The following is a 109,383-nucleotide window of genomic DNA, read 5'->3' on the forward strand; positions in this document are numbered from 1 at the left end:
CCTTCTGGGACACCCACAACACGTATATTTGTGTACTTCATATTATCATTCAATTCCCTGAGCCCCTGCTCAAATTTTTCCATTCTTTTCCCTATAGTTTCTGTTTCTTTTTGGATTTCAGATGTTCCATCCTCCAGTTCACTAATTCTAGCCTCTGTCTCTTTAAATCTACCATTGTAGGTTTCCATTGTTTTTTTCATCTCTTCTACTGTCTTTCAATCCCATAAGTTCTGTGATTTGTTTTTTCAGTTTTTCTATTTCTTCTTTTTGATCAGCCCATGTCTTCTTCATGTCCTCCCTCAATTTATCGATTTCGTTTTTGAAGAGGTTTTCCATTTCTGTTCGTATATTCAGAATTAGTTCTCTCAGCTCCTGTATCTCATTTGAGCTATTGGTTTGTTCCTTTGACTGGGCCATATCTTCAATTTTCCTGGTGTGATTTGTTATTTTTTGCTGGCGTCTGGGCATTTAATCAGATTTCCCTGAGTGTGGGACCCAGCAGGTTGAAAGACTTTCCTGTGAAGTCTCTGGGCTCTGTTTTTCTTATCCTGCCCAGTACGTGGTGCTTGTCTGTCTGCGGGTCCCACCAGCAAAAGATGTTGTGGCTCCTTTAACTTTGGAAGACTCTCGCTGCTGGGTGTGTGGTGGAGGCAGAGGAAAGGTTGTAGGTTGGTTTTAATGGCTTCAAATTGTGAAGTCCTGGGATCTGAATTCCTTGAGAGAGGGATTCCACCTGAGTTGCGTTTCACCCCTCCCGAAGGGAAGGTTCAGGTGGTAGAGAGCCCTGAAAGCAGCCTGTTTCTGTGTTCGGGGCAGTTGCCACCTGTGTAATCCCAGCGCTGAGCCCAGAGGCAACGAAACCTCCGCAGAAACAGCCGCAGAAGGCTCTGTTTCACCCCCTTTCCTCTTTTTCAGTTAGCCCAATTGGCGACTTCCGCCTTATCAGTTTTGCCTGAGCTGAGGGCCTATTTTTAGTAGTCAGAAGTTGTTCATTAATGCCACTATTGGTGTTAGGTTGGGCTCAGTCTCTACTATTGTTGGATACTCTTTCCTTTCCCTCCGGGAAGTCACCTGTGGGGGAGGGTCGCCAGCCACCATGGCTTGGGGAACCGCTGTTCTGAGGCTCCCAGCCAGCCCGGGAAGCCACATGTGTGGAAGGGGCTGTGGTTGCCGGCCACCACGTCTTGGGGAATCGCTGATCTGAAGCTCCCAGCCAGCCCAGGAACCCGCGTGTGGGAGGGCCGCTGTGGCTTGGATAACCGCCGTTCCGAGGTTCCCAGCCGGCCCGGGAAGCCGCGTGTGTGGAAGAGGCTCCGGTCGCCGGCCACCGCGGCTTGGGGAACCGCCGCTCCGAGGTTCCCAGCTCACCTGGGAAGCCGCGCGTGGGGGAGGGGCGCCGGCCGCCGTGGCTTGGGAAACCGCCGATCCAAAGTTCCCAGCTGGCCCGGGAAGGAGGGAGAGAGGGGCTCCGGCCGCCAGCCGCCGCGGCCCGGGGAAGCGCGCGCCTCTCGGGGACCTCACCACAGCGGAGACTCTTAGCCAGTCCAGCCGTTCCAGAATGGGGTACGCTGTGTGTTTGGTCTCTGTCGTGGCTCCGGGAGCTGTTCTGTACTGTTTCTAGTTCTTTAGTAGTTGTTCTGGAGGAGGAACTAAGATCTGTGCGCCTTACTAAGCCGCCATGTTCTCCAGAAGTTGCCAATACGTTTTGATTATCTACTTAACATACTCTAGGATGTTTCCAGGCATATGTTTCTATGCAGGATTGAAGGACCTTTTTCTTATTCAGTGCTTCCTGTGTTTCAGTTGTTCAAATGAGCTATATAGATAGGTTGAATTAGATTATACACTACAGAAAATTTCAGTTCCAGACCAAATAAACCTTTCTTACATTGTGTTTTTACTTTTTATTTTGAAATAATTTCAAACTTGCGGACACTTACAAAAGCAAACAAGCCCCATTTCTTTTAAATTGTGGAGACATTTGTACAACATGAACTTTCTCATCTCAATCACTTGAAGCATACCATTCAGTGGGATTAGTCACACTCACAATATTGTGATACCCTCACAACTTCCATTACTAAAACTTTCCCATCTCCCTGAACAGAAACCCCACCTCCATTGTAATTCCCTCTGGCCCCACCCTGCAACATGCACTCTAATTTCTTTCTCTGTGAACTCATATTTTTTCTGATGTTTTCTTTGTAGTTACATGGGGCTGAAACTTAACATCCTAAATTTATACCAATCTCATTTGCTTTGATACCAACTTCAGTAGGATACACAAGCTATATTTCTGTATCTCTGCGTTCCTCCACCTTTATGTGTTTCTAGTTACAATGACATGTTTATGCATTATGTATCCACAATCACCAGTTTATTATTATGTTTTATTCATTGGCCTTTTAGATCCTATAGGAAGTAAGAAGTGGCATTACCAACTGAAAACATAATAGTACTGGCGTTTATTTTTACTTACATTGTTACCCTTACTAGAGAGATCTTTATTTCTTCATGCAGCTTTGATCTGTTGTCTACTGTCTTTTCCTTTCAGCCTACAGAACTCTCTTTAATATCTCTTATAGGACCTGGTCCACTGGTGACAGACCCTCTCAGTTTTGTTCATCTGGGAATGTCTTAATCTCTCCCTCATTTTTGAAAGACATTTTACTGGAATTTTTGGTTGGCACTTTTTTTTGTTTTAAGGACTGTACATGTCTTTCCACTTTCTTACCTCCATAGTTTCCAATAAGAACTCTTAATCTTATTGAGGCTCCCTTGTATGTGACATATGCTTCTTTCTTGCAGTTTTCAGAATTCTCTTTATCTTTGGCAATAAGCAGTTTGATTACAATCTGTCACAGTGTGGGTCTATTTGGATTTATTCTGTTAGGAGTTTGTTGAGCTTCTTGCATGTGTATATTCATGTCTTCTGTTAAATTTGGGAAATGTTCAACCATTATTACTTTGAATATTCTCTCTGCCCCTCTCTCTTTTTCTATTCCTCTTAGCACTCCGACAGTGTGTATGTTGGTATGCTTATTGGTGTCCCATAAGTTCCTTGGCCTCTGTTCTTTTTTCTTCATTCTTTCTGCTACTTAGTCTAAATGGTTTCAATGATCTTATCTTCTAGTTCACTGATTTTCTTTTCTGTCAGCTCCTGAACCCCTCTAGGGCATTTTTAATTATTGTTACTGTGGTCTTCAACTCTCTTTCATTCCTTTTCATAATTTCCATCTCTCTATTGATATTCTTTTTGTGTTCATCTTTCTTTTTTATGATTTCCTTTAGTTCTGTGTCCATGTTTCCTTTAGTTCTTTTAGCATGTTTAGGGCCATTTTGAGAAAACAATTTTTTGGTTTGTCCCAGGTCTGATCTTCCTGAATAATGGTTTCTAATACCGTAACCTTCTTCTTTGTCTGGGCTACTGCTTCCTGTTTTTTGTATGTTTTGCAGTCTTTTTTTGAAATCCAGATATTATAAGGTGTTAAAGCTGGAATTTAGACTAGGAGGAGTCTGCTTATTAGGCTTATATCTAGCTAGTGTTAGGAAAGAGCTTTCCTTAATTGCCAGGAGCTACCATAAAAAAGGAAATACCTTTTCCAGGTTTACCTGTGCACTCATCTCTCACAGCATTCTATATGAGTGATCTGTGAGCTACCTTCTATACCCACGGCAGATTCTGGAATGGAAAGACTCCAAGTTCAGGCCCACGCCCCGCAGCAGCCAACCCGCCCACCCTCCTCTCCCCTCTTTGTCCGCCGGCCCGCCCTCCTCTCCCCTCTTTGTCCGCCGGCCCGCCGCGCGGCGCCCATGCCCCGCAGCAGCCAACCCGCCCGCCCTCCTCTCCCCTCTTCCCCCTCCTGCTCCGGCGGCTCTCCAACCACCACGGTGCCCTCTTCTGCCTTCACCGGCTCCTCCGCCACCAGCCTCGACAGCCTTGCCACCCTCACCTTTCCTCCTCTAGAACAGCTACTGGGGGAGTGGAGACAATACAGAGCAGCTCCCGGAGCCATGACGGAGATCAAAGGGACAGCGTACCCCATCCTGGAACGGCTGACTGTCTGGGAGAACCAGCTCCGGTGAGATCACCGAGGGACGCGGGCTTTCCTGGGCGGGACGGCAAGCGGCCGGAGTCCCTCCATTCCTCCTTCCCAGGCCAGCTGGCAGAATTGGGCAGGCGGTCCCCTTGGGCCGTGGCGGCTGGCGTCCCCACCACGTGAGGCCCCCCGGACCAACTGAGAGAGTTGGGTCGGAAATCCCCAGACTGTGGAGAACGGTGACCAGGGGGTCCCTTCCAAACACGTGACTCCCCGGTCCGGCTGGGAACAGTGCACTGTCCCGGGCTGCGACAGCTGGCATCCTTCTGCCACGCTTGGCGCCCCGGGCCGACTAGGAAATTCGGTCGGGCGCTGTCATGTACTGCGGCGGCCGCCGACCCTCCCCGCGTTCGGACCCCCGGGCCGGTTGGCACTCTTCCAAGACGCTTCAGCTGCCGAACCTCCCCTACGGTGAGAGTTTTCCAGAGTTAAAGGACCCACAACTTTTACTGGTGGATCCCGTAGACAAACGTGTGCCACGAGCGCCACCTACTGGGCAGGATAAGAAAAACAGAACCCAGAGATTGCACAGAAAAATCTTTCAACCTGTGGGGTCCAACACTCAGGGAAATCTGACTAAATGCCCAGACGCCAGCAGAAGATAACAGATCACGCTCAGAAAATTGAAAATATGGCCCAGTCAAAGGAACAAACCAATAGTTCAAATGAGATACAGGAGCTGAAACAACTAATGCTGAATATACGAACAGAAATGGAAAACCTCTTCAAAAACGAAATCGATAAATTGAGGGAGGACATGAAGAAGACATGGGCTGAACATAAAGAAGAAATAGAAAAACTGAAAAAACAAATCACAGAGCTTATGGAAGTGAAGGATAAAGTAGAAAAGATGGAAAAAACAATGGATACCTACAATGATAGATTTAAAGAGACAGAAGATAGAATTAGTGAATTGGAGGATGGAACATCTGAATTCCAAAAAGAAACAAACTATTCGGAAAAGAATGGAAAAATTTGAACAGGGTATCAGGGAACTCAAGGACAATATGAACCACACAAATATACGTGTTGTGGGTGTCCCAGAAGGAGAAGAGAAGGGAAAAGGAGGAGAAAAACTAATGGAAGAAATTATCACTGAAAATTTCCCAACTCTTATGAAAGACCTAAAATTACAGATCCAAGAAGTGCAGCGCACCCCAAAGAGATTAGACCCAAATAGGCGTTCCCCAAGACACTTATTAGTTAGAATGTCAGAGGTCAAAGAGAAAGAGAGGATCTTGAAAGCAGCGAGAGAGAAGCAATCCATCACATACAAGGGAAACCCAATAAGACTATGTGTAGATTTCTCAGCAGAAACCATGGAAGCTAGAAGACAGTGGGATGATATATTTAAGTTACTAAAAGAGAAAAACTGCCAACCAAGACTCCTATATCCAGCAAAATTGTCCTTCAAAAATGAGGGAGAAATTAAAACATTCTCAGACAAAAAGTCACTGAGAGAATTTGTGACCAAGAGACCAGCTCTGCAAGAAATACTAAAGGGAGCACTAGAGTCAGAAAGACTCCAGGTTCAGTCTCTTGGGCTGCCTCCAGTCAGGCTGTTCCCAGCATGCGTGCTCCCAATGTATTCTTGAGGGTTGCTCTCTTCCCTCTGGAGCTGGGACCAGAGACCCACACTGGGCATATAGACCAGAGAGGATGAAGGAAGGGTCAGCCAGGCACATTTTTCTTGATTTAGCACTCACCACTTTTTTATGAACTTTTAGAAAGACGTTTCTGTGAGTTCTTATTAGTTGCTTAAAGTTTTGGGGGGCGGAGCGGGCTTGGAAAACTCTGAAGCTTCTCACTTTCCTGTCTTGATTGGGGCAGAGCCTCTGGGTTTTTAAATGCTTTGAAGTGTATTATCAGAGTGCTTACCTGTTTGAAGGTGGTTAGGTACTGCTGTGTTAGAGTCTACAGCAGGTCTCCCTGTGTGTGTACTGTGTGTTGTGGTGTGTGAGAGGATGTTGGGCTTGTATTTGCAGCCACTGGCTGGTTAAGAAAACTTTGTTTCAAAGCTATATAGATCATATCCCTAACCCAAGACAAATATATACTCTCAGTCCCAAAAGAAACCATGAAAGAAGATAAAAATGGATACTTAGATATTATATCAATGGCTCTATCAGTTACATGGATGTATCAATCACTGTGACTGAAAATACATTTCAAAGCACGTGACTCATCATGCAGGGCTTTCATGTTGGAGAGGAAGGGCCACCGTCACTATATGAAGACTATAGAATACAAGTTGATATCTAAGTTGGCAATTTCTTTTTCTCTTTGATCTTCCTTTTGCAAAGCCACTGATCTAGCCAACAGCATTCTGTGGATGAGTTGGCCTACCCTTATCTTTAGGCAGTGACTTGCTCTAAATCCTTACAGTATCCTCTCCAGGAGAGTTCTGAAAGACCTTCTTGTTTGCATTTTGCTTAGTTAAAACAGTTTGCAATTAGGAAGAAAGGATGTAAAGTCACAATTGGGCTACTGAATGAAGTATTTGTTCATTTAAGCCAGAGAGGTTGTGCTGGGCTCCCAGAACACTTGCTCAAGGGGAACTTTGGTTTTTGTGGCCATGACAACTCCTTTGGAACAAAGGAGAGATCTGGATTTGGGTTCAAAAAGCATCCAAAGGAATTGCCAAAACTTTTTAGATTCCATTGTGGAATATAGCAGGTTTTGTTGGCTCCAGGTAATGGTTTTGAGTTATGATGCCATTGAATGGTGGGTGTGTCTCTCCGTAGATGACCCTTTTGGAAGGCAGCATCGCAGTGAGTGGAACCTTTGCCTATGTGGCCCAGCAGGTCTGGATCCACAATGCCACTCTGAGAGACAACATCCTCTTTGGGAAGGAATTTGATGAAGAAAGGCAAGGAATGTTTGGTTTCTGTCATGCTTTCCATCTTGGCTGCATAAGACACCAGGCAGCCCAAGTTCGCATGTTCTGTTTCAGTGTCCCTGACACTGGATCTCTGTGTGTCTTTCAGATACAACTCTGTGCTGAACAGCTGCTGCCTAAGGCCTGACCTAGCCATTCTTCCCAACAGCGACCTGACTGAGGTACAGGCCTTCTGCCCCCAATGGAGCAGTGTGTTTAGCAGAGAGGGCTCTGGGGGATGGGTAGCAGGGCTGTGCCAGAGCCGCTCCAAAAGTTCATGGATGCTTAGGAGGTGAACCTGTACAGGCAGTTTTGCTTTCCTTGGGACTTTAAGTTAGGAAAACATCTGTTCCTTAGGGTAGGAGCACTAGTTGTTTTAAGCCTATAAGGATTACATATATCATGGGAGTTTAAAATAAATTCCCATTGTTGCATCAGAGTTAATATCTTTTTACTTTATTCATTTTTAACCGCCAGGTCAAGCATGTGCATGTTTGAGCTTCCTCCCTGAGTTTCATTTTGCCTACTTCTCACCCAGATAATCTTTAGGGAGCCCTTTGTGTGGCCACCAGAAAGGATGAGGTCTTAAATCTGTGCTGTCTCTCTTTGTTCTCTACCCTGGGGTAGTTTCCAGAGCGTCACTCTGAAACGAGTTTGTGCTATCCAGTGTTGAAGCCTTTCTCTCATGAGCTGCCCTAGAGGTGTCTGGGGCTGCACTTTTAATCTGCTGACTTCAGTTAAATCCCTTGTACCAAATCTGGTGAATGGTCCGGTTAGGTTAGAGGTTCTCAAATCTTGGCAGTGGCGGCAGCACCCAGAACTTGTTAGAAATGCCAGTTCTTAGGCCCCAATCCAGACCTACTGAATCAGAAATTCTTGTAGTGGTGCCCAACAGTCTGTTTTAACAAGCTCTGCAGAAAATTCTGATGCTCAAATTTTGAAGACCACTGACTTAATTGAATAATTTTTAAGGACAAGTTTGTTGGTTGTTTTAAAATGTAGAACGAAGTTACCGTTTGACAATTGAGCTCTTCATTTATTGGTTTAGTAAACATCTTTCTGGTACTGGCTCCATGCCCTGGTAATATAAAGAAAAAGGACATTAATCTGCACCATCAAGAAGCTTACAGTCCAGGGGACGAGACACTCAAAAAAATTGGCACAAAATAATGTGATGAAAGAGTCCCCTTTCATTTGGGTGCTGGTGGAGAAGAGATTGGGAGAGGTTTCACAGAGGAACATAGCAGACACAATCCAGGAAAAGGCACCACAGTAGTTGTGTGTTTTCCATAATGTACACATAATTCCCAGATGTAGATCCCCAGATGTATAGGGGATTGTACAGTGTAGGCTGAGAGGGCTACTGGGAAGGCCAGGTGGCCAGGGAATTTCTTCTTGTGCCGAGTTTGGGTGTTTCAGTTCCATTCTTTAGACGTTAAAAGGCTCTTGAAAGGTTTTGAACAAGGGTAGGGACATGGTCAGCTTTGTGTTTAGGGTAGATCTTTCTGCCATGTGGAGAATGGATTGCCAGTGAGCAGTGGCAAGGCTGGATGTAGGATTCATGTGTAATCAGATAGCTGTGAGGGAAGAGGAATCTGCCTGACTCCTCCCGTCTTGGCCTGGGCCCTGGGAGGGCCATAATGACAGTTCACCCTGGGGAAGCCAAGAAAAGGAGCTGGTTTCGGGTGGGAGCGGGAAGAGATGATCAGGGTTGCCACCACGCACGGTTCTGGACAGGAGCCAGGGGCTTCACTGTGCTTTCTGGGCTCCTGTAGATTGGCGAGTGGGGAGCCAACCTGAGTGGTGGGCAGCGCCAGAGGATCAGCCTTGCCCGGGCCTTGTACAGCGACAGGAACATCTATATCCTGGATGACCCCCTCAGTGCCTTAGATGCCCACGTGGGCAACCACATCTTCAACAGTGCTATCCAGAAGCACCTCAAGTCCAAGACGGTTCTGTTTGTTACCCACCAGTTACAGGTATGGTGCTTTCTTCCCAGCCTGCCCTCATGGCTTGCAGGATCAGAACAGGAAGGTGGGCTTGGTGCAGGCACCTTCTTGGGGCTCCTCGAAGTTCCTGGAAGCAGGAATTTCATTTCCTCAGCAAATAGCATCTGGCTCATTGTCCCAATAAAGCTCATTGTCCCAATAAAGCTCATTGTCCCAGTGTACCAGGTGGCCATCTGAATCAGAGATCCTTGGAGCATATTATCTTCTGCATATAAAATAGCAAGTAAAAGGGCTGAGAAGAGGAGGCTGAAAATGGAGTTTGGGTATGAGATTGTTTGGAAAGCATAGTGTTAACATCTATATGCAAATGGAAACTGTTACAAAAACAAACTGTTCTCCCTTTGTCATTCCATGACATGCATCCACTGTGGAGAGCAGCTCAAGGATGCTGCCATCTGCTTTGCATATGTTTTCAAGTTTGGGGGGCTAACCCCCCATTCTGCCACAGAAAGTCTGTAGTTACGTGCACTTGTTAATTCAGTGAGAAAACATGGAGTTTGATGTAAGGCCTCTGTGGCCTGATCAGCAGATTCATATCAAATACTGGAGCAACTGCTCTTTGAACTAATGTCACAAGGCCCTATAAACTAAAGCAGGGTTTCTCAGTCTTGGGACTATTGACATTTTGATTGAATAACTGTTGGGGGTGGGGCTGCCCTTTGCGTTGTAGGGTGATTAGTGGCTTCCCCTGGCCTCTGCCCACTTGATGCCAGCAGCACACCCCCACTCCTGTTTTGTGAAAATAAAAAATGTCTCCAAATGTTGCTAAGTATCCCCTGGGAGGCTAAACTGCCGCCCTGATTGAGCGCCACTGAACTAAGGTGTAGGTATTTGAATGTTTTTGCATAAATATTAACAGTGTTAATCAAAGTCCCCACCTTTGTCTCCAGTACCTGGTCGATTGTGATGAAGTGATCTTCATGAAAGAGGGCTGTATTATAGAAAGAGGTACCCATGAGGAACTGATGAATTTAAATGGTGATTATGCCACCATTTTTAATAACCTGTTGCTGGGAGAGACACCCCCAGTTGAGGTAAGTTTCCAGTTGTGTTTGTGTCTCCTCCTTTCCAAGCAAGGGGCACATGGCTGTAGTGAGTCGATGGTCCCAGCTGAGCTCAGTGTCTGCCTTCTTGGCAGGGGCCTCCTTTTTGAAACCAGCCTGCTGCACTTTAGTTCACATTTGGATTCTGCTCTAGGAGAGCAGCATGGTGGGGCTGGTGACCTGAGAACTTCCTGAGGCAGCAGTGGCAGGGAGAGGAGCATAGGCCCACTGGCAGGGCTGGGAGAGGATGGTAATGTGTTCATTCGTAGCTTAGTGTCTAAACCCCTGCACATCCTGATTGAAACATAAAGTTGTTCTTTTTTTTTAATAAGGGAATAAGGTGCTGGGAAGGGAAATTAAACAGTTCATACTTTTGGAAATGGTCCATTGTATCTTAGTTGCCGACTAAGGCACTTAGGCACTTCTTAATTATCATCTCATTTAGTCATTTTAACAAAGCTACATGGCAAAATATGGCTACTCCCCACTTTTATAGATAAGGAAACTGAAGCTTAGAACAGTTGCCAGTAAGGGCAGTTTGACTCCAGGCTCCCTCTCTGCTCTGCTGCCCTGCCCTGCCTCCTGTAGCAGTGCAGACGATAGCAGTTTGCCACAGCTGTACCCTGGGCTATTGGGCACAGTCCAAGTGCAGACTGAGTCAGAGCTCACCAAAGAGACTGGCCATCCTGCTCTCATATTTACCTCTTATTCTGTGATAAGGAGCCCTAAGATCCTAGGTGTGCACTCGGCTTGGGCTATAAACTTCTTTTTTGGCTCTCAGGTCATTTTGACATGTGAGAGGGATGAAAACAGAATGCTACTGGGACTTTTCCTGCGAGTTCTGCTCAATCTTTGGTTTTCATTCCATTTGATTTTGGGTACAGTATAGCTAACTGTTCATGACTGATGGGTCATTAGCCTTTTTAATTCAACTCAAATATTCCAAGTGTCATTATTGACTTCTTTGGGCACACCTGAGTTTAGTTGGATTTTATGAAATCTCTGTGGCTCTCAGGGTACTGTGAACTCTCGATGATTTCTTCCTCACTGTAGACATAGGGAAAAAGAATGAGAGGGAGAGAAACTGAAATATGAAATAGCAAAAGAATGCTAAGAGTCCATGTGTTGTAGCAGAGGGACCAGATTTTAAGTATGTCACTTAACTTTTTTGTGCTTCAATTTCCTTGTCTCAAAAAGTGGATATCTCCTCTTAGAGTTATGGTATAGATTACATGAAATAATAATGCGATGTTTTTACAGATCAACAAATGGTAAATTTTCCTTTAGTGCATTTATTTGTGCACTGTAGTAAATAATTTAAACGTTAGAGCCATTTCACATGTTCCAGATGTGACCTTATTTTATAACCTGCTTAGCCAATTGAGGGCATGAGGCTAGCCTGTGACATAAAGTTAAATGTAGTGAACCATATTAAGGGAAATTCCTATATAAAAATATAAGGAGGAACCTGGAAAGAGAGCAGAAAGCCATGTCTTGTTATCTCAGATTCAGTCTGATAAATGTTTAAGTCCTCTTATGGGAAGTTGTCAGTGCCAGACCCTGTGCAGGATATAGCTGTGAGTGAGCCATCATCTCTGCCTCGGAGTTCACGATCTCCCAGAGAAGAGTGTTGCTCTCACAGGTGGACTGTGACAGCAGGCCACACACATAGCCATGTGCTATAATAGAGGCCCTGACACAGTAGCTACCAGGGGAGGCCTGGGGGTGGTGAATCCAATACCTCGTGGGATATTAGATTTGAAACCCTCTGAGTGGGAACTCAGCTGTGACTGAGCTTGGGCTGAGGGGTGGCGCATCCCAGGTGGAGGAGCCAGTGCGCAAAGGCACAGGATTAGGAAATTGAAGTGTGGTGTGGGGAATGGTGTGAAATCCAGGGTGGCTGGAGAATTGGAGCCATGGGTGACAGTGAAGTGGGGGAGAAATTTGCAGGATCAGGCCAGGGCCAGAGTGTAGAGATCCTGCAAAACCAGGCTGAGAAGTTTGGGGTTGTTCTGGGGTCACAACAGATCTGTGGATTTGATTTAGTGATGTGAGGGATCAGAAATGCGAGGAGGGGAATAATGTGTCCTAAGGCTGTGGACAAGTTAGAGTGGGGAAGAGTGGAATAAAGGCCACTGTGGTTGGAGTGTAGGTCTTTAGCAGCTTTAGGGGAGCAATAAAAATGGAATATCAGGGTAGGAACCCAGATCTCAAGGATTTAGTGAGGAAGTGGAAGAAGTAGGTATAAATGCCCTTTTAAGAAGCCAGACGAATCTCTTTTTAAAGAAAACAGCTGCCTCTTAGATAGTTCTCTGATATGTCCTGCACCTGGATGATCATGCCATGCCTGGAACCAAATTTTTTTTTTAATTAGGTTAATTCCAAAAAGGAAACTAGTGGTTCACAGAAGAAATCACAAGACAAGGGTCCTAAAACAGGATCAGTAAAGAAGGAGAAAGTGGTGAAACCAGAGGAAGGTAATGACTTTTTTTGAAATTGTGTATTTATCATTTAAAGTGTCTTATAGGAATTTATGCCACGGGGTAATTCATGATATTTGAGAATACTGTGTGTTCTAGAGTACCCAGCTTGGAACAGTAGGATTCTTACATAATATTGGGAGACTGTGTGGCACCTTCTGTTTGTTTAAACGGACCACAGTGATAGGAATTAACTTTAGTCTTCTGCCCTCTCTTTACTGTGCAGGGTGGGGTTAGGCGTAGTGTGATCACAGCTGAGTCACCCTGAGTAAGGAAAAATTGGATGGTGGGTAAAGATATACCTTTCCCTGCTGTGATTCATCTGTGGTCTTTGAAAGCCAGTCCCAGCCAAAGCAGGTGTTCCAGCTACACCCTTCAGCCTGGTCCATAGTAGTTCTTGTGTCTTAATCAAACACTTATCAGTTTGTCAAGAGAAGGGTGCTGCCAGTACCAAAGTGAAGAGTTCCAGCCAGGGTTGACTTGACTCTCCCATTTAATTGATAAAACTGAAACAAATCTTGGAAGTTAGAGAATGTACTGGAAATATGTTGGGCATTTTCACCTAGGAGAATTTTAAGCTGCATATCCATTTACAGAAGAGAAGAAAAACATGGTTCTTAAAAGGTTGTTGAAAAGCTCTCTTTTTGTTCAGTCACCTCCTACCTGACTTAGGGCCTTTCTTGGATATACCACCGCTTTGGGAATGGAGCTGTTTTCTCTCCTTGTTCTTAACACTGCAAGCAGATATTTGGTGTCAGTAGTGGGCCATTCTCAGTTATTATTCCTTGCCTCTTTTCTTTCTTTTAAGAAAACATGTTTGATATTTTAAATTTAGGTATGATTTGAAATACCTTACTCAAACAGAAAACACAAACACAGCACAGATGGCAAAGACATACTAACCTGGGTACTCCCAACTCTTAAAGTGCTCCAGGTGTGTGTGGCTTATTCCAAGGTTATCAAGCATTATTTGTGAGGGAGAGTAGAAGCCCCTGTATTGCTGTTTCTCTGTAATCTTGTATCAGCATCCATCACCTGGCCACACCAGGGAGACCCTAGGAGGTAGCCTTGAATCCTTCCTGTCCTCCCACAGCCAGCTGATCACCATGTCCTACCAAATGCACCGTCTGAACGCTTCTCTAACCCATTCCCTGGACTCTACCCCCATTGCCGTGGCCCTACTTCAGGCGTTTATCATCTTGCACATAGAGTGTTGCAACTGCCTCCTTTTAAATCTGTCTTCCACCCAGATAGCCGAGAGATCTAGTTGAAAACAGGAGACCAACCAACTCACTTTTGCATGAAGACTTTTGATGGCTTGAGATAGGTCTGGCGATTCCAGACCTACCTCATGCAACAGGACTCAGGGAGTCAAATCCTGACACCTCCTATAACCCCATTCTCTTGAGAAGTTCTGGTCTAGAAGAAAAGTACACTTCCTTTATTATCTGACCCCCAGCCTTACATCTTGCCACTCCGTATATTGACATATTAATCCATTAGTGCCAAATGGCCATGATTGTTGATTTTCCTATCTCTATACCTTTGTTTCTCTTATTTCCTCTTCCTGTTGTCGCCCCACCTGGTCAACTCTGGCCTACCTTTCATGATGCAATAGAAAGTCTCCCCTGAAACCTCCCCCCAACGACTCGCACACCTCCCCCAAGTAGGTTAGGTATGCTTCCTGTGCATTCCCAGGCTGCCCTGCATGTAGTTCTATCACAGCATTTAGCACGTTCTGCCATAGTTATCTGTTTATTCGTCTGCCCGTTACCAGACTCAGCTCCTCAAGGGCAGGGACATGGTCTCAGTCCTCTTTACCACCCCAGGGTCTCATTCTGCACCTGATTCATGTAGGTGCTCCGTAAACGTTAAGTGGGTGAATGGATGCTCCTGGTAAAGAGGAAATAATTCTAACCTAGAGCCCTGTGAAGCTATAGGCTCTCTTTGATTCTGTTGCTCATAGGTGATTTCCTTAGGGGAGAGTAGATTTTCCTTGTATGTTCATGTGTCTTTCTTTCCTCAGGGCAGCTAGTGCAAGTGGAAGAGAAGGGTCAGGGTTCCGTACCCTGGTCAGTCTATGCCGTCTACATTGGGGCTGCTGGCGGACCCTTAGCCTTCCTCATCATAATGTCTCTCTTCATGCTGAACGTGGGCAGCACTGCATTCAGCACCTGGTGGTTGAGTTACTGGATCAAGCAAGGAAGTGGGGTAAAGCCTGCTTACTCATATTCTAAGAATGTGGCCATCTCTTTCCACAGTCCCTGGCTGTTCTTGTGGAAACTGCTTTTAGTTTTCAATGAAGAGGGGCAGTGACCAAGGATTACCCAGGATGAAAAAGATGAGTCCCTAATGTAACCTCACAAGACAGAAAACCTCCTGAACAGCTCATAGGGCAGTAGAGCTCCTTGTCAGCAGGATATATGCAACTGGCTGCCGTCACCCAGTAGAAAAAAAGAGGAGGAGGTGGAGGAGGGCAGAGCCAGCCTTGGGTTGGCCTCAGCCAGATCCCAGAGCCCTTACCCTGAACCCCCTCCCCAGAGCTGGGGAAGGCCCTGAGCAGGGGCTTGTGGCTGTACTCAGGAGTCAGCCTCACCCAGCCTTCCCTACCAACAGAACTCCACTGTGACCCGAGGAAATGAGACCTTTATGAGCAACAGCATGAGGGACAACCCTCACATGTGGTACTACGCCAGCATCTATGCCCTCTCCATGGCGGTCATGCTGATCCTCAAAGCCATTCGAGGAGTTGTCTTTGTCAAGGTATGCCACGGTGGCTTCTGCCCCTGCTCCCCGGTCAGCATGGTCCCCTCGGGTTTTCTCTGCATTGGGAGCACCCTTGAAGCAGCCCATGGCCCTCACCGAAATGACTCGTGTGCCCTGAGTCTCGGCCTTTTCTTAGGCACATCCTTCTCCCTTGGGGGTTGACTGTGAGCCCCAGGCCATTTGCCCATCCCCTGCAGAGTCGGGACCTGGATGGATGGGACCTGAGCCTGCCCTGAGCCCCAGGGTCTCCAGGCTATCATCACTTCGTATTCCACTCCTCAGGGCACACTGAGAGCCTCCTCCCGGCTCCATGACGAGCTTTTCCGAAGGATCCTTTGAAGCCCTATGAAGTTTTTTGACACTACCCCCACAGGAAGGATTCTTAACAGGTTTTCCAAAGATTTAGATGAAGGTATTTATCACTGATCCTTTCTTTTATGCACTGGAGCTCACTGTCCTCTCTAGCCTTCCTAGATGATTGACCAAATGTGCAGATTTATGCTTTCTTGGCATCCAAGAGCACAGTGGCTGCTCGTTTTCCACCAGGAACATTTTAGTTCTTAACATTTTCTCCACATTTCAACTTGCATTTAGGCTAAGGGCCTGTTTGAGTTTTCACTTTTCATTTAAGTTCCTGTTCAGTCTTATTTGACCTGAAAACAAGTTGAGTTAACATAAAGCCTTTGGAGAAGAGTGTCTGGGATTCCAGAGCACATGTTTACCATAAGGTAGTGCTTAGGTTCCTGGAGACCCACACCCCTCTGGCAGGTTTTGTAGATTCACTATGTGAATGGGCTGTGCAGGGCAATGGAACTTAACTACTCCAGTAGACCAGAATAACAGTAACACTACCTCACCTGGATGAGGGCTGACCGTGCCCACGTAGAGGGCTGAATATTTCACGTGCAGTATCCTAATCCTTATAGCCTTCCTTCCAGGTGGGTATTGTTTCACCCGTTGAATGCATGAGAAAGCCGATGTCTGGAAAGGTTTACTTAACCAAGATGATTCCGCTATTAGGTAACAAAGCTGGGAGTTGAACCTAGGTCTTTTTTACTGAAGAGCTAGTGTTTTTTAACTCCTGCACTGTGCTGCCTCCATAGAAGGAGCTTGTTTCAGACATTGATGGGCCACTGCAAAGCCCTGGTCAGAGGTAATGAAGGATCAGAAACATTGGTTGGCAGAACTGATGCATAACATGTTCTCATTTCTGATAGACACACATACACACAAGAATGGAAAACAGCCTGAAGAAAAAATAAACAAATGTTACCAACATGTCTGAGATTTGCATATAAATAGTCCAGCCAGAAAAGAGAAGGTTGGAAAGATAGCTACAAGGAGAGTATAAAGTTTTGATGATCATTAGAGGTTCTGTACCCTTCTTTCAACTTTTGTCTGTGTTCCAGAATTTCCATGATGAAAAATTTTCTTAAGTATCATCAGCAATTCATTGGGATCATTTGCATGTAGATTGCATTTTTATATTTTTCTTTTTTATATATTATTTTTCAAGTATTATAGAATGAGTAGTATAAAAATATGTTACCTTGTGAAAGGGAAAAAAATGTAAAGGGAGAGGGCAGGGAGAAAGGACACATATTTTCTTAGGACAAGAAAAATTAGAGCAACCAGTATTCTAGATTTTTCTATGCTCAGACCATCCGAAAGACCAAATAATGTTTAGATAAGGATTCTTGGGGAGCTGCTTTTGATTTGCTTTCCTGTGTGGCTCTGTTCTCCTGGGCCCCGTGGTCTGACTCTGTTCCTGTGTGGTCTCCCCAGTTGACGTGCGCCTGCCGTTCCAGGCCGAGATGTTCATCCAGAATGTCATCCTCGTGTTCTTCTGCGTTGGCATGATTGCGGGAGTTTTCCCTTGGTTCCTCGTGGCAGTGGGACCCCTCGTCATCCTCTTTTCTGTGTTGCACATTGTCTCCAGGTAAATAGGAAGTTTCCGCATCTTCTGGGCAGAGGATGTAGCCAGAGTTGCCAGTGAACCCCTCTGATGCAGCTCATTCTCTCTCCAGGGTCCTGATCCGAGAGCTGAAGCGCCTGGACAACATCACACAGTCACCTTTCGTCTCCCACATCACGTCCAGCATACAGGGCCTGGCCACTATCCATGCTTACAATAAAGAGCAGGAATTTCTGCAAAGGTTAGTGGTCATGGGGGCAGAGGGCTCGAAGGGGAGCGAGCATCCAGGCATTGAATTAAAGTCTGAGTCCCTTCAAAGCCAGAGTTCTGAAACTCATTATTAAGGGTATTAGTGATTTCATGGAATAGTCTCTGAATAAATTTCAGTCGCTTAATAAACTCCCTTTGGAGCATGTAGGACAAAATTCAGGTTTGGAGTTAAGTTTTTGGTCCTGAATGCTACTGATATGGAACAATCACGAAGATGTATTAGTGAAAGAGCAAGGTATAGATGCATGAGTGTGGCATGCCACCTTTTAAGTGTGTGTTTGTATGCATTACCTTTAGATGATTTCTGAATGGGTACACAGGAAACTAACTACCAGTCACCTTTGGAAAGGGGAAGTGGGTAGTAGAGGATAGGTAGGAGAAAGACTGACTTGTCATTGTGAGACCTTTGTACCTTTAAAATGTTCTATCCTGTGCATGTATCATCTATTACAAAGGTAATTCTCAAAGAAAATTTAGAATTAAAAGGTTAAAAAAAACCTTTTTATAGAAAATGTTAAACAGCTCAAGGAAGTACATCCTAACTTTAGGTGAAGAAAAGGTAAAATATTGTGTATGTACATGTATGTGTATACTTAACAGCAAACATGAATGCTTTCAGGAAAATATGGTAGTGGAAAGGCAGCAGGATATTAACTGGTTTTAAGTGGATGGTATGATTAGAGACTTTTATATTTTCCTCTTTTTTGCACCTTCTAAATTTTCTCTAAAGAGCACATATATTATTGGGGGTGTTGGGAATAAAAGCAGAGAACATTTGCCTGGGACAGTCATCAGAATCCCCTGTTGAACTTTCGGCCAAGGCACAAACATGGGCCTCATCTCTGGGAGATTCTAGTGCAGTAGGTTTGGGATGGGACCTGGGCTTCTAGTTCTAAAAACTCTGCAGCTACTTCTAAACTGCATTCATAATTTAGAAACCAATTAATTTAGTTGATACTGAGATTATCTAGCGCTTCCCCCTTCCCCTAGGAACCCCTACAGTTTTACTGTGAGGTGCAGTGTCTTGCTGGTATCCTAGTTGGAACTCTGAAAGTAAATTTCTGTGGAGAGAAACAGAGTCACAAATAGGATTCTCAGATTCAACTCATTTCTCAAGATTATCGATTTTATGAACTCTCTTGAGACTACCAGTATGTATGACGTTGTTTTGGTGGGAAGAACACATTCCAAGTTCCAAGTAATTAACTTAGAAACATAGTTTTAATAAACTACTCTTTCATTTGAGAACCAAGTGTATGTAAGCTGCATTTTCTAGCAGAGACCTACTTCACTGGAAGTCCTGTTTTGACCACAAGTTTATTTTTTCCAACGTACAAACAATTCTTCTCAGAAAGAATGGCAAATAAACTGCTAATAGCTGTTCTTTCTTTTTTCTTTTCTTTCTTTTTTTTTTGGTGCATGGTCAGGGAATCAAACCTGGGTCTCCTACATGTAAGGTGAGCATTCTACCACTGATATTCTTTCTTTTTGTGTATTAGCCTTGTTGTCCAAGGTTCTGGTCCGTGGAAGAGATGTGTGTGAGCACATGGATGTATAGTGTTTGATCTGCATCGCTGTTGGTGCGACTCTCGTGCTGGGGAGGTCAGGATGACAGTTAGAGGTGGTGCAGCGTGGACCTGCACAAACCGGTCACATCATGAGGACTGGCTTCCAGTTCCTAACCTGGATACATTTCCCAGGATGGAGTCCTTCCAGCTTGTGGTTTTAGACTCCAGACTTCCCCCTCAGAACACTGTCATCTATGGTCCTTACTTCCCTATCAGACTATAAAAGGCCTGTGGCTAGGTGCCAAAGAGATTTAAAACATTGTGAGGTGTGGGCAGGCCACGATGGCTCAGCAGGCAGAGAGTTCTTGCCGGCCATAATGGAGACCTGGGTTTGATTCCTGGTGCCTGCCCATGCCAAAAAAAAAAAAAAATGAAAGAAAAACATTGTGAGGTGTGACTGACTGTTGATGACAAATTACCCAGGTCATTATATAATGACAGCATGTTAAAGCTGGAATGGATTCCCCAGATTATCTAACCCAGTCCCCACAATTGGCAGATGGAGAACTAAGACCCAGAGAGAAGGGGTGACATGACGAGGTCACACAGCTAATAGTGGCAGAACTGGGGTTAGAATCCGTGTCTTTTAGATTGACTGAGCTATGTCAGAATGCCAGATCAGATCAGGTGTACAAAAAATGTTTCTTTGTTTCTTTATGGTCTAGGCCAGTGGTTTCCAAATGGTGGAATCCTGTTTTGGGTAGTGATTTTTAAGGAACTGCAACAAAAACAGCTGTGGTTAAAGGGAGGTGTAAGGCCTCCTGCCCCACCACTTAACTTCTTTCTCCCTCAGCCCCCAACACAGCTCCATGGAGGAATTCCTGAGAGCACAGGAAGTTTACAAAACATTACAGTTCCTGGGCTGTGCTTAGTAGCCACTGAACTCTGCCTCTGTCTAGTTTAGTGGTGATTGGCATTTACTGCCAAGGGAATCTGCCATAGCAAAAGGGCAGGGTGACAGTGGCCTTGGTGAGGCTGCTGTGGTTGTCCTGATTTTACTTCTCTGTGATAAAGTTTTGCCAACTCTGTCTGAATTAGCCACTCACATCTCCCCAGACTCTCTCCTTGGAAGCACCTGCCAGAATTAAGAACAAGGCTCCTCCCCCTGACTGGCCCCAGGAAGGAGAAGTGGCCTTCGAGAATGCAGAGATGAGGTACCGAGAAGACCTCCCTCTGGTCCTGAAGAAAGTGTCCTTTACCATCAAACCCAAGGAGAAGATCGGCATTGTGGGCCGGACAGGGTCAGGTACGGGAGGCAGAGCCGCCTGCGGGAACATGTGGGTCGGACGGGGTCAGGTACGGGAGGCAGAGCCGCCTCTGCGGGAACGTGTGGGCCGGACGGGGTCAGGTACGGGAGGCAGAGCCGCCTCTGCGGAAACGTTCGCATCTCTGTCTGAATTTAGTCTGGGGCCCATGATGTGCTGTTTATTTAGTATCTCTTTCATTCCTTCAAACCAGATCCGTGTTAGTTGAGCAATTAGTGTCTCAGGCCCTTCTGAATTTTCTCGGTTTATTCTTAACCCTGTTTAATAGCATTTAGTATTGTTTCTAATTATTACACATAGCAAACCACACTTGTCATTCCACTACCTAGAGGTAACCACCGCCAACATTTTGGTGTGTGTCTCTTTAGGCTTTTCTGTTAATACATATGTTAATAAAAATAAGGTCATTTTACACACACTGTTCCTTGGCCAGTGTTTTAAATTCTGAATGTTTTCCCATATCAGTTACTATACTAAAACATGACTCTAACATGATCTTTATGTAGCATAATGCAATATTCTATTATGGGTGAGGGTGTATTTAACTGGTCCCAACTTACAGGACATTGAGATTGCTGTCAATTTTAGCTATCACAGATGGCATGCAGCGAACATCTTTATTTATATAACGTCAAAATATATGAACATTTTAAAGGACTTTGTGATATATTGTCAGTAGAACCTCATATTTATCAGAAGCACATTAATACTGTTCTAATAAGGAACCTATGATCCTTCAAAAGCAAATTATTTTCTTGGTCTGATGTCACTTTGCAGCGAAATAGGTAATTGCCCTTCATTTGAGCATTTTACTTCATGCTTTTTCTAGAAATGTGTTGCTATATACCTTTAGATTTCTAGAGTCATGACTTGGGTATTTTATTTCTTTTCTTCTTTTTTCCCTGCAAAGCATTTCAAAGATCAGTCAGTCCTGTCTTCTTTTACTAACCTGCTTAACTTTGTGTAAGAAGTCAGTTATCTGGGCTCCATTCTTAACTTGGCATCAACTTGTCTAGCTTTTTTTTTTCCTTGGTATGAGAAAAGGGCCTATTGTCCTTTCTTGGCAATTTACTTTAAAGAAACTGCTAAGGAGGGAAAGAAAAAGCAATTTCTTGCTTCCTCCATGAGGAAATTATTTCATGTTAAAACAAGACACTAGAAAAAGAATCCTTAGTCAAAGAAGGTGGTCTTTTCCTTGGATTCCCTTTGCTACATCAGACAGGCTGAAACAATCCCCAAGACTTTATTAAACTCTAAGTTTAATAGGTGATAGACGAGAATAAATAAGAAAAATAACATAATTATAAATAGCGTGATTTAAAAATCTAAACTCTGATCCTAATATAGCTTCTTCCAAGATCCATAGGCCTTGGCTAGCTCACTGTGTCTGCAGTCAAGGACACCAGAAGGACCTTCTTGCTTTTTACACCAGCATATCCCACCAGTGCAGAGGTCATCTAGATTCAGAGAACTATGAAGTCTTCCAGCCCAGGGTGGTCCAAACTTAGCATATTTTGTTAAAGTGGAACAACTTGACCAACTTAATCGCAGCACTACTCCTTCCTTAGCTTAGACCTTAAAACAAAGCAGTGCCCTAGCACTCAGGAAATGTCTACCTCTCCTTTTATCTGGACAAGGGGCCAATAGCCAGGTCCCCCTAGTCCTGAATGAAGTCATTATTTCCAGGAGGAGAAGGCCTCATCAGCAAATGTCCTGCTCCATGACTCAGGCTTCCCAACTTGTTTCCAGTAGATAGACTCGAGGATTGCTGTGTTAGGATTAATGCATGTTTCTCAGGTTCCCATTAGGTTGTTGTCAGAAGTATGCCCAGGGGACAAATCCCGACAGCTGGGATGTGGTGGCAGATCCTGAGAGCAAGGCAGGATATTTACATTCTTGATGACTTCAGAGTGAGCACGTCAGAGTCATCACAGACCTCTTCATGAGAGGTCGTTCAGAGCACAGAGGCAGGAGGAGGGTGGAAGGGTTGAGAGCCAGGCGCTGTGGAGACGTGGTCTAACAGTTAAAAAAATTGTAGTTCTAAATCTAAACCATGTGTTCAAGTTGCTGTAAGGTAGACAGAACTATGTCAAACCCCCCTTTATTTTTTGATTTGGCACTTTATCGAGAGAACTTTTAAAATGTTTATATCTTTTGACTTAGTAATTTCAGTTCTGGGAATCTATCCCAAGATAGATAGAGAGATGATTTCCCAAGGAAATCATCTGAGTTAGGAGCAAACTTGGAGCAATGAGATACACACCACCACATTATTATAATACATTTAAATAAACTAAATGTACAACCTTAGGACACTCATTAAATAAGTTATGAGTACATCTACCTGATAGAATATCTATGAAAAATTGTTCTGCTTACCTTAATGCTGAACTCCTCATTCTTCTGCCCTGAACCTGCTTCTACCAGGCTTCTATCTCGTGGTAGAGTTGCTGGCAGCCCCTCATTTACTCAAACCAGAAACTTAAGAACTGGTTTTCATTCCCCCTCGTCCTCCACTTTTCCGCACTCCTGAAACCTCTTCCACTCTCCAGCTGCTGCCCTGGCGATGAAAGACCTTTTCTTAGTTTCTCTCTCAACCATAGTAAGGGGATGGAAGCGAATCCCTACAGTGAGACCCTTTTCTTCTGACTCTGTCTGAGAAGATTTAATCCTTTGTAAACTGTTCCTGAAGCTAAGCAGCCCCTCGCACTCCTTCTTGGGCTGAAGCTATGTAATTCAAATACCTGTGCTTGGTAACTCAGGAAAGTTAGTCACTTTTTTCTGTTTCTGGCCATCCTTTTATATATTACCTCAACTAGTTGAAATAGAAAAACAGAATGTTTTCCACTAAGAGTGAGCCAGTGTTGTCGTCACAGAATTTACTAATTGAGTTCCTTTTCTGCGGTCTTCCGCCTCATCAGGGAAGTCCTCCCTGGGGATGGCCCTCTTCCGACTAGTGGAGTTATCTGGAGGCTGCATCAGAATCAACAGCGTGAGGATCAGCGACATTGGCCTTGCCGACCTCCGCAGCAAGCTCTCCATCATCCCTCAGGAGCCAGTGCTGTTCAGCGGCACGGTCAGGTGAGGCCAGGGTACATGGCACAAGGCCTGCCTGGAGGCCAGTGGGCAAGCCGAACCATTCCCTAGGGCTCCACCGCGCACTGAGACTAGTGACCCGTGGTCCAGCTTTAGATATCGTGCCATGGACAGGCTGCTTTGTCAGTGAAGTGGTTAGGGAGACCCAGCTGCATGGTGTAAGGCAATCAAAGGGATGGTCCAGGTCTCTGCTCTGAGACTTTGGACAATTACTTATCCACTTTATGCCTGTTTATCTATAAAATGGGGATGCTATTAATACCTGTTGTTGTAAAGATTGAGTAAATTAATACAAATTATAGTAGCACGGAACCTGGCCAACCAGTAAAGCATTCAGTAAACGCAGCTGCTGTCATCATCTTCGTCCCCTGTCTTCTCCCCACCCAACACTGTCTCTCTTAGGTATCCCAAAGCTGTCAGTTCTAATGATGCCTTTCAGATATTAATACTACTGACATTTTTTCATCCCCCAGTATCCTCTCCTATCTGGAATGAGGCCTTTTTCTGAAGTCTTTGTCAGCAGACCAAAGACAAAATTGCTGTCCACCAAGGAGACCAGCAAACCAACTGTTGAAATATATAGTAATGTCCATTTATTAGGAAATATACTTAATCCTGTTCTTTTCCTTAACGTTATCCTACCTTTAGCCTTAAGCACCTGCCTTCTAAAAACAAGTTTCCATAATTTTTGTCCATTCGGGTGGCCTCCCTTTGGAGATAAAAACAGCTTTACAATGTAGTTAACTTAGATTGAATTTCTTTTTTTAATCATTCTAAAAGTAGTTTTGCCATTTCCTCTTTATTTTTTGATGATTCAAAAAAATTAATACCAACTTAATTTCAAATAACCATGGGATTGTTGAGACCTGTCTTTAAAACTGGGTCCTCCTTTTCTTTTAGGAAATGACATTTGAACCTGTTAACTCAGGGAGTTTGGTAACAATTCTTACCTGCATTCACAGAGGCTCGGTACTCCTGGGTAGGCTTGTTTTGGCATTTCTCTAAAATTCGAAAGAGTTTGGGCAAAATAAATTGTATCTGTTGATGATATATATATCATTATATATCATCATAAATCATAAATTATAAATCATTCCCTTGGGCATGTGATAACAAGGTCAAGCAGGTGACACTGGAAAATAATTAGAATTTATTGAAGACTCAAAGTCTAAAATTTAGAAATTAGGAGGTGTTGCCAAATCTGCTCTTCCTTCCCATAAGTCTGAGTATTTTTAGATGCTACGGAAATGTCTATGAGAATAAACCTGGCCTTGGTAATTTTTGGCTCAGGATAAAAGTGCCATTTACTTTTTGATTTTTAAATAATTATTTGGAAGAGAATAAAAGAATAAAGCATGTTAAACTTTAGATTTCTCTTGGAAATGCTGTCACCAAGAAGCTTCAGGGTTGTTTTTGTTGTTTTATTTTTTGCTTTTCAAACTGTATGCATATGTAATAACAGAGCAACTTTACATTAAAGTAGAACAAGCTCTAAGGACAATAAAATCTGTACTGATTTGCTTCAATTCAGAATGGCTACTCAGGTATGGAGTTCTTTGGCATAGATTCAGGTTCTTGTCTTGTCCCTCATCACGTATGACCAGTATGTAGGAAAGATTTGATGGGAAGTTGAAGAGTAACTGCGGTAGGTCCAATGAGGGAATTTTGGGCAACATTCAGGAAAGGAAAGTCACACTTCTCCTCTCATGATCGAGGAACACATCTATCCGACCATGAGGTTTCTGTATATACTGACAAAGCATGGGGAGGTGGTGAAGAGACTGTAACCATTATGCCCTTTTACACGTAAAACAAAAAAATATGTCTTCAGATTCAACTAGTGTGCCATTCTTCCTTATCCAGAAATCATTTCAGACTCCAAGAGCCCAATTCTAAGAAGAAGCTTCAGTTTTAATTTTAAACTTTTACAGAGCTTCATTTTGGTTTGAGATTCAGGACATCTAGAGTTCGTGGTTGAGGACTGACCCATTGGCATGTGCAGATGGTGGATGTAGCGCATCATGGAGGTGTAGCTCTGGTGGAAACTGAGACCATTTGCTTTTAGATCCAGAAGTTTTTGCTACTTTGTGGACAAGCTCAATTGATGTGCTGCAGTCCTCAGGCTTTAGTTATTGATCTCAGAGTACTCTTTTGCAGTCAGCTTTGTAAGCTTAGGGAATCGTGCAAGTTTAATTTTCTGCCAGTTATAATTTTGGCTTTTTCAACCAGTGGTAGACACAAGGAAAAACTAAATCCCAGACATTCTTTTTCTCTTCCCTTTCCCCCTTTCTTAAAGATCTTAAAGAACATTCAGCTTTTGGTGTTCTTATGCTTTTCTTAAAAGAGTAGAAAGCCTGTAATGAAAGCCTCAGTACCTGGCACAGAGTAAGCTCTCAATAAGGTTAGTAGCTATTTAATTATGATTGGTGATGCTGTTCATTTTTAGAGAGCAGTGCTGGCACAGAATTATTTTTCAACAAACGTTAGTACCGTCTAGAGCGCGCATGTAGTCAGCCCAGACTTAGCAGTACTTTCTGACATGGAGACTAGAAGCTTTGGGGGGCTTGGGGGCTCCCAAGTCCCGCAAGGACCAGAAAAGAAAAGGGGAAGGGGTCCTGACACATGAGAATTCTTCAGAGGGACAACTTACACAGTTAGACAGTCTCTGTGTAAGCCTGAGGCAAGGGCAGGAGAGAGCAGCTTTTTACTTTGCAGCCTCCCATAAACTGAATTTGGAAACTGTCTCTCCACAGGCTTTAGCTAGTATTGTGGGGTGGGTACGTCTTTTTGAGATACCAATAAGCAATTACAATTTAAAAGGAACTCGGAATGCAAAATAAAAGCAAAAATAAACAAAATTGAAAGATATTATAAGATAGGAATTTCTGAATTGTTCTGCATATAAATATAATATAAATTAGAGACCATATACAATTTGGGGACACCTCCTCTGTCCTTAGAGTGGCCGAATCTCAGTCTGTTCCAGGACTTGCATCTGGCTCTTTCTTATACATCTGTCCACGCTTGGGGCAAATCCTTTCCCTCTGCCTTTACTTTAACCCAAGTATTTAGCCCCAAGAAGAGAGGCTATTCTTCATCCAGACCTTAAACACTTTCTCTGACCTGCCCTCTTTCAGGCCAGGCCCTGGTGCTGCTTTCGTTCCTCTCTCCCAGATGGAGACCAGCCCTGACCAGCCTTACCTTGGCCCTGACCAGCCCTTGCTGAATCTTTCTGTCCTCGTGGGTTGTCTGATGTCAGGCTTGGCTGTGGTAAACCTCCTCAGTCATCCTCCCATGTCACTGACTTGACCCCAAGTCTCAGTCTCCTCTGATGATGAGTACCTTCTCATCACCTCAGACATTTCTGCTTGGCTTCTATCCTCTACCAAGAAGGAGTATTCTCATTTCTTCCTGCTCAGATGCCCTCCTTTTCATCTGCCCATTAAATTGTCTTACTTTTATTTGTGGAGTGTCCCTAGTTCTCAACTCCCAATCACAGCAAAAATGACCGAGTCCACAGTTGGCCATTTCTGTATTTGGTTTCTCCTGGACCCAGAACACCTTCAGACAAAAGCATCTAGCAGTCTAGATGGAACGAAAGGTGCTCCAAAATTGCTGGCAGGTTCAGAGACTTTCTAACTGTGTAAGTTGTCCCTCTGAAAAATTCTCATGTGTCAGGACCCCTTCCCCTTTTCTTTTTTGATAGTCCTGGTCCTTGCGGAACTTGGGAGCCCCCAAGCCCCCCAAACTTCTAGTCTCCATGTCAGAAAGTACTGCTAAGTCTGGGCTGACTACATGCGTGCTCTAGACGGTACTAACGTTTGTTGAAAAATAATTCTGTGCCAGCACTGCTCTCTAAAAATGAACAGCATCACCAATCATAATTAAATAGCTACTAACCTTATTGAGAGCTTACTCTGTGCCAGGTACATGTTCTTTCACACGTACTAATTCATTGACTGCCAAACATGCCACGAAGTGAAGGCACTGTTACTAAGCCCACTTTATAGATGAAGTAACCGAAGTTCAAACAGTTTAAACAGTTTAAGTGATTTGCTCTAGGAGACCCAGGAGAAAGTGGCAGAGCCAGAATTTGAACCTTGGCAGGCTGCCTGCAGAGACTGGGGCACTCTCTGTACTATCTCCTGACCCAGTGTCAGAGCACCATGCCCACTGTGACCTCAACAGAGTCAGTCTCCAAAAACCTAAGTTGGGCCTGACTCCTCAGGGGTCTTGACCTTTAGTTACCTCTCTTCTTCCAGCATGTTCAGACCCTTCTCATCTGCCTTCAGATTTGCATAGGCTTTTCCAATGTTGAAAAAAAATTCTCATGACCTCTGCTGCTTTTTTTTTTTGAGGACTGCCAAAATCTAATTTTATTTTTGCATTCTTTATAAATAAAAAACCAATAACCAGCATTTTCTTTTCCCACTTAGATCCAACTTCAGTAACCAAGACTTCAAGTACACTGTCTACAATGAATAGATAGTTCATAATTGTATCCTATATACATATATATTTTAACTATTGTCAACTCTTGGAACATGTTCAGTAAACTAACTTTATATTTTAATAAAAATTAGTAACTTGAAACTTCATGCAGATGTGACATTTGTAATATCTAACTCCTTAACATAAGGTAAACAGTCTTAGGCAAGCTGCCACTGAGAAATTTTTAATGTCCACAGTAATATACAGGTATGTCAGTATTTAGTATATGAACATGTTAATTAATAAAAATTCAAAAAGTTAGAGTTAAGAACCAATATTCTTTGAAAAGCACTTTATTTACTCCCGGCCAAACAAATAAGTGGAAAAAGCCACCGTTATAAACCTATTTTTTTAGTGTCTTATCCTTAAAATTGCCTGAGTACCTAGAACACAGAAAAACCAAATTTGAATGCATCTGCAATAGCTGAACAATTTACATGTTCCATGAGGTTATTTTAATGGAATGTCTTGAAACCAAAACATAATTTATCGCAAACATAAGTCAGAAAAAGACCATAAACCTTTGAATGGCATATTATGACTCGAACAAAACTGATTATCATCTAGTAATAGTCACAATAATTAGCACATGCAACAGATTGAGAAATTAAATTCTCTGCTATATATGTTGAAGTATTTTGTTATACATAAGAAATTTTTAAATGTTTCTATTAATCACAATCATCTCAAATATATTCATTTTTAGTTAAAATACAGTTCTCTTTTCTCCAGATTTTCATGTTTATCAGTGCAAAGTAAAACAAATCTCAGTAGAAATGATTTCTTACGGTATTATTTTAGAAAGCCTTCTTCCTCAAATTGTCCAAAATGTATTAAAAGATGTCCAAATCGTGAGAATGATCAACCTCAATGGCTTCCTTTGTATCCAATTTTGCTTCTCCATGTCCTTCCTGTGATTCATCAAAAGAAGCCAGGGCCTCATTTGTGTCACTTGCAAAAGTTTCTTGTGATGTATCATCATCTTGAAAATTTAAGCTTTTAATAGCTTGTTTCATTTTTTTCCCCAACACTTGTGTTCTCCTCTTCCTAGCAGCTTTTTTATTTTCATATTCCTTCTGATTTTCAATGTAGAAAATGTCCTTAATTTGTTCCTCACTGATACTGGGAGTGTTTTTCGGGAGATTCAGAAAAACGCCACCTGGTGTTCTTCTTCGACTACCGTTCATAATAAAAAGGCCACCATTTTGTTCAACTTCAGCAGTTTCCATCAGAAGCTCAATTGCCTTTTTGTTCCCAATTATCCTTACTACTCGGGCTATCAGATCTTTCTTTGGTTCCTGTAACCTGAAAGAAATTTCATCAGCTACTTTTTCTTGAGGATCTTCTTCTGTGATCTTATATCGGCCTTTATAGTTCATTTCTACTCTGTCCCCTAGTCTCTCTTTGACAGGTCGTTTCTGTTTGAGATGACCCTGCCCATTTTCCTCTTCCTTTGATCCCATTGTTTTACCACCATGCGTATAGTCATCTAGTTCTTTGTCTAATTCTTTTGAAAGCTCTTGAGATTCCTTAAGTTTCTTAGCAAGCAAATAATTGTAGGTCTCAGATTGCCTGCTTTTGTCAATAGTGCCATCCATTCCCAAAATTCCCAGTTCAGTGGCCACTGCATCTTGATTCTGTTCCTGCAGCACAGCACCCCATATGTTGTTAATCTTCTTTCCTCCAGCAACAAGAGGTTTCTGGCTGCTCTGGCCAAACTGAGAAGGTTCTGATTTGGGAGGAGGGTTAAAACACTTCTGCCGCTTGCATTTCCAAAGAGAGCTATCATCATCTGAATCAGAAAAACTCTCTTCACTTGAATCCACACTTTGAACAGTCCGATAATGTGATACTAGCACACAGGCTGCTGCTTCAGTACCCTGGAAGGGCCTCACTGCTACGTCATCCCCACCTAATATTTTCGGCACCTGCAGTGGCTTGTCGCTGGGCGCCACTATCATGTCAGAATCCGAGTCAGAGAGCTTCCCATCTTCCATGGCACCGGCGTTGTGCGCCATCTTCCCGCGGTGCGCAGGTCAGAGGAGCCTGCTGCTTTTTATTTACTTTGCTTTTCTCCTCTTTTTTTTTTCCACCTAATTTTACTCTTAAAAACTAAAGGCCAGGGTGGTGCGATGGTGGCTGAATGGTAGAATTCTCACCTGCCATGCCAGAGACCCGTTCGATTCCCAGTGCCTGGCCATGTAAAAAAACAAACTAACTAAAGGCCAGAATCAGTCCATATTTCTTTTTTTTTCTTTTTTTAATTTATTTTTTTCTTTTTTTTTTTTTTTACATGGGCAGGCACCAGGAATCAAACTCAGGTCCTCTGGCATGGCAGGCAAGCATTCTTGCCTGCTGAGCCACCATGGCCCAGTTCATATTTCTTAATAACTGTTTTGAGCCTTTTATTCTTTTCCTAATAGGAGATGGTCTGTGAGTCCCTCAGTCTCCTCCTGTGGGGACCTGAGCTGCCAAGGAGGCACCACCACCGTGGCTCAGTCGTAGTGTGCTTCTGAAGTCATACAACTCCAGGAACCAAGGATGGATAGCAATGTCACATCATACTCTAGGAGATGGTTGTGGCCTCACTGAATGGTGGCCAATAGGCTAGCATAGAATATTGCTTAAAAAAAAGCAAACATGAAATGTACTTTGGGCAGCATTTAGGACCTCAGGAATTCTGATTGAGAAAATAGCTGCGTTCGCGTGCAGGGTTTCAGTGGTTGGCTGAATCCTTTTGATGTAGTGAATGTGGAGCTTTTAGTTCTATCTGTGGGCCACACCAGGGGCCATCTGGCTTCTCTAATGGAGTTCCCTGCTGAGATCAGTCTGGTCTGCCTTAATTGTATGTATACCACTGACTGGTGGTATATAAATATTCTTTAGATTTTGAACCCATGGCTCAGTGTCCTGAGGCCTCTTTAGCTGGTACAGTGGGCCTGCAGGTCCTGTCGATATGTCCACTGAATCTTCACCCACAGAAACTTGGATGGGGCAGGCTACTCAGGGGCAGGCGACTGCATGCTGTGTACTTGTTTGTCTGGTAAGTGGTATCTGGTGAGCATACTGGGCATTACCATACGGTGTTAAAGAACACGTCCTAGTCTAAGTCTGGGGGAGCTCTCCACATTCCTGTCCTGGGAACAACATTATGGTCTCGTTCAGCCTTAAGCATACATTTATTGGGGTCTTATTCTGTACAAAGGAATCAACTCAGAAGTGGGAGGCATTTGAACAAGCAGTAAAATCCATTAAACATTCCTGCTGGTGGTGGGTAGAGAAAGGGCAGATTTAAGCAATTTAGTGATAGGCTAAAGCACATACCCAGAGAATATAGTGTCAGGCTGCAGATAACCAGTTGTCAAGTTCTGGTGCTGGGGATTCCAGCCTTACGTAACATAGATTTTCCATAGGCAACTAGAGTACAGAATCAGGGACTTGGCAGTATTTAGAGACTCCAGAAGGCAAATGTTACAACCAGGGAGTTCAGGGGTTTGGGGAGGCAGGGCGCCAAACTTTGTGAGAGCCCGAACAGGCTATCAGCATGGAAACTTAAGTACGTGGAAGCATAACAGGAAAAAATAACCAGAACTAGATTCTAAGGTAGAGACTCAAGCTCAAGAAGAGGGTCTGGTGGCTCTGAATACAGCAGGGTGAAGATCCAGGGTATCCTGCTACTAAATCCCCCCACGTGCTGACCTGAACTTCCAAAGGTCAGAGTTGATTGTGCCTAATGGGAAAGGCAGAGTCTCCAGCGTGGAGCCCTTTGGCTCAACTATGTAGAGACAAGCAGGAGACCAGCAAAGCAAGGCATGACTACTGTTTGGAACCAATCATGATTTCCTGTGGTAAAGACCTTGTAAAGACCTCTGAGGAAATCATTAAAACAATTAAAAAAAAATAAAACCATAATCATAATGTGAAGTTAGTAAGTAAATAATATATATTTATATTTATTAAGAGCTCTAAGAGTCGGGGTTCAAAACTGAGACCCCTCTTGTGACCCCAAGGGCAGGAATATGTTCTATGCGGAGGGCCATATTAGGCTACACTTAAGGGAAAGAGGATATTTTATTGTGAAAACTGACACTACCCCTTTAAATGTCCTGAGCATTTTCTGGCTAACCTTGCCTCATGAGAATTCCTTTGTTAAACCAAAAAAAGTATGACCGAACTCAGACATGGAACAGAGAAACACATTTTAATCTGTCCCAAGAAGTTTCTCCTAAAAGCACAGCTAGAAAGGAGAACAACAAACAGTCATCCCATCAACTCCAATGCATTGTGCAGACAGTCTAGAGAGGCAGAGGGACAGTGAAGGTCTGGAAATTGCAGTGTCTCTTGGTTTTGTGCTTTCGATTCGAAGTGGGTGTTCATCTTTTTAGACTGAGCCCATGATCTGCCATGTAATAGCATTAAATTATTGACAAATCTGACCATCACCTTCTTTATTTAAGAGGGCCCTTCCCTAGATGTATTGTCCATAGAGAGCAGCTTCCCCATCCAGGCCTTTCAAACACAGAGCTATTTCTGATCCTGGCATTAGGCTTCCTGTGACTATTGTGTCCACTAGGAAAATGCATTGAAGACATGATACAGAAAACCGCCAAGCATTGGGACCAGGCGTTGAACCTGCCCACGTGTGCCTCTCATTAACAGCTGCTGAGTGTCTTCCGTGTTCCAGGCACTGCACATATTCTCTTTCTAATGTTTACCAAGTAGTGTCTGTGCACTCCCATTTTAGAAATGAGAAGACTGAGTGCTTTGTCCAGTTCTATCCAGTGGTTCGCGAGCAGAGCAGGAATCAGAGCCTAGTCTCCCCAAATCCCAGGGTGACTCTCCTTGCACTACACTGGTCTTTACCTCTGCTATTTCAGAAAATATCTGAGTGGTGGCATACTAATGTCTGTGATCAGGAAATCAGATATGGATGTGAGGAATAAGTTCTTTTATTCATTTGAAAATACTAGGCCATGTGCTAGTATGTGGATATGACAGTGAGTAAAATCCAGACAAGGAATCTGGTCCAGTGAGGAAGAGAGACAAATGAACGGGGCACTGAATGCAGTAACAAGGGGGAGCATAGAGACATCTAACCTCAGCTGACAGGCTCAGGAGTCACTTCCTGAGGAGAACAGGTAAATTGAGACCTGAAGGACAAAGAAGGAATTATAGGCAAGGAATAGCAGTAACAAGAATAGCTCTCACATACACAGTGCGAGCCCTCTACCTGGACTGCTTTTTTATATGTGTGAACCTTCAGTTAGTCCTCACAGCAACCCTTGAGGTAGGCCCTCCTTTATCCCTGTTCTATACATAAGGAGCCAGAAGCCTAAAGAAGTTAGGTTAATATGATGGCATCCGTACAGGAGTCCAAGCAGTCTGGCCGCACAGCCCTTGCATTTTACCAGTCACTCAAGCACAAGCGTGCCTGTTCCAGGCACGGGCAAAGCACCTGTGCAGAGGGCAAGAAGCCCCAGAGAGTGCAGCGGGTTAGAATCTCCTAGGTGACTCCAGAGGCCACCCGAATGACATGAGCAAAGGCAGGGTGCTCTGCTCTCCCTCCCCTCAGGTCGAGCCCTGGGAGAATGACCTGCTTGCGCTTGTCATGCCCGTAACTAATTCCAGACATGGGGACAAGTGTGGCACACTGCTAGCCAGGCTGTCCTGAGTGCCGCCCCTCTCTCACAGCTCCTGATATCGTCCTCTTACAGAGACTGCATGAACCCCTTTCACCATTTTCAGACTCCCACTTTTCACAAATGACCTCAACAGCAGTTGGAAGTCCAAATTTATGTTTCTCTTAAAGATTTTCCTATCTCTCATATACCAAGCCAATTTTGTGAGCAAAGATTACACTTCATGCCTTTTAGATAACTGGATGCTAAAATGACAGAACTGTCCCCCCTGTGCATCAAGAAGAAAAAGCGTGGTTTTGTAGGTTTGTACACAGAGAGCTGTATTGTAAGATGTATACCCATAGGAAATACCCATATCCCATCTGGAATGGGATATATACCAGTGTGCCCCCAGTGTTTGTTTCTAGGGGTGTGAGTATATAGGTGATTAAACATGTTTTTCATTTTATGTTAGTTTTTCTATAACTAACTTGTATTATTTATAGAATAAAATGGTAACAAAAGTTGAAATAAACAAGGAAATATAAAGAAGACAGGGAAGCCCAATCTCTGTCCTCAAAGGACTTCTCTTGACGGGCAGGCGTCCTCTCTCCATCTCAGCCTCTGTCTAGGTTACTTGGGGAGTGAACCATCTGTGGCCTTCGGGTTTGAGTCCTCTTTTACCAGCGCATGTTTAAACTTTTACCACAGACAGTGTCACACTGTGTTCACTTGAATGTGGGGCCATTGACAAATTCGTACTCTGCTTTCCTTTCCATAGATCAAATTTGGATCCCTTCAACCAGTACACAGAAGACCAGATTTGGGATGCCCTGGAAAGGACCCACATGAAAGAATGTGTAAGTAAAGAATTAAGACCCCAGAGAGCTTTACTCGAATTTCAGGGCTGGAAATGCAGGGATGCCTTCACGCCCAGCTGGCTGTAGCTGCCTCTGTCCAGCCACAGCCTTTCCCTCGCCTCCATGATGTCTTGGATGAGCACATTAAAAGCAGGACCTCCCAGGCATTTCAGATGCCATCCAAGTGTGTATCTCCTAATCTCCCCCCACCATTGCCCACCTTCATGTTGCCCATTTAACATCTGCTCATTGAGAAGATATTAAATGACACGTACTCTGATCTCAGTCATCCTTTTCAATTAATTTGTATTTTATTAATCTTAACAGTATACTTCTAAAACATCCATAATATGCAAAACATATAATTCATTGAATGTGCAGAAAAGGGACGGCCTGCATATGGATGCACAATCCTGTTGGGAGAGCTCAGCAGGCCGCCCCATGGGTCACAGCCTACGATGACACCACTGGCCTGGGCTTGGGGTCTTAGGTGCCCCTGGGTGCAGGCTCAGGATCCTCTGCCCTAATTCAACCACAACAGTTCTGCTTTTACTTCTTTGTTTGTCTTGGGCTTCCACATATGATTTCATTTGAAAAGCAGGTTCAACACCTTACCAAACCACCCAGCAGCTTTCGGCTGCAGCTTTGTCCTTGAGAAGGGGAGTCATTTTGCTGACCCTATCTCCAAGTGCAGTCTCCTTGGAAACTGACAGCTCAGGGAAATGAAAAACAAAAACCCCCTTTATGCCTAAGCCCCTGTCAAGGTAAACTTAGAAACATCTCTGGGTGTGCTCTCAAAGAGTCCCGCTGGGCTCGGGGCCTGAAGACCCTGGGACCTTCACCTCACTCCCGTGTCCCTGCCACCCCCATGTCCCTACCGCCATTACCTGACAGGATTTTTGAACATGAAAATACTGGAATTTCAGGGACAGGTTGAAGGCAACAAGCTATCAGGAAAATATAGTGGAAACACAGACTGGCCTAGAAAAACATGGGTCCTGGCCCACGTGTCGTCACAAGTGTACCTTCTTTCCCGAAGGGCCGGCTCTTAGCTAATAAATCTTCCCTTTGGTTCAGAGCAAAACAGATTTGTTTCCCCTGGATTTTTGACAAAATGCAGTCTTTTACCCTTCCGGTCTCTACTTCCCTTCTTCCTAGATTGTTCAGCTACCTCTGAAACTTGAATCTGAAGTGATGGAGAACGGGGACAGCTTCTCAGTGGGGGAGCGTCAGCTCCTGTGTGAGGCGAGGTGAGGAGTCGGGGGCTGCGGGGATGGCGGGGACAGGGAGGGCGGTGAGGACATGGGGAGCTGTAGGGGACAGTGGGGACACGGGGGTCTGTGGGGAGGGGTGAGGACATGGGGAGCTGCAGGAGGGGTGGGGGGGACACAGGGGCCTGTGGGGAGGGGTGGGGACATGGGGAGCTGCAGGGGGGTGGGGGGGACACAGGGGCTGCGGGGTCGGCGTGGACATGGCGGCTATGAGGAGCAGTGGGGACATGGGGGCAGCAGGGACACGGGGAGTGAGGTGAAGGTCCCAGGGTCTTCAGGCCCTGAGCCCAGCGGGACTCTTTGAGAGCACACCCAGAGATGTTTCTAAGTTTACCTTGACAGGGGCTTAGGCATAAAGGGGGTTTTTGTTTTTCATTTCCGAGCTGTCAGTTTCCAAGGACTTCTTTGGTTTCTGGCCATGGTACAGCTGAAGCACTGAAAACCATAAACAAGACACATATGAGTTTAAAGTTATAACAGTTCTAAGCAAAATGGTATTTTTGCCTGTGTGTACCAACTGAAAAAAAAATGGTATTTGTTGTAAGTAATAAATACATCTTAGTTGAACCTAGATTAACTTAGTACACTTAAGGAATTTATTGATTCCCTCTTTCTCCTCTGCTTCCCTGGCAGATACTGATTTTAGATGGACACAGAGACAGACTTACTGATTCAGGAGACCATCCGAGAAGCATTTGCAGACTGCACCATGCTGACCATTGCCCACCGCCTGCACACGGTGCTTGGCTCCGATAGGATTATGGTGCTGGCCCAAGGACAGGTAACTCAGCCCTTAGTGGCCTTGGCTCGGCGGGTAGCCTAAGTGTGGGAGGAAAACTGGCCCCCAGCAGGGATGGGTTGATCACTATCCAGCACCATTTCCGAACTTTCTGATAAGCCACCACAGGAATTCTATTCTGGACAGCCCTCTCAATCGAGACATTGAATCAGAGGTACTTTTATTGGGTTCTCATTTGCTTTGCTGCTTGTTCTTTTGTTGCTTATAACTTTGAGGTCAGAAAGTGTGTGTACTTAGTGACTCACCCATATGCAAGAATCTCCCAGGGCAGCCCTGAGACCAGACACCTAGTGTTTGCTTTTTACAGTTATATATTGGTGCCCAACTTTTTATCCTGCTGTTCCAGACTTTCCCCCAATCTGCCTCTAGCCCAGCTCTCTTAATTTCCCATGTCACCCCTCCAGGTGCTGTCGGCTGTAGACAATCTTCTATTGTCTATAGCTTTTTCACCTGTGTCTTTACTTCTCCATCTACTTAAAATGCCCTTTCTTCTTCCTCCCTCCCCATTTCTACCTGCTTACAACCTGCCTGTCCCTCAAGAAAGACGTGGCTCAAGCACCACATTTCTATGAAATCCTCTGATTGCGCAGCCCTCCTTGACTTTATCTTACCTTTCTTGGAGCAGTCTGCCTCGTCTGCTAGCAGTTTGTATACGAGCCCCATCTGCCCTGCTGGACTGTCAGCTCTCCAAGGACAGGGGTCAGGTCTCATTCATCTCCAGGTCCACAGCAGTGCTGGGCACTACAGTTCTTTGCACCTATTAGATTTTAAATTAATTTAGGTTGACCAAGTAACTTTTTTGTGTGCCCCTGGGATGAAAGTAAATTAATGATTTGGTGGAAATAACAAGTCTTTTATGATGGCTAACTTGTTTTCTCTTACTAATAATAATAGCTGCCATAATAGCCACTATTCTTGAATGTTTATTGTGTCCTCAGCACTGTGCTGAATGCTTTCCATAAAATTTCCCAATATATCAGCATCATAACAGCTGAGAAAGCTACAGAAATCATTCACTCTGCTTTCCAGATGAGGGGATTTAGGCTCAGGGGACTGGCCTCCCCCTATCTCTGGCTCTCAGGAAGTGGCAGAGTCAGGACTGAACTCAGCCATGTGTGGAGAAATACTGAGAAAACCATCTAATAGGGCAGATTTGGCCTGGGCTTCAGAGCTCTAAAGTTAAGTTTGAGAAAATATAGGGGTTAATGATTTTCCTCCTCATCTTGAAATTATTTTAACATGAGAGTTTTTTGTCACTATCTTAGTTAGCATTATCCTGATATTTACTGAGATTCTAGTATACACTAGATTCACAACTACTACTCAGTACATCAGCACCAAATAGAACAAATAATTATAAGATAGAAGGAACCATGAACACCTTTGGGAAGTTTTCTCTTAAAAACACAAATGCAGACCTCTGTTTTTTTCTGTGGGTGCTTCAATGTTGTTTAGGAATGGGGTGTGAAAGGTTCTTTATGAAGGACCCTAGCCTTCCCTTCCCTTCATTTTTTTTCTTGTTAATTAAAAATTCTCTATAATTTTAGGAAGACCTAGAAAACACAAAGCAAAAAAGGCCAAAAAAACAAAACAAAAACATCATCATCTCCCTAGAGGCAAGCATTATTGATACGTTGACTCATCCATGCCAGTATTTTTCCTGCCTGTATACACCCAGATTCTAATGGATAGGATGCTTTCTGCTGCAGATGACAGAATGCCAGCGTCAGAGAGGCTGAGCCAGCAGGCATTCATTATCCTACTTGGGGAGGGCAGAGGGTGGCCGCTGCAGGGTTAGTGAATTCAGTGGCTCAGCGAAGTCAGGCTCTGAGTCAGCTTCTGGACAGCTCTTACCTTCCCCCTTGTGGTGTAAGATGTCTGCTCTAGCCCACTATCAGATCCTCACAAAAGCAAGTACAAAGGAAGGGCATGTTCTCTTCAGGCCTCTCTTTCTTTCCTTCAACAGAACAGCCTTCCTAGGAGCACCCCAGTGACTCCCCATTAACGTCTCTTGGCCTCAGCTGTATCCCATGCCTTTGCCCTGTAGCAGGGGAGCCTGGGAACCTGAGTGCGTGGCATTTTCAGACTCTGTCTGCCATGGGAGGCTGGTTCTGGCAGCCTATCATTCAATTTTCCACTGAAATATGATTTTCAGTGACTGCATAGAAGTCCACCAGATTAATGGATAATTGACTGTCAGCCCTTTACTCATTCCCTTGTTTTCCTGCATCCTGAGCTGCTCCTTTTCCGTCTGTAGGTTTAGATCAGCTTGCACGACAAGATGATGTTTGTCTGGAACACCCCTGATTTGAGCTGTTATTTCCCCCCCTGCAGTTTATAGAATCTCTCTGATTTATTCTTTTATAGTAGGAATGTCCAAGGTTGAAATAATTGGGGTTTATATCAAAGAGGTCTTTCTCCCTAACCTTTTCTTTAGATCCTAGTTAGTTTATACAGACAAATAAAAAACCAGGAGAACCATTTGGGCATGTCACGGCCAGTTGTGTTGTCACCCTGCTTCTGTCCTCAAGGTGTTTTGGTGTTCACCTCCCTTCCTGAGCTCTGACTTCTCCAAATCATCCCAAGTGTCTCAGAGTCACATCCTGATATGTCCCCTTCATTTGCAGGTTGTGGAGTTTGACACCCCATCAGTCCTCCTGTCCAATGACAGTTCCTGGTTCTATGCCACGTTTGCTGCTGCAGAGAACAAGGTTGCTGTCAAGGGCTAGCTCTTCATCCTCGAGGAGGTCTCATCTCCTTGGAGCATTGCCATTTCCTGCCTGGGGCCGGCTCCTCAGCATTTCCTCCTGCTGACACCTTGCCTTTCCTGATTTTATACAGCAGTTCAGGTTTGGCTTGAGTGTTTCCCCTTTAGGGAGAGTCATATTTTGATTATTGTATTTATTCCATATTCATGTAAACAGAATTTAGTTTTTGTTCTTAATTGCACTCTAAAAGGTTCAGGGAACCATTATTATAAATATATCAGAGGCCTATAATGAAGCTTTATATGTCTAGCTATATCTCTATATAATTCTGTATATAGCCTATATTTACAGTGAGAAATGTAAGCTGTTTATTTTATATTAAAATAAGCACTGTGCTAATAACAGTGCAGATTCCTTTCTATCATTTTTGTACAGTTTGCTGTACTAGAGATCTGGTTTTGCTATTAGACTGTCAGGAGGGTAGCATCTTGTTCTCCCCTAGCTGGTTGTTTCACGGCGCCAGGTTTTCGGGATGTCCAAAAGGAAGATGTGTGGCAATAGTGGGCTCATCAGCGGCCCCCTTTGCTGTCACCCCACAGCCACTCCAGGGGCTGCACAAAGGGTGGGGCCGACAAAGACCACGCAGAGTGCCGTGAATTCTCAGGGCTCCTGCTTTCTGTCCCGTTGTCACTTCATTGTTTTTGTCAGGAGAGCAGTGGGGCAAAGCCCCTGGCCCCTTTCACTCCCTCCACTGGGAATGAGAAGCACAGAAACATTCCTTGGAGAGGGGAGTTTCTTTCCTACCTTCCTCTTTTCCGCTGCTGCTTTGAAACAGGAATCAGTCTGTTCACAGTGCCCCACTGCCTCAGGTCCCTAACGCCGGCCACTGCACAGAGCTCTCCAGCTCCCACACCCGTTGGGTCGAACCCTGCAGCCAGCTGCTGCTTTTTAGGTGGTCCTTTTCCATTTGCCGGGTTCTCCACCTCCACAGTGCGGGGACGGGTTCGGGACTTTGTGGGGCCGTTCTCCCCTCTCACTGCAGTTGTTGCACAGTCTCTTCTCTCTCCAAAGTCTGCAGCTTTAACAGCTCTTGCTAATCAGTGTCTCACACTGGCATAGAAGTTTTTTGTACTGTAAAGAGACCTACCTCAGGTTGCTGATTGCTGTGTGGTTCAGTGTGTCTCTGCAAACCCCTTTGTGCTGTGGGGCCGGTAGCGCAGGTGGGTTGAATGGTCAGCGTCGCATGTCGTGACCAACTAGACATTCTGTCGCCTTAGCATGTTTGCTAAAACACCTTGTGGAAGCAAAAATCTGGAAAAAAAAAGTGAATAAAATTATTTTGGATTTTGTAAAATGCTTGGTGTGTAAAATAGTTCTCTGGGAAGGGAGCAAGGTGCCTTCACAGGACTGTGGAGTTCTATCTGGTAAGGACCAAATGGCAGAGCTGGTGAGGGGCAGGGGCCCAAATGCCTGGAAACGCCTGGGTTCCTGGGTGGAGTGGGAGAGGAACGGTTATAGTGAGGTGGGGGGGGGGGGGTCTTATGAAGCATATTTTAAAAAATAGTTTTTAAGGGTTCTCAGCAGTTCAAGCAATATAATTGTCCTTTCAGCTGATTCATACAGATCAACCCATTAAGAATTACACACCCATTCAAAAGGAGACTCCTGAAGTTTCTGAATATATTGTGTCGATTGCCACCAGGGAAACTTCTACACTTTGATATTGGCTTACTGACCATTAATGGAAATCATATTTTCAACCCAGCTATCTTGGGTTTAAAGCGCTATCTGAAAATTCAGGGGCTTAGCTCTAAAGTTAAAATTTCAGTTTCTCATTTGCCACATTTCATGTATTCACGAACCACATGTGGTCTGTGGCTTTGGTGTCAGCACAGAGTCAGAACATTCCCATCATCGCAGAAAAGTCTGTTGAACAGCACTGATCTAAACAAATAACCACTTTATTGATCCCTAGATTTACTTCCTAAGAAGGGGCAGCGAGGTCAGCAGGAGTCACTGCAGCATTCCCATTCGAGCTGTCTCTTCAACAGGGCTTCCCTCCTTTTCAGTTCTGTCTTCATGACTCTTGATCCTTTTCCCATCTTCTCATCCTGCTTTGCCTGCTTAAAAGGAGACACACCCATGTCCTCTTCCCACTCCCTTTCATCTCCTTGAGTGGTTTCCTTCACTCCACCAGTATGTGAGAGCCTTCACTGGTGAACTCGGCCTCCCCTCGGCCCCAGTCCCCAGCTGCCTGCTGAGCCTCTGCTGTCCGCCTCTCAGGTGCCTCAGACACAGCCTCCTGGAACTCAAACTGCAGTCCTTAGTACCACTGGCCTCCTGGACGTCCAGGCTCGAAGCCTTGAATCCATCTTCTGCTCTCCTACCTACCTTTCCCTCAAATTCAACCACTTCCCAGACCCCTGCCTCACCTTTCCCCCACCCACCCCAGGCCCACCTCCTTGCATTCTTTTTTTTGCATGTGTCATGACTTTTATTCTATCTTACAGCTGTGTAATATTCCATCATATGTATACAACAGTTTGCTTATCCACACATCTGTTCATAAACATTTGTGCTGTTTCTGTCTCTTGGCAATCATGAATAATGCTGCTATGAACATCGCTGTGCAAATGTCCATTTGTGCCCCTGCCTTCAGTCCTTCCACGTATATCTAGTAATGGGGATGCTGGATCAAATGGCAGTTCTATACTCAGCATACTGAGGAACCACCGAACTGCCTTCCAGAGCAGTTGCACCATTTTACGTCCCCACCAACAGTGGATAAGTGTACATCTTTCTCCACATCCTCTCCAGCACTTCTAGTTTTCTTTTTTTTTGATAATGTCCATTCTAGTGGGTATGAGATGATACTCCCTCCTTGCATTCTGATATTTTAATTCCAGCCTCTTAGCTGCTCTCTGCTTCAGTGCTCCTCTCTGAACCGTTGTTTACACTACTGCTAAAATACAGACCAGAGATGCAAGTTGGGTCCCATATGTAACCCTCCAGAAATGTTCAAGGCGTATTTCCCTGGAGAATGGCCTGCATACCTTAGTTCTGCGGTCAAGGTCTTCCTCTCTCTGACTCTGACCCTTCTTTTCTACTTGACATTCCTAACAACAGGCCATATGTGGTCACATCTTTAAGCCTTTGCTATTTTCTAAACTTGTATTCCTTGGCCCTCTTACCAGACAAATGCATGTTTTTCTTGTAAACCTCAGTTCAAATACTCTCTCCTTGTCGTGGGCTGAATAGTGTGTCTCCAAAATTCATGTCTTCCAGGAACTCTTACTTAAATAGAGTCTTTGCAGGAGTTGGTAAGATGAGGTCATGCTGGGCTGGGGACCCCTAAATCCAATGACTGGTGTCCCCGTAAGAAGAGGAGAAGAAGAGCACCCAGGGAAGGGGCCGGTGAGGTGGAGCAGAGGAGACTGCACAGGGAACAGCCCTGCCAAAACCTTGATTTTAGATTTCTGGCCTCCAGAATTATGAAAGAACAAATTGTTGGTCTTTTAAACTGCTCAGTTTGTGGTGATTTGTTACAGCAGCCCCAGGAAATTAATATACTCCCCCACAAAGGCTTTCTCTGTACACCAAATTTCTCTATTACTTTGCTTATTCATCTATTTTAAGGTGTATTTTCTTTTTCTTTACATACCATAGTTGATTATTTTCCTCTTTCTCTTTGTGAATATAACCTTAAAGACAGTAAATCACCTTATTTTTGTATGCCTTGTGTGCCCTGGCATTAGCATTGTATTTTTCATATTGTAGGTCCTTAGCAAGTACTTCACACGTGGGTACTCGGTGAGTATTTTTTAATAATGTAAATCAGAGTTGTAGATTTTCATTGTGGTTATGGCAAAAAGAAATTTGATTGTCAAAGAGACAGTCACACTAAAGAAAAGAACTCTTTATGTGGAATGACTTCAGGGGAAGCAGAAGATTATGCCCAACATTTAGGTAATAGCTTAGTGGTGTGACAGCTTTTGGGATTGATCAGCTAAAAAGAGGGCACACCATTAAAAATAAATGAGGGGCACAGAAAGGCTCAGCTAATTGGAAGCTTATCTTGTAATATAAGGGTGATAGTCACCCTTATTATTGTAAGCCATATATAAAACTTTTTTTTTCTGATCAGTAAAATGATACGTTTACAGTACAAAATTTAGAAAATGCAAAAAGGTGCAAAGAAGGAACCAAAAATTGCCTACAGCCCCCTTGTGAGAGAATATTATTTTCCAAAGGTGATGGAACAGTTTCATCTCACATGCTGTTCTGCAATGTGACCCTGCCACTCTCCCATCAAGAGCTAGCATATACTTCTCTACCACCTTAAATCTGGGTGGGCCCTGGGACAGCTTTGACCGATGAAGTATGGGGAAGTGATACGTTCCAGCCCAGCACAAGCCTGAGATCAAAGAACACAATAGAAAGAAGATTATCCATGAGTTTAATTAGGGGCTTATGGACAGGAGGAAGATCTTCCCCAATGGCAGCAGTTGGGAGATGAGAGCCTGCACTCCACCCAAAGCCAAGAGAGGAAAAAGGAAACAAGGCTTTTACTCATGAGATTTGGTTGGTAGGGAGAGGGGTTTTACATTCTTTGACCTTTGACGTCTGGCCTGGTTAGGCAGGCAGCTGCTCTCTAAATGGAGGAGCAGGTGGGGTCTGGGCCCTGGGCCTCCACATTCCACGCCCACAGCAGACTCAGCTGACCAGAGGACAGACATTGCATTCCTGAACAGTACGAGAGAGACAATAGAACATTAGAGTTCCCTACACAGAGGTGACAACTCCATAAGGTGAGGCCGCGTGGCTAGAGACAGAATTACCTCATTCTGCTAATTGAAACCTGTGATTTCAGTTCTAAGTGAGAAGATTCTCTTCTAGATTTTCCAGTGTGCTGAATTCTCCCAGGCCTGCAGGGTCTTCTGTGAGGTCTGTGCTGTCCAGTTCACAGGAGTCACAGTCCAAGGCAGGCTGGTGGCACCCGACGGTGCAGTTCAGCCCACACTCAGCACTGAGACCATTGTGCACGTGGGTTACTGCAGAAGCCTATTGCAGGAAGGTATCTGCTACAACGCTATGGGCAAAAAGAAGAAAGCTAAATTTCCAATACTAGACAGATAGACCTTTCCCCCTGCAATTGCAGGGAACCGTTTTGGAGTCAAATCCACAGTTAGCCCTGGGCATGATAAATACTTACAAAACTGTGTCTTGGGGTGTGGGGACAGGGAGTCCTGGGTTGTTTACATATACAGCTTCTGGCATTTTGTGTATAAACTGTGGTCTAATACTTCAGTTTTGGGTGACCTCAATACCCCAGGCACCTAGTACTCCCAACCAGCTTGGCTACATTGGCCAGGACAATGACCAATCAACCTTGCTTCCCCCAATTTCTAATGCTCGTGGCACAGGGAAGAGCAAGTTATTCTCATGACCTTGTTGGGGCTGTAGCATTGCTCATCTTTTTATCTGAATTCACAGCATCTGTTTGGGCCCTGCTGTTAGTTTAACGGGGGTTGGAGCAGCTGCTTGGGGCCATGAATCGAGGCTGGCAAGGCTGTGTCCACTGCTGCAGAGATTGCTTATCCCCTTTTAATTACTCTTCTAAAAGCCCATTCATCCTTTTAATCAACCCCACAGCTGTTTGGTTGTAAGGCAAATTAAATGTCCATAAAACATCATGCTCAGTAGCCCAGGCTTGAGTTAGTTGTCTGGAAAAGGGGGTCCCCCTATCACTGTCACATGTGTGGGGAGCCCAAAGAAGGCATTGAGCTTTTCTAAGCTATGTGTTGTAGTTCTGTGGTTAGTTTTCCCTACTGGGAAGGCCAGCACAACCCAGTGGCCATCTCTATGGCTGTAAAAGCATATTTTGCACTTCCAAATAAGGGGAGGGTCATCATATAATTTATCTGCCACAGATGACTAAACCCTGCTCGTGGCTGATGAGACCAAGTTGATGAGGTAGCATCCTGGGCATCACAGCGAGCAGGAGGGGCAGGCATCCACGATGTCTTTCAGTTTGTCTGGTGATGGGCAGCTGGAGTTGCTGTGCCAGTCTCCACAGAGTCTGGTACTTGTGGTGTCCTGTTTTTCTGTGCAACCATTTGGCAGCCTCATGCAGCATTGGCTTTAGATTATGAATTTTTGCTAGAGCATTTGCTTCAATATTGCCAAGTAAAGAATCAATGTTAACTGCAGAGAAATAAAACATGGTTACCTTTTGCTTGTGACAGGTAGTGAAGATATCTTCCCAAATTTCTTTTTCCCATAAGGGGTGGCAGACAACAGTTCACTGCTTTTGCTTCCACGTGGCCATCCACATTGTCAGGCTGTTGTTGATTATACTGTGCTGCAGCAGATAAGTATGTACCCACTCCACTAGAGGTGGCTGAGCCAGCCTGCCATAGCTGGCTGCACTGCATACGACATCCAACCGACTGCAGCAGTCAGACAAGGGACCACCCCTCCCTATACCCACCAGGGAAGCAGGGTGCCCAGGAATTGAAGTAGTGGAAACTCCATTCACCCAGGAAAGTAACTGAGCCTCTGAGAAGTGGCCAAAACTTTATTGCCAGCAAACCCAAAGGACTCTGTCCAAAGTCTGAGCCCCGAATATTCTTTGTTTCTAGATTATATAGGCTAGTGAGCAAGGCAGGAGATACAAAGGGAATGATGGTAAACACTGGAAAAGTGCAGAGACAGAACTTGCAGGGTAGAAGTTACTATCTGGCCTTTAGCTGAACTCTTTTGTCCAAGATAAGGGCAGCTCCTGGACATGAAAAGAAACAGGCCTGGCAGCCTCCCTCTTTGCATACCAATACCTTTGGACATGATTGAGTAAGCCTGGATGTGATTTACAGCACTACAGACATTGTGCTTTTCTTTCTTTGAGAAAGCTTGCAATTATATGCCTTTATGAATGCATCAATTTATAGTGATATATACAGATACACAGAGTAATATGCCTGAGTGCGTAAAGTGATACACATAAATTCATAAAGTTAGACAACAATAATACTGAGGTTAAACTTGTAAACTACCTCAGAATTACCCCGCAGAGTTCTCATACTCCAGACTCATACTCTTTATGGCCAGTGGCTCTTTGGTCTCCTGGCTAGTGCGCCAAATATTCCAGCCCAACACAACCTGGAGACCAAAGAACACACCAGACAGATTACCCATGAGTTTAATTAGGGGCTATTGGCAGGAGGAAGATCTTCCCAATGGCAGCTGGTTGGGAGATGAAAGTCTACACTCCACCCAAATCTAAGAGGAAAAAAGAGAGCGAGATGTGAGATTTGTTCATTAGGGGAGGAAGTTTTACATTCTTTGACCTTTAATGTCTGTCCTGGCCACATAGGCAGCTGTGTGAATTGCTCTCACAATGGAGGAGGGGCAGGGCCTGGGCCCTGAGTCCTTATGTGGTACTGAGAGGTTCTGTACTAAACCCTTCCATGGCTTAGCCACACGCACTTCTTGCCTTCCGGAAGAGAGCTGCCATGTGAGCAATGTCATGGTGCTAGACCACTATCCTGTGGAAAGTCCTGTGTGGAGAGATCCTGGACAGTGAGATACCATGTGGACCTCTAGTGAGGACACAGGGCACCAAGACACCAGACATGAAAGTCAACAAGCCATTTTGGAAGTGGAGCTCCAGTCCACCCAGCTTATGCCACACAGAGCACAGATGAACTACCCAACTGTGCCTTTCCCAAATCCCCGAACAAAATAAAATGTTATTGTTAAATTGTGACATTTGGGGTAGTTACACAGCACTACTGAAGCACCCATCACCCAGAAATAACTGATGTTACATTGTTGTATTTTTCATAGCCTTTTCTAAGTATCTATATTTTACTTTGTATTTCATATTTTTAATCATCAAAAATGTGCATTTTTTTGATGGGCAACGGTGGTTCAGCGGCAGAATTTTCTTCTGCCATTCCAGAGACCCAGGTTCAGTTTCCAGAGACTGCCCATGCTAGAAAAAAATAAAGAGTGCAGTTTTTTGGTTTGAAATACAAATTGCACACAAATGTAGAAAAGAAGAGGCAACCACTGTTAACTATTTGATCTATATTTTCCCAGGCTTTTGCCTAAACACATAGCAGTATTATTCATAGGCTGATTTTTTAAAAATCAAAATTGGGTAACTTAGACTGTATGGTTGCAACGTAGTAGGAATATTTTCTCATGCCATTAAATATTCTTCAAAAGCACAAACTTTTAAATAGCATTTCCCTGTAGAAGATTCATTTATTTGTTTTATTCAAAAACTATGTATTGAGCACCTAGTATATGACAGGCTCTGTTCTAGGTACCGATATCACAATACTGTTTGGCAAATCACACCCGGTCCAATGGCATTAAGGGGAAAACTAGATTCCATACTTTCTTCCTTATCTTGTCCTTCTTCCTTCTCAAACTCTGACATCTTCTTGACTGCTGTAAATGATGCTACTAGAAGTTGATGGCTGAGAATAGTCCTCACTGTTTCTTCTTGGGATTGGAGGCTGTGTGATATTATCATCATTTTCTTCAGTGCATGGCTCTTTAGAGACACCCACTGTCATATTTTTGCAATCGGCATGAAAGCCCTCTTTCACATGTGCTGAGTTTTCTAGTTTGGCTTTCTCAGCTATTTTCCCTTTATCCTCTTTATCTTCAGGAAGCCAATTCTCAAGAAGGGCCCAAAATCTGCTGTAGTGCGGTGGGAGGGAAGGATTCATTTCACTGCATGAAGTACACTTCTAATAGTCAGCTAAGGGAAAGTCCAGGTCTTCCTCAAGTGAATCTGTATCACTACCCCCTGTCTGACAAACAGTAACTTGATATACCTCATCATCTTCATCTGAGAGTTCTTGCTCTTCTTTACCAAGGCTTCCGAATTGAGAGATTCAACCTCAAGCTCTACACTGAACTGATCTGAAACTGAATCATGATCTGTTCAATCACCAGAACATTCACTCATACCAGCATCAAGATCTTGATATGTAGGTTGGGGCCTATTGTAAAGGGTCCTAGATTGTAAGCTCTTCCAACAGTCACATCTATTCAGGAGGTGTGACTGTTATTTCTAAATCCTGAGATACTGAGCTATTTGTTTATAACCTGGTCATTCCCTAAAACTTGGGGGTATTTATGTGACACCTGAAACTCAGGGTTAGACTTCTGAAGCTGTGAAAGTCAGCAGCACCCCACACAGGAACTGTTTACAAAGTTGAAAAAGGGACTAGACTTCAAGTAGAGATACGAATGAAGCTGATCTGGATAGGACTAAGGTAAATCGGAATACAGGGTAAAGGATGATATTCATATTTTAAAACTTAAAATTCTGTGTGAGACTAAAGGGAGAGATTTTTTTTGGTGCAAAATTTATATTTTGGGTCGTGCATTTCCTAATTTAACTTCTATAGTCAGGTTAGTTGAACACCATACATACATGGAATCTTGAAGAGGGTGTGAGATCTTGTTGGTTTGTCCAGGTTAGTGTGATGCCCCGATATATCCCAGAGTAATTTTCTCAGAGAATAAAAAAGCATTTGCAAAGACCCCTTGGGGGACTGGGGAGAAAGGAGGAAATATTAACTTTCCCATCTGGAAAATTACTGACATTCTCACAAGCAGTGGGGACAACCAATTCAATAGGCTAAGCCCTCAATCTTGGGGTCTGACCCTATGAAACTTATCTCTGCAAAGTAGAAGCTAAACCTACTTGAAATTATGCCTAAGAGTCACCCCCAGAGAACCTCTTTTGTTGCTTTAATGCATTAAGTAGATATGGCCTGTCTCTCTAAGCCAATGCAGCAGGTGAATTCATTGTCCTCTCCTCTATGTGGAACATGACTCCCAGGGGTGTACATCCCCTGGTAAGTGGGAGAGGACTCTTGTGATGAGCCAGGACCCAGCATCATGGGATGGAGAAAGCCTTCTTGACCAAAAGGGGGAAGAGAGAAATGAGACAAAATAAAGTTTCAGTGGCTGAGAGATTCCAAACAGATTTGAGATGTTATCCTGGAGGTGATTCTTATGCATTCCTATACATATCCCTTTTTTTTAATTTTTTATTAATTAAAAAAAATTACAAGAAGCACAAACATTCCCAACACATACACTCAGCAATTCACAATATCATCACATAGTTACATATTCATCATCATGATCATTTCCCAGAACATTAGCATCAATTCAGAAAAAGAAATAAAAAGACAACAGAAAAATATAACAAACAGAAAAAAAAATTTTACAGGCCATACCCCTTACTGATCCCTTTCATTGATCACTAGCATTTCAAACTAAATCTATTTTAACATTTGTTCCCCCTGTTATTTATTTTTATTCCATATGTTCCTCTCATCTGTTGACAAGGTAGATAAAAGGAGCATCAGACACAAGGTTTTCACAATCACACAGTCACATTGTGAAAGCTATATCATTATACAATCATCATCAAGAAACATGGCTACTGGAACACAGCTCTACATTTTCAGGCAGTTCCCTCCAGCCTCTTCATTACATCTTGGATAACAGGGTGATATCTATTTAATGCATAAGAATAACCTCTAGGATAACCTCTCGACTCTGTTTGGAAGCTCTCAGCCATTGACACTTTGTCTCATTTCACTCTTCCCCCTTTTGGTCGAGAAGGTTTTCTCAATCCCTTGATGCTGGGTCTCAGCTCATTCTAGAGTTTTTCTCAATCCCTTGATGCTGAATCTCAACTTATTCTGGGATTTCTGTCCCACGCTGCCAGGAAGAACCACACCCCTGGTAGTCATGTCCCACATAGACAGGGGAGGGTGGTGAGTCTGCTTGCTGTGTTGGCTGGAGAGAGAGGCCACATCTGAGCAACAAAAGAGGTTCTCTTGGGGGTGACTCTTAGGCTTAATTTTAAGTAGGCTTGACCTACCCCCTGTGGGGTTAAGTTTCATATGAACAAACCCCAAGACTTGGGGCTCAGCCTATAGCTTTGGTTGTCCACACTGCTTGTAAGAATATCAAGAATTCAACTTGGGGAAGTTGAGTTTTCCCCCGTTCTCACCATTCCCCGAAGGGGACTTTGCAAATACTTTTCCACTCACTGATCAAATCACTCTGGGATTCATCAGGGCATCACCTGGACAAACCAACAAAATCTCATGTCCTATACAAAATTCCATGTGCTTAAGGTGTTCAATCAACTATCTACATAAGTTATATTAGGAGATGCACTAGTCAAAGTATAGATTTGTACCAAATAAACATTTTTTGCTTTAGTCTCACACATGAGTTGAAATTTTAAAATATTAAGTACCATCTATTTTCAGCACACTGCAATAATGACATTCTTTTGTTCTTCCTCATGCAAAAACATTTTTAAAATTTGTACATTTAGTCACTATCATTATATACTCTAGGCATTCCTAGATTACACCATTTCAATCTTTATCATCTTTCTTTGTGATTTCACTTATGCCCCAGCCCTCCTCCCTCTATCATTCTCATATGCAGCGTCATTCAGTGTTTTAACATAATTGTATTACACTTAGGTAATACTGTGCTTTCCATTTCTGAGTTTTTATATTCAGTCCTGTTGCACAATCTGTATCCCTTCAGCTCCAATTACCCAATATCTTACCCTATTTCTATCTCCTAATGGTCTCTGTTACCAAGGAAATATTCCAAGTTTATTCACTAATGTCAGTTCATATCAGTGAGACCATACAGTATTTGTCCTTTTGTTTCTGGCTAATCACACTCAGCATAATGTCCTTAAGGTCCATTCATATTGTTTCATACTTCATAACTTTGTTCTGTCTTACAGCTGCATAATATTCCATCTTAGGTAAATGTCACAGTTTGTTTAGCCAACTGTCTGTTGATGGACATTTTGGCTGTTTACATCTCTTGGTAATTGTTAATGATACTGCTATAAACATTGGTGTGAAAATGTCCATTTGTGTCCTTGGCCTCGTGTCCTTTGAGTAGAGACAGCATATAGATGGGTCCTGTTTTTTAATCCATTCTGCCATACTATGTCTTTTGATTGGAGAATTTAATCCATTAACATTCAGTGTTATTACTGCAATGGGTAGTACTTTCTTCTACTATTTTGCCTTCTGGATTTTATATGTCATATCTAATTTTCCTTCTTTTTACCTTTACTCATAGTCTTCCTTTCTACACTCTTCTCCACACCTCTCTCTTCTGTCTTCGTATCTGTCTCTAGTGTTCCCTTTAGTATTTCTTGCAGAGCTGGTCTCTTGGTCACAAATTCTCTCAGTGATTTTTTTGTCTGAAAATGTTTTAATTTCTCCCTGATTTTTGAAGGACAATTTTGCTGGATATAGAATTCTTGGTTGGCAGTTTTTCTTTTTTAATAATTTAAATATATTATCCCACTGTCTTCTCACCTCCATGGTTTCTGCTGAGAGATCTGCACATAGTCTTATTGGGCTTCCCTTGTGTGTGATGGATTGCTTTTCTCTTGCTGCTTTCAAGATCCTCTCTTTCTCTTTGACCTCTGACATTCTGATTAAATGTCTTGGAGTATGTCTATTTGGATCTATTCTCTCTGGGGTACACTGCACTTCTTGGATCTGTAATTTTAAGTCTTTCATAAGAGTTGGGAAATTTTCAGTGATAATTTCCTCCATTAGTTTTTCTCTTCCTTTTCCATTCTCTTCTCCTTCTGGGACACCCACAACATGTATATTCACGTGCTTCATATTGTCTTTCAATTCCCTGAGTCCCTGCTCATATTTTTCCATTTTTTTCCTATAGTTTCTGTTTCTTGTCGGATTTCAGATGTTCCGTCCTCCAGTTCAGAAATCCTATGTTCTGTCTCTCGAAATCTACCATTGTAGGTTTCCATCGTTTTTTTCATCTCTTCCACTGTGTCTTTCATTCCCATACATTCTGTGATTTGTTTTTTCAGACTTTCAGTTTCTTCTTTTTGTTCTTTCCTTGCCTTCTTTATATCCTCCCTCAATTCATTGGTTTGGTTTTTGATGAGGTTTTCCATGTCTGTTCGTACATTCTGAATTAATTGTTTCAGCTCCTGTATGTCATTTGAATTATTGGTTTGTTCCTTTGACTGGGCCATATCTTCAATTTTCCTAGTGTGATTTGTTATTTTTTGCTGGTGTCTAGGCATTTAATTACCTTAATTAGTTTATTCTGGAGATTGCTTTCACTTCTTTTATCTAGGGTTTTCTTGCTGGATGAATTTGTTGTCTATCTGTTCTTTGACATTCTGTTCAGCTTTATCTGGACGTTTAGCTTAAGTTTTGTTTAACAGAGGAGAATTTTTCAGTTCTTGTTTCTTGCCCTGCTTGTGTGGTGCCTTTCCCACACACACACTTAGGAGGGTCTACTTAGATATTATAGACCCCAGCCAGATTTTCCCAGACCAAACTGGCCTCCTATCAGGAGGCTTTAATGGCTTCAAATTACCAAGCCCTGGTGTCTGAATTCCTTGATGGAGGGATTCCACCTGGGTGGGGCTTCACCCCTCCCCTGGGGAAGGCACAAGCTCCAGATGAGCCCCCAAAAGAGCTCACTTCTGTCTATGCCTGGGGCAGTTGCAGCCTGGAAAGTCCTGCTGCTGTACCCAGAGGCAGTCAAGCCTTTGTAGATACACAGCCACAAAAACCTCTGTTTCCTTCTTTTTTCCCCCCTTTTTCTGTCAGTCCTGCCCCCTTGGCGCTGGGGCAAAAATGAGTAACCTCTGCTTTGATCAGGTTCACCTAAGCTGGGGGCCTGTTTTTAGTAGTCAGAATTTGTTAATTAGTTCCACAATTGGCATTTGATTGTGCCCAGTCCCTGCTGCTGGTAAAGTCCTTTCCTTTCCCCTCTGGGAAGTGGCCTGTGAGGGAGGGGCGCTGGCCACCACAGCTTTGGGAACTCACGGTTCTGGGGGGTGCTTGCAGCCGGTCCAGCTGGTCCAGACTGGGGTATGCTGTGTGTCCGGTCACTATCGTGGCTCCGAGAGCTGTTCTGTACTGTTTCTGGTTATTTAGTAGTTGTTCTGGAGGATGAACTAAAATGCGTACATTGTGAAGCCACCATCCTGACCCGGAACCACATCCCTTTTTAGTTTATGGTGTATTGAAGTGGTTGGAGGAAAATACCTGAAATTGTTAAACTGTGTTCTACTAGCCTTGATTATTAAAGATGATTGTATAAAGATATAACTTTTATAATGTGACTGTATGATTGTGAAAACCTTGTGTTTGATGCTCCTTTTATCCAGGGAAATACTAGTGGTCAATAAGAGGGAGGGGTAAGAGGTATGGGATGTATGTTTTTTCTTTCTATTTTTTTTTCTGGAGTGATGCAAATGTTCCAAAAATGATCATGGTGATGAATACACAACTATGTGATGAAAAAAAAGAAGATCCAGATTTGATGGAGTCTCTGTCAATTCCCTCTACTGCTTCTTTCATGACATATCTCCCCTATTACCCACAGAGCAAGGCTTTCATCAAAGGAAAGGGAGATGCTATCACATTTGTGGTGCTTTCTTTTTCGTTCACCAGCTAATTCATCAGAATTTTCTTCTAGTCAGAACTCTTCTCTTCCTGTGAAGTCCCAAAACACTCTTATATCCTGTACTATGAGTATATTTGTGTCTCTCTCCACAACCAGATCACAAGTTTTTCATATAAGTTCTTAATCATTTTGTATTCCCTGTCTCAACAATTGCTCTCCTTCTAGATGAGGCAGTTGGTCTAGAAATTAAATTTGGGGGTGAAGGTTTCTCTTCCTACAGCTCCTGCGCAGAGCCCCTTTGATCACTGCCATCTTCAACATGACATTTTCCCTCATACGTATGCCTGAATCTGATGGTTCCTGCTGATGGACTGCTACCAAGCTTCTGTAGATCATTATATGTGTTTTCCTGTGCTCTGTCACAGAGAAACTTGGCACTCTAAACGAATCCCCTACAAGATCATTTGAACAATATACAAATGCTGTTGCTTCTCATCATATAATCGTTTAGCCATTATATGCTGGCCAAGATAAAATATGACCTCTTTCATTTGTGTCTTTTTGTGCACGGACAGACTTAAACAACTTCAAAGGCAATGACTTTGGTCTAACCTTTTTCTCCCCAAATTGTATATATTATAGCAACTTCAAGTTACATGAAATAACTTCAAAGTGAAAATCAGGGTCTCTTGTTTCCAAGCAGAAATCTGGAGGGGTTTACAGCACATCAGTAGATAAGATATGTTGGCATTGCACACTTGCAAGCGGGATTTTTTGCTCCTGGCGTTGGGTCTTGGAGGCTCCCCTGTACTGATAATGGGGTGGGCAGAACAGAAGCACTGGGCCTCGGCAGGCTTTCCACCCGCATGGCACAGGCCCCTGGGGCGCTGCAATGCATGAGGTTGGGAGAAGAAAGGTCCTTGTGTCAAAAGCATGGGAACCTCAGTCAGAGGGCATAGGGCTGCCTCTCTGACATGGCTTCTTTTTTTCCTTCATTCCTTCATTTTTAAAAAAAAAAAAATTATTTTTGTTGACAAATCTTCATGCACATACAATCTGTGCATGGTGTACAAATTATGGCTCACCATATCATCACCATGATCATTTTTTAGAAGATTTGCATCACTTCAGAAAAAGAAGTAGAAAAATCTCATATATCCCACATCCCTTACCCCTCCCTCTCAATGACCACCAGTACTTCTATCTACCCAATTTGCTCTATCCCTTATCCCCCCATTATTCATCCATTCTTTTTTTTTTTTTTTCTAAATCAGTAGGCTTTTATTTTTATTTTTTCCTTATGGACAGTAAAATGGATGTGAATAGTACAATAATGTAACCTTTTTCTATATAGATTTAAATTACTCAAACATTTATTTATTTACTCTTGAATAAGTGCTTAGAACTCAGAATACACAATGACCAATTCCTGTTCTCAAGTACAAACTCTTACTTTGATGTGAGTTGAAGTGTCATAATATTAATTTTCTAAAGACAGGGAGATACCACTTAGACCCACAAGCTTTTCCTGCGTAGGTGTTTTTCTTTGTGAAAGAGGCTATTAGCTGATGTTATTTTCTCAGCATTTAAAAGAACTCCTGAGTAAATTTATGTACTTTACATGGTACTAACTTCTGGAGGCCATTGACTTACTATACTGTTACTGGGGCATAAAAAGCCTCCCAAAGTGCTTAATTTGCTTCCTAGTTTAAGGACTGAATTTGAATACTTATCAGTGAAAATTACTTTAGGCATAAAGGTTGTGGGTCTGAAAAAAAAATCATTTCTTAGAGCACATTTACAATTATGATTGAAAATGCATTTTTCCCAGATATTTCAAGATTTTCTGTTGGAAGAAAGTTATAGATTAAGGTACTACAAAATATATTCAGTGTTTATAAAAAAATGCATGAGTTTATCAGTGATTTTACCTTTTTTTTGCAGGCAGCAAAACTTTTGGAGAAAAGAATACATTTTATATTTCACTTGTTTTGACAACTTTACCGAGTTAATTCAGGGGATTCAAGAGTATACATTTTTGAGGTCTTTGAGGTTCCTACCAAGAGTAAACTGGTAGGAACACTTAAATGGTAATTTTGATGAATTCCTGGATGAATTCTCTTAACACAAATTCTTAGAGGCTGAGTGTCCTTAAAGACCTCAAAATGTCCTTAAACTAGGAAGCAAATTAAGCACTTTGGGAGGCTTTTTATGCCCCAGTAACAGTGGTGTCCTGATTTGAAAGGACACCACCTTGCCATCAGTAAAAAAGATATGTATAGGAACATCTAATTTGGATGAAATTCAAGACAAAAATGTATAATTTTATGACCTACAGTGATTTACAATTTTCAGTGGCTAGCATTGCTGAATTCCATAATAGTTACTGAAATAATAATAAAGCTTCCAGTTTTTAACTCTACATGTTTAAACTTGAAAGGTTGTTCTCACCTTCAGAACAAATAAAAACTGGACAAACAAAAAAATCAGTAATTTTCTGGATATACAAAACAAATAAGGTCACAGAGCAAACAACCAGGCACAAACACAAGATAAGCATATCTATAGAAACACAGATTTCTACTTATGTGGAGCAGATACAGCTGGGATCCTAAACTGGTAGGAACACTTAAATGGTAATTTTGATGAATTCCTAGATGAATTCTCTTAACACAAATTCTTAGAGGCTGAGTGTGCTCTAGTAGGAAACTGAGAAACTACTGGGTATCCAGCAGTTTTATGGAGGCAAGACACACTTTTGTGGATTTACCTCCAGGAATGCTACCATGCTCTCAGTGAAAAATCTGGAAAGGTTACTTTACCCCTCTGGCAGAGGAGAGGGGAAGATGAGCCACTGTAAACACACCCAGATTCTTCTTGCCACAGCAGAGGCCTACTCTCCAAGGCTAAAGGTGTTGCTAGAGCCTTGTTCTAGCTGGGAAATAGAATTCCTTCCACTCCAGCCCTTTAGGCCTTCTGGTCAAAAGTGTTCAGGACAGATCATAAAAGCTACTGGCAGGGAAGAGGGGAAAAGGCTGCACCACTAGGGAAGCGCTGTATAGGTGTGTAGCTCCTAAAAGACTTACAAGATTCTAAAACACCCCCCACCGCCCTCACACACATACCTTCACCACCACACCCAACAGGGCTCCAGTGTATTAACAGAAGACACAAGCTGAGGAAGTTGAAGACACAGACTTTCTCTGAGAAGGAATACTTAAAGAAGCCCAAAGTCAAGAGCAGAGTCCAAAACAAAGATGTTTAGAGGCATGTGAAGACTCCAGCGCTTAGAGCAAACATTAAACAACTTCTAGACAGATTAACACAAATCCTCACACTAACGGTCTATTTTTTTCTAACTACCCCATAAAAGATAGCTTTCAAAAAAACTTACAGGTCACACCAAAAAAGTAAGATGAGACACAGTAGAAAGAGAAAAAGCGATCATAATAAGCAGTCTCAGATGTGACGCAGACATTGGAATTATCACTGGGAATTTAAAAGAACTGCAATTAATATTTTAAGCGTTCTAATGGAAAAAGTAGACAACATAAAAGAACAGATGGGTAGTGAAGGCAGAGAGATGGAAATGCTAAGAAGGAATCAAAAGGAAAAGGTAGAAATCAAAGCCACTGTAACAGAAAGAAAGAATGCTCTACACCAGAAAGAGAAGGGAAAGGAGGAGGAGGAGAGGTAAGTGGAAGAGGAGAGGAAGAAGGGGTAGGGATAAAAGAAAAAAAGAAAGCCAGTAGTTTTATAGCCCCAAGTTCTCCAGAAGTTCCTGTATGTGAACTTCGCTGCCACATAGGCCTAAATGCATCTGTCTAATTTCATTTGGGTTAAACCATAGCAAGTGCCCAATGCTCAGCATGCCAGGCAAAGTTCCAGGGAAGCCAGAATGTTTCACACCAGTTTCCAAGTGGTGTGAAACAAGAGATGTCTCTATATGATCATCAGTTAAGTACCCCAACTGGAAAAGTCTGAATTCCAAGGCTTTGCCGGTGACACAGCTTTACCTAGTCCATCAGACCCTCTATGGCTCTTTAGTTGGCACAGAAAAAATTCAGTGCTTTCAAAACCTTTCAAGTCCCTTCAAAATCTCCAGAATAAAATGTATGAAAAATAATTGGGTGTTTGGAATGGTGACACAGAATATATACCTAAGTTTTGTGGAGGGCAAGAAGTGAGCTGGTGCTACTAAGGACTTGCCTTGGTGATTTCAGTAGTTTAAATTCAAAGAGGTGAAGCCAGATTTAAAACAGTGGCATTCTCATGGATTTGGCATTCTGGTGATATGAAGCCATATCATATGACTGAGAATGGTCACGGGAAAAAGTGTATTCCTAAGGGAACCATTTATTCAGCAGATATTTGTATGGGTTCCACTGCAAAGAGAACACAAGGCATTGTCAACAGCAGGGGTAATTTTAACTCCAGTAGCAACCACTAGAAATGGCCACTGCTGGTATTTGTTTTTTCATACATACTACGTCTCTGCTCTACCATGTCACTAGGATGATGTTACAGACATCTTGACCTGGTATGCCCAGATATCTTCTTCTGTGAATATCCTTGAGTCCCTGCTTTTCTATCTTCTAGAAGGCATCAATGCAGGTGGGTATACCTGTGGGCCCATTTTGGCAACCATGGAGATCCTTAGAATTATTGGAAGAAAGAAGTCCCAGCAAAGACTGTACTTCCTTCAGAGGAACATAGTAATGAAAATTTGGATATTAATATTCATCCATTCTTTATCCATAGTTTTTTGCCCATCTGTCCATAGCCTGGACAAAAAGAGATCAGACACAAGGTTTTCACAATCACGCAATCACATTGTAAAAGTTATAGCTTTATACAATCATCTTCAAGAATCCAGGCTACTGGAACACACCTCAACAGTTTCAGGTACTTCCTTCCAGCCACTCCAATGCATGATAAACTAAAAAGGAATATGTATATAATGCATAAGAATAATTTCCAGGATAACCTCTTGACTCTGTTTGAAATCTCTCAGCCACTGAAACTTTATTTTGTCTCATTTCTCTCTTCCCCCTTTTGGTCAAGAAGGCTTTCTTAATTCCTTGATGCCAGGCCCTGGCTTATCCCGGGAGTCAGGTCCCACATTGCCAGGGAGATTTACACTCCTGGGAGTCATGTCCCACATAGAGAGGGAGAGGGCAGTGAGTTTGCTTGCCATGTTGGCTGAGAGAGAGAGGCCAAATGTGAGCAACAGAAGAGATTCCCTGGGGATAACTCTTTAGGCAAAATTTTAAGTAAGCCAGCTTCTCCTTTGCAGGAATTTGTTTCATAGGGGCAAACTCCAAGATCAAGAGTTTGGCCTATTGAATTGGTTGTTCCCACTACTTGCAAGAAAATCAGCAATTCTCCAAATGGGAAAGTTGAATATTTCTTCTTTTCTCCACAGTCCCCCAAGGGAACTTTGCAAATACTTTATTCACTGCCCAAATCACTCTGTGATACATTGAGGCATCGCACTAATCTGGACAAACCAACAAAATTTCACACCCTATTCAAGATTCCATGTACTTATGTTGTTCAACTAAACTGACCATACAAGTTAAAGTAGGAAATGCACTACCCCAAATATAAATTTTGCACCAAATAAGCACCTGTCCCTTTGGTCTTACACAGAAGTTGAATTTTTAATATATGGACAATATTTTCATTTACCCTGTATTCTCATCTACCTTTCTCCTAGCCAGATGAGCTTCCTTCATATCTCTAGTCAAAGTCTGATTCTTTTTCAACTTTTTAAACAGTTCCTATATAGGGTACTGCTGACTGTCAGAGCTTCAGAGCTCTAACCCTTAGTCTCAGGTGTTACACAAATACCTGAAGTTTCAGGGAATGACCAGGTTATATACAAACAGCTCAGTATATCAGAATTTAGAAATAAGTTATACCTCTTGAATAGACGTATCTACTATAAGAGCTTACAATCTAGCACCCTTTACAATAGGGCCCAACCTGATAACCCATGTTTTGACTTCAGTTCACCAAGTTTTTATATTATAGTTAGTCCATATGAGTGAAGCATGATAATATTTGTCATTTTGTTTCTGACATTTCATTCAACATACAGTCCTTAAGGTTCATTCACCTAGTTTCATGCCTCACAACTTCATTCCTTCTTGTGCTGCTCAGTAGTCCATTGTATGTATACACCAGAGTTCCCTTTTCCATTTCTCAATTATTGTACCCTTAGGCCACCTCCATCTTTTGTGGGTCATGAACACTGCTGCCAAAAACACCAGTGTACAAATGTCCATTTGTGTCCCCACACTCAGTTCCTCCAGGTATATACTGAGCAATGGGGTTTTAGGATCATATGGCAACCCCACCCCTAGCCTCCTGTGGAACCACCACACTGCCCTCCAAGGGGCTGCACCTCTCATTTCTCTACCGACAGTGAATAGATCCATCTCTCTCTCCCAGCATTTTCTCTAGTGCTTGTTTCTCTCTGTTCTTTTTCATTTTTTTTTCACTTTTTTAATGTATAGTATGATATATATACAAAGCAAAGAAATAAAAAAGCAATAGTTTTCAAAGCACTCTTCAGCAAGTGGTTACAGGACAGATCCCAGAGTATGTCATGGGCTACCATACGATCCTCTCATATTTTTCCTAACAGCAGCTCCAGAATATAGGAGGCTAGAGGGCTCAAATACTTTTTTATCATCACAACAAATTTTCTTTTCCTTCTTTTTTTGTGAACAATAACATATATACAAAAAACTATAAATTTGAAAGCATAGCACCACAATTAGTTGTAGAACATATTTCATATTTTGACATGGGTTAGCAATTTCACAATTTTAGGTTTTTACTACTAGCTGCTCTAAGATCGTGGAGACTAAAAGAGATATCAATTTAATGATTCAGCATTCATCTTCATTTGTTAAGTCCTATCTTCCATGTATAATTCCACCATCATCTTTGATCTTTCCATACCTCTCTTTGGGGTTGTTTGGGCTATGGAAATTCCAAATTTTGATATTGGAAGGGTCTTTTACTAATATGTGGTAGGGAGATGGAACTATCTGATGTTCTGCAGAGCCTGGGCTAGGTTTCAGGACTTATCTGGACCAGGGACCCATCTGGAAGTTGGAGGTTTCTGCAAAGTTACTCTAGTGCCTGGAACTCTTGTGAAATCTTATATATTGCCCTAGGTGTTCTTTAGAATTGGTTGGAATGGTCCTGGTTGGAGGTTGGCAGGTTATGATAGGTAGCAAGGTCAAACTGAAGCTTGCATAACAGCAACCTCCAGAGTAGCCTCACGACTCTATTTGAACTCTCTTTGCCACTGATACTTTATTAATTACACTTCTTTTCCCCCTTTTGGTCAGGATGGAATTGTTGATCCCATGGTGCCAGGTCTGGATTCATCCCTGGGAGTCATCTCCCATGTCTCCAGGGAGACTTTCACCCCTGGATGTCATGTACCATGTGGGGGGAGGGCAATGATTTCACTTGCAGTCTTCTCTGTTCATTTTTAAACAGTTTTATTCACACATCAAACAATCCAGAGTGTATAGACATGCCTTCACACAATAGCCTATATGAAGAAGTTACTTTTTCTTCCACAAAATTCCATACCCCTCCCCCATTCCCTCCAGCCTGTTGACATTTAGTTTTGGCATAATGCCTTTGTTGTATTCAGTGGAAGCATATTATAGGCTGTCATCCAAGATGGCAAATATGTGTCCACATATTTTACATCAATATGTTTTTTACATAACAGAAAGTTTAGTAATGTCAGGAAAACTGCCTGAATAATCAGGTTTACTTAAGACACAACGGATAATATGGAATTTATAAAGATAAAGCAATATACTTTATTCAGATCCCTTTTTTGACTAGTATCTCAGCTAAACTTTTTGTACACTCAGTTATTTAAAACTTAGAATGAGTATTTATTACCTTCCTCATTTTATAGATGAGGAGTGTGATTCAAAGAAACTTGCTCAAAGACTGTGCCTTTGGACTATTGGCAGCTATCAAATCTAGTTCATGATTTGCTTCCACAATCTCCTTCTGTCCTTTCTGTAGCCTCATTTGCCTTATCTAGAGTCACTTTCTTGGTGTCTCAGTTTGCTAGACTACAAAGATATTTACCACACAATGGATTGGCTTAACAGGAATTCATTGGCTCATGGTTTTGAGGCTGGAAGGCTTGCTTCCTGCTGAATTCAGCAGTATTCTTGCTGCCTGCAGTCCTGGAACTTTCTTATCCCAACTTTCTTGGCTTTCTTGTCACATGGCCTTGTTCTCACCTTTCTCTCCTGGTTCTGATTGACTTCTGGCTCCTCCCTGTGCCTTTCTTTCCTACTACACCTAAATTTCTTCCACCCCAATAATCCGGATTAAGACTCACCTTCATTCAGTTGGGCTGCACCTCACCTAAAATAATATCTGCAAGAGATCCTATTTACTCTGGGTTTATAACCTCAGGAATGCGGATGAAGACCAAGAGCTTGTCTGAATTGAGGTATATAATTCAATCGACTGAAGTAGTTATCTTGTAATTACCCTATCTTTTTTGAGAATTCATCTCAGTTCTCTAAAATAAGCCTATGTGGATGGGATTGGTAAGGACATTTTTTAAACTAGATATAAGGCTAGTGCTAATTCAGAGGGGTTGGGGCAGGGGCCAAAACTCTGCTTCCGTCCTCAACTAAATGAGGCTGTTGAAGGAATGAAGTGGTTGAATCCCTGGGAAGAGGCAACTGTGGGGCAACCTTATGTGGACACAAACTATTGCTATTTCTGAATGGACTGAATGGAGTCCCTGCAATTCTTTTCTGGCAGATTGTTGAGCAAAATATGTGCTATTTACAGCCTGCATACACAATTTGTTCTGGTTCCATTTCTTCATATGAAGCATACATATTCTTTATAGGAACAGACATGGAAAAACAAGAAAAGAACTTTCTCAATCACTATTTAAAATTTTTCACTTTAGAAAATTTTAATTTGTGTAATATTAGAGGTAAACAGTAAACAATCCTAAACAGTTATTGAACCAATGACACATGGCAAAGAAGTGTAAAGCAAGATTCTGAGCACTCTGTGAATGCAGAAGATACCAAAATAACCAGCACATTGTTATCTCCATGGATTTAACACTGAATTTAATAATAACTTCTTGACTTTAAATCATACTGATGATTTGTCACATGCAATAAAACACAGTGGCATAGGGTAAGATTTCAGCATTATCTCTTCAGAACAAGTACTCAGATGGTTTTCTATTTAGAAATAGTTTATGATGATGACTAGTATGAAAATATTGACTAAATTGGAGTATGTTTATTCATATGGGAACTAAATTAAAATATGATGAGTAGAAAACTGCAGGTTTACATTGCATTTCTATACACCTGAGAGGCAGTGATGACTTTATGTATTAATAAGTTAAAATGCAAATTTTAATTCTCTAATATTCTAAGAAACAGAACATTTTACAGAGTACTTACAGAAAAACCAAACTAAAATCAATCTAAATTTTGGAATCCAAATAAGGGAATAAGATTCAGAAAAATAGTTAAAAATCTCATCAGAGGCTGTCTTTTAAGAGATTCTAACATTTCAGTATCAGAGAAAAATAATACTTAAATACAATAAAATCAATGTTTATTGCTCAGAAAAAAATACATTTCTCCTTTGAGCTTTTTTTTTTCCTGTCATGCCTCAGTTATTTAACTAAGTTGGTTAAAATCTAAATGGGAATGTACTTTGTTTTACACATCTCTTTTCTTTTTAAATTTTCCATTCATCATATTTTAAAATAAGTAAGTTTCTGTCTGACTTTCTGGAGACTCTGTAGGTCACACAAGAAAGCAACATATTCTTGAAGGGAAAACAATGATGTATTAGGGCATTTTAAACCTGACACTATAATATAATTTCCTTAACTTTTCAAAATAAGGCCAAAAAAGTTCATGTCTGTTTTCTTTGAAATATGGTAGTAAGTCTAAGAGCCTTACTTGGTTGAGAAGAACGTTTTAGCTAAAAAAGTAAGAAATTTTAACAGAGAGTGAGAGGAGGTAAGGGAGGGGCAGAGAGAGAGAAATAGATTCAAATTTAATATGGCTGTCTATTAGTAAGGAAGAAGAATCGAACAAAGCATATTGCCAGCTTATTTGTTTTGCCCAGCAAAATAATTTGAAATGCTAACTTGAGACTATTTTAAATGCAAAGGCTAAACAAGATTGGTGGGCAATTAATTGAATAGAATTATACTGATGGGCATCTATCAGTCACTAAAAATGATTAACCTCTTAGGGGAAGAGGGCAATTGGAAGAGTTTATGAAAAGAAATATGAGGATATTTGGTGTAAATATGACAATTTAACAAATAATGCCTCATTTTATTTCACATCGCAACTTTCACATTGGAAATGTTTGTTTTTCCTGTTATTAAAATTCAAATGTATTCTCCATGAGCTATAAATTAACATCTAAACAAAATAATGATAAGCCCCTCTTCCATTTCACCACTCAGATGCTAACTTCCCTTTTTATTTCACTAAGAAACAGAAACAATCAGAAGGGAACTTTCACAGGCTCCAATACTGCATCTGTCTACCAATAGTAATATGTGCCCATCAACTTCACCCTTCCTTTTGTTTCTTTGGCTGCAACTGCTTGTCTTATCTTAAAAAAAAAAAACAAGCCAATTGCTAGATAACATTCTGTCTCCCAAATTCATGGATATTGCTTTAGCTATAGTTAGCTTTCTTCTTACATTATTATTTTTTCTCTTTCTACTGATTTATTTCTATCAGCGGAGAAATATGTTGAAATTAATCACTTTTAAAAATAAAAATATTGGTCTTGACCACACATCCTTCTCTTGATGCCATTCCATTTTCTCCTTCCCACTATAGCTAATCATTTCCAAAGAATGGTTGAGATAGTTACCTACAATCACTCCACTTCTCCTGTTGTTTAACTTACTTGAAGAGTTCATGAAAATACTTGCACCGGCCTCCATGTTGCTCAACCTAATAGTTTCAGACCCACTCTGACTCCTCTCTCCAACTTGAATACCTTATTCTCCTAGCTTCTTTCTTACCAGTTTATCACGGTCTGCTTTTTTCAGCACTAGCTGCTTTCACTTACTCAGTTTGGCCAGTTCCTGCTCATCTCTTCAAAGTCATAGCTTATAGAAATCCACAACTCACAACACAGCTATACAATTTTCCGCAGATACACAGTGTGTCTCATAGAAGTTTAACATGTCCTGTCTACATGAACAAATTTCAAAAGCATATCTCCAGGGCAGATATCTCTCTTTAACTCTGGTCTTCATATTCATCTACCTACTCAATATTATTCCATGAAATGCTATCAGATATCCAGTGTTGACAAGTTGAAATTTCAACTCTTCATCGCTTTTCATTCAGTCTTTTCCCACTCAGGAAATAACTTCATTTTTACAGTTGCCCAGAGCACAATCATGGCTCCTCACTTTAATTCATACCTTAAACTTCTCAGTTCAAGCCATCATTGGCTATTCATTGGTTTATTGGAATAATCTTAATTGACTACTTCACTTATATATTTGGGAATTGGAATGATCCTTTATCATTTTTAATGAAGCAGCTAGAGTGACCCTTTTAAACAACAGACAGAACATTCAGCTATTTTGTTAAAAACTGTCCATTATTTTGCATCTCACTCAAAGAAAATTACAAAATCTTTACAATGGACTACAAGTTCTTGCAAGGTCTCTTTCTGAAAATTTCCTGGCCACCTTTCTAACCATTCATTTTGCTTTAGCCATAGGGACCTACTTTCCATGTCTTTGTCCATCCACACCAAATATGGGCCTTTGTACTTTGTTTCCTGTAGCTACAATGTTCTTCCTCCAAAAACTCAGGATTTTCATCTTCACCTCATTTTGTCACTACTTACATCTTTATCAACTTGGTGAATATTACTTTATGATTTTACTTCAGATAGTGGCATCCTTTCCTTTGTTTCTTCCTCCATTTCTGGGTTTATTTTCTTTATGACATTGAGTTCTATTGCAAATTTTTTAGGTCTTTTAGAAATAAATTGTAATATATTAATGTGTTGTCAACTTGGCCAGGTGAGCATACCTAGTTTTGTTGCTGCAGACATAAGCCAATGGTACGTGAACCTCATCTGTTGCTAATTACATCTGCAGTGGGCTAGGAGGCGTGTCTGCTGCAATGAGTGACATTTGACTTAATTGGCTGTTGCTTAAATGAAGAGCGCAATGTAGCACAGTCTAGCAGCTCGGCATTCCTCATCTCAGCACTTGCAGCTCAGCCCAGGCCTCTGGAGATGCAGAAAGAAGTTACCCTGGGGAAAGTTGTTGGAACCCAGGGGCCTGGGGAGAAGACCAGCAGACACCATCCCATGCCTTCCACGTAAGAAAGAACCTCAGTGGAAAGTTAGCTGCCTTTCCTCTGAAGAACTAACAAAATATATCCCCTTTTATTAAAAGCCAATCTATCTCTGGTGTATTGCATTCCAGCAGCTAGCAAACTAGAACAATTAATTAAACATATTTTTCAAGACTTCAGGAAGATGACAGAATAGAATAGGTAGTGCTGACTTCTCCACTGTGCTATAACTAGAGAAAAGGCAGAAAGCCAGTGGGGCAGAAAACTCCATGGTAGAGAGTAGCCAGAGAGGGGCTTCTATATTATATAAGGAGGTTCTGGATGAAAAAGCAGAGAAAATACTACTGAGAACAATGAGGGGAATTGATTCAGGGAGTTTAGTGGCCTAGGGATGGCTGCTGTATGTGGACCAGAATGAGTCCTGGACTCCCACCTTCTCAACCAGCTGAGGAGTCATCTCTCAGAGCCATGGCTGGGAGTTCCTATGTGGGAATCTGGGAACCAGCAGACTTGTTTCATCCACACAGAGTCCTTGTTGCAGTTCACAGTACTTATTCCACAACTCTGAAGCTGGCCACTGCAGGTGCCTGGTTTTGGGGGAGACTGGAGGGCACTTCCCTTAGGAGGATAGGGGATGCAGAGCAAAGCCATTCTGGCAATTAGTTGGTGAAAGACTCTGGGTTGCATTGCTTATATCCTTTCTCCATAGAGGCCCAGGGCCATGATGCCATGCATGGGTGGAGAGGCAGGTAGAGAGAGCCAAACTGCAGTGCCAGGAGCTCTATCCCCATTCCAGGGGCCAAGGTTGCCTGCTGGCTTGGATCTAGGAGGTCAACAAAAAGCAGGACACCCCTGGGATGACTGCAGGTTGGGAAACGTGAAACTCTCATACCAACAGCCTGAGGTCATTCCACTTGGGAGTCAGGAAATCACCAGAGCCATATGCCCACAAGCAGATTCTCTGCTGAGGTGCACAGAAACCTTCCCACACCATATCAGTGCTGGAGGTTTTCAGCATAGAAAGAGACCTGTTCCATTGACTGGACTGTCACCAGGTCTGGACCCTACCCAATGGGCTGTAGGTGGGAAGAGGTAGGAATATGTGGTCTAAGAGCCCCATCTGCTTGGAAGACATGAAAACTGCACTTTGGGAAACAGTTTCTCTGTTTAGTCTTCAATAAATTTCCAAATAAATTTACATATCCCTCAGGAGTCCTTGGCCTTAGTTTGGCTGGGAATTACTGACAAACCAAATGCCAAAGGAGACCTTCCTTCAATGCAAATGTAAACAACTACAAAATCTTAAACATGTTTAGGAAATCAACTTTCAAAATGACCTTATCAAGATAACCAAATGTCTAATACCCAACAGAAAATCACAAAGCACATGAAGATACAAGAAGATATGGCCAAGCCAAATGACCAAATTAAAAGTCTGGAGGAGATACAGAATTTGGGACAACTGATGAAAGATGTACATAAATCTCTAAAATAACTAGAAGAGCATAAAGAAGAATTTAAAAGAAGCAGAAACATAGCAATCTAATAGAAATGTAAGATACTGTAGCTCAATTTAAAAATATATTAGAGACACACAATGGCAAGTTTCAAGAGAAGAAGAAAGAATAAGTGAGTTAGAGGACAGGGTAACTCAAATGTATAAAGGAACAAATGGTGAAAAAGAAGGAAAATTTTGAATTGGATCTCAGGGAAATGACTGACAACATGAAGCACACAAATAGAATCAGTGGTGTTCCAGGAGAGGGAAAAGTAAAGGGCTAGGGAGTTTGAAGAAATAATTGGGGAAAACTTCCCAACACTTATAAAAGTCATAAATATGCAAATCAAATAAGCCCAACAATCTCCAAGTAGAATAAACCCAAATAGAACCACTCCATGATATTTACTAAACAGACTGTCAAATGCTGACGAGAAGGAGAGAGTCCTGAAAGCAACAAGAGAAAAGCAACCCACCACCTACAAGGGAAGCCACCTAAGACTAACTATTGACTGCTTAGTGAGCCCCATGGAGTGCAGAAGGCAGGAGTATGACATATTTAAGATTCTGAAAGAGAAAAATTGCCAGTTAGGAATTCTTTATCCAGCAAAGTTGTCTTAAAAAAGTGAGGGACCTATAGTCTGGAGCAGCTAGAAGGAAAAATCTGGGAGGATGGTATGGTAGCCCATGACAAACTCTGGGATGTGGCGTGTAACTAATTATTGAAGAGTGCTTTGAAAACTATTGTTTTTTTCTTTCTTTGCTTTGTATAAATGTTATATTATACAATTAAAAAAAGTTTAAAGAAAGTGAGAGAGAGTTTCAAATTTTCACAGACAATTACAGAGAGAATTTGTTAACAAGAGACCTACCCTACAAGAAATACTGAAGGGAGTGTTGTTGTCTAAAAAAAAGAAAGAAAGGAGAGAAAGGTCTAGAATGTGGCACAGAATTGATGAGTATTCTTAGAGGTTACTAAAAGGATAAAAAGAAGTAGTAGTAAAAAATTAGATCTGACAATTAAAAACCAATGCATAAAATGGTTGAATCATGAACTGCCTTTATAGTAAAGTCTTCAAATGATAATGAAGTCAAATCTTCAATTAAACAATACAGATTTGCACAATGGATTAAAAATAGTGATACATCATATGCTGTTTACAAGAGACTTATCTTAGACCCAAAGAAACAAACAGGTTGAAAAGGAAAAGATGGAAAAATGCATTCCACACAAGTTGTAACCAAAAGAAAGCAGTAGTAGTTATACTAATTCAATAAAAAATAGGCTTTAAATGCAAATATGTCATAAGATATGAGGAAATACTCTACATATTAATAAAAGGGACAACTCACCAAGAAGAAATAACAATCATAAATGTTTATGCACCCAATCAAGGAGCATAATTTAAAGAACATGGGGTAAACATTTGCAAATCTAGAGGGAGAAATAGATGTTGCTGTGATAATAGTGAGAGACTTCAATACACCATTTTTTTCTATAGATAGAACAACCAGACAAAAGATCAATAAGGAAATAGAAAACCTAAACAATGTGATAAATGAATTAGACCTAACAGACATATATAGATCCCTAACAGGCATATATATACTCCAAAACACTATTCTTCTCAATTACTCATGAAACACTTTCTAGGATAGACCATATACTGGGTTACGAAATAGATCTTAATCAATTTAAAAAGATTGAAATTATTTAAGGATATTACTGACCATAATGGAATGAAGCCAGAAATCAATAACCACCAAAGATTCAGAACTTTCACAAATACATGGAGGTTAAACAATACACCCTTAAACAATCAGTGGGTCATGTGAGAAACTGCACAAGAAACCAGTAAATATCTGCAGATGAATGAAAATGATAATACAATATATGAAAACCTATGGGGTGCAGCAAAGGTGGTGCTGAGAGGGAAATTTATAGCTCTAAATGCCTACATCAAAAAGAAAGAAAGCTAAAATAAAAAACTTAACTGAACAACTGAAGAATCCAGAGAAAGAACAGCAACCTAACCATAAAGCAAGTAGAAGAAAATAAATAACAAAGATTAAAGCAGAAATAAATGATTTGGAGAACAAGAGAATAGAGAAAATTAGTAAAACTCAAAGTTGGTTTCTTGAGATGGTCGGCAAGATTGGTAAGCCCTTTGCTAGACTGAAAGGCAAAAAAAGTAAGAAGTAAAAAGACAGATGGATAAAAAAAGAGAGAAGATGCAAATAAAGAAAATCAGAAATGGAGCCAGTACCATGGACTCTGAAGAAATAAACAAAATCATCAGAGGAGACTATGAACAGCTGTACACCAACCAAACTAGACAACTTAGATGAAATGGACAATTTCCTACAACCAGATGAACAACTTACACTGATTAGAGAAGAAATAGAAGGCTTTAACAAACCAACACAGTAAAGACATTCAATCAATTTTCAAAACCTTGCTACAAAGAAAAGCCCAGAGCCAAATGGCTTCACAGGGAAATTTTACAAAACATACCAAGAAGAACTAGCAGAATTACTGCTCAAACTTCTAAAAAATAGAAGAAAAAGAAACAGTTCCTAACTTAGTCTATGAGGATAACATCACTGTAATATTAAAACTGGATAAAGATACTACAAGAAAGGAATGCTACAGGGCAATCTCCCTAATGAATATAGATACAAAAATTATTAAAAATATATTTGCAAGTCAAATCCAATGGCATATTGAACGAATTATACACTATGGCCAAGTGGGATTTATTCCAGGCGTGCAAGGTTGGTTCAATACAAAAAGATCATGCAATGTAATACAACACATTGACAAATCAAAAAGGAAAAATCACATGATCATCTCGACTGACACTGAAAAGGCATTCAACAAAATTCAGGATGCTTTATTGATTAAAAAAAATCAAAAGGTAAGAATTGGAAGAAACTTCCTCAATATTATAAAGGGCATATATGAAAAACTCACAGTCAGCTTCATACTCAACAGTGAAACTGAATGCCTTTCCATAAATATCATGAAAGAGAGAAGGATGCAAGCAATTAGGCAAGAAAGAAAGAAATAAAAGGCATCTAAATCTGAAAAGAAGTAAAACTCTCATTTATTGCAGACAACATGGTCCTATATGTGGAAAATCCCAAGAAATCTGTAACAAATCTGCTTGAGCTAAAAATAAATTCAATGAAATGGTGAGAATCAAGATTTATTTGCAGGGCAGGCCACAGTGACTCAGCAGGCAAGAATGCTCGCCTGCCATGCCAGAGGGCCCGGGTTCAATTCCCAGTGCCTGCCCATGTATAGAAAAAAAAAAAAGATTTATTTGCAAAGACCAGTAGTGTTTCTACACTATTAATGACCTAACTGAGGAGGCAATTAAGAAAAAACTGTTCACCACAGCAACTAAAAGAATCAAATATCTAGGAATAAACTTAACTAAGAATGTAACACACCTGTACACAGAAAACTACAAAACATTGCTACAAGAAATCAGAGAAGACCTAAATAGATGGAAAGGCATTCCGTTTTGATGGATAGGAAGGCTAAATATCATTAAGATGTCAAATTTTAACCAAACCAATCTACAGATTCAGTGCAATTCCAGTGAAAATTCCAACCACCTACTTTGCAGACTTGAAAAAGCTAGTTGTCAAATTTCTTTGGAAGGGAAATGGGCCTCAAATAGCCAAAAATATCCTTAAAAAGAACAAAGTGAAAGAACTTACATTTCCTGAGTTAAAAGTTTATTATAAAGCCACAGTAGTCAAAACAGCATGGTATCAGCACAAAGATAATATATTAATCAATGGAATTGAATTGATAATTCAGAAATAGACCCTCAGATGTATGGTCAATTGATTTTGATGAGGACATAAATCCACAGAACTGGAATAGAATAGTCTCTTCAATAAATGCAGCTTGAAGAACTGGATTTTCATATCCAAAGTAATGAAAGAGGACCCCTACTTCACAGCTTGGCAAAAATTAACTCAAAGTTGATCAAAGACCTAAATATGAGAGCCAGTACCATAAAAGCCCCAGCATAAAATATAGGGAAAGATCCTCATGATAGGAAAGACCCTCTTAGACCATATACCCAAAGCACAAGCAATGAAAGAAAAAAATAGATAAATGGGGACTCCTCAAGATTGAACATGTATGTTCTTCAAAAGACTCTGTCAAATAGGTGAAGATAGAGCCAGCTCAATAGGAGAGAATATTCAGAAACCATATATCCAAAGTTTTTGATATCCAGTATATATAAAGGAATCCTACAAAACAACAACAAAAGTACAAACAACCTAATTAGAAAATGTGCAGAAGGTATGAATAGACATTTTTTTCAATGAGTAAATTCTAATGGGTAAAAACAGCCTGAAAATATGTTCATCTTCATTAGCTATTAGGGAAATGTAAATCAAAATCACCATGAGATATCATCTCACATCTATAAGAATGGCTGTTATAAAACAAATAGAAAATTACAATTGTTCGAGGAATTGTTCCTCTGGATTTGATTTTTACTTTTACACTTGTGCATGTGCACACCCATGTGTGTTTTAACATGCATTTCCATCTGTTACTTATCATCTACAAATGCCTCAAAATATCAGCTTCACTGATGGACACCATTCATTTCCCAATACTGCTAGCAATTTACTGTTGTTCTTTAAAAACTTTTTCTATTATCTTAATAAAGTTAAAATCGATATTTGAGTTCAGTTTATGTGTCCTTTAAAAATAAAACATTAAAAATATGACTTTTACATTCCAATCAGCTATAAAAGATAGGTCTGGGTGGAGTCCAGTAATTGGTATTTCTAACAACTTCCCAGTGATGCTGATAGTGCCTCCCCAGGGAAAATGATTTGAGAACCATTGCTATAACCTTAATTCTGTATACATTTGGCTCTAGGAGGCAGAATTTGTTGGATGTTTAAACAATTAAAATTATATCTTGAAGGGAAAGAGGAATATTTGCTGATGTCTGAGTTATAGTGAGTTTCCATTTTTACATCTGGGGAAAAAATGTATATTTTAGAGCATCTCTCAAAATTTAATGTTCAGACAAATCACATGGAAATGTTATTGAACAATGCAGATTGTGATTCAGTAAGCCTGAGGTGTAGCCCCAAATTCTGCATTTCTGGCAAGCTCAGTAGCTTTCTAAAGACCCAGCAGCATTAGTCAAATTTGCAGATCCTCCAGTCCCATCACAGACCTATTGAATCAGCCTCAGCATTTCGATAAGATACCCAGGGGTTTTTAAAGTTTAGGATGCACTGGTCTAGATCCTAAGTTCTCATCCCCAGCTGCACATTAGGGTGATCTGGAAAATTCCGTGTCTAGCGATTTTGATTTCAACGGTCTACAGAGAGTTCTATCAGTTTGTTTTTAATATATTTTGAAACCTGTCCTGGTGTGTTGGTTTGAAGTTGTGATATACCCCAGTAAAGCTATCCTCTTTTTCCTGATCCAATCTCGTGGAGCAAACCATGTTTTTTTTAATCCTGAGTCAATATTTTGGAGTGGAAACTTTGGATCATTTCCATGGATATGTGACACACCCAGACCTTTTGATTGTTTCCATAGAGTTGGCACACTCCCAGTTGTGGGTGTGATCTTTTGATTAGATGGAGATGTTATTTTACCCATTCAAGGTTGGTCTTGACTAGTTTACGGGTGTCCTTTAAAAGGGGAAGCATTTTGAAGGAAGCTTATATGCTTGGAGAGCAGTTTCTTCAGAGCTGACAGGGACACAGACATTTGGGATACTTGGACAGCTGACAGAGAGAGCAAATACCTAGACATGGACGTTTGGAGGTGCAAAGTCCAACAGACTTCACCATGTGCCTTCCTGTGAGATGTTAAGCAATCCATAAGCCAGAATTGTGTAAAGGAGCTATGTGAGGGCCCATGAATGTGTAAAGAGGAAACACTGGAACCAGAAGCTGGAAGCAACAGAACTGGGAACAGGGAATAACAGATGCCAGCCACATGCCTTCCCATGTGACAGACATCAGCCTTTCTTGAGTCAAGGTATCTTCTCTTCTCTGCCTTAGTTGGGACACTTTTATGGACTTAGAACTATAAACTTGTAACTTAATAAATTCCTTTTATAAAAACCAATCCATTTCTTATATATTGCATTCTGGCAGCATTAACAGAGTAAAACACTTGGAATTTTCAGTGTTTTCAGTGGAGTCAAATTTTCAGCCATGGTTCAGACCAATAGCCTAGCTGGTCTCTGGCATCTGACAATGACCTCTGTGTTATGTCCGTCATGTGTTTGCTGACCAACATTGACTTGGTTGATGAGCCTAATTGTGCAACTGGTTCCTTCCACCCTTCTCCATGTTCACTGACCCAAGGTTTTAGTCTGCTAGAGCATTACCTTCATTGGTTAAAGGCTTCAACTTCAACTCAAGGAAACACCATTTCTCTGCTCCCTTATTATATAAAATGATTACACTGCAAAATATAAGGTTATTTATATACTGAGTCCCTTTTAACAGATTATAAACCAGCACTAGGTAGAGTAAGTGGCACATGCATTGATTATATGTGCTCATTGAGAATATTTTCTGCATTTTGGAAAGATTCAGTTTTTACCCTCCATTCATGAACTTTGCTTCCATAAAGAAATTTCCATTTAGGCTTATAATTTTGAAAAGCATTTTGGAGAACAATTTCATGCCTTGCATTCTTTCTTGATTGAGCTTCTACCATTTATCCAATAGTTTGTTAAGTACAGATGGATCAAAATGTGTGGCTACTAATTCCCCTTTAAGATATAATTCTATAATCAAAAACTTACAGCCCATAAAATGGAAATCAAGGTGACATTTCATGCTGAACTATTTCTTCCTGAAAATGAAAGTTTTAAGGGCAATGTTTATGTCTTTTTAGTGCTGCTGTATACAATATTTTACCTGCCATGGCTGTTCAACACTTGTTAATGAAAAATTTATCCCAATATCCTGTAAGTTAATATTTTGATCAACCCACTGGAAATGAATACAAATGACAGAGTGGCCAGACCTGACAGGGCCTGCCTGGAAAGCATGGATCAGTTGAGTGGTCTGCAGCTAGTTATGTTCTTGTGACTTTCAAAGATCCATAATTCAAAGTCTCACAGCTTGCATAACATTCATCAGGTGCAAAACAGTAATTAGAGAGATATAATGAAGGAGTGAATTCCAGAGAAGGCTCTTGAGTAGATTGGATGTCATTGTAGGAAACATATTTTTGTTGCTTTTAAGAAAGATGAATACCACAGGTTTTGACATTGTAGTACATGTTCTTTGACAGCCAGACATTCTTTAATTAGGATCATTTCAGATATTCTTGGGTTATAAAATGTATTAAGAATAATGTAATTCATGAATGATTAATTTTGAGAAAGCATACATGTTTCTTGATGACTTGGGAACCCACAGGCTTCCTCATCAATAGCTCATTTGATATGAAAAAAGTCCCACTGTGGAGAAAATGTGACTTTGCCTTGATCAATTGAGTCATATATACAGAAAAGAGAGTGCACTTTAATTGGTTAAATGATTTCAAATAAAGGTTCAAATATCAGTGGCAAATGGGAAAAATGAAAAATAATGAAACAAAGATACGCCAAGGTTTATGAGTTTATGGTTATGCCTGGATGTAACTAAACAGGGAATTGATTATGGAGGCATTGGCTACATTGATTTACTTTATTACCAATCATCCTAAATGCAAAAATACTGATATCAATGTCTGCTGAAAACAATGTGCTTAGCAATCTCATGACAAATATTATTTGTTAGGAAATTAACTGATCAAACTTTATTTACCAAGTAGATCTATTTGGAAAAAGGATTCCACTGAACAGACAAATCCATGTGATCATTTTTCCTTTCAAACTCCTTATTGTACCCACCACCACACAAGTTCTCTCTCAGATCAATTGCTTGGATCATGTGTGCAGGTTAACATTTTTTTAAAGACTAAACAGAAAAAGAGAGAGCGCACACAAGAGTGTGAGTAATAAATTTATCTTGCATTAATTTTTAATATGAAAGAGGCATTTTAATAAAATTTGGAAGATATCAAGTGAGGGTATCTGACTTATGATCCAAAATAAAAATGATGGAATTATAGCTATAACCTGAAATTATAATTTTCACAAAATCTACTTGGCTCTGAATTATTAGTGGAAGTACATGGATTTTTCAATGTGATAATAAGTTACACCACACCCTTATTAATGAATTAATGAATTGATTAGCTAATAATTAATTAGTTAATTAATGAATTAATTAACATGATCCTTAAAACACAAACTTTAAAAAAAACTAAAAATGAATATAACAATATATTCTAAGCATCAATTTATTGATCTATTATGTTTTAAATTCCATTTACAAATGTTCAATTCTTTAGTTCTAAAATACTAGGTCATAAATTATATTTTTGAGCAATTTGACTTTGATCTTTGGGGAATTCTGCAAAAAGGGCATGGTGCTGGATGACTACAGAAATATAGTTTCAATTTTCAAGATCTTAAAGAACTTCAGGGCTGCAAAATGTAGAACAATGAATTCATATTTTGTAAATTGTAGGAATCAAGGGGAAAACTGCAATATTGTCAGGAAACTGTTTTCTCTCAGAAGTCATGTCCTTCTAAACTCTATATGGATAACTGCATTATTGATAGGGACAGTACATGCTGTCCATCTGGAATTCAGGACAGCTGACAAGTTACTCTTGAAACTTCCTCTCATCTCAAGGCTATATAACTTTAAAAATATTTCACTTTTAATAAAATTGCCTCGACGTTGGATGCCAAGGAATAATTACACCAAAGAAATAGCCAGTATTACATTTACCAGATATTCACAAATGGCTTAAGTAGTCAACAGTAATCAAAAAACTTGGTATATAGGCCAGAAACTGATTGGCTCCCAGGAGTTACTTGTCCTCATTGCTGCTGGTGAGGGGAAGCAATTGTAACTATGCAACAGTACAGGACAAGGACAATTAGAAGAACCAGATGCAGAGTTTTGCAAAAGAGTAACTGAGGAAGATGAAGATATTTGCATGGATGACAAAATAATCTTAGATAAAGGCTAAGCTAAACTTGGTTACTTGGAAATAAGTGAGCATGATGATTTAGAGACAGGAAATAAGAAGTCAATCAGAAAAAAAAGAAGCTGCACGATCAACCACAGGTCTCCACTAAACTATCTAGATATAGCTAATAATAATAATAATAATAATAATGCCCATAATGACACTGCTTATTTGAACCACCATGTACCTATGCAGTCCAGTCTACTTACTTTCTCAAGGGCCAGCCCAAAAAATGACTTTACCTCTTAAAATATTCCATTTTTAATAAGTAGCATGTCTTTATATGAAAACATCTTCAGTAAAGTTTAATCATAGTATTATAATGAAATAATAATATCAGAAATAGTAGTGTGTAGTGCATGAAAAATGACAAATATGCCTGAGAGGAACAGGAAGATAAGTTTAAGATGAAAATACCCAGGTATAAGAAAATGTTTCACTTTATGCTTTAATATTTCAAACATGAGAGTGAAAGAATGGAAATTGTCCTTGACACATCCTCAGTGTCATCAAAACGTAATGACAGTTGAGGATTCTAGCAAACTGAATCCCCCCTTACAAAGGAAATCATTCCTCAGATCCTGTCAATTGCAGACACGAAGAAATGAGATCAAATGTAATGTTTGTTCATCTGAGTTGCAGGAGAAGCAGTGCATTAAGGTTTATATGTAAACGAGTTTTTAAATGTTGACAATATTTCACTGCAGACACCCTTAATGGTTTATGACATCTTTTCCCAATTTAAAATAGATGTTTTTTACTCTATAATGACATGAAGTTTATTTACATGTCCTTTATATTTTGTTCTTTCGGTCCTTCTCTACCTAAGAATCAAAAGGTACTTACTACATTTTGGATTTTAACACATCTGAAATTTTGGTAATAATAGGTTGTGTCTTAGAATTCTAAATTCATCCTCTGTGGGTTTTTTTTCCATGTGAAAAGTCAATTGTGTCAGCCTCATTTATTTAGGGGTCTTTCCCTGTCACTGATTTAATGCTATCTTATGTATTTTCATAAATTTATTCACGTGGTTATTTCTAGAAAAGCTATTGTACTTGGTTGTCTTTTGCTATCTCACCCTATCATTACCTCAGTCTTTTTTCATTTTAAATAAATTTTGCAAATATATTCAATACACTTTTTAAATTGTCACTTCAGTCCATTTTGGTTTTTTTTCTCTAATGGCAGTCTACTATCATTACTCTTAAACTTCGCCATTGATAACCTTGGCACTTTGTCCATAAGTAAATATTGTAACATCATTTTGTGAAAGTAATATTTGAAAAGTTAATGGAACATTAATTAAAATTCCACTTGACATATGACCTGGAGATGTCACTCTATATGGTACTGAGTCTTCTCATCAATGCAAGTAGTGCACTTGTCATAGCAGTGTATCTGATGTAGTTCGTCTTTAAAGCCCTTCAGTATTTTAGAGTTCCTTGATAAAGGTCTTCCTTATCTTTTGTTAGATATATTCCTGTCATAACTACCCACATTTTTTTCTGTGTTGCCTCCATATTCCATCTTCCTTAGACTAAGCCATTTCCCTCAACACTGAACTTTGGCTTAGTTAATGAGAAACTTTCTAGCCCTCAGGCATAAATTCCCCCAGAGTCCAAATTCTCATTGACAGGACCACGTAGAGCACCCACACACTCCTCCCAGAACCCACACGCTGCTCCCAAATGATAAGCTGATCATCTCCACTGTGCTTGGAGCCCCAGTGCCTTTACCTTTACAGGCACTTTTGCTTTAAATTAACCAATCCCTAAATGCTTTGGGAAATGTACCAACCTCCATCCCTGAAACACAATAAAGACTCAAGCCTGTGGGTCCCTCTCACTCTGCGGTGTGCTCCCCACCTACTGGTTGAGCCACCAGAGCGGATGGCACTGCCCATGGATCCCTTGTGGCTTCCCCTCTCTTTCTTGGCACCTGTGAGTAACAAACTATCGTATCTCATGCATTAATGATCTTGGTTTTCTATTTTCTAAATTTAAAATCCAATTTACCTCATTTGAAATGATGCCCATATATTGTAACTTGAATAAATTGTGAAAAGTATTAATTAAAACTTACTTTTAAGTTTTTTTAAAATTATAGACTATCATACTTTCCTTAGGTGTTGGAATGCTGCTGATGTTTATGAGATGGCCTTGTATCCAGCAAAATTGCTGAACTTTTGAGTTCTAATCATTAGCGTGTAAGATTCTTTGGATTTTCTACATGCTTAAACAGATGGTGACAATTTTATTTATTGATGTTCAATCTGCATGTCACATATTTCTATTTTCTTATTGCATTTAGTCTCTGCTTTAGTATGACATTTTATTATGGGGTAAATAGAGGCATTCTTATATTGTTTCTAACAAAAACAAAATTCTCTTACAGTTTCATAATTAAATATTATGTTTGTTGTACCCTGGAATACTTTATAGAATATTTATAGATGAAGATTAACTATTTTTCCCCGTTCTTGCATTTCCTTGAGGGTTTGGTTTTCAAAGTTATAATAGCATAATAAAATGAGTCAGGGAACTTTCACGCTTTTCCCATTCTCTGAAACATCTTGCTTGAAACAGTGAAGACTTATAAAAAAGAATCAAATTTAGGAAACATTATAGACCCATTCACGGTTTCTGTTTTTTCACAAATAAATTTTAGCCATTTATATTATTCTAGAGTAATGCCTATTTGCCCATATATTTTCAAATTTAATGAGATGTAGTTTATAGTATTTTAGTATGAACTTAATACTACATTTGATTTATAATAATCATACCTCTTTCATGCTCACTATTGATCATTTCAGCATTTTTAATTTTATATCTTCACCTTTCCTTGTGCTTCCTTGTGTTTTTGCTTATTGTTTCCTTAACTTTTTTAGTTGAGTTGTCAACCAATTAATTTTTGTCTTCTGCTCTAATGCATGCATTTAAAACAGTACATGAACTTATACATAACTTTATCTGAAAATTCAGGGCCAATATAAGTTTTTCTTCTGTTAAGAATGGCTGACTTAGAGTCTCAAAATTTGGTGTTTTGGGGTGCTTCTTTTTTTTGAGTTCTAATTGTATTGCATTCTTGTCATAAACATGTTCTGCAATTTTCATTTTTGGAATTTTGAACTTGGTGGGCTTGTTCTTTACTTTTTATGTGGTGATTTTGGGGGGAGGGAGGCAAACATTTTTTATTTGTTTAAAAAGAAAATGTGTACTCCATCAAACAAGTTGTTAATGGTGTCAGTGAAATCATTTCTAGCCTCTTTTTTCCTATTTATGATGTTTCCACTTAGAAATTTATTTAATTTTAAAATCTAGCACAATGATGGAAATCTTAATTTCTCCTTGTAATTATATTGTTTTTTACTAATTTTAATTACATAGTGTTTACAGGATCATATTTTTATATGCTCCTGATAATGTTTTCAATTTACCTATATCATTGAATGATAATTTGCCAGGGCATGAATCTTACAACAGCATTGGTTCCCTTCCATACTTAAAAATCTTTATACCCATTTCTTCTAAATTCCTGAGAAGTGTTCCACCAGTCTAGTTCACTTTTTCCTCATCAAATGCTTTCTGGACCTTATGGTCTCTCTCACAACTACTCACTCTGACATAATAGCACCAAAGCAGCCATGGTCAATTCTTAAACAATAAGTATGGCTGTGATCCAATAAGACTTTAGTCACATGGCTGTGGCCAAAGAAGCAACTGCATATGAAAATGTGCGATAACTTGCAAATGCTGTTCCCTGACCAAGGTTGTGGATTCTTTTGCCTGATGTGCTCAATAACCAATTCCTGCAACACCAGGTTTCAGAGAATAGAAGAGTTTATTTCTAGGAATATAGTAGGAAAGCATCTGGCTTAATGGCCCAAAATCTGTCTCCCCAAACTGCAGTAATTAAGATCGTTTTAGTACAGAAAAGAATGGGCAGGGTTTAGGATAATGAGCACAGTGACCCCAGATGCAATTAGAGGTGATTTAATTATCAAGTATGCATGGATTGATTACATGCTTAGTCCCAGAACTTCGCAAGAAAATGGTGGAACGAGGTATAAGTGACTCATAGGTTAAAGTCTAACCTTCTGCACATGTCAGATGGGCCTATTTTTTTTTTTTTTAATTTTTTTATTAATCAAAAAAAAGAAAAGAAATTAACACAACATTTAGAAATCATTCCATTCTACACATGCACTCAGTAATTCTTAGTATCATCACATAGATGTATGATCATCATTTCTTAGTACATTTGCATCGATTTAGGAAAAGAACTAGCAAAACAGCAGAAAAAGATATAGAATGTTAATATAGAGAAGAGAATTAAAATAATAATACTAATAATATATATATATATAAAAAGAAAAAAGAAAAAAACAAAAACAAAAGATACAAACACACAAACAAACAAACAAAAAACCATATTTCAGGTGCAGCTTCATTCAGTGTTCCAACCTAGTTACATTACACTTAGGTATTATTGTGCTGTCCATTTTTGAGTTTTTGTATCTAGTCCTGTTGCACAGTCTGTATCCCTTCAGCTCCAATTACCCATTATCTTACCCTGTTTCTAACTCCTGCTGGTCTCTGTTACCAATGATATAGTCCAAGCTGATTCTCGAATGTCGGTTCACATCAGTGGGACCATACAGTATTTGTCCTTTAGTTTTTGGCTAGACTCACTCAGCATAATGTTCTCTAGGTCCATCTATGTTATTACATGCTTCATAAGTTTAGTCTGTCTTAAAGCTGCATAATATTCCATCGTAGGTATACGCCACAGTTTGTTTAGCCACTCGTCTGTTGATGGGCATTTTGGCTGTTTCCATCTCTTTGCAATTGTAGATAATGCTGCTATAAACACTGGTGTGCAAATGTCCGTCTGTGTCTCTGCCCTTAAGTCCTTTGAGTAGATACCTAGCAGTGGTATTGCTGGGTCGTAATCCATTCTGCCAGTCTATGTCTTTTGATTGGGAAATTCAGTCCATTAACTTTTAGTGTTATTACTGTTTGGATAATATTTTCCTCTACCATTTTGGCTTTTGTATTATATATATCATATCTGATTTTCCTTCTTTCTACACTTTACTCCATACCTCTCTCTTCTGTCTTTTCATATCTGACTCTAGTGCTCCCTTTAGTATTTCTTGCAGAGCTGGTCTCTTGGTCACAAATTCTCTCAGTGACTTTTTGTCTGTAAATGTTTTAATTTCTCCTTCATTTTTGAAGGACAATTTTGCTGGATATAGGAGTCTTGGTTGGCAGTTTTTCTCTTTTAGTGATTTAAATATATCATCCCACTGTCTTCTAGCTTCCATGGTTTCTGCTGAGAAATCTACACATAGTCTTATTGGGTTTCCCTTGTATGTGACAGATTGTTTTTCTCTTGCTGCTTTCAAGATCCTCTCTTTCTCTTTGACCTCTGACATTCTAACTAGTAAATGTCTTGGAGAATGCCTATTTGGGTCTATTCTCTTTGGGGTGCGCTGCACTTCTTGGATCTGTATATTTAGGTCTTTCATAAGAGTTGGGAAATTTTCAGTGATAATTTCTTCCATTAGTTTTTCTCCTCCTTTTCCCTTCTCTTCTCCTTCTGGGACACCCACAACACGTATATTTGTGCGCTTCATATTGTCATTCAGTTCCCTGATTCCCTGCTCAAGTTTTTCCATTCTTTTCCCTATAGTTTCTGTTTCTTTTTGGAATTCAGTTGTTCCATCCTCCAGTTCACTAATTGTAGCTTCTGTCTCTTTAGATCTACCATTGTAGGTATCCATTGTTTTTTCCATTTTTTCTTCTTTGTCCTTCACTCCCACAAGTTCTGTGATTTGTTTTTTCAGATTTTCTATTTCTTCTTTTTGTTCAGCCCATATCTTCTTCATGTCCTCCCTCAATTTATTGATTTGGTTTTTGAAGAGTTTTTCCATTTCTGTTCGTATATTCAGCATTAGTTGTCTCAGCTCCTGTATCTCATTTGAACTATTGGTTTGTTCCTTTGATTGGGCCATGTCTTCAATTTTCCGAGCGTCATCCATTATTTTCTGCTGGTGTCTGGGCATTTGATCAGATCTCCCTGGGTGTGGGACCCAGCTGGTTGAAAGGTTTTTCTGTGGAATCTCTGGGCTCTGTTTTTCTTTTCCTGCCCAGTAGGTGGCGCTCGTGGCGGTCGTTTGTCTGCGGGGCAGTCGGCCCGGGAAACCGCGCGTGGAGGCGGGGGTCGCTGGCCGTGGCCTGGGGGAGTGCCGGTCCAAATTGCCCAGCTGGCCCGAGACGCCAAGCGTGATGGGAGGGCCCCGCTATCCAATGTTCCCAGTCAGACCGGGGAGCCACGTGCGTGGAGGGGACCCCAGACGCCAGCCACCCCAGCCGGGAAAACGTGCACCCCTCGGGTATCTCACAGCAGTGGATTCTCCCTACCCGTTCAGCCGTTCCAGAATGGGGTACGTTGTCTTTTTGGTCTCTGTCGTGGCTCCGGGAGCTGTTTCGTATTGTTTCTGTTTCTTTAGTTGCTTTTCTGGAGGAGGATCTTAGACCCGCGAGTCTTACTAAGCCTCCATCTTCTCCGGAAGTCCAGATGGGCCTATTTTGATTAGATCCAGTTTCCATTATCAAGATAATTTTGGACTTGCGGCGGATTAGTTCTGGGCTGACCCAGGACCCTTTATTAATAAACATTAGGGGGCTGTCCTTAGTGATTACAAGACTCTAAAGTTGAAAAACTGGATGACTGGGTCCAAATGACAATTAGTCCAAGGTTTTTACAATCACAGGGGCAGAAGACAAGGGCTATGCAATCATTATCAGAAATCAAGGCAGCTGGATTACAATTTAGAGATTTCAGGAATTTCCCTTTGTCTACTCTAATATGCCAAAAAAGCAAAAAAGAATATTTATATAATGAGTCAGTAATCAAAACCATCCCTTAAATCCTGATTTCTCAGTTACAATGCTATGTGACTTCAAGTTTTATTACAATAAAATGAATTTTTTTCATGATTATAATACCATTATGATATAATTTCTAAAATAAGCTGATGATAAACTAAGACAATTATCTGAATGGTTTGAAAAGGAATTTTCTGCTGGCTCTACAGGATAAAAAGGGGTCCATTGTTAGTAAAATCCTAGCCAAGCATATGTCCCTCTCTGATTGGAATTCCAGCAAATCACATGGTAAAGTTTAAAGAGAGACAACTACAGGAAGGCACTGGATTTAAATATCTGCCTGTTAGACCTTCAAAAAATGTCCACCTACGGACCCGATGCTTGAGATTCACATTATATTCAAAACCATGAGGTCAAAGTAGTAATAAAAAAGGTTTGTGATATTAATTGCCCCTTCTTAAGGAAATACTGTATGTTTGCAAGATGATATTTGAAAGTGGAATTACCCAAATTAATTCATGATTCAACAGCAGAAGAGGTACTGGTCAGGCATCTGAGTACACAGCTTAAAACATTATTTCATGAAATATTAATATTAATTTAAATTGATTTAGATATGCACACTCTAATAGGGCTAAAAATTTTTAAATGTTATTACCAAATCATCATACATTGCTCTATGCAGCACTATTGCCAGGAATGGTGTTTATTTGGATGTTATTTAACATCTTCATTAATGATCTGTAGCAGGGAGTCAACAGCATTAATGAGATTCTAAAAAAATAATAAAATCAGTAAATATAGCTAGTGATCAGGTTTGCAGAGTACAAAAGGTCTTTGATGATTAAAATACACAATGAGTCACCCTGTAAAAGTGTTCAGAGTATATTAGAGTAGAAAGATACAAAAAAAAAGTGAAAGAATTCACTAGTTCTGTTTTTACTAGTATGTAAAAATGTACACTGAACATATGGCTGTAAGTGTGTGATCCTGGAATTTCTCTGGGGAATAAAGTCTGTCCTCAGTTTTCAGCCACTTAGTGGAGTTTTTCTCCAAAAAGAACAGAAAAAAAAATTGTTTCTGTTCCTGTTTCTGTCCTGGCTTTAGTTATCGATTTTATATGATGCCGTTTTTTCATTCTAAGCAATAGCTCCATCAGCCTCAACAGTGACCTTGTTTAAATTAGACTGTGTCTGGCTAGCATCTGTAAAGAGGAAGCTTTTAAATTCTTCAATTTCACTCATACATATGCAAAGCTCAAATAGTCCTGTCTGTTTTTATCATTGCAGTGGCAAGGTTGAAACCTCAGAAGTAAGGAAGCAAAGCAAGTATTTTGGCCTGTGCTTAGGTTAAAGTTCTAGGATCTCTTTTGTTTAAGCAAGAAACAAGTCTCCATGTGGTCCAGTCTGGCATTATAAGATTTGAAATAGGGAATTGGAGATCAATTCTACACCCTGCTTGTCATCGTGTCCTGTGCATATATTTCTTTAGCGAACTATTTAAAAAGAAATGGCAGAGGTTTTTTGAAGACACGATTAAGGTGTCTTTAGATCAATTATCATCTTACTCTTTTTTTTCATCCCTTTGGTTCAGTTTCTTCCATTTCAATACTAGCTCTTTGTTGCAACTCTTAAATATAAGGTGTCAAGTCATTTAAATTTCATTAGAAAATATATGCTAATTTTTATAATGTTAAATGATCAGATTTTTATGAGTACTTTTTCAAAGTATGCTTGTGACAAACGATAGTTCTGTAAAGTCAATTCAGTTGATGTTTATGTAGATAAGCTTTTGTAACTGAGAAATTAGGATTTAAGGGATGATTTTAACTACTGCATCATTATATAAATATTCCTTTAGTTTCTTTCTGGTATATTAGAGTAGAGAAAGAAAATGCCTGAAATCTCTGAACTATGATTTAGCTGCCCTGACGACTGATAATGACTGTAAAAACCCTTATCTTGTGCCTTCGTGATTATAAGAGCTGTGACTCCCTTTATCCAGTCTTTTTCTCCAAGTAACTTGTAAAAGCAACTGCCCTAATAGTTATGAAGGAACCTGAGTCACACATTAGAGAGTTGTAGTCCCAGTTCCACTCCTTTACATTTGTAAATTGGGTCACCTCAGACTGTGCTATTGAAATGATAACTATGTCTTCTTTCCTTTCCACTTGCACTTTACTATTGAAGTGACAACTGTCTCCTTTTTCACTTATACTTGCTATTTAAAATTGTAATGATCTCTCCTTGTTAAAATCCATGAAAACCTTAAGCCCCCTAAACTAGGAAAGACAGAATTTTAGGCAGATAGACCCTCTGATCTCCTGCTTCATGCCTAGCAATAAACTTTTTCTCTTTTTGAAACCCCAGTGTCTCAGGAATTGGTCATTTAGCACATTAGGCAAGAACCCATGGCCTTTGTCCAATAATACTTTCAGTTATTAATATGTATAGGAGGTTTCAGGCAGTATTGAAGCCTTTTTAAAATGCTCTTTTATAAGTCAGTAAAGCATGCATCAAAATTCAATTTGAATATTGATGGATCATTGCAAAATAAACACACCAGGTAATTATCATCCTGACCAAGAAATGAAGCATTCTGGTCTCTCTGAAGGCCCCCGTGTGGCTGTCATTGCCACTTCCCCTCTCCAAATTAAGAAATTTTCTGAGTTCCAACATCATTGATTATTTTTGTTATTTGTGATTTTTATATGAATGATATCAAACACTATGTACTCTTTTATTTTGTTTGACTTCTTTTGCTTAATAGTATGCTTGCAACTTTCACTCTTGCCATTGCAAGTAGCAGTAATTTGTTCTTTGTAATTTTCCTAAGGGTGGTGATGATACTTACCTTGTTGCCAGTTTAGGGTTATTGTGACTAAAGCAGATATTAACATTTCTGCATGTATATTTTGAAATACATATGCACACATTACTTTTTTTTTCTTTTAGAGATTTTATTTAATTGCTTCCTTATGTTAGAAAGTAGCCTAACATTATAAATACGGTATAACAATTTATGCGCAAGCTTAAGGCTAAGGCTATGAATTTTCTGCTCTAAATTAGGGCTCATATCATAGGATGTCTAGGGAAGATAAACTGCTTTCCTGTTATAAGTGTTCAAACTTCAGATTGGATAGAGTTTCTTTAAAAATCTGGTTACATTTGAAATTTTACAATTCAGCAAAATAATCACACAGAGATGGGTAAAGTTCATAGAATCTTGTGTAGGTAAGTTTCTAGTTAGGAAATCTTGCATCACCTCAGTCAAAGGTTGCTGGGAAATGCAATCCCAGAGATAGAAGTTCTTAACTTAAGGCTGAAGTGTATACAAAATCAACTGAAGTCCTGATGAAAGCTTCATCTTAACAATTCTTCAAATATGAAAACTACAGTTTACCTGCAACTTACATATGTCTTATTTCAAATGGCCATTGTTTGTTTGACTCAGAACTATAAACACACACAATTCTTGATAAAAAAAATAGCCACTGGGTTTATTTGGCAGTGCTGGACCTTACTCACCTAAATCACCCTCATTTCCACTGTTGTTGGCTGGCTGTTCTTGTGGTCTCCACAGCAGCAAGACCTTTAATTCAGTTCCCCACCCCCAATGCACACAATAAACACACCCACATGGACACGTGCAACACACATGAGCACTATTATATCCCCCCAAACTGTATTTGGTCATTTTACTAATTTAAAACATAGTAGTTAGCTCAGTCATCTGTATGTTCGTCTCTAGAGGTTTGGAAATGAATAAAACAAAGCTCATGTTTAAAAACAAAACAACAAGACATTAAAATAAGCTTGTTCCAGGATCAGAGAAAAGGTTTGACATTCAATAAGCAACATAAGAATAAGTACTTCTAGAGCCAGATTAAGTTTTTAAGCAGTTGCTAAAATATTAATGAGGTTTAATGTGACCTATTTAGAAGAAATAGTTCTTTGTTGTGTTCTATTAGAAGGCTAACCTGTCTATGGGAAAAAAAATCCTATCTCCTTACCTTTTTCCATATTGCATCCTTCCTGGTTACAAAAATAAAGGGGAAATACAATGAGGAAGAAAAGCGCAAAGTGGATCAAGAGCATATAGAGATATGGGGGCAGGGGGGGCAAGAAGCGTCCCATCTCTCTTGACTGAAGGTGAGCTCAGCTGAAAAACTCAGAGCTGGTTTTGTCCTCAAAGTAGCAAAAGGACATCCCCCTAGCCCTTAGGCTGTAAATTCTGAAGTTTAGACGCTGAGTTCTCATATGCCCTCCCCACTTCCCGCATCTAGTGATTTTATGCCTCCTATCAGGGTGGTTTCTTTTCTCATATCAAGGCACCTTTTAAGCTGCAAAGGCCTGGGAGATGCCTTGAAACATGACAGTGCCAAGGATCCTGTGGATGGTCAAGGGATTGTCAGGGTGGCCTGACAATCCCAATGGACTACAAATGCTGATCTCAGAATCTCTGGCACTTTCTAAAATGTGGCTGGAACAGTAATTTGGAAGCCTAAACTCTGACTTTAGGAATTCATAAGAACAACCAAAGTTTTACAAACTCTACAAAAAGTAAAATAAACAAACCCAGGATTCTAGGCACCCTCTTGTTATTTTTATGGCAGTCTTTCAAAATAGCTCAAAATGTTCAGTCCTTTATCTTCTCAAGAAATACTGAATTGGGGAAAAAAGAAAACAACGATTTTATAGTAACTGGCATACACTGTAATTCACCATGGGTGGGTGGGGGGACATCTAATTAGAGGGAAGCTTGGGTGAAAGAGTACAGGTGGCTTTCAGGCTGGCACTGAAGTCTCTCCTTCCCAACCTTCTCACTGAGGAGGAATCAGTAATAAAAACAAGGATGTTTATATTTACCCAGAAGTGTGCGTGGCAATTGACCATCATGGTTCTCTCAATGAGCTCATCAGGACATTCCAGAAGGTGATGCCCAGAGACCACGCCGGCATTATTGACCAGCACCGAGACCTCGCCAACCTCCTTGCGGACCCTTTCAGCCATCAGGTAGACATTCTCCCTCTTCCCCACATCACAGGTGTAGTAAAAACCTGCAAGTTACAGTGGGGCAGAATTTCTTCCTCACTATTCCCAGCTGTCCTCAGAGTCCAGATGAGAAAAGAAATGGAACAGAGAAGGGGTACAGAAAGTGAGTCACATGGCAATCAATAGGACAAAGATCATACAAAACAAAAATACTACAGTGAGCTTCAAATTTCTAACACCAGAAGGCTTGCCAAAGACTGAAGTTACAGCTGCATTCCTCCCCCAAAGTCTTGGGGAATTACAGCAATTTACTGAATAACTTTGCTTAGGGGAAAGCCATGTGATTGTGACAAGCCTAGTGCAAGTCAGACCACTTGGGATCAGCTTCCTGGATCTAAAGACACCTGGAAAGAACTGATCTCAGCCCAGAGAGTAATGACCCCCTCCCAAACACACACACCACATACTCATCTTGTGGGAGGAACAGTGGCCAGCAGCTCAAACTCTAGTATGAGCACCCTCAAAATGGAAGCGCACATGAAGGCTCAGAAATCAAAACTACAGTGAATAATCTGAATTCAGCTGAAGCCAAGAAACGAATGTAACATTTCCCATGAAAAAGCAGGGGGTCAATAGTGTGTTCTAACTGGAGTAGCTGACTCACCTAAGAAGTACCCTTATGTAAATGAAGTTTAAAGGTAAATATGCAATTTTATCACATTTTACTCACACTAACAATTAAATAACCCCAAATCCTTTATGGAAAAATGAATACCCTTATCTTTTAGGTTTTGCAAGGAGCACAAAAACCTGCGTTTTCTACCCCTCCATCACCAATGAAATTGAACATTTTCAATCTTAGATTTTTCTATCTAGATTTCGGTACCAAATGATCCATGGTGGGTAGAGGTGGTGCCCAAGTTAATCACCTCAGCAGAGTCCACTGTTTTCCCTGCAAATGAAAAATTCTGTCCAAAAAGTGAGCTCATCATCAAGTCTCCTGGACCAATATTTATGATTGGTTATGGTCTCCACTTTCGCTTATTAAAAGAAAAAAATGTTTCGGATTCAGATTAGTTAAATATACAGAAATGCAGATTTCCTGGAGTTACCAAAAAACACAGGAGAGATTTACAACCAGGCTTAAATCTTTCAGGCCGAAAATCTGTAATTAAAGCACATATCTCTGGTGAGACAATGTAATTATTTTCCTGTGGCTCAAAGTTATAGTGAAATCATCAATGCTGCCGCAGTCCAAGCAGCTCAAACCACAGTAACCGAGATACATGCAAGAGTGTCAGCACAACTACCGAGACACTTTGGTTTCCCGTCGCAAATGCGAGAAATTTATTTATTCAAACCTGCAGTAACAAGTTTCCCCTGCCTCCCCTATCTTCAGGGGACTTAGGACCTCCTCGCCTCCGCCTCCGTCGTCTCCAAAGAGACATAGGTTCGGCACAATTTCCCCCTCCTCAGTACGCCGGTGACCACGTTCGGGGGCAAATTCCACTCGCCTTCCAGAAGACGGACGAGGTGTCCTGTCCCTCGAGAGCCGGGCTAACCGTGACAGTGGGATTCCGGGAGAGCCCCCGGGGTAGGGCGCGGGGGAAAGAGGCTTGACCCAACAATGCCAGGGCGCGGGTCCGAGTTACCTTGCAGAGCGGCGGCGTCGGCCGCCTCCAAGTCGCGGTAGATGTGGCGCACCATGCCCGCCGTCTCCTCGTTGCTCTGCGTGTTGATGTCCCAGAGCACTAGCAGCGCCCGACGCCGGGCGAACTCGAGTGCGAAGAGGCGGCCCAGGCCGCTGCCGGCGCCGGTGATGAGGCCCACCTGGCCCGCCACGCTCTTCTCCTTGGGCCGCACCAGCCAGCGCGCCGCGGCCAGCACGAACGCCCAGAGCACTTTGAAAGTGACCACGAAGAACTCCACCACGATGTTCATCGCGACGCCCGGCGTCCCGCACGAGCCCAGCGGCGGCGTCCGCACCCACCCCGCACCCGGCAGCCGGGCTCCCGGCCCGGGGCGCTTGTCGGAGCGGCCGGGGCGAGAAGGCTGAGCCCCGCGCCCGTCCCGGAGGTGCCGGCTGGGCTGGAGTGCGCGGCGCCGCGTGTCCCGGAGCGCCCCCCGGCCGGTCCCGCCGCAGCGGCGGTGACAGGCAAGAGTTAGGCGGCGCGCGTTGCCCTCATGGCCAAGCCGCCGCCACCCGAGCGTCCCCGGAGCCGGAGCCGCGGCTCCCTCTCGCTCCGGGGGAGGGGCGCACAGCGAAGCCCCCACCCGCCAGCCGGCCGCCGCGGGAGTTGTCAACTTGACCCAAGTTGCGAGAGGGTGGAGAGTGGGATGCGGGGCAGAGGGAGCTCCGCGAATGGGCGACTCGCTGGGTGCGGGCGAGCGCTGCCCTACGGCTTGCCGCTGCCCCAGCGGACTCGTGTCCCCCTGCCCTGCACTCCCCGCGGCTGTCACTCGGGGCACTGGGCTCCGCCGCGAAGAGCAGCTTACAACTCGGAGCGCTCCCGACCCACACCTGCACATATTACTTTTAACTTTAAACCAGCAACTGGAATGGCTAGGTCTTGGTAAGGCACACGTTCAACTTTAATAAATACTGTCCAATGGTTTTTTTAAATGATTTTATCAATTTACATGTTGACTAGTAACATAAACAGTTGCCGTTGCTTTCTATTCTTGGAAAATTTGGTATTGTTAATCCTTTTACCTTTTGCCATTCTGGTGAGCGTGAAATAGTATAAAATTGTGTTTTTAATTAGTATTTTTTATGATGCCTAGTGATCATGAGAATGCTGCTCATTGAGCATTTGAATGTTCCATTTGTGAGGTACCTGTTCAAGTTTCTTACTCATTTCTAAATTCTGTATACAATTACACTGTTAATTTCATGTGCTAGCAATATTATTTTTTTCTCAGTGCACTTTTCGTTTAACTCTCCAAGCAGCGCATTTCAAAGAACAAAAGTTTCTAGTTTTAATGCAATCATACTTATCAGTCCTTTTCTTTATAGTTAGTGCTTTTTGTTACAGTTAGCCCTCTAAATGCTCTTTGATATGAATTATGATATATTCTCCTATATTATCTTCCTTCTTTGTTTACCTCTCACATTTATTTCTTTATTCTGACATTGATTTTTGTTTGTGGTATAAGGGTCAATTTTTAATTTTCTTCCATATTAATATCTAATAATTCAGCATCCTTTATTGAAAAGAATATCATTTACTACTAGTCTGCAATGCCACATTTGCCCTAAATGGAATCCTTTTATTTGTGTGCTTATCTATGGACTTTATTTTGTTTTTTTTTTTATTGTTTATCATTTGGTCAGCAACATCCTTCATTAATATTTATGATCTTAAAATAAGTCTTGATATCTAATGGAATAAGTCCTTCTTGTTCCTGTGTCAGTCTTAACTATTCTTGGCCCTATGGATTTCCAGGTAGATTCTAGAATCAGCTTTCCTATATCCACACATACAAAGTTCTTGGACTTTCAATTAGGAGAACATTTATCTATAAATCAATTTTAGGGAAAACAAACATCTTTACGGTGTTGAATCTTTCAGTCAATGAAACAAGATGTACGTTGGGTTTTATTTAATTTTTAACAATTTTTTTTATATTTTCTGGATGGAATCTTACACAACTTTCAAAGTTTTGTTCTTTGACATTAGATATTTTTTGAAACCTTTGTAAATGTTACCATCAAAATCTTATTGTAGCAGGTTCAAGGGTGATACACCTTGATAAAATTCTTGCCTCCCATGCGGGAGACCCAGGTTCAGTTCCTAGCCTATGCACTTCCCAAAAAAGAAAGAAAAAAGTCAACAAAAGCTGCTGCAATAAAGGGGTAGTCTCATGGAAAAAGAATGAAACGTGACCCCGACCATAAAGCATACAAAAATAAAATCTTGTTGTATATTGTATATTGTTCCTAGTTTAGAGATATAAAATTCATTTTCATTTTTGTAAGAGATTCTAATATTTCAAATATTCTGAAATAAAATGAAGCAAAAAGTTTTCATGAATTTTCTTCATTATTTTTTAATTTATGTGAAATTCACATAGCATATAATTAGCCAATTTAAAATGTATAATATATTAACATTTACTACATTTATAATGTTCTTCAACTGCCATCTCTATCTAGCTCCAAAATATTTCATCATTGCAAAAGAAAACTCCATACCCATAGCAGTTGGTCCCTACTTTCCCCTCCCCTTAATCTCTGGACATATGTCTGTATGGATTTCCTAGTCTATGTACTTCACCTGTGTAAAATCCTATGATCTGTGGCATTTGTGTTTGGCTTTTTCATTTTGATTAATATTTTCCAATTTTTTTGTAGTTAATCCCTCACTTATCATCAGTCCCGAGCAACCATTTATTTTTGTCCCAATATTTTTGCCTTAGCAAGAATGTCATATAAATGGAGCCATACATTAGGTTGCACTTTGAGACATTTTACTTGAAATTATGCATTTAGATTCATCCATTTGTTGCTTGTACTGGTATTTTTTTGTAGTCTATTGTTGAGAATTATTCCATTATATGGATGTACCACATTTTGTTCATCCATTCTCCATCTGGAGAAAAGTTGGATTTTTTTCTAATTTCTAATGACTACTAAATTTACTACTACTAATACAATAACTACAATTTTTAATGACTGTACATATTCACATACAGATTTGTCAAACACCAATTCTTGACTCATTTAGAATAATACCTGAGTTTTGGGGGGTGGGGGTTAATAAAGGTATGCTTATAAGAAACTGAAACTATTTCAAAGTGGCTACCATCTTGCATCTCTACAAGCAATGAATGTGAGTGTACGTCTAATTACTGTTTCTCATTTTTATGATATTGTAGTCAAACATTTTAGTTTTATGTATGCTAAAAGACACAGTAAATTCTACTATTTTTGCTTTATACCCTCAATTTTCTGGTTTACTCACATTTTGGTGAGGATATATGAAATGTGTAAATATTTGTGTAATGTCTGTAAAACTTTTAGTCTGTGCATTTTTCCTTTAACATCTGTGTCATGTTTTGGCACAGGATTATGTCCTTCTCATAGAATTAGTTGGATCTGTTTCCTAAATTCCTGTTCTCTGAATCATTCATACAATATTGGTGTCATTTTGAAATAATTATTTAGATTTCACCAGAAAGCTATCTCTATGCCTGAAGCTTCGTGTGTGGGTCTATTTAAAATATATCATTGCAACATTTTCAGCCTTTCAACATTTATATTGATGTCATCCACCAGTCATTCCATTGTTTCTCTGGAACAGTTTAAGTGCTTTTACTCAGGTGTTTTTATATTGTTCATAAAATTCCCAAAATTCTTTGGCTTTTACAAAGATATAGATAATCAGCTGTGGTGGTTTTAAGCTGCACATACCCCAGGAAACACCTTAAGTTTAATCCATTCCTGCAGATGTATGTCCATTGTAATTAGGACATTTTGATGAGGCTACTTCACTTAAGGTGTGACCCACTTCAATCAGGATGGAGCTTACTCTTTTCACCCGAGTCCTTTGTAAGGTACTGAAATTCAAACAGAGAAAGCCAAAGGAAGTAAGAAGCTGACATCAGTGAACTTAGTAGAGAAGGGAGAGACCAGGAGATGCTGCTATGTGCCTTGCCATGTGACAGTCAAAGTCCCCAGCAGTGAGCCCCAGAAAGCCGGTTTTCAAGAAGAAAGCAGAACCTTCAGGACATCTTTTAGCCTCAAAGCTGTAAGCGAATGCATTCCCTTTGTTTAAGCCTACCTATTTCATGGTATTTGCTTGGGCAGCCTAGGAAACTAAAGCTGCAGATATTTACAGCTGTGTGCGTGTTTCAATTGATTTTGTTTGAGGTTTACAGAGTCCTTTATTTCCTAGATCTATGTACCTTATCAATTTTGCAAAATCTTCAACCATTAGAGCTTGTCTTATTTCTTTCTCATTCGCTCTCATCTCACCTCTCCCATCTTGCATTCTGCATCTCCAATAATACGTATGCAAGATTTTTCAATAATCTCATATGTTATTAAAATATTATTTTCAGTGCAGTCCAACCCTTCCTTTTCAGCATGTATCTATATGGATATTTTGTACTTACCTATTTTTTCCCATTCATCATTACTGTCTTCAGCTGAGCCTATTAAATTCTTAATTTTAGTTTCCTACTCTGTCTATTTATAATATCCATCTTTTATTTCCTGAATATATTATCCATCAATATTTTAAATTCTTGTCTGCTGCCTCTACTATCTAAATCATAAAATAATTACTTTCTATTCTATTTCCTAGTTTTAAGCCTATTTTCTTGATCTTTGGATGTTTGCCTTTTTTTTTTTTTTTTAATCATGTTCTTCGGGTACAATTTCATTGGTGTCAGAAACTGCCTACAAATTAAAAAGAATTCTTTCATCATATGCTTTACATATCCTCTGCCTGGTAAAATGGTAGGATGGATAGGACTAACTCAAGGTCACTTTGCACTTTTGGTCAGGCTTTTTTACATCTCAGTTTCCTTGGTTCTTATTATGTGGCTTTTCACATTTTCTAACTTAGGGCATTTTCCCAGGGTGTTCACTTCCCCCAACTATACTGCTCTGGGTCCTGAACTCTAATACCTGTTTTGTCAGTACCACAAGACTTCTAAAAATCCCAGTGTGTTCTTTAGATATTTTCTATATTGCTTTATATCACCATGCCCAAAGTAGTTTCAAAATTCTATGAGTACCAGCTGTGGGTTAGACTAATTTTTCTGCCCCATCTGAAATTACTAAATTGTCTTTCTATATCTCATAGAAAGGAGAGATGCTGAGGCAACAAACCCTCCAGGGACAGAGAGCCCTGAGAAGTAGAACTTGGAGAAGTATGTCAATATTTTGTAGACCTTCTACCCTCAGGATAATTTTCATTCCTGAACATAGAGCACGGGCCTGAAAATCTAGCCAAAGGTATCATTAATGAGTGTCTCTTTGTATTTTTTGGAACGAAGTCACTATGCACAGCCCACACTTACAAGGTGGAGAATTATGATCCAGTTCCTTGGGAGCAGGGTATCTGCATAGCTTATCTGGATTTTTTTTTTCTGCTTGGGAGATTTGCCTCTCTTCCCAATTTATTTATACATTCAATTATTTATTGATATGATATAGAATCTTGCATATTTATTATATACATTGAGTTACAATCCAATTCTATGCTATTTAAATTCTTACTTTGGTTTCTTTAAAGATGATTCACTTTTAGCTTGTTTCTATTTATTCTGATTGGCATGCCCCAAGCTTGCTGAGTGTGTTGTTTGGTGTATGACATTATTTTAAAATTGTTCAGCCATTGTTACTTCAGATCACTTGTTTTTTCTCCTCTATTGCCTCTTACTTCTCATCTGGTATACTTCATAACCACATGCATGTTATGCCCTTTAAAATTGTTCTATGGCTATTTGATGTTTTTTTTATTTCCTAATTATTTTATTGCTCTTTATATCTCAGTTTAAGAAGGATTTTTGACCAGGCTTCAAGCTCATTGATAATAGCTTTGGTTGTATTTAGTCTAGTGCTGAGCCCCTAAAAGGCATTCTTCATTTCTATGGTCATGTTTTTGATTTCTAAAAGTTCCTTTGGTTCTTTTTTAGATTTTCATCCTGCTGCTTTCATTATCCATCTGTTTCGGCATGTTACCTGGTTTTTCCTCAGAACTTTCAACTTGAAGGAGCCATATATGAATATGGATAGCTAGGTATGGCAAGGACAGGTGATACCAGAGATGTGTGAAAGAAAAAGCTTATTAGTACTCACAGGTTCTAGAACAGAGAGCAGTTGATGCCTTGCAAGTTTGCATGGGGAAACATGATAGAGTGTGTTCTAGTTTGCTAGCTGCCAGAATGCAATATACCAGAAACAGAATGGCTTTTAAAAAGGGGAATTTAATGAGCTTTTAGTTAACAGTTCTAAGGCTGGGAAAATGTCCCAGTTAAAACAAGTCTATAGAAATGTCCAATCTAAGGCATCCAGAGAAAGATACCTTGGTTCAAGAAGGCTGATTAGGTGCAGAGTTTCTCTCTCATCTGGAAAGGCACATGGTGAAAAGGGTCAGGGTTCCACTCTCATCTGGAAGGGCATATGGCAAACACAGCATCATCTGCTAGCTTCTTCTCTGGCTTCCTGTTTCGTGAAGCTCCCTGGGAGGCATTTTCCTTCTTCATCTCCAAAGGTTGCTGGCTGGTGGACCCTGCTTCTCATGGCTATGCTGTTCTGCTCTGCTCTCTCTGAATCTCCTTCATTCTCCAAAATGTTTCCTCTTTTATAGGACTTCAGAAACTTATCAAGACCCACCCAGATGGGTGGAGACATGTTGTCACCTAATCCAGTTTAACAACCACTCTTGATTGGGTTACATCTCCAGGGAGATTATCTAATTACAGATTCAAACATATAGTATTGGATTGAGATTATTCTGCCTTTACAAAATGGGATTTTGATTAAAACATGTCTTTTCTAGGGAACATACATCCTTTCAAACCAGCACAGAGAACAAAAGGCTCCGGTGGACCAAGGCATTGCACCTTTATAATATTCCATGTGTGGAGCTGTAGTGGTTGGTCAAGCAAGAGTGGAGATTGAAGAGTTTGTATTTGACTTTCACAGGGGCATGAATGCAGGAATGTAGGATGCTAGTAGGAGAGGGAGAGGCTGTTTATCTTGTATAAGCAGGTGCTGGTGATAGTCACCGAGGGACCTAATGCTAGCTTCTAAAGTACTGACGCATCATTGACAGCACAAAGCCCCTGTGCTGTTAATGACAGGGCCAGCATGTTGAGACAGCATGAAAATGCAAGAACCCCAAGGAACCGCTGAGGCTGCATGATAGTGTGAAAAACCCCATTTTATTTTAATTCACTGCCACCCTTTACATGTCCATCATAGTTATTTCCATTTTATTGTGTGATAATTCCAGAATCAGCATCAAATCTGAGTGTGGCTCTGATGCTGGTTTGCCTTTTCAGACTGCTTATTTTTTACCCTTTGGGTGCCTCATAATGTTAGCAGCTGGAGCTCATGTATTGGGCGAGAGGACCTGAGGTGCCTAGGCCTTTAGTGTGGGGTTTTATGTTAATGCACTCAGGAGCTATGCTGGGTTTACTGATTGCAAATACCTCTAGGTGTCAGAGGCTTCAACGTTCTCTAGGGGTCTTTTCTTTGTCTCCTCTCTTGGCTTTGGGCTTGTCTACTCTCTCCTCAGACAACATCTATGTCTTGCAGCTCTTCCAGGTATAAACAATATTTATGTGGCAGTCCTATGTAAGCGCGTTTAGGGGAGTGGAGTATGTATCAAGTTATTAAATAGCAGTCTTTTAAGTGGGTCCATGTCTCCAGATGTGAGCTTTGTAAGTGCTTCTGCTGTGCTGTTTTCTCTCCTTCAGGTTAGAACATGAGACTGCAGGGGACTGGAGTGGGCAAAGTGCCCCTTCAGCAATTGCAAAAAGGCTCTCATAAAATCTTTCCCTCTGGAGAGTAGGCCCTTGTGATGTAGAATGTTCTGGCATATTTCACAGTGATCAGTCTTCCCCTCCCCCTGCCAGAGTCCTGAGGGGTCTTTCTTGGATTCTTGTCCTGAGAACCTAGTCGGTGGGCGGTGGTCAGACCTACGAAAGTGGGGTGGCCCCTCTTGCCACTTCCCCCTCAGTCTCCTGCAATTTCTCAAAATTATCATTTACCCTAATCTTTAATAGCCTTTTTTATATGATGCCTCGAATCCATCTTACTTTCCAAGCTGCTTGCCCCAAATGCTGACTTTTGGTCTGGTTCATAACCAGCTTTCCATTCCTTGGGACATAACATTTCCCCAGAGCTCAAAACCATATCCATGCTGCTACCTACATGCCTCACCCCAAACCCAAGCCAACCATGACCCACCAGCCATCCCCTCCAACCTCGGGCCCCTGGCCCTTTTCCCTTTACATTCCTTTTTGCTTTGAACTAAGCCATCTTGGACTCCCACAGGAAATCTACCAACTTCCACCTCTGGACCACAATAAAGACACAAGATACAGGTCCCTTTCTCCGTATGAATGCTCCCCACCTGTTTATTGAGCTCCCCCAAACACTTCCCATCAAACGATGGGGCACTTCTATCCCTAGGACACGCAGGTAGTAAATGGTCTTTCCTCACACGTTTCTGCCTCAGTCTCCTAGTGACATATCTGACCTCCACCCAGACCCAAATTCAAAATCCAGCTGAACGGATTTCAAATACCATTGACTCGTTCTTACCGACTCATGGTTCCAGAGACTCGGTGTAAACAGAGCTTGGCAGTGACTCTTTGGACTCTCCTCTTTCTCCAGATTTTGGGGTGATCTGTCCTGTAACCTCAGTTCCCTGATATGGCCAAGAGAAATGACAGATTTTCTGTTTATCTGACATATTTTTGATGTCATAAGGATGGGCTGACAGGCTCTCAGCCCTTTACATGTTACAGCTAAAACTGGAAGTCCAACATTTTGAAAATCAAAATGTTTCAAGAATGTATTTGTGTTGCCATAATAGGAACATTCATTTTTATTAAACAGTAGCTTACTTTGTTTTGATCCTTACCTCATTATATTTCTAAATAAGTAATGATACACAAGATTCACATTTGCGACATGAACATCTCCAGTAGCATTTCTCTTTAACAGTGTTTTTGACTAGTGTCATGCTTTCCTGCTCAACCTGGCATCGGATATTTTTCATCATTATAGATAGCTTCATTTTAGCAGATGTCAATTTGCAATTTTAATGTGGGCACATTTTCCCCGTAGCAATAACCTCCTGTTGTGAAGCAGAACTAAACAGAATGGTTTATTTGTGAAAAGTAAGGCCTCAAACTCTGAATCTAATTGTTTGTGTGCGAAACCCCTGCTTCATGAACCATGACTCCTATTTTTATAGTGTAATTTGGGGTGGGGGCCTTGGTGAGTGCTTTCTTAATTGAATGGACTTAAATAATCCTTCACCAGATGCTAAATAATTTGTGGAAATGCATCATCATTTTGTGCAAGTGCCTTAAGAGAGAGACAAAAGTCAAAAGGCAAGGAAAAGGGACTACTACCTATTAAAATGCAATTATATGGGATCATCTTTCTTGTGTATGAAATAAAGAGAACAGAAACATAATACCTATTTTTATTTAAATTGAAAAACTCATCAATGAATGTAGCTTTACAAATAATTGCTTAGAAATAATTTGTTGCTCCTTACAAATTTAATAACGACACCAGCGACTATATAATAACTCTGCACAGAGTTTTACTCATTTCATTTACTGTATCTGTGCTCTAGAATGTTGTAGTTAAGGTAGGTCTAAATTCACATCTTGTAAGTACAGGAGAGACTTCAAAGGCTATTGTAAATTAAAATAAAACCAAAGAAAGCTTAAGGCTAATTCTGGTTTCATTGTTTTGTTTTCTTTTTCCCCACACATGAAGTTCTTGGTATAATTGGAAATTTAAAACTTGCCTAAATGGACAAGCTTGTCTATATATATATATATATATATATATATATATATATATATATATATATAGTTAATGTATTTTTCCTTGACTTATACAGACAGTTGTCGTCCTTCTTCTCTAGTCTAAAGGGCACTTGTTGCCAAAACCATCACGGATTCCTCATTTCCTATGTTTTCAATGCACTTTAGAGCTGGAATGTTCAAAGCTGGAATACCTCTGTGATATCGTTATTTATTTAGTGTGGGAGGCCAAAAACGTATCAAGATATTACTAAGGCTCATTCTCCTCCACTTTACTGAGTTTTCATTAATTCTTTTCCTATTGCACTGAGAAGAGTTAACATGTTTATCCATTTCTCCTTTAAAACACAGACTTGCAAGTTGAATGCTTGCTGACATCTGGGGACTTGATTTCAAGAAACCTCCCACCATTGTCACAACTGAAAAGAGTGGCCACTATGCCTAAATTGTGGGGAAAATGTGGTTTAGGCTGAACATCTGCTTTCCTTCTGGGAGTCTAGAATTTTTGTACAGGCCAAACACACCGTGCCTAGGGAGCTTTCATGGTAGATATTTCCCAATTTGTTTCTAAGGAAGTAAGTGAATCCCCTGTGACTCCACTGGGAGAGGACTCAGAAAACTTGCACCTAGTTTTCCATGGACTTCACCCCAGGCACTTTTTCCCTTTGCTGGCTGTGCTTTGCATCCTTTTGCTACAATAAATTTTAGCCATGAGTACAGCAATGTGTTGAGTCCTGTGAGTTCTCCTGCAGAATCATCAAACTGAGGTTGGTCTTGGGGACCATCAAAACATCTACATACTAAGTTTTACTGATTTAGTTTAGAATAGCACCACCTTTTACTATATCAACTTGCTAGCTCATATGAAGCATTCCTTTATGCTATTTCAGTGTAGTATAGTGTATTTGACTTATTTGACTTGGGAATTGATATTTTGCTTTGCTATTAACTTATTCTAAGCCTTAAATAAGTAAGGAAACTTCTTGAAATCATGCTTTCTCTAACTGCTTAATGATAATATATAGCTTTTTTAGCAACAGGCTATAGACATAAAAAAGTTGAGTCTTTATCTATTCTATTGCATAACATAAAAAAAATTTTAAATGTAAACATTTTCTTTAAAATTATCTTCTACCTTATTAACATAATAAATTTTTTTTATTAACATAATAAATTTTGACTTTTTTGTTGTTGTTGCTGTATCACCTGATGTGAGGTTTATAATTTGGCTGTAAGTAATAGATTACCTAAAAGGCACATGTGGAAAATTAAGAGTCAATAAAACATTTATTTTATGTTTATTTTAATGGATATGTTTCCAATACTTTTCTATTTAAAGTAATTGTCTTAGTATAGAAAGTTCAAACTTTCAAATGTTTAAGAATACTGCATTATTACTTAAAATGTAATATTTTGAAGTTATTAGAATATTAATTTTCAAATTACTTTTGGTATCTTAATAATCACTAAGTTTTAAAGTTCAATATTTGTTTTGCTAGATTTTTCTGTATTTTGAACATTTGATCAAAACCTGTGAGAAAAAAATATTCCATTTTATGTCACTTATTGATTCTATTTGGTTACAAATCCTTGTTTTCCCATTTTATATGTTATATATATGCTAGAATACTTCGTATACAACTGAGATTTCCCAATAGTTTTTATACAGTTATGCATGAGCATTCTCTTGTCAGCTGTAGCTAGTTTTTGATACTAGGCCTCATTCTGGCTTCTTTCTCTTGTTGGCATGCTTATTCCAGATAAACTGTTTCCTCTGTTTCTGACTTCCACTATTCCAGATTGGTTCATTAACTTTACTTTTTCTAGTAGTTAACTATTTATAGTCACGTATATTACAGATTTTTGAATCTACACAAATTTGAGCAGAAAACAAATTTTAAATTATCTTTGCATTAATATATCACACCAGCCTTATTAACACTGAGGATACCATAGTTTTTCTCCTATTTTCTGTTAACATGGTGATTCAATTTATTGATTTTAGAATATTAAATAGCCTTTACATTTCTGGAATAAATACTACTTAGTCCTGTCATATTATTCTTTTTAATATATTCCTGGATTTATATTGAGAATATTTTATTGAACTTATTTTGCATCTATGTTAACGAGAATTATTTACCTATAATTTTCTGTTCTTGTACTCTCCTCATCATATTTGGTATCAAATAAATGTTGATCTTATAAAGAACTGAAAAATCTTTCTTTCTTCTTTATGAGATTCTGTGCAAGATTGATTTCATTTCCTCCATAAAAAAGTTGAAGAATTAATTTCTCTGTGAGAACGTCTTTAAGAAGAGATTGAAAATGAGATTTCTAATTTTTTCTTTCTCATCTTTGGCAGGTTGAATTCTTAAGCAGATTTATTGATTTTATCCAAACTCTCAAATAATTAGGGTAAATTTATTTTTAAAAATATGCTCAGTTTTTTATGTCTTCAACTGCGATGATATAGCCATTTTCATTACTGATTCTGATTTCACAAGTTACCCCTCTTCCTACCTTTATTTTGATTTATCTCTTGGGTGATTGGAGTTCAGGGGGGAAAAAAAAGTTCCATAAGCAGCCCATAGTATTTCCACCTATATCCTAGATGTTTTATTTTAGTTGTCTTTATTAAAAAATTTACATTGTCCAATTTTCTTTAGTCATTGAGCTTTGTGCGTAAGATGAAACCAGTCAGATATTTTCCCATTGTAGGAGAATGACATCTTCTTGTTGCATAATTGAATAATGATTTCTTTTTCAATTCCAGTAACTTAACAAAGTTATGAGTAGCCTTTTGTCAACTAGATTTCATTTTCATTTCTTGGAAAAGTTTTTGCATTTTTTATCTAATTATTTTTCACTTTGATTTTTAATATTCCCTATTTAGATTAAAATTAGATTCACTAATTTTCTTTACACAGTGTCATTGATGTCTTTCTTAAATTTCATCATTTTTTTGAAACATGTTAATTCCTTGTCTTCTCATTCTGCTAAAAAACAAACCAAGTGGCAGCTGTTTATTCAATGGAGAAGTCAAAGCCATTGAAATTTTTCACAAATTATATAACCAGAAACTTCTGTTAGGACACCCCACTAGCAGAAGGACCCTAGACTTCTTTCTTTTTAGAAAGTCAGTAAAATTCTTTAATAAAATTTCTATATAGTGACCCAAACAAGGCAGCTGGTGGAGGGAACAGATTCTCAACTTAATGAAAACTCTGATATCACCTGAAGCCTCATACCCTTCTGAGATCTGGAAACCAATCAGTTTTGTGAAGATGTTTATTATAGTTTTTTTTTTGGTTTCTAACTTTAGTGTAGGTGACACAGATAAATCAATTGTCAGGTCTCTCAGGGGCTTTATTCCCCCTGATGAACATTGTTCATTGTTCAGAATGTGAGCAAATTGATGTTTAAAATTGTGTAATATTACAGATATTATTATAATTCTCTTTTTCTGGGAAAATAGCACAATGTAGTTGAATCAACTGAAAATGAGCATGCGTCTACTAATATCTCCCACATGTAAACCCTTACCAATTCCTCTTCATAATCTATCCAATACTATTTTGGATGAAAATCTATAGAGTAGAAACACTCATGAGATGTAAACTTTGCCTTCATGAATATAATCTGGGAATTGGATCAGAGGGAAGATATAAGGCACGTTTGGCTCAAAAAAATGATTTAAATATTTTTAAATATTAAAAAATTTGAGGATTTTAATATTTGATACTCATATCACCTCTTCTCACTTTTTCTTTAAGAATAAGCCAAGTAATAAAGTTTGGGGCTTAGAAGAAGCTGAGCTATGTTTCAAAGTGCATTAAGAGCACATAATTTCAGTCATGCAATATCAATCTGCAAGGGCAAATGCACATAAACACAAATAAACATTTATTTCCCTTTTGGTGCTCAATGCCAAATATCTATTTTAAATATGCCAGGATGAATTAAAAGAAAATATTTGATCTGTTGGCCAAGAAAGTCATTAAATATATTTAATTGAACTTCCTGTCATTCTTTGTCAAAGCCTGAATGCACTCGCTCCCAAACTTTCCCATAATTCTAATTCAATCTTACATTTCCTGTGGCCCTTCCTTTCAATTATTTTCCTGATCTCTTCTGGTTCTCATGTAGTCCTGAAAATAAACTCCCTAATATTCAAACTTTTCAGTCAATGAATTGAATAAACATTTCTTGCCTAACTCTTATGTCAACACTCAGAAATCTCTGGCCATATTTTAACTCTTTTACATGGATTATGTATCATTGGTTATCTCTTTATAAGTTCTAATTGCTACTTTTATAGCATGATTCTCCATTAGCCATAGGAACTTTTTGGTAGGTAGCCATAGGAAATTTTCTCTTTGCTTTACTGCCATTACATCTGGGAATGGTCTGAAAAATTCTTTAAAACTTTATTCTCTTATAAAGCATTTGTAAAAGACTCATTGAAGTTGCTTTCAGAGATACACTATAGAAGTAATGTAGAAGTTAAATATTTATTAAATATGACTATAAAATTATTCCAAGAGTATATCAAATACAAAATGCATTACACAAGACCCAAACACTTGATACAAAACAGATAGAATTTTAGCTGTAAGTTTATTTAAACATAAAATGACACCTTTTTTTTTTTTGGTTTTTTTTTTTTAATTATTATTATTATTTTTTACATGAGCAGGCACCGGGAACTGAACCTGGGTCCTCTGGAATGGCAGGCGAGCATTCTTGCCTGCTGAGCCACCGTGGCCCTAAAATAACATCTTTCACTCAAATAATGTTTTCAGTTTACCATTTACTAAAGTTTAATCTTTAAGATGTTAAAGAAAATAGGTACAGTTACTTAGATATCCATGGGGCCATTAACAAAATCAAATGTCAACACCCAAAAGTTCTAACATTTGATTTGGTTTAAAAAATACAAAATGTGCTTCTTTTTCATTTTCAATCTAAAAGAATGCATAATTTCCTGAAGAAGTAGCTAATTACTTTAACATTATAAAACTGACATGATTATGCTTGTACACTACCTCTTGAGAAAGATGTAAGTCAAGAAATACTTTGATATTTTTAGAGAAAGAATACCATAGAAGTGCAAAATAACACAATTTTATTATGAACCAAATGCCAACATCATTAATCATTGAAAATGAAATAATAACAGTTACAGTTATTTTTGCAGACAAAGATCTTTTGTTATCCTAAAGCAATAGCAATTCATAATTATTAATGGGATTGGTATTCATGGGAAAATATTACCCACCTAAATATGAAAAGTAGAATATTATACTAGAAAGTAAAACATGTAATTATGGCATTAAAATGTGATTATGTTAAGTGAATTAATCTAATCTGTTGTTTCATTTAATGAACTCATATTTCTGCTTACATTGAATTATTAAGAAATAAAGTATTATTAACATTTCATAAATGTTATAACTGTTAGTGATAAATGAGAAAGTGTCATTATTTTCATTTCAATTTAGCTGGATTATGAAAAAGATGATACACTATTTGAAAACATCATAATTGTAACATTTATTAGAAATATTAGGAAATTATGTGGAATTGAAATAAAAGGAGGGAAATGAAGCTGAAACAAGATAAATAAATGACACCAACAGCTGACATGTTCTATTTTTTTGTTTAATGCAGCACATTGGAACTCCAGCTTAAGGTTTGTCCATGTAAACAATTCATACTGTGGTCTCTGCTCCCTCAACAAGAACCACAAAGAATTATGATGGTAGTTGAACTCATCCAAACAAACTTTGACTTTTTCTATAGACCTCCCAAGACTATTTTTATAGTTTCACAGTGTCAGGAAGCCATACCAAATCAAAGTCCATAGAACCATTCTGAGAGACAAAAAGATACAGCATTGTTTTAGTCAGTGTGGTGGTTTCCCTATAACTTTCATCATTACCTGAGTGACCACAGAAAAAAGCCTGGCAGCTTATCCCATCGCAGTCATGCATCTGAGACCCTCAGCACAGACTCTTCGACACATAGAGGCAGATAAATTGCATATATAAGTTTCTAAATATTTTAAAGTTAATCAAAAGTCTTCTTTAATACAATATCTGCTTTGACTTCTCATTGTATTGCCCATTATCTGTGCCTTGATGTTTCAAAGCAAAAGAAGTGACATATTAAGCTTTGGGAAATTGTTATCTTGTGTGGGGGTCCTGTCCTAGGGTCAAAAAATAGCCTGGTTAACAAAGAAGGAAAGAAAACACTACATTGTAAGAATGCTAGTGCAAAGCCAGAGCTCTCTGGCCTTAGGCACAAAGATTCGGTAAGCTGACATCTGCTTTCTTCTCCAGCCTTAGTCACTTTGATCCACCCTTCCTTCTTCACCAGTGCTGGATGCTGTATTTCTCAGAGTGGCCCACTGTACCCCCTAAGATTGAGGTTTATGAATGGGATGACTTTGCTAATGGTTACATGTCCACTTTTTTACCTGGCTTAGTCTTCCAGTTCTACTGAAATCAGCTGAATTTTCAGCATCCCCTTCATTGTCAAGTTTTCTTGCCCCCTCCACCATGACAGCTAGCTTAGAATCATTTTGTGTTCATGTTAAGGAAACCCATAGTAATGAATCTATCACTGACCAACACATATGACAAGCAAAGAATTTTCAAGATCCTTCTAGAAGAAGGGGAGTTCCTGAAGAAGCATCAGATCTAGCTCTGTGTCCAAAGCCTAGTTTTGTGGAAACTGCAGGGCACAGACATCAAAATGTTCAGCTGGGAAGCCCTGGAGCTGGTAGGCATCACCAAAGTGAGGAAGACTGATAAAATAATTATGAAAATATATATCATTTAGGGGGAATGTATTCACTGGTTCAAACATGTTAATAAGCAATACTGGCTTTCCTTAAATGATAGAAGTTTTTACTGAGTTGGATACATAACAGAGTTAGAGAACAAGACCTCTCTAATTTTTAAAGCCTGTGCACTGCACATGTTTCTCATCATAGATTTCAATAATCAGAAACTCTGTGATATATCTTATTCAAATTCAGAATTTAATAAATGCTGTCCATTATTTTCCCCAAGAAGTGACAGACTTCAAAGAACTCCTTCTTTCTGTTTCATTAGTTGGTTATTCACATTGGAACATGAGAAGTGAAATATTTTTGCCTACTTCTCCTCTCTAGTCCCCAATCTCTGTGCAAACCATGATAATAGAGTAATTAAAACAAATGATGATTTGACCACTACTTTATCTTGCATAATCTTTCAATGCATAGTATCTGAGGGAAACTATAACCCAGGCTTGTATTTTTTACAGAAATATGTTTCTTCCTTTAATGTTAAAAGAAACTGTAAACTCAGACCATACTTTCACTAGAAGATTTTGTTCCCATTTGTGATGGTGAATTTTACATGCCAACTTGGTTAGGTAATGGGAACCAGCTGTTTTTCAAACACTGGCTTAGATGTTGCCACGGAAGGTGGAAGTATTCTGTAGAATGGGTTAGCACCTCCAATCCATTGACTTTAAGTAAAGAAGATTACCCTCCATAGATGGGTAGGCCTCATCCAGTCAGTGGAAGGCCTTAAGAGAAAATACTGAGGATTCTGGAGGAAGAAATATTTCTGCCTCAAGACAACATGATCTACTTCTCTTGAGTTTGCAGCCTGCTGGTCTCCCCTATGGATTTCAGACTCAAGACTACATCACTCTCACCAAAACTCCCAGCCTGCCAGCTTAACTATGGATGTCAGATTTGCCAGTCCCCATAACTGCATGAGATAATTCATTAAAATAAATGCTTTTACATACACACACACACACACTTAAATACATATACACACACCTACATACATAGGTGCAAACTATATACATAAAGCCTGTTGGTTCTGTTGTTTCCTGTAGAAACCGGACTAATAAACCTTCCTTATTTTTTATTTTGTTCTGTTTAAATTTAAGTTGCTTAAAATAAACTAACACCCAAGAGAGACCTTAATCCAAAGAAAGAATTTTAAAGATGGTATTTTAAAATACCAGGCATATTTGAAGTTACCCAAGAGGGGGGTTAGCATTGTAGACTGGGAAAGTGATTAGGAATTAATACAGGGGCTCCTTCAGCCTGGTTTTCACTGTTTATCTGCACCACTGACCTGCTCCTCCCCACAGAAAAGGGTGCCCATCAACATGCCCTGCTCCCAAACAACCTTCAAATCACTTCAGATTACTTACTCAGTCACTAAATAGAGCTCTTCAGTGTCCTTATTCCAAATACAGATAGAAAAAGTCCAATCAATGAATTGCTGCTCTAAGTATCCAATTCTGAACTATTCACCTTTAGCCAGGTAAAGTTTGGAATGTTGAGCAACTGTGGCTTCAGGGGATCATTGTGGATGTGCATATATACATACACATACCTACATCCTTCTCTGGGAACTTTTGAGAGAGAGAAAGTTCCCAGAAAAGGATGTATGGTTCAGCAGCAGATAAATTTATATGTGGCTAGGAGAAAAGAGCATATTAATTTGCAATTATTGTATTTTATTTTATTTATTTTATTTATTTATTTACATGGGCAGGCACCGGGAATCGAACCCGGGTCTTCAGGCTTGGTAGACAAGCGTTCTTACCTGCTGAGCCACTGTGGCCCGCCCTGCAATTATTTTTTTCTAAAATATGTTGCCATTTCTTCTCCTGTTACTTCTATTTTGCACTCAGCTTTCTCCTTCCTCAATTCCTTTCTTTGATAGAAAATGATGTTGCGTATTATCCTCTTTTATTATGAAGTCCATCCAGGCTCTACCTTCTGTATTCTATCTCTACATTTCCAGTAACTTTGTAATAGTCATACCAGGTTATATCTTCCAACACCCAACACATTTTGTCTAAAATTAAATTAAGTTTTACTTTAAACAAACTCTTTTCCTTCTTGAACATTGCCCCCAACAACTGCAAAATGTTGGAATATCTCTCAAGCCAATTGTGTGTCCTTGTTCTCTCTTTGCCCTCTATTCTCTGCACAAATTCCTTGTCCTAAACAATCAAGCACTAAGCAATCCTGTTTAATTTTGTTCAAATTTTAGTCACCCTGTTGAAGTCCTTACATCCCTAGGAATCCTTGTTGTGCCAATGAAATTAATAATGAAAAGCCAATCATAATTTTTAAACAACATTTTTTAATAGTATGTGAGTGGACATTTTATCAATATTTGCAGGGAATGGCAATAATGACTAGACAAAACCAATTGGTGCTTAATATGCTGATTATACAAATATTAAAGAGCTCCTAAGTAAACTTTGGCAAGCAATTTCTAGTTCAGTTCTATTGAGTAGCTAAA

The 109,383-nt window shown here is 40.3% G+C and overlaps 1 protein-coding gene, 1 long non-coding RNA gene and 3 pseudogenes across 2 annotated transcripts; 1 reads left to right on the top strand and 4 right to left on the bottom strand.

Annotated features, from left to right (window-relative positions):
• The first annotated feature begins 1,436 nt into the window (after nt 1–1,436).
• Nucleotides 1,437–40,498, top strand: LOC143686573 (ATP-binding cassette sub-family C member 5-like). The gene is given in 18 exon segments (XM_077163254.1): nt 1,437–3,702; nt 5,630–6,969; nt 7,088–7,160; nt 8,754–8,957; nt 9,878–10,021; nt 12,405–12,507; nt 14,537–14,721; nt 15,127–15,273; nt 15,559–15,688; nt 17,062–17,215; nt 17,304–17,432; nt 18,192–18,321; nt 20,086–20,275; nt 23,216–23,375; nt 34,281–34,359; nt 35,518–35,609; nt 36,264–36,411; nt 39,057–40,498. Coding segments are annotated over 16 exon segments (2,052 nt in total). The 5' UTR covers nt 1,437–3,702; nt 5,630–6,844; the 3' UTR covers nt 36,271–36,411; nt 39,057–40,498.
• Nucleotides 27,561–30,101, bottom strand: LOC143687182 (phosphorylated adapter RNA export protein pseudogene; annotated as a pseudogene).
• Nucleotides 40,499–43,437: 2,939 nt separating the features above from the next.
• On the bottom strand, nt 43,438–88,616 carry LOC143687186 (uncharacterized). The gene is made up of 3 exons (XR_013177447.1): nt 88,397–88,616; nt 43,976–44,226; nt 43,438–43,880 (listed from the first exon to the last, which is right to left on the bottom strand). It is a non-coding gene; the product is annotated as an uncharacterized LOC143687186 (long non-coding RNA).
• On the bottom strand, nt 45,781–48,486 carry LOC143687183 (E3 ubiquitin-protein ligase Mdm2 pseudogene; annotated as a pseudogene).
• A 1,463-nt stretch (nt 88,617–90,079) lies between the features above and the next one.
• Nucleotides 90,080–90,582, bottom strand: LOC143687184 (retinol dehydrogenase 10 pseudogene; annotated as a pseudogene).
• Nucleotides 90,583–109,383: the final 18,801 nt, after the last annotated feature.

This window comes from Tamandua tetradactyla, chromosome 6 (assembly GCF_023851605.1).
Source record: "Tamandua tetradactyla isolate mTamTet1 chromosome 6, mTamTet1.pri, whole genome shotgun sequence".
In the NCBI taxonomy this organism is placed as follows: domain Eukaryota; kingdom Metazoa; phylum Chordata; class Mammalia; order Pilosa; family Myrmecophagidae; genus Tamandua; species Tamandua tetradactyla.